This window comes from Syngnathus scovelli, chromosome 20, assembly GCF_024217435.2.
Source record: "Syngnathus scovelli strain Florida chromosome 20, RoL_Ssco_1.2, whole genome shotgun sequence".
In the NCBI taxonomy this organism is placed as follows: Eukaryota; Metazoa; Chordata; class Actinopteri; order Syngnathiformes; family Syngnathidae; genus Syngnathus; species Syngnathus scovelli.
The window spans coordinates 3458732-3582454 of NC_090866.1; the positions used below are offsets into that span (position 1 = coordinate 3458732).

Below are 123723 nucleotides of genomic sequence, written 5' to 3' on the forward strand. Positions count from 1 at the left end.
CCATTATTTGGTATGATATGACAGTGTCTAGCTAAATAGACTGTTCTATCAACAAAATGTGAGAGTGAAGGAGGGTTGATTTGTAATCTGACATTTGGGTCCCATTTTGAAGAGTCTCTGCAGGAGCATAGATTGTTTTTGTTTGTTTATTTTTAAAGATATATTTAACAGTTTATCTCGGTGCAGTAAGGATATAGCAATTTTGCAGGACTTAAAATTAAAAATTAAAAAGCAAAATTACATTCTCATTTTCCCAGATGAGAGGAAAATCTAAAGATAAGGAAGACAAAGAAAAGATAAGAAAGAACTTGCTGTTGCACAGACAGGAAGATGATGACACAGTGTCAGCACGAGCTCGCTTAAAAACCGCAGCTGAGAATGTGATGAATGGAGATGAGAAAAATGATCAAATTACAAAGACAGATGTTTGCAAAGCGAACCATCCTTTCCGTCTTTGTACCCCAAATTAAACAACTCATTGCTTCCTATAATTTGAGAGGTGATGAAGTACAACAGGTTTTCATGGCATCCTTAACCAAACATTGGGCAAGCGTTAAAGACACCTGGAGTCCTTTTGATCTCCAGGGCCGTCCATTGGAATATAACGAGGTGCCATTACAAATACAAATTGACCAACTATTGCAGGATAGAAATAATATTTCAACGTAGAGCAAATTACACAGACATTGGCCGGACTAAACAAAAACAAGATAAGTTGTTTGAAGACTTTAGACACAGACCAGAAAGAGTGTTCAACTGATGTCTATGATCAACAACTCAAAAATGCTCTACATGCAAATTTGCGACCAGTATTATGTCGACAACGAATAAATTCGACAATTTTTTTCCCTATAAAATGGTGCCGTTTGGGTTTGAAGTACATAGTCGCTTCAAAGGAGGAAAAGCATGATTTAAGATACGCGATTGATCAATGAGAAGGCCCTTGTGCCAGGGGTGTCAAACTCATTTGTTCGCGGGCCGAGGTTTAGTCATGGCTTCTTTTGGAGGGCCGGTATGACTGTCATACCCGAGTAGATGTGTGAGCGCCTCATATTGTGGGGGCTGCGGAACAAGCTGACGAGTACCTCGCTTTCAAATCAGACAAGTAAAAACTGGTCTGATATTTGAAATTTAACATATTACTAAAAGTGAAGATAATTTGCGATTCGAGTGATGGCACATGTATATGAAGCACAATTTGACACCTGTGCCTTATACAAAGGTAAAGTTGGATTGGAATTTGATGAAACGGATATGGATATCCACATATTCCATTAGAGTTTACATTGCTTGCAATGCAATTGCGAATTAGTTAACACCTGTGTGGTTGATTGAGTGAGTGAGTGAGTGAGTGAGTGAGTGAGTGAGTGAGTGAGTGAGTGAGTGAGTGAGTGAGTGAGTGAGTGAGTGAGTGAGTGAGTGAGTGAGTGAGTGAGTGAGTGAGTGAGTGAGTGAGTGAGTGAGTGAGTGAGTGAGTGACTTTTCTGTCGCCTGCACGTCATCTTTCCTGCATGGCTATGTTGCTGTCTCAGCTGCATCTGACCGTTGAAAGATGCACGACACTCATTCCTGCCACTCTCATTCCCCTTCCTGACGACGGCGAATTCCATGATTGTGTCGATGCTGCCCAACAAATTGCAAAGGCTCGGCCTGATTTGGAAGATACGCCTCTGCCAGATGGTCATGTGTTTTTTGTTGATGGGTCTTCTAAGAAAAATGAATCTGGTGTGACCCTTACTGGGTATGCCATTGTTACTGCCGACGTGGTTTTGGAGGCTGCTAAACAGCCATCCAATATGTCTGCACAGGCCGCTGAGCTCATTGCTTTGACTGGGGCCTGCAAATTGTTTGCAAACAAATCCGTCACTATCTGGGCTGATAGTCATGTATGCTTTTGCTACAGTGCACGTTTTTGCTCAGCAGTGGAGCAACCGTGGCATGATAACTTCTGCAGGGAAGCCCGTCGCCCATTCCACATTACTGACTCAATTTTTGGACGCTGTCCAGCTACCTTTAAAGGTAGCGGTTTGCAAGTGTGCTGCTCACACTGCGTGCTCTGATCCTGTTCCTCTCGGTAATGCTTTTGCTGACAAATCCGCGAAGGCCGCTGCAGAAGGCCTGCTCCGTGTCCTCTCGTCTCTCACAGCTCATGATTCGATGTCACACATCTCCCCTGATGTGTTGCTTGACATGCAGTCTCAGAGCCCCTCCCAGGAACGTCTCTCTTGGGAAAAACGGGGTGCAACTAAAAACACTGTTGGTCTTTTTGTGTGACCTTTGGGCAAACCTGTCTTGCCTCATAACTTGTTCAAATGGGCTGCTATTTCGAGTCATGGGGTCACCCATGTCTCGACGGGGGGTATGGTGAAACAAGTTGAGGCTATTTATACAACATACGGCTTTGCAGCTTTTTCAAAACAATTTTGCAGAGCGTGTTTGATCTGTGCTAAACATAACCCACAAGGCAATTTAAGACCTCAGAGAGGGAAATTCCCGACTCCATTGTTTCCGTTTCAGACAATACATATGGATTATATCCAATTACATAAATGTGAAGGGAAAGAATATTGTTTGGTCATAAAGTCAAAGTCAAAGTCAAAGTCAGCTTTATTGTCAATTTCTCCACATGCCAAAGACACACAAAGAAACCGAAATTTCGTTCCCCCCTATCCCACGGTGACAAGACATGGCTCACAACAGACAAACAAGTAAACAAGTATAACAAAAGCGTGCTGAATAAATAATGAATAAATAACACAACAATAAATAAATAAATAAATAAATAAATAAATAAATAAATAAATAAATAAATAAATAAATAAATAAATAAATAAATAAATAGGAGGAGCAGAAAAAAAAGGAGCAAGTGCGCGTACAGCAGACATTCCCGAAAATAGCGCAACAGTGCCGCACGCTACGCAGAAGGGGGTAGCGAGTTCAGGGCCCTAACAGCCTGGAGAAAGAAGCTGTTGGCGAGTCTGGTGGTGCGGGAGCGCAGGCTCCTGTACCTCTTCCCAGAGGGCAGAAGGTCAAACAAAGAGTGAGCCGGGTGACTCACATCTCTGGCAATCGAGGTTGCCTTGTGGGCGACATGGGAGGTGTAAATGTCCTTCAGGGAGGGTAGCGAAGCACCAATAATCTTACCAGCCGTATTCACTATGCGCTGCAGGGCCTTCAAGTTCTGTTCAGTGCAGTTACCACCCCAGACAGCGATGCAACTGGTGAGGACGCTCTCAATGGTGCCACGGTAAAATGTAGACAGGACTGCCTGAGGAGCACATGCACGCCTGAGCTTCCGCAGGAAGTACAAGCGGCGCTGAGCTTTCTTTGCCAGTGACGAGGTGTTTTCGGACCAGGAGAGGTCCTCACTGATGTGCACCCCCAGGAACTTGGTGCAGCTCACCCTCTCCACCACAGCACTGTCGATGATCAGCGGCAGGTGTGTTGTGTGACCCTTCCGGAAGTCAACAATCATTTCCTTGGTCTTATTGACGTTCAGCAGGAGGTTGTTGTCTCTGCACCACGTGGTCAGAAGGTCAACTTCCGACCTGTACCGAGTCTCGTCGCCCTTCGTGATGAGACCCACCAGAGTCGTGTCGTCAGCAAACTTCACGATGCGGTTGTCGCTGTAGGTCGCAGTGCAGTCATGCGTCAGCAGGGTGAAGAGCAATGGACTGAGCACGCAGCCCTGGGGGGCTCCCGTGCTCAGCGTGATGCTGGCGGAGATTTTGTCGCCAACACGCACCACCTGAGGCCTCTGACAGAGGAAGTCCAGTATCCAGTTGCAGAGGGAGGTACTGAGGCCCAGCTCGTCGAGTTTGCAGATGAGTCGCTGCGGCACAATGGTGTTGAAGGCAGAGCTGAAGTCCACAAACAGCAACCTCACATATGAGTCCTTTCTCTCCAGGTGGGTGAGGGCCGAGTGGAGGGCAGAGCAGATGGCATCCTCAGAGGACCGCTTGGCACGGTACGCAAACTGGAAAGGGTCAATGGTGGGGGGGAGAACGGACTTGATGTGCTCCATGACCAGCCGCTCAAAGCACTTCATGATGATGGGCGTCAGTGCCACAGGGCGGTAGTCATTGAAGCAGGACGGTGCAGGTTTCTTTGGCACAGGAACGATGGTGGCAGCCTTGAAACACGAGGGGACGATGGCCTGCTGCAGGGAAACGTTAAAGATGTCCGTGAAGACACCCGACAGCTCCCCAGCACAGTCCTTCAGCGCTCGACCCGGGATGTTGTCAGGGCCTGCCGCCTTACGGGTGTCAATAGCGGCAAGTGCCCTCCTCACACCGTCGGCAGAGAGGCGCAGGGGCTGCTCGTGTGGGGGGGGAGTGGACTTCAGTGGGCAAGTGCTGTTCTGGGCGTCGAAGCGAGCAAAGAAGCGGTTCAGATCGTTCAGCAGACGGACGTCGCCCTCACAGCTCCTCGGCGCGGGCTTGTAGTCCGTGATGGTCTGAATGCCCCGCCAAAGGCTACGTGCGTCCTTGCTGTCCTTGAAGTGGGTGGAGACCTTGCACGAGAACGCCTTCTTCGCTTCTTTGATGCCACGGGACAGGTCGGCCCTCGCTGTCCTCAAGCCAGCCTCATCCCCCGCTCTGAAAGCCTTGTCCCTGGCCCTCAACAGTCTGAGGACAGCCCCCGTCAGCCACGGCTTCCAGTTCGCGCGAGTGACGACGGATTTTGAGCAAGTCACATCATCGATGCACTTTGTGATGTAAGAGGTAACAGAGTCAGTATACTCCTCTATGTCCGTCCAATCGTTGTAGGTGGCTGCCTGCTTAAATAAGTCCCAGTCAGTGGTGTCGAAGCAGTCACGAAGTGCATCGGAGGCACCCTCAGGCCACACTCGAACCTGCCTCCGAACCGGCCTGGATGCCTTTACCAATTGTCTGTATGCGGGCAAAAGCAAAACGGTGAGATGGTCAGAAAGCCCCAGATGGGGGAGTGGGGTGGCTTTGAAAGCTCCCTTTTGCGCCGAGTAGACTAGGTCCAGGAAGCTGTCTCCACGTGTCGGAAAGGGAACATGCTGGTGAAGCCTCGGGAAAACAGACTTCAGGTTGGCATGATTGAAGTCTCCAGCGAAGATGGTGAAACCGTCAGGGTGCGCTGTTTGCTGTTCACTGACAGCCTGGTACAGTTCACCAAGCGCCGCGATCCTGTCTCCTTCGATGTTGGAAGGCGGGATGTATACCGCGACTAGCAGAATCGCGGTAAATTCCCTCGGCAGATAAAAAGGACGGCACTTAATGATCACAAACTCCACAAGCGGCGAGCAGTGCTTACATACCACCACAGAGTCCCGGCACCATTCTTCTCGGATGTAGACGCATATTCCACCTCCACGCGACTTTCCCCCTCGTACAATGGCACGGTCCGCCCGATAGCACGCTAGCCGCTCCAGATGCACTGCAGAGTCCGGAATGTTGTCACTCAACCAGGTCTCGGTGAACACGAGCACACAGCAGTTCCGCACCGTCCGGTTCGTAGACCTCAGCAGGCGAACGTAATCCATTTTGTTGTCCAGCGATCGAACATTCGCCAGAAGAATGGAGGGCACTGCCGGTCGCGCTGGGTTGGCCGCCAGCCTGGCCCGGACGCCTCCGCGCTTGCCCCTCTTTTGCCTCCTCGCACACCGTTTCCGACGGCTCCCAACCGGGGGAGGAATAGCGGGTGAGGTCGGCGACGTTTCAGGACGTAGCAGTCCGAGCGCCTTTAATGTCGACGCTTCAAAGTCCAGAACGCCGCAAAACCCACTTCTGCCGATGTCAAGCAGAACCTGCCTGCTGTACTTGTAGCACGGACGAGACGAACACACAAGACTGTCGGACGAACACTCATAAGATGAACAAATCACCGTACTGAATAGACAGAGAGTGGCCGCTGCGTGTGCACGCGCCGCCATCTTGCAGTCATAGACGCATTTTCTAAATGGGTAGAAACATTTCCTACCAAACATGCTGATCCACTCACGGTGGCAAAGGCCTTATGCAAAGACATCATTCCAAGATACGGTATTCCAGAAAAAATTTACAGCGACAATGGTCCACATTTTGTAAATCAGTTCCACATAAATCTAAAGAACCATTGTTCCTATCGTTCACAATCAGTTGTTGAGAGATCTAACGCGACTATAAAAAACAGATTAAAGAAATGTATGGAAGAAACCAAACGACCATGGACTCAGTGCTTAGACCTGGTCAAAATGTACATAAATATTACAAGTACAACAGGGCTAACTCCCTATGAAACTATGTTTGGAAGACCTTACAGGCTTCCTTAGTTCAACACCACATGGGAGATACCCGTGGAAGCCACGTTAGCTGATTACATGAGAAAAATGTTAGAACGTCAAAAGAATCTAACCAATAACACTGATGGTGAACCCATTTCTCCGCAGGAAGACCCCAAAGTGGTACCGGGAGACTGGGTTTTGATCAAGAGTATCAAGAGGAAGAATTGGCATTCACCCAAGTGGGAAGGTCCCTTTTTGGAACTACTCACGACACCTAATGCTTTGAAAATAGCCGAACGCAACACGTGGATTCATTTATCTCATTGTAAAAAGGTGATCTCTGCAGACCCAACCTAAAGTACGGAAGGTGAGCAAAGTCTGGTAATAGTGCCTGATCCTGGTGCCAAGATCCAGGGTTGACACGAAAGCTAGCAGAAGCCAATTTCCAAGACACCAACCCGAAGCTCAGGGTGTTGACTCTGAGGAGATCCAAAAACATGAGCATTAGAGAGTCATTTGGTGAGTGCTTTAATCAGGCTGTGGCCTGCGCTAAGTCTGCCATGTGTTTTTGGTTGCTTTTGCTGGTTTGTGTTACCATTGTGTTTTTTTCGGGGGTTATTTTATTTGGAGGGATAGAGTACCATGAGCCTCGAACATTCTTCTCTCAGGCAGCTACCAACGCTAATTGTAATCGATATGGCTCATGGGGAGAAATTGCTAGACATAAGCGCGACACTAAATCCCCTTTTGATCATGTTGTTTGTGTTCCAGGAGCCGTCCGTGTTCCAACCTGTGTACCATGGCTTTTGTCTTGGGCTTATAATAACTCATTAATGTTTACTGTGGCTCCTAATACATCTTCTTCTATTATTTTACCTATGAAAAGTTTGAAAGGGTTTCGTAATGGTCGCCCCACTACTGGAGATAAATGGCTCGGGTATTGGTGGTATTTAACTGGCCACCCGGTTAGCACCGGCTGGGGCACCCTTGTCACCACACAAATGCGGGAGTATTGACCCTCTGGTTCCAGTGAAGAGGCTGTGTTCTTTGCTAAACGAGTGACTTTGAAAAATCAGGGCACAAGCCTCCTTTTGACTCTTACGCTCCCTGATGGTAAAATTCGTCCTCCAAATGCCACCTTGTTTAACACTTCTTGTTGGGGTTTTCAACTGTGGGCTTGGTCCTCTGGAATCAATCCTCGCTTTCCTATTGATATTTGCCTTAATAAAACAATGTCGGTCGCAGACCGTCCCGTTACAAATAATTACACCCTGTCAGCAGGAGCAAAAATCACAGGTATGCTCCTCACTGATGTAGACAGCTATTTTGTAGCCTCCACAGGAATAAGCGGTCAAACCAACAACTGACTTCTTATGGCTGAGCAGGCCGCGAAGATGGCTAACACCAGTTGCATTGCATGCATGGGTCCAAGACCTCTTTTTGAAAATCATACCTGCAAATATAGTTCCTAAGTGTGCTGTTGTTTTAATGTTAAACTCATCCATTTCACCCACTCATGATTGTTTTAAATGGGATAAGGTTTACCCTGTTGCCTCTATGACAAAATATAACCCCCTTTTTTTCGTCCGATATAGCTAAGGGTAATTTTACATGTGTTAGATTACCTGGTACCGGTGAGAAGCTCGGCGCCCTACCTCCTCTATGGTGTGGGTCCATGGCCAATGTCACTGCCCCTTTTTTGCCCATTGCTCGTAGTGACATTTGGTTTTGGTGTTATGATAGGTTGCCTTTAAACAGCTCCGGAATTTGCGCTTTGGTAACCCTATTGCTACCTGTTCATTTGATACCAATGTCCTCTTATGATCTAACATCTTTTGCTAAGTCCGTAGTGCCCGTATTCTGGCCGAGAACGAAACGAAACGCCGAATGGCGGGGCGCAGCTAATCCAATTTACATAGACGCCATTGGTGTTCCTAGAGGGCGGTGTCTACGCCATGTTCGGTGAGCAATGTTGCACGTTTATTCCAAATAATACTGCAGCTGGCGGAAGCCTGTCCCAGGCCCTTGAGGGCCTGCGGACCTTGAACGGGAAGATGAAGGAACACGGTGGGGTGAACACAGAGGTTTGGACCGACTGGTTGAACGTGTTCGGAAAGTACCGCACCCTGGTTTCCTCTGCCCTGGTCTCCATTGCCGTCTACTCTGCCATTTTGACCTTGTTTGGATGTTGTTGCATTCCTTGTCTCCGATCCCTAATTAACAGGCTAATTACAACTGCTATCTCTCCACCAGCTGAGACTTTCCCGTTGCTCCAAAGGGATGACCTTTCGATCGACGCGGGTTCCTTCTCTAGTGACGACCCGGTCGGTGACTCTATTGTGGTAAACCTGTCCGGTTTGTTTCTTGACCCTAGCTTTGCCGATTATGACTCAGTTTCCTCCTGAGTGTAAGTTAGTTCTTGCGAAATGTGATCCCTTGGCTGAAAATCTTTTTGAAGTGGCCATATGGGTGATGAGTTGTTCTCCGGGAACTTATGATAAAACAGGGGGGAATTGTTAGATAAATTGTATATATATGTTATCATGCGTTCCCTAATGAGTACTTATTAATAAAGTTATTGCGCAGAATGCTTGCTGTTTCTTCTTGCAGACATCACCCAGTCCACAACAAGTCAAACGATGCTGTCTGGAGCTTCCTGACCTTCTACACATCTGGGAATCCAAGAAAGTTGTTGATGTCTGCACATGTCATTTTGTCTATGCACTCTTTTCACATGACTACTTTGTTTCCCATAACATTTTATCCTTGCACACTTTTCGTTTCTCATGGGATCCTGTCTGCGACTTCTAGTTTCACATAGAATGTCGTTTCTTCTCTCATGAGACAAAGCCCATGCTTTCCCCCCACCTATCAGGGGCTAGTCTCACATTGTAGGTAGGGCATTCCTGAATAAAAAGAGAGGAGTGTAAACAAGACCTTTAGTGTAGTTGGATTGATGTAAGTCTGAATGCACTCCTCGCGAGAAAAGACTCAACATTCTGCCTCACTGGTTTTGTCTGCTGATCCTTTTGCTGATTCTGAACCTAACAGACCTCCAACCTTTGCAATTGTTCCTCCAGCTCCTCTTGCTCCTTTGGTTCCACACTCCAGTCCAATTCCTCCAGGCATTGCTTTTTCCTGTTCTTAATGCTCATTAAGGCGGTTCTTCTCCAATCCTCCATGGCCGTGGGGGTGGAGCATGAGGTAGGCGTAGGATCCTTGTCTCCCCCGTCATCATCACTACTGTCGCTTCCACTGTTGGTACTACTAAAATATGTTCTTGTTCTAATCTTTTTTCCCGGAGTGCATCCTTTTTCCTCCGCTTTTTTCAAAATGCTTTTGATTGTGGGGTCATAGCCCCCCGCTGCTCCTTCAGCATCACTCTGGCTGTCATACTGCAGCTCCTTTCTGGTGTAGTCAAAAGTGTCATGCTTCGCAAATCGTGTTCTATTTCTTTTGCGCGTAGGGCTAGGGTGCATGATGATGGTGGTCTTTGCTCTTCCTGTTTCGACAATGTCCTTATCCTCTGTCTCCAGCTGATAACTTCCTTCCTGGTTGATTATCGGAAGTTGTGTATAGACATTTCCACGGTCTTCACTCACATCATACGGTGGGGGATTCTTAACAGGGGACACATGTGAAAAAGGCATGTTTGCTTTTTCCATTAGTGTCTTAGCTTCTTCCATATTTTTCTGCACTTCAACTTTAATTTTCTCTTTTCTCTGTTGGAACTCTCGGTTCAATTTGAGTCCCTCTTCGTCAAATATTTTTAACAATCCCAATTCCCATTCTCTTTTGTCCTTCCTCTTTTCTCCTCTTTTTCTTTCTTTTTTTATGTCCTGCCTTGTATGCTGATACTAGTACACATATAGTCTCAACTACTTCCCTGTTAAAAGTCCCTTCCACCGGCCAAGGCCTCTCGATGTCAGGCCATCTCTTATTCCATCTTTTGGATATTTCTTTAACCCCCTTAATAAGCGGGTAGTTTCTCAGCACTACCTCGATGGGGGTAGTCACCATTGGATTAGCATAGTTCCTTTCTCCCATTTTTTTTTTTTTTTTTGATTTGGTTTGATTGCAGGTAACAATATCAACTAAACAATAGACATACGATTTTGCCAACCTCAGATGGACCCCTTAAGACCGGCTGTCTCAATTGATATTTGATCCGGTGTATTCCGTCCGCGCTATTTCTGTACCCGCGCTCAACTTATGTTGGAGATGACACCTTGTTTGAAAAACAATTGTTCACAAGTTTATGATGATCAGTCTGTAGTCAGTCTGCTATGCAATCCCTGTTCTCAGGTTAGAGTGAAATGCAAGAGTTTGTGGACAAAATCACACTGGCCTTAAGAATTTGAATGCTACGCTCCACGAAGCTCTTCTCCAGTCGACTTGGAAGTTCAGTCTGTGTCTCTTTGTCCTCCTGGAGAAACGGATGTATCCGCTGTTAGAGATTTGCTCACTCCAACTTATTTTGCAAGAACCACACAGGAGACAGGCAAGTTCTTTTAGACACCTGCAGGTGGAGAGTTCACTCGCTACAGGAATGAAGTCTAAAAGTCTCCTCCCTGCAAGGGCATATTTATTAGGAGGAACAGAGTGGGGGTGGGAGTGGACAGGTTTGGTGAACCCCCGGCCTCTGATAAGATCAGAGCAGGGGGTGTTTTACACTGTTGTGGGAAACAGAACAACTTTGATTGCTTCCCCTGCAGCTGGTCAATCAAGCAGAGGAAGCAACCACTTCATCTTACTCTGCATTGTGAGGGCAAGACAAGATTGATTTAATCATTATAGTTTACATTCCAACATAATCCTACGATAAAGATAACCTGGAAAACCCTAACATCCGCCGTCTCAGGTTTTTTATGTAAACAGAAAATCAGAAGTATTGAGGAGAGCCCCAGAGAGCAATATCAATAATTGGTTTTTAATTTTATCATTCTGTCTTTAATTTAAATTAACAAGTTGGGCTTTTCTTCAACTCCAATTTCTCATTGCTCCCAGAGGGTCTAGGGGGCGCCAGCTGACCCTAGTAGGGTCCCTCATTATTTATGAGGGACCACACTCTTTCTTGAGATGCATACATGCACATCTATATTAGTGTCGTATTAGGTAGCATTCCCGTGCTTCTTGTTTCTTGTTAGACAGCTGTGGCACATTAATTCTCCTGGGTTGCAGTTACCTCAGGACCTCCACTGTTGGTCATGCATTCTTTTGCTCATTCAGCATGCCGTCCTCCATCATCCTGTCGCATGTTCTCGCTACCAGCAAGGTAGCCCCCAAAATGGGCACAACTCCCTGCGCCCCGCCCCCACGCCACCCACACGGGGAGTGCCTAGCCTTAAAAGACGGTGGGCAGGTACAGGTTGGCCACTCCCTGTCCCGCCCCCGAAGCCAGATTCCCCTCCCCGAGCGGGTACCGCAGGCGGGCACGCGCCCCAAAGCACCGAGAAGCTCACTATCCTTTTAGCTTTTTGCTGCCTCTCCAAGCACGCTCACCCACACACATTCAAGAGCAAACACACACACTTACTCACGACCGCGCACACGCGCACACACACATGCTCACGAACACACACCCATGGGTACACTCACACACACACACACACACACATAGGGATCCCACACGTCTCTGCACCTGCAGACACTCACAAACAAAGAAGACAGAGCAGGATTCGAATCCATTCCACGTTTTGCTGCTTGCCAACTGCGGCTATGCAGTTTGGTGTTTAACAGTGCAGATATGCACTGACAAATACGCACGTCTTACTTAAATTTCGTTTCGTTTCTGAAGTGAATTTTGAACTTTATGCGTATCTGTATGTTGCACTAGATGATCCACTAGTAGTAGTAAGACTATCAAACTATATTTGCTGTACAGAGAAGCTTTAGTTTCAGTAATGTATAAGTACTTAGTAGAAGATAGAAGGGCCAGTTGTCCGTGACCAGGGAGAATTCAGTTTCAGCAATGTGTGCAATCCTATAATAAGGTAAAGTGGCTGTTGTCGTCCATCACCAACAGCGCTGGTCAAGATCTCCTTTTTAGGACTGAAGTAAACTAGTAGATTGAAAACTACAGCTGTTACCCAAAGCCGTGACATCAGCTTCTTGTCAGGTATAAAAGCTACGGGCCTGACAAGAGGGGGGGTTCGTTGGTTCCAGCGGGGGTTGGTTCCAGGGCTCGCTCTAGCGCGGGTTCGCTCGCTCTCGCTCGCTCCCCCTTTTGGGGGGGGAGGGCTTTTTTACATCGATGCCTTGGGCCACTCAACTTTTTGGAAAGACTTCACTCTGACATCGGTTGAATAAAATCTTTTCCCAATCAGCCGTGGGTCCCTGAAGTGCTCATTCGTCGGGAAACAGCCACCGATCACCGAGTGTTTTTTGAAGACCAGCGAAGCAGCAAAAACCATATACCACATTTTTGGCGTCACGAACAGGATTCGTGTTCTCCAGGGGACCGTCCCGTCCGCTCTCTCCGCGAGCATCCAGCGGCCAGCCGACGACCTGTATTGAGGTGAGTTGCTTGCACTCAAAGTCGCCGCAGCATGCTCGCTCTTGGAAAGGGGGGGAGGGAGCGTTGTCCCCCACACGGAGGGCAGTTAAACGGATCTGATGGGGCCACGGCGGGCTCCAGGGAATGTTGTCTCTCCTAGTCAAAAGTCGTCATAATGCGACTTTTGAAGGGGGAGTGGCCCCAAATAGAGACAGCGACAGAAAAGTAAAATAAAAACAGGAAAAAATAAATACAAAACAATAAATAAAAAGGGAACATTAACAAAACGTTTTGGGGATTGCACGAGTGAATGGCATGTCTTGTGAGAATGATAAACGAAAAGAAATAAACGCCCCAGGGAGGGCGAATGTGAAACAGGACAGGTTGTCGAGAACAACGCTGGTCGGCTGTCACGAGAAGTAAATAGTAGGAAGTCCCATAAAACGTGGACGTGGAAATTAGTCATTTCAATGGTCCCGCGGAGGATCGAAATTTTAGCTGTGTGATTGTGGCGGAAACACAGGTACGATTGAGCTATGCTGCGACAAGATACGGGTGAATCCACACGGGCCAGGGGCTATAGCCGAGATGTCCGGTGGGAGCCTAGTCTCTGCGAAAGTCCAGCGCAAAAGGGAGGTTGCGTTGACCGCGTTTGGCTAATAGGAACGAGCGCAACCTTGGCATCCGTACCGTGAGAGTGGATGGAGAAATATCCGGCCAGGTCACGGACCTGTGGGCCGAAGAGAATGATGCGCGCAAAGCCACGTCGTTTGGGCACTGATCGAATTAGAGGTGTATGTGAGTTATAAGGCTTGTCAATTTAAATGCTGGTGTAAAAGGCCCCCAGGTAAAACGAAGGACTGGCGGTTTTTGAATATTGATTAAGCTGATACGATCTGCTTGCGGTTCGATTCCTCTATGGGGACGTATTATAATAGCATGCACGTCTGTCAAAGTTTGATAAATTTGAGCCTGTACAGACCGCGTTTGGGAAATAGGTGCTGGACGGCATTGTGTGTGTAGCGCTCGGAAGTCCGTGCGGGGGGAAGATGAGAGCCGTGCGAGGTACCAGGTGGAGCCGGACGGTCACCGGCGCCGCTTGCCGTGCGCGCCGGCCGCCGGAAGTCGAATGCGGCCCCGCGATCTCATCCGCGGTGCTTGTAAAGTGCCAAACCGCTGGGCCGGGGCTATTTTCGGCCACTTGGCGCATGCGCACGGCCTTTCGGCGGTGCCGGGCGGCGTGTGCACCGGCCGCTGGAAGTTGAATGCGGCCCCGCGATCTCATCCACGGTGCTTGTAAAGCGCCGAACCGCTAGGCCGGGGCTATTTTCGGCCACTTGGCTCATGCGCACGGCCTTTCGGCGGTGCCGGGCGGCGTGCGCAAGTGCACCGGCCGCTGGAAGTCGAATGAGGCTCCGCGATCTCATCCGCGGTGCTTACAAACAGCCGATCCGCTCGTCTTGGAGCTATTTCCGGCTACCCGGCGCGCGCTCACGGCCTCCCGGTGGTCCCGGTCGCCTCCGCGAACAGTTAAAAAAATGTCAAGTGAGCCTTCCTTAAGAGAGTTACAGTTACTCCCGCCGTTCGGCCGCTTAAAGTGCCACGGGAGGCGTAGCAACGCGAGAGTGTGCGCTAAGTGCGAGAGGTGGTGTTTTTACTCGCCGCGTCCGCCAGAGCGAGGCAATTCCCCGCCACGGCGGAACCGGCAGCTTCCGAGCGTCTCCCCAAGCGCTCGGAAGTCCGTGCGGGGTGAAGATGAGAGCCGTGCAAGGTACCAGGTGGAGCCGGACGGTCACCGGCGCCGCTCGCCGTGCGCGCCGGCCGCCGGAAGTCGAATGCGGCCCCGCAATCTCATCCGCGGTGCTTGTAAAGTGCCGAACCGCTGGGCCGGGGGTGTTTTCGGCCACTTGGCGCATTCGCACGGCCTTTGTGCCGGGCGGCGTGTGCGAGTGCACCGGCCGCTGGAAGTCGAATGCGGCCCCGCGATCTCATCCGCGGTGCTTGTAAAGTGCCGAACCGCTGGGCCGGGGCTATTTTCGGCCACTTGGCGCATGCGCACGGCCTTTCGGCGGTGCCGGGTGGCGTGCGCGAGTGCACCGGCCGCTGGAAGTCGAATGCGGCCCTGCGATCTCATCCGCGGTGCTTGTAAAGTGCCGAACCGCTGGGCCGGGGCCATTTTCGGCCACTTGGCGCATGCGCACCGCCTTTCGCCATGTTTGAGCGTGCCAAACAAAGAATTTGACTTCGGTACATCACAGCCTCTGTTCAACATTTAGGTGACTAACAACACTCAGGACGTGTGAAAAATGACAAATATTCTCCCAGGAGGGCAAGGAAAAACTCTAAACTCCAACTAGGGGAAATAAGAAACCTTGAGAAGAGACCACAGATGGGAGGGTCCCTCTTCCAGGATGACCAGGCTGCAATGGATGCAGAAAGGACATATAGTACAAATAGTGTAGACCGTTCAAAAAAAGGTGTAGAGAGCAGGATGTTGTTGCACAGCAATGACTCTGAGAATCTAAGAGTGGTGTGAGTTCATCAGAGCAACAGCCTGGGGGAAGAAGCTGTCTCTGTGTCTGCTGGTTTGGGCGTAAAGAGCTCTATAACACCGTCCGGAGGGGAGTAGTTCAAACAGACTGCAACCTGGGTGAGAAGGGTCTGTAGAGATGTTACTTGCACGTTTCCCTGTCCTGGACAGGTACAAGTCTTGGATAGATGGGAGGTTGATTCCAATTATCTTTTCCGCAGTCCTGATTGTCCGTTGCAATCTGTGCTTGTCTCGTTTGGAAGGGGATCCAAACCAGAAAGGTGCAGAGGACAGACTGGATGATGGCAGTGTAGAAGGTCTTCAGCAGCTCCCGCAGCAGGTTGAACTTCTTGAGCTGTCTCAGGAAGTACAGCCGCTGCTGGGCCTTCTTTCGGACAGAGTCTATGTGGCCAGTCCGGGAATCTAATACAAAAGGTGTCATGATTGGAACCTGCAAGGGGGAATCACCATGGATTTCTAGTCCATCACCTGGAGATGGACTAGAAATCCATTGGGGTCTCACCTCGCAGCTCCAGGTCCTGCTGACAATGATCCAAATGTATTACTCGTGGTGTTATATGAGATACTCACCACATTTGTACGGTGTGCATTACACAGTGTGTTGTTGTGGCCGAGTGGTTAAGGCGATGGACTAGAAATCCATTGGGGTCTCCCCTCGCAGGTTCGAATCCTGCTGACAACGATTCAGATCTTGAATTAGCATCTTGCTAGATCCTCGCAATACGCATTTTGACAATGTGAGGCCCACCCCAGTGTATGTTGTTGTGGCTGAGTGGTTAAGGCGATGGACTTGAAATCCATTGGGGCCTCCCCTCGCAGGTTTGGGTTCTGCTGACAATGATTCAAAGTTTGGAATCCTGCTGACGACAATTCAGATTTTGAAATAGAATCTTACTAGATCCTTGCAAGATGCATTTTGACAATGTGAGGACCTCGTCAATGTGTGTTGTTGTGGCCGAGTGGTTAAGGCGATGGAGTTGAAATCCGTTGGGGCCTGCAGACAACAATCCAACCTTTTAATTAGAATCTCATGGTGTATTAGGAGATACTCACCACATGCATTTGAACAGTGTGTATGACATTGTGTGTTGTTGTGGCCGAGTGGCTAAGGGAGACCTGGGCAAAATACGGCCCGCGGGTCACATCCGGCACTTTGTGCTTCCCTGTCCAGAGCATGACAGCATGAGGCCACTCGTAAATTATATTGATTACAACTTAGTTAAAAATAATAATAATAATAATCTGTGTCGTGCATGCAATACAACTGTTTTGCTTTTATTTTGAAAGGTGTCACACTTCCGTGTAGCGTACGTGTATGTGAGCTGTGCGTGAAGGTGAACAATGCGAAGTAATGCTGCCCGAGAAATAAATGTGTGCTGACCCTCAGAAAAGAAAAGTTGACAAGGAGCGCCGTGTTTTCAACAAGACATGGACTGCCAAGTATTTCTTTACAGAAATGAAAAGTAAAGTCTTGTGCCTAATTTGTGGTACACAGGTCGCTGTGTTTAAAGAATATAATTTAAGTCGCCACTACACGACCAAGCATAAGAAAAAATACATCTGTCTGATAAACAGCGCGCATCAGAGGCTGATGCAATGCTAGCAAAACTGCAAGCCCAACAAGGACTTTTTATCAAACTTCACATCCAGAGATGCAGCGGCTTTGTCATTTGAGGAAAAGTTAAAGAAGTTAAGAATAAATTGTACTGATTAATGATTGTGTTTTTATTTGACCTATACACCAACATTTCACGGAGCTTAATATAAATATAAACAGAATAATTGTATTCTTCTAATTACCAGCACCAGCTATTTAAAATAAATAATTTAGTGCATTTTACAATGGAAGAAAATTGAGCAGGCGTTGGGTCTAAATACGATTAGACATTAAATCACTCAGCTGGAATGAAGAGGAGAAGACAACCAGAACAGGTTTACTCGCGAGGAGAACGATAGAGAAAGCAATCTCAGTTACAACCTCCATCAGTTCTGAGTCCTTCCTCCACGTGCCCCTCTTTTTAATGTTATGGTTGCCCTGGTTACAGAGGCGTTGCTACACTAAAGGGAGGGGGGATTGTGTCTGTAGCAACGCTGATTAGCAAAAGAATGTAGTCTGGTGTGAATTAGCACTTCGTTGTTGGCTCGTGACCCCCCGCAGAGGCCGTCCCCAGCTGTCCTCCCTCAGTTGGCTGACTCTTCCTCGACCCGGGTCAACAAATACCCTGACACACGTTGATTGCCGCTTTGCTGTGGAACAAATGCAACTAGACCTTTGCTAACTTTATCTACTTGGTAATTAACACACAATAGTAATAAGTAACTTGTCCTAAACATTTCAACACACATTAAGCAAACGTGAGGTAACCGGTATGCAGTTCCTTAAACAAACATTGAGTAAATATGGGATAACTTTTATGCAACTACTTCTAACTGTATGTAACCCTTAACAAAGAAGAATAGGTCTGATAAACTACAATCTATGAACCAAACCTACATCTAAATGAAAAGGAATGAAGTTCCTGTGAATCAAACAAAGAACATGTCACCTATGCAAATAAGCCCTGCTCATTGTTAGTGAAGGCCTCTTACGGGAACCAAAACACACAGACAACATAAGGACAGGAAGGATACAAATGGCTGACAGGGATCAAAAGACATCCCTATCACTAAAAAGGAAGAACCTAGATAAAAGGAAAGATAAACTCGTAAAGGCGAGGCCTCCAGGTCTGGCAGGCCAAAGCTTCATTTAAAATTATTCCAACAGCAGGTTTAAGTTATCGTAGGTGTAGCCCTCTGACACAACTGAGGTTTTTCATGTGGCCCCTTGTAAAAATTAATTGCCCAGCCCTGTTCTACACAAAAAATAATATGATAATCAGGGGGTTAAAATAAATCAAAGTGTGGAAAAAAAGAGTAATTTTATAAATATAATTTAAAGTTGAAATTCAATATTTGTGTTTCGTACACAGCAATTTTACAATATAATTGATATGAATGTTTTTTATTTTCCCATTAGCCTTTTTTAATGTTCAAACTATTCTATGGCACACACTAAGAATAAAATACTGTCAGGCGCAGAGCAGGGAGAGGACTCGAATGCAGAGAGTTCAATGTCCAAAAAGCCTTTTATTGTCTCCACTGACAGTCGAACAAAAAACGCCTCACTAGGAGGGAAAAAAGGGAAAACAAAGGCGCCTCGAACCGAGGGAGAAAAAGGGGAAATCAAAGCGCCTCGAACCGAGGGAAATACAAAAACAAGGTAGCGATGTAACCAAGTTAACATCGGTGATCAAAGTCGCTCAAACAAGGCTTCTACGTGGAACTCGGGGGTTTCGTGGTCGCTAGTGTTCTGACAAGGCAAGACACACTGGCACTGGATACTAGGAAAGACGCGGGTTATATGGACACAGGAGGGGAACACAGGTGAAGACAGTTGGTCATTGACGCAGGTGCACACACTTGGAATCAGGGGTTCACGTGACCGGACGCACAGGGGAAGGACACACTGACTGGAACGAGAGGAAAATCACAATAAAACAGGAAATGATCCGGTCGACACATGACAGCATGACATAACCCCCCCCCCCCCCCCCTCTAGGGCCGAATCCCAGACGGACCCGGAGCATCGGGGTGAGCCGCGTAAAAGTCATCTAGTAGCCCGGGATCCAGGATATAGCTATGTGGCACCCATTGCCGCTCCTCTAGCCCGTAACCCTCCCAGTCCACCAGGAACTGTCAGCCCCGGCCCTTCCGGCGCACGTCCAGCAACTTCTTAACTGTGTAGGCAGGCCCACCCCCCACTGTCCGCGGAGGCGGGGGTGCCGCGGGAGCCGGCACCATCCCACTCTCCCTAACCGGCTTGACCTTCCCGACGTGAAAGGTGGGATGAACCGCAAGGGACCGAGGCAGACGGAGTCGCACAGCCGCTGGACCGACGACCTTGGAGATCGGGAACGGCCCTACAAAACGGGGGGCCAGCTTCCTGGAGCCCACCTGGAGGGGAAGGTTCCGGGCGGACAGCCAGACCCGCTGGCCGGGCTGGTAGACAGGCGCCGGACGACGTCTCCGGTCAGCCCTCCTCTTCACCCTGTCGCCCTGGCGGACCAGTATGGCCCTTGCCGCCGCCCAGATGCGCCGACAGCGTCTCACCACGGCGCGCGCCGAGGTAACTGACACCTCCGGCTCGCTGGCGGGGAAGAGCGGGGGCTGGTATCCAAAGACGCACATGAAGGGGGACATCCCGGTCGCCGTGGTGGGAAGGGAGTTATGGGCGTACTCTACCCAGGTCAAGTTTTGACTCCACGACGAGGGGTTCTGGGTTACCAAACAGCGGAGGCCCGTTTCCAGCTGTTGGTTAATGTGTTCTGCTTGGCCGTTCGCTTCCGGGTGGTAGCCCGAAGTGAGGCTCACGGTGGCCCCTATAAGCTTGCAGAAGGCCCTCCAAATGCGGGACACGAACTGGGGGCCCCTATCTGACACGACGTCCCGAGGAAATCCATGAATCCTGAAGACGTGGTCCATGAGAACTACTGCCGTACGTTTGGCCGAAGGTAATTTGGGCAGGGCAATGAAGTGGGCCATCTTGGAGAACCTATCCACGACGGTGAGTATCGTCGTCTTACCGCTAGACACCGGCAGTCCCGTGACAAAATCCACAGAGATGTCGGCCCATGGTCGAGAGGGAATGGAGAGAGGCTGCAGCAACCCCACACGGCGGCCCGGAGTGTTCTTACTTCGCGCACAGATGGAACAGGCTGCAACATACTCCCGGACGTCCGCCCCCATGGAGGGCCACCAGAATCTTTGTTGGATGACGTGCAGGGTTCTTCGCACGCCCGGGTGACACGTGAGCCGGGAGGTGTGCGCCCAGTGGATCGCTTGGGATCGTAGTTGGGGCGGAACAAACAGTCTATTCTCGGGACTTCCCCTAGGGGGTGGATCATCGTGGTTTGCCCGCTTCACCAAGTCCTCTATGGGCCAGGTTACGGCTCCCACCACGCAGTGAGGGGGGAGAATGGGCTCTGGCTCTGTGGACACCGGGTCTGGGCTGTAGATGCGTGACAGCGCATCAGGTTTGGTGTTCTTGGCCCCCGGTCTGTAAGACAACGTGAAATGAAAATGGTTAAAGAAGAGGGACCAACGAGCCTGGCGGGAGTTCAATCGCTTAGCCTCCTTGATATATTGCAGGTTCTTGTGATCGGTCCAAACCAGAAAGGGGTGTTGGGCTCCCTCCAGCCAGTGTCTCCATTCTTCAAGAGCCTTTTTGACCGCTAACAATTCCCGATCTCAGACGTCATAGTTCTGCTCCGCGGGGGTCAGCCGTCGGGACAAAAAGGCGCAGGGATGGAGCTTGTTGTCGACCTGGGATCTCTGAGACAGGACGGCGCCGATTCCCTGGCTGGAGGCATCAACCTCCACCACGAACTGACGAGATGGGTCAGGCAAGGTAAGGATTGGAGTGGTGGTGAACCGCCTCTTCAGCTCCTGGAAGGCGGCTTCAGCCTCCGCCGTCCAGCGAAACGGAACTGTCGGGGAGGTGAGAGCGTGCAGGGGAGCCGCGGTGGCGCTGAAGCCTCGTATGAATCGTCTATAAAAGTTAGCAAATCCCAGAAATTGCTGCACTCTTTTGCGGCTATCCGGTACCGGCCATTGGGTCACCGCGCTTACTTTGGCTGGGTCCATCTGGACCTTTCCTGGGGCTATGATGAAGCCAAGGATCGATATCGTTTCTGCATTGAACTCGCTCTTTTCGGCCTTGACATAAAGTCGATGGTCCAGGAGCCGTTGCAGGACCGACTTAACATGACTCTCATGGGTTCTCAAATCTGGTGAATAAATTAAGATGTCATCCAAGTAAACGAAAACAAAGTGGTCTAAGAAATCACTCAGAACGTCATTGATCATGGCCTGGAAGACCGCGGGGGCATTGGTGAGGCCGAACGGCATTACCCGGTATTCAAAGTGTCCCCGGGGGGTGTTGAAGCCCGTCTTCCACTCATCACCTTCCCGAATGCGCACGAGGTGATACGCGTTACGCAAATCTAACTTGGTGAATACCCGAGCCTGCTGCAACTGATCAAACACGGCCGACATGAGTGGGAGGGGGTACCGATTCTTTATAGTGATCTGGTTGAGGGGACTGTAATCTATGCAGGGGCGCAGGGTTCCGTCTTTCTTCCCCACAAAGAAAAATCCGGCCCCTGCAGGCGATGATGACGGCCTGATCAGACCCGCTTTAAGTGACGCGTCAATATAGTCATTTAAGGCCTTCTTTTCGGGGCCCGAAAGGGAATAAAGTCTCCCCTTGGGGATCGAAGCACCGGGCAATGGGTCTATGGCGCAGTCGTAGGGACGGTGGGGTGGTAAGGAGCTCGCCTTGGCTTTGCTAAATACCTCCGCAAGTTGATGGTAGCATTTCGGTACTTGGTTTAGATCTGGAGTTCTGAACTCTGGTTCAGGAGACGCAAGGTCCGAGGGAGAAGTGCAGGTGGACTCGATCGAAGGGTTCGGTTTGACACACGATACTTGGCACTGGGATGCCCACCCCTTTATCTCCCCTGACTCCCAGTTTATTGCAGGGTTGTGGTGTTTTAGCCACGGATAACCGAGGATAAGCGGATTCAGGGGGGAGGTGACTACATGCAGTCTTACTAGTTCATGATGAGTGCCAAACGACAATGAGAGGGGTTCGGTTATATAAGATACGTCAAAAAGGGCTTGTCCGTTAAGTGCCTTAGCCTTTATGGTTGTGTTCAAGGGTTCGGTCTTTACACCTATGCTGCGAGCAAAAGCCCAGTCAATCAGATTCTCGTCGGCCCCTGAGTCAATCAACACCCCGAGCTCGAGTTCCTTGCCTTGGCAGGTTAGCGTCCCGACGGGTAGAACCCTATTCTTCTGCCGGACCACGGAGAAGGTGCTTACCCTCAGCGCACTCCGCTCCGGGCAGGAGAGGAGGAGATGACCAAGCGCCCCGCAGTAGTAGCATCTGCCCTCCTGGCGTCGACGCTGTCTTTCCTCTTCGCTCAATTTGGCCCGGCCGAGCTGCATGGGTTCCGTCCCCTCGAGTGGCCCGGCCGGGGTCGATCTTTGGTGGTGCATCTCGTGGGATGACCGCCCGCCCAATGATGCGGAAGGAGTAACGATCGCACCCCGGCTTGCGCGCTGCTTCCTCCACTCCTGTAGTCGGTTGTCAGTTCGGACGGCCAACGCGATGAGAGCGTCGAGCTCCACAGGAAGATCAAGGGGAATGAGTTGGTCCTGGATGGTCCCGGAAAGACCCCGGAGAAAAGCATCGTACAGAGCCGTCGAGTTCCATCCGCTTTCCGCGGCCAGAGTGCGGAAGCGGATCGCGTAGTCGCTGACTGTCTCTCGACCCTGGGTGATATGGGACAGCTCTCGTGCCTTCTCTCGGTCCATGGGAACTGGATCGAACACCATGCGCAGGGCCTCGATGAATCCGGAAAACGAGTGACAGGTAGCGGAATTCCTGGCCCATTCTGCGGTCGCCCACGTCCGGGCTCTTCCCGTCAAATAGGAGATCGTGTATGCCACCCGGGAGCGTTCCGTTGGGAAGTCGCCGGGAGCTCGCTCGAACTGCATCTCGCAATTCGTTATAAAGGTTCGACTCAGCCCGGGTTCACCTGCATATCGTTCCGGGGAAGCCAGTCTGATCCCCCTCGCCAGAGGCGCGGGCGCCGGGTGGTCCACAGGGGGCGCCGCTGTGGAACAGGGCGTCGCAGCTCGCCCCGTGGTCAGCAGAGCGAGGACGTCTTGCATCTGACGACTCAGCGAATCCACCTGGGTGGCCACCGCCTCTCTGAAGCCTTCCTGGTTCTTTACCAGTTCGTGAACGCCAACACTCGGAGCGTCTACCTGCTTCTGCTGTTGGCCAAGTTGCGAAGTCTGGGAGCGTACTTGGGCGACCAGCTGCGCTGTCTCTGCCGAGTCCATGTCTGGCCAGTGCGTAGTCAGGCGCAGAGCAGGGAGAGGACTCGAATGCAGAGAGTTCAATGTCCAAAAAGCCTTTTATTGTCTCCACTGACAGTCGAACAAAAAACGCCTCACTAGGAGGGAAAAAAGGGAAAACAAAGGCGCCTCGAACCGAGGGAGAAAAAGGGGAAATTAAAGCGCCTCGAACCGAGGGAAATACAAAAACAAGGTAGCGATGTAACCAAGTTAACATCGGTGATCAAAGTCGCTCAAACAAGGCTTCTACGTGGAACTCGAGGGTTTCGTGATCGCTAGTGTTCTTGACAAGGCAAGACGCACTGGCACTGGATACTAGGAAAGACGCGGGTTATATGGACACAGGAGGGGAACACAGGTGAAGACAGTTGGTCATTGACGCAGGTGCACACACTTGGAATCAGGGGTTCACGTGACCGGACGCACAGGGGAAGGACACACTGACTGGAACGAGAGGAAAATCACAATAAAACAGGAAATGATCCGGACGACACATGACAGCATGACAAATACATTTTAATTCCAACAAAAGGAGGAGGAAGACTCATGGATAAAACTGATTTTTTTAGGGAGGACGCGATGAGTCAACGGTGGATCGTAACTACAAACGGAGCGATCAAACAGGAAAACGAGAGGGAAGTTTGTCCGCCGCTCCTGCACATAGTATGAGATTTGAGACATGATGTGCCATTGACATTTTTTTTCATGCGAGAACTTATATCAATCAATCAATCAATCAATCACTATGCCAGTGCCACTTGAATTTCTTACAAGTCACGAAACATTCAGTATTATTCTAAGCCACATTGAACTTGGACACTAGGATGATAATGACAACTGAAAAAAATGCATACAGTTACTTTCAATAGTTATTTATATCAAGCACATTCAATTGATCACTTAATATTAACAAAACAAATCTCATATATTTAACAAATCACCAGCAATATATATTGACATTCCTATAACTAACGTGTGTTCTACACGATTCCTTGGCATTACGATTGATGGATCATTGTCCTGGAAATCTCATATCATGACTATTTCCACAAAAATGGCCAAGAGCATTGGTATTGTATGTAAAACCCGTCATCTAATCAACCCCGAGGTAGCCACCATGCTATACTATTCAATGATCTATCCGTATATTTACTATTGTAATATCGCTTGGGCTAGTACTCACCAGACCAAACTTGAGCCTATATATCGTCTGCAGAAACGAACTCTATGAGTAATATGTTGTGTACATCCGAAACATTCATCTCGGCCTCTTTTTACTCGGCTAGGTATCCTCACTGTTTTTCAAGTCAATCATCTACAAATTGGTCTCTTTGTTCATGGCTCATTGGGGAGAACCCTTCCCCTATTTTTTTCGAGAGGGGCTGGACTATCTTCCACTCTAGAGTTGCCCACGGTGAGAGGCGTCGAGCAGGTGCGGGCATACTTATTGCCCCCCGGCTGGGCGCCTGCACATTGGGGTTCACCCCGGTGAAGGAGAGGGTAGCCTCCCTCCACCTTACCTGACTGTGTCTATGCACCAAACGGCAGCTCAGAGTACCCACCCTTCTTGGGGTCCCTGGAGGAAGTGCTGGAGAGCGCTCCTTCCGGGGGCTCCATCGTTCTACTGGGTGACTTGAATGCTCACGTGGGCAATGACAGTGAGACCTGGAAGGGAGTGAGTGGGAGGAACGGCCCTCCTGATCTGAACCCGAGCGGTGTTCTATTGTTGGACTTCTGTGCTCAACACGGATTTTCTATAATGAACACCATGTTCAAACATAAGGGTGTCCATGTGTGCACTTGGTCCAGGACACCCTAAGTCGCAGTTCGATGATCAACTTTGTAGTCGTGTCATCGGATTTGCGGCCGCATGTTTTGGATACTCGGGTGAAGAGAGGGGCGGAGTTTTCAACTGATCACTACCTGGTGGTGGGTTGGCTCCAATGGTGGGGGAAGATGGCTTTTTGAGCATTTTGGGTTGCCGACCCCTGGCTTAACACGTGAAAGGTCCCCAGTTCGAGACTTGGTGGAAACAGCTTCTTCTACTATTTCTTGTCATTGTTGGTTCCTTTAACAACCATGACACATTTAAATGATTTTGCGCTGCAATTATGTTGTGGTACCTGATTTGAGACTGAGTGAAAACTGGCTTCTTTCACTCACTTTAGATGGAACCATGCTGACTCTGTTAGATTCCATTTGGTAGTTCTTAGCTCTGTCTAAATTCACATCACGTGTCACATAAATGCAGCCTGTAAATGATGCGCGTGTGACATTGGCCTGTCGAAAATGTCAGAGCACAGGAGACAGCTGTGTTTCAAAGTAGGCCTCATTCAATAGTTGAAACCGAGACCTCTTGCGCCCTAAGCGAGAATTATGCCCCTCGACCAATGAGCCCCGTATCAAATTAGCTGACTCCGTTACATTCCGATTGGTAGCAAATATGACATGGACCTGAGGACTGCATTTCGGTGATTAATGAATTTTGATAAATATCATGGCCAGTTTGCGCGTATCCTTTCAGGGTCATAATTGTATGCCTTGTGGCAGCCAGGCCTAAAAAAAGATAGGAATGCCTGAGGGAGTTTCACCAAGATTAGGAAAAACTTTATGAAATAAAGTTGATATTAAAACATAGGTGGCAACAGTGAACAACGGACAAATTCAGCAAGGTAATTTAATTAGCAGTGACCCAGATTTGTTCCGGTGATGCTGCGGCCACAACGCTATACGAGTTTAGGGTCTTTTCTTTGGGATCTTCAACCAGGACACCCAGGCATACCATGAAAGATTGTTGATGTTAAAATGTTGGTGGAACTATCAGACTGCGCAGATCCGATGATCCCAAAGACTTGGGATGAGACAACATTGGAAAAACTTCTTTGTTGATAGTGTCTGTAAGTCACTTCAACGCATAAGTTTGAAGTGTGCATAACTAATGTTGACAGAAAAATGGCATATAAGCTAACCAGGAATTGAAACTAGAATCTTCTGTTTCGTAGTCAGATGCATTTGTAAGGGATCAGACAGTATAGCCAAGTGCGTAGCAACAGAGACTTTATTGTGGGGGGGAAGATAGGAATAGCTGGCGCTGGAGCGGCGATCTGGCTGGGGTGGACAAGCAATTCTGCGGGTTTTCCGAATTGTTAAGCGAGTCAGGTTCTCAGGGACTGCTGAGCGAAGCAGCATCACGGGACAGACTGACACTCGGGTCTGTGCTGGCAGCGCTGATATAGCGCTGTCAATGAGCCCGTGGCAGGTGGCAGCGAGTCCGCTGACAGGGGGGCGTGGTCGTGTCGCAGGTGGCGCCAGCACGTGACAGAACCCCCTCCCCACACACACAAGGGACGGCTCCCGACGTCACCAGGAACCAAAACAAAAAAAAAAAAAAAAAAAAGGAAGGCAACCCCCCTGACGACCAGGCACTCCGCCGAAACGTCCGACTCTTCGCCGGACGCAGGATCGCCGGACGCGAGAGCAGAAGACCCCGGTGCCGGCGGACAACGCCTCCCCGGACCCTCGTCCCTGGTCCCATCGTCCCTCCTTGGGCCCCCTCGCCGAGGACCCGGTTGGTCCGGATGACAGCGATGGAACTCCGTGATGAGCGAACGGTCGAGTATCCAGCGGCTCGGAACCCAGGAGCGTTGCGCGTCGTCATAACCCTCCCAATTCACGAGGTATTGGAGCCCACGACCACGCCGCTGCGATCGGAGCAAGGAGCGGATAGCATAAGCCGGACCCCCATCGACGAGCTGGGGCGGCGGCGGCGGAAAGGGCGCCGGCGCCGGAACAGGCGCCGGTACCAACGCGCTCTCAAATATGGGCCGCACACAGGACACGTGGAACATGGGGTGAACCTTCATGGACTCTGGAAGGACAAGACGGACGGCGGACGGGCCAATCACCTTCTGGATAGGGAACGGTCCAACAAAGCGGGGCGCCAGCTTGTGGGATCCCGCTCACAGCGGCAAATCCCGCGTTGAGAGCCACACACGCTGGCCCACTCTGTACTCCGGAGCCGGCGTCCGGCACTTGCTCGCCTAGCGGGCGTAGCCTGAAACAGAGCGGAGAAGAGTGATCCGGGCCCTCGCCCAGGCTCGATGACAACGGCGGACACAAGCCTGAGCTGACGGGCACGCCGCACCACGCTCCTGGTGGGCGAACAAGGGTGGCTGGTACCCAAAAACGCAGTGGAAAGGCGAACGTCCCGTGGCCGAGCTGGGGAGGGAATTGTGAGCATACTCTACCCAGGGAAGCTGTTGGACCCACCCGCACTGGTCCCCGGTGGCCATGCATCGGAGGGACCTGCCCAGTTCCTGGTTCAGGCGCTCCGCTTGACCATTGGACTGAGGGTGAAACCCCGAAAAGAGGCTGGCCGTAGTGCCTAACAATTTCATCCTACAACAGGACAATGACCCCAAACACACCTCTAAATTGTGCGAGAACTATTTAGAGCAGAAGCAGGCAGCTGGTATTCTATTGGTATTGGAGTGGCCAGCGCAGTCACCAGATCTGAACCCCATTGAGCTGTTGTGGGAGCAGCTTGACCGTATGGTACGCAAGAAGTGCCCATCCAACCAATCCAACTTGTGGGAGCTGCTTCTGGAAGCGTGGGGTGCAATTTCTCCCGATTACCTCAACAAATTAACAGCTAGAATGCCAAAGGTCTGCAATGCCGCAATTGCTGCAAATGGAGGATTCTTTGACGAAAGCAAAGTTTGATGAAAAAAAAAACTTATTTCAAATACAAATCATTATTTCTAACCTTGTCAATGTCTTGACTCTATTTTCTATTCATTTCACAACGTTTGGTGGTGAATAAGTGTGACTTTTTATGGAAAACACAAAATTGTTTGGGTGACCCCAAACTTTTGAACGGTAGTGTATGTAAAAAAAATATATATATATATACATATTTTTTTTTTCTTTTTTTTGGTATAGCGCCGCTGTGAGTGGCAGCCTCTCAGCAGTGTTCTCTCTTTTCCACTTTATTTCCTTCTTTTCTCCTTTTTCTTTCTTTCTATTTGTCCGTTCGGCGATGCCGGTGCCTTCTTCCGTACCTTGGCGTGTGCAGATCGCTTTGGATCGGGTATTTTTTTTATCCCTGGGAGCCGGGGTGGCTGCGCACATTGGTCGGGACCGGCGTGACTCGACGACGGCCATCCTGCTCATCCGGCCGGTGCTGACCGGTTCCCTCGCCTTGGCCTCGCAGCCGCGACCCCTCTGGGAGGTCCGCTCCCCCGTGCTCGTCGAAACCAACGACCGTCGCCGTGCCAGCCTCATGGTGAGCATCTGCACGTGCTCCAATTGTTTGCCCAGGACGCTGCTCACACGTTTGCCTGTTTTGTGATGTTCTACCGATTCACGACCACAGTCCATTGGGCGCCGTTGAACTTGACTGCCCTTACACCTGTTTATGGACCCCGTGGAGGCTATTTTGTGTGTTTAAGAGTGTTCTTTGGTATTGAGGGGGGCTGGTTGGCCGCTGTTACTTTTTTCCTTTGTCTTGTTGCTTTGCTTTGATGGCTTTTAACTTTCACACTTACTGGCTTTCTTTGTGGCGCTGTTGTGTGGCAGCCTTATAGGAGCCTATTGAGTTCCTTTCATGTCATCTGTGTGTCTTTTCTATATATTTTATATGGTATGAATACTGCTGGGGCCTGAATTTCCCCACCCCCGTGATCAATAAAGTTTCAATTAATCAATCAATCAATCAAGCAATCAAAGTCAAAGTCAAAGTCAAAGTCAAAGTTAGCTTTATTGTCAATTTCTCCACATGCCAAAGACACACAAAGAAACCGAAATTTCGTTCCCCCCTATCCCACGGTGACAAGACATGGCTCACAACAGACAAACAAGTAAACAAGTATAACAAAAGCGTGCTGAATAAATACTGAATAAATAACACAACAATAAATAAATAAATAAGAGGAGCAGAAAAAAAAGGAGCAAGTGCGCGTACAGCAGACATTGCCGAAAATAGCGCAACAGTGCCGCACGCTACGCAGATGGGGGTAGCGAGTTCAGGGCCCTAACAGCCTGGAGAAAGAAGCTGTTGGCGAGTCTGGTGGTGCGGGAGCGCAGGCTCCTGTACCTCTTCCCAGAGGGCAGAAGGTCAAACAAAGAGTGAGCCGGGTGACTCACATCTCTGGCAATCGAGGTTGAATTGATTGCCAGTTTGCGTACCGTGCCAAGCGGTCCTCTGAGGATGCCATCTGCCGGCTCACTCTCTGTTTGACCTTCTGCCCTCTGGGAAGAGGTACAGGAGCCTGCGCTCCCGCACCACCAGACTTGCCAACAGCTTCTTTCTCCAGGCTGTTAGGGCCCTGAACTCGCTACCCCCTTCTGCGTAGCGTGCGGCACTGTTGCGCTATTTTCGGGAATGTCTGCTGTACGCGCACTTGCTCCTTTTTTTCTGCTCCTCTTATTTATTTATTTATTGTTGTGTTATTTATTCATTATTTATTCAGCACGCTTTTGTTATACTTGTTTACTTGTTTGTCTGTTGTGAGCCATGTCTTGTCACCGTGGGATAGGGGGGAACGAAATTTCGGTTTCTTTGTGTGTCTTTGGCATGTGGAGAAATTGACAATAAAGCTGACTTTGACTTTGACTTTGACTTTGACTTTGACCCGACTTTCAATGCTCCGAGCCATATTCTGGAGTTGGCTGATGGAGAGCGCAGAGGAAAGGCACTGCCAAATTGCGCTTGAGAGACGGTAAAGGCCTCGTTGTGGATATGTTCCTGATGGAGGCGCTCTATGTGCCATCATTTTCCCAGGACATCTTTTCTGTTCAAGCGGCTACAGCGCCAACAGCGACAGTCATCTTCAAGAAGGGACAGAATCGGCTCATCCATAAAAATGGTACGAGTTTTGATATTCATATGAATGATAGACTGTTTTATTTGAGTACTGTTGAAAATGAGACTGATGAATGCAATGTGTGTTATGACATTCAAACATGGCATGAAATTTTGGGACACTGTAATTATGATGACGTGTTAAAGCTGGTAAACGTGACAGAAGGAATGAAAATTAAAACTAAAAAGCCCAATATCACTGTGAAGTGTGTATTAAAGGTAAATTTGCTCCGAGCAGAAACAGAGATGCAGATGAAAAGCCAAGAACATTTTAGAGCTTATGCACGCAGACCTGGCTGGACCTATAGAACCTACTGGAAAAGATGGTTTCAAATTTGATATAGCTTTCACTGATGATTATTCTGGAGCTGTGTTCACTTATTTTCTTAAAACTAAGAGTGACACTGTTGTAGCTACTGAGAGGTTCATTGCTGATGTAGCCCCTTATGGCAAGATTAAATGTATAAGGTCAGATATTGGAACTGAGTTTACATCTAATGTGTTTCAGTCTTTGCTATGTAAAAATGCTATTAGACATGAAACTTCAGCTCCGTATTCACCCCATCAGAATGGGACCGCTGAAAGGGCGTGGAGGACTGTATTTGAAATGGCTAGGTGCATGTTAATTGAGAGTAACTTACCAAAGTTTATGTGGACTTATGCAGTTCAAACAGCTGGCATAATCAGAAATAGATGCTATAATAGACGACTTGGACAAACCCCATATTTTGTTTTAACTGGGAAGAAGACGGACTTGTCCAAAATGAGAGTGTTTGGGTCAGAGTGTTATGCATATAAATATGATAAGAAAAAGTTGGAAACACACTGTGAAAGAGGCATATTTGTTGGCTATGACAAAAACAGTCCAGCATATCTTATTTTCTATCCAGAGACAGGGAAAGTAACCAAAAATAGACTGGTGAAGTTTGTTACAAAAAGTTCTATTTAATGTGACACTCAGACAGATGACCTGTATGAACATTTTGAGTCTAGAAAGAGGGTGGAGACCCCACAACCAAAACCGGATGAGACACAACCAATCCCACCTGATGTAAAAATAGAGGTTTGTGATACAAACTTAAAATGTGATAGTGAGAGCAGCCAGAGTGGTCGTTATCCAAAGTGAGAGAGGAGATGTTAGGGTTTTCAGGTTAGTTTGATCCTATGATTATGTTGGAATGTAGACTGTAATGATTAAATCAATCACGTCTGGCCCTCACAATGTAATAATTAAATCAATCACGTCTGGCCCTCACAATGCAGAGTCTGTTTCCCACAATAGTGTAAAACACCCCCTGCTCTGATCTTATCAGAGGCCGGGGGTTCACCAAACCTGTCCACTCCCACCCCCACTCTGTTCCTCCTAATAAATATGCCCTTGCAGGGAGGAGACTTTTAGACTTCATTCGATAATCGCTGTTCAGACAGCGACGAATGGACTCTCCACCTGCAGGTGTCTAAAAGAACTTGCTTGTCTTCTGTTTGGTTCTTGCAAAATAAGTTGGAGTGAGCAAATCTCTAACATTTTGGTGCCGAAACCCGGGATCCTCATACCCACCATCTGACCGGCGAAGGAGGACGTGCTGCATTGTCGACAAGCCAGCGTCCATTAGGAGGACCTGGAAAAGAAAGTCCTGGGAAGAGAATTCTTCGCTGGGCCAGCATCTTAGGTCTGCCTTCGTCTGACAGAGGTGGATTGACGGGATCCGGCGGTGCAACGAACCAGGGGACAAGTAAGTTAAAGCGCTAAAGATACGGCTTTGGTTTGTCCGAGCTATGAGATTCGGCTTTGGTTTGTCCGAGCTATGAGATACGGCTTTGGTTTGTCCGAGCTATGAGATACGGCTTTGGTTTGTCCGAGCTATGAGATACGGCTTTGGTTTGTCCGAGCTATGAGATTCGGCTTTGGTTTGTCCGAGCTATGGGATTCGGCTTTGGTTTGTCCGAGCTATGAGATTCGGCTTTGGTTTATCCGAGCTATGAGATACGGCTTTGGTTTGTCCGAGCCATGAGGCCTAAAAAAGCGCTGGAGTTAGTGTGATTGAGTGTGTGACTGGTAGGATAAATTGACTAAAAAGCAGTTCTAGCGTTGATCCATGGCAATAAAACAGGCTAGTAATTTGTTGAAAGGTCAATTTAAACCTGCATTGAGGATCCTCAAAGAAAAAAAAAAAATTGAAAAAAATTGTAAAACCTTAAGCTACTAAAATTAAGATGGGAAATAAGAACGGTAAATCTCTTGCTCTGCTCTTCTTTAAAACGAGAAGTTCATGGCAAGTAGATTTCTTAATTGTATGCAATACATGCTGAAGTGGAAGAAAATGTATGGAGTACAAGGAAATTTGAAATGTGGAAGAAGTGGTAGAAGTGCTAGAGTGTGGTTGAAAGCTTCACAAGAAAGAAGAGAACAAATCCAAAAGACAAAAGATAGAAAGTTGAAAAGTGATGAGGCCGCCATTCAATTGAGATTTGAAAAATAATTCAGGGTGCATAGTGGCATCCCATTCAATGATACAGCTGAGAGTGCTTATCAACAACAGCTTAAAAATGCGCTCCTCACTAATTTCCGCCCTGAAATAGGCAACTGGGTGAGGAAACATTTGGTGGAAGTGGATGTTGCAAGTGTGACAACAACTATGCAATGGGCCAGACATGCTGAAAAAGTGATCAAAAAAAGGCAAAAGTTCTGATGTATTTCATCTAGATAATGATGATGATGAACTAGATGAAGATACAACAGTCTTCTTCCAAGGGTCCCAGCAGGCAGAGGGAGAGGTAGAGGCCAACAAGGTCGCAGGCCGCCATATAATTCAAAACCCCCACGAGATTCTGACAACTGTTGGAACTGTGGGAGACGAGGACACTTCGCACGAGAGTGTCGTTTTGCAAAACAATATCAATCAAAGGGTGGAGGAAGGAGCAGAGAAAAAGCCAAATTTTTAGCATGACAAGCTTCCTCCTCTTTGACCGCTTATGCTCATACAGAGAAAGAAAGAATAGATGCCCATATGACAGCAAAACATGTCATTGTCAGATTATTAGAATTTTTTTTAGATTATTAGAAATCCTGTCCATCCAAGAAGTATGACAATGCTGTTTGTATGCCCAAATTACAAATGACTAGAGCTCAAATTGTGTTACACTGAAGTTAAAATATGCAAATCAAGTGGTAAAGGAATGCAACTTGCTTCTAGAAGATAAATAAATAAAATTAGAATGTGCTGTCCTCGTGTGCATGGGAGGGACCAGCTCATGATCGACCACAGGAAATGGCCAGCCTGTGACGAATCATTGTTGCTGGGAACTACCTTTTGCATGCGAGAGCTGTGCATGTGTGTGCGTATATGTTAAAATGATGAACATTGGCTAAAGTTTTAGTATAAAAAAAATTTTGCTAGACTGTGGTCTATCCAATTAGCACCACAGAACAGAAATGATTTTGAAAGATAAAAATAAGAGGAAAAAGAGAGAAATCTGTTTGCAAGCAGAAACTAATCCACACTAGTGCATGTAAAGTGTCGAGCCCACATGAGAAATTCGAAGGAAAAAAAAAAAAAAAAAAAAAAAAAAAAAACAACGACAGAACATGCTTTCAAGAATTGGGAGAAGCTAAATTGTGAATTTAAGATTTTGCAATGCTACATTTAATAGGAATAATTGATTGGTTGTGTTATAAGAGTATGCAAAATTCTAAATGCAAGCTAAATCTGAGAGATTGAGTTCTTCAAATTTAAAAACAAAGAAAAAAATCATATTAATTTGCCAGTTGTTTGTTTTAGTTAAGTTTTTTAATTGGTGGATTGTTCTACCAGGAAACCTGAGTTGAAAATGATATATGAATGTTGTGTGGTGAGCTTGGATGAATTGGGACCAATGTGATAGAAAGACTCCTTTTTGGAGACTGTGTGAGATGCAAATGAACATTGATGAATGATAGCCTGAATGAAAAGAAATTACAGGTTGAATGGTTGAAGTTGTTGGCGACTACTATGGAAAATTAGTAGAGCGACTTTGATGAAAGAATGATTTTGAGCAGGTTAAATGTTAGAAAGAAACACGTAGCTTTTGGATTGATAATTAACTAGAAAAAAACAACAAAACAAAACTGGAGAACCAGTAACACATGTAGAAGATGTGTGAACTGAGAAATTGAGAAGCGTTTTGGAAAGAAAGTCAAATTAAATGATGATGGAATCGTATGTAGTAAAGAACGCATTCTCCCAAAAAGTTTGTCAAGGTGTGAGGCATGGGCGTTGCCAAGCCTCAAAAAGGGGGGGGAGTGAGTAGGACAGATAGTGGAAGATAGTGATAGTACAACACTTTATGACAATGAATTTTCGAATACATTTGGTGTTATATTGTGGTAAATTTTTTGTTCTGGTGTAGATAGTTTAGCAACACGAGAGATTTAGAGGTTCAAAAGAAAGACAGTTAAAAGAAAACATTTTTGATTTGGACAATTGCAGGCTAACAGGAACATGAGAAAGATAAGAACTACGAGGTGGGATCCAATTTCATTGGGGAGATTGAGAATTCACAGCACCATACTCTAAGTCACATTTTTGAGCAAGCATGACAATAACATGTGAGAGGTCAAGACATACAGATCAGGGCTTGATGTGGAAAGCAGACCTCGATGAGTTGATTTTCAATAATGATACTGAAGACAACATACTCTCCGATTAAATTGGAACTATAGATAAAATGTAGCTCAAAAATAGGATGAGTTGCAGGATTTACGATATAAAAACGAGACCGCCGTTATTAGGAGAATTTGAAGTTTGGTAAATAAATGTTACCAGCAAATTGATGGAAGCAGCTACATTTGGAAATAGTCTTACAAGTGTTCAAACCAGCCTGTCATTCTCAGTGTCAGGGCCCCTGAAACCCAATCCAAGACTTCGCCTGCAGCCGTGAACAACCACAAAATGGTGCCTGGCTCTGAAGCACCTTTGACCTTTGGCGAAGGACAAGAAAAGACTGCTGTTGTGCTTGGAGGAGGACAAGTACACTCCGGAGGAAATACAACATCCTCGGGGACGAGAAAAGATAGTGAAAAGCGGAGGAACTCACAATGATGAAAATTGACTCATTTGAACAATGGACTCATTCAAGAGTGATGGATGGGGTCACTCCGAAGCAACAACAAAAGAACACCAACTTGATAGGGTGAAGTGCGGCAAAAAGATATGGACTTGGAGTGTCTGACAACCAAATCGCACTCCTTGCTACGGCGTTCCCAAATTTGGTGAAGCTTGGTTCAAAGTGGAAGGGAGGTTCATTGTGCACTGAGTTTGACAGAACTGAGGAGATTTGATAAATAAATAATTAAAAATTTGAAAAATACGTAGGGGTACAGATTATAATCAGAGATTGAACGGATTTGGATAACACAAATAGGCTAAAACGGTAGGAAACAAGAGCAAGATCTTATATTTTGGCTCATCAAGCTTAAGACGTAGAGGTCGAGTTCTATAAATTTTAGAACAGGACATTTGGCAGTCAGGAGGAAGCTAGGTTGCTCAATGTACCTACTCAATACAATAGTAAGTTTTTTGCACCACAGTGGAGGTTGGATGGTCAGAAAGTTAGGTACGTTCAATTTTTGACATTCACACAATCATGCATAGGAGTCACAAGGCAACAGTTAACAAGACAATGACTGCAATAGGGGCCACCTACGACTGCACCAACATGAAAAAGTAGAAGTGAGAGAGCAGAGTATGGGATTATATGCTAAAACGTCTGCTATACATTTACCAATAGGAGATTCTATCAAGAGAAGCTACATGAGAGATGGATTAGAATCTCTTTGTCTGCGTGGGTGCGTGTGTGTGTGTGTGTGTGTGTGTGTGTGTGTGTGTGTGTGTGTGTGTGTGTGTGTGTGTGTGTGTGTGTTCACACCCTGTGTGGGTGCGAGCGTGTGAGGACAAAGAAGGCATGGATAAGACAATCTCTTTTAAACCAGGAGGCAATAAATGGGAACGCCCCTGTCATAAATAGTTTTTGGTTAAAGGGAATCATTAGGAAGTGTTCAAACTCTTCCCGCAAGCATTCGTATTTGCCAGTTAAATGGGCACTACAATTGACTACGAGAGTTGCAAACAACAGATGAAGAGCAGTCCTTGGCAGATTATATGAACAGGACGCTCAAACTGTGTCAAAGACAAATTTACTGCCGCTTGATCTTTCCTCCTCACAGGTCGACAACCCCATAAATCCAGTAGACTGGGTCTACATCGAGGTCATCAAAGGAAAGAACTGGGCCAGCCACGACGGGAGGGACCATTCCAAGTCTTGCTGACTACACATGTTGCACCCAAGGTTGCAGGACCCACAAATGCATTAACGATGACTGCTCTCCAGGAGGAAACTGGATGGGAGCTTTGGACATCACCGCTGTGTGCCAGGATGAGAGAGCCGTTTTCAAGGTGTAAGGGCTCTACTACCAACATGGCTGCACCATCGGACGGGACCTACTTCAGCCAGAAGTTCAGAGGCACTGCCTCACCTGCATCCTATGAGTGCACGTGCCTGTTCAGTACGGATCATGGTTTTGTGGTCACAGGAGTTGTCCGATGCTGCCTGCCAACTGGACACGAGTGTGTGTGTGACTGACCTCACCTACAGACTAGAACATCATCAGCTGACGAAAACACGGGCACATATACAACTTCTTAGACGTGACAGTTGTGATAATGATAATGAGACGTGGATTGTGTAGATGCTGTTCTGTTGAGCATGTATTACGGAAACTTGTTGATTTGACCATCGAAAAGCTTCACAAGTGATGGATACAATGATGTACTGTTTCTGTGTTTTTCTTTTTATTTTTTATTGATAGCATTCTGGCCGCCTGTGGCAACGGGGCCGTGTAAGAATTTTCCTGCTAATAACATCTGGCCAGCAGGTTTTTCGCTTACACAATAAGTTTGATCTGGGGTGTTGAGGTAATGCCTCATCTTCACTGGAAAGTGTTGCTATCATTGTTTGTTGTTTTTATTTTTACCATTCTACTTTCTTCATTATACGTATATATGTTTTTTTTTCTTGCTTATCGTTGTTGTTTGGGGTGGCATAATCATATGATAAATCAGGAGGGAGATGTTAGGGTTTTCAGGTTAGTTTGATCCTATGATTATGTTGGAATGTAGACTGTAATGATTAAATCAATCACGTCTGGCCCTCACAATGTAATAATTAAATCAATCACGTCTGGCCCTCACAATGCAGAGTCTGTTTCCCACAATAGTGTAAAACACCCCCTGCTCTGATCTTATCAGAGGCCGGGGGTTCACCAAACCTGTCCACTCCCACCCCCACTCTGTTCCTCCTAATAAATATGCCCTTGCAGGGAGGAGACTTTTAGACTTCATTCGATAATCGCTGTTCAGACAGCGACGAATGGACTCTCCACCTGCAGGTGTCTAAAAGAACTTGCTTGTCTTCTGTTTGGTTCTTGCAAAATAAGTTGGAGTGAGCAAATCTCTAACAGGAGAGCCCCTCAATATTATACAGATTGTGATTATTAGGTAAAATGTGATGAGGCATTCACAAATATTGATTATTGTTATCGTGTGACTTGTGATGACCCACAGACCCCAAAAGAAGCTTTGAGCTCTTCTAAATCAGAGCAGTGGGCTAAAGCTATGAAAGAGGAAATGGACTCTCTAAGAGAGGACGCTACTTTTACTTTAACGACTTTACCTGAGGGAAAACATGCATGTAGTTGGGTTGACGCTATTAAAGAAAATCAGTTGGAAACCATTTATAAAGCCAGATATGTAGCAAAAGGTTATAGTCAAGTGGCAGGATTAGACTATAATGAAACCTTCTCACCAACTGCTGATATGACTTCTGTTCGTATTTTGATGCAGTTCGCAGTACAGTACAATTTAGAGCTACATCAGATGGAAGTTAAAACAGTATATCTCCATGCTCCTATCGACTGTGTGATTTACATGGAGCAGCCTGAAGGGTTTGAGGTTAAATCTAAAATAGGAGAGAAACCAGTGTGTAAGCTCAATAAGTCACTGTATGGTTTGAAACAGTCAGGACGAAACTGGAATAGGATTTTACACGATTTCCTTTTCCCCTCCGCGAGTCGTCACCTTATCGTGGTGGAGGGGTTTGCGTGCCCCTATGATCCTAGGAGCCATGTTGTCGGGGGCTTCATGCCCCTGGTAGGGTCACCCATGGCAAACGGGTCCTAGGTGAGGGGCCAGACAAAGCACGGCTCACAAGCCCCTTATGATGAGTAATATAAATGGACTTAGTTTTCCCTCGCCCGGACGCGGGTCACCGGGGCCTCCCTCTGGAGCCAGGCCTGGAGGCGGGGCTCGAAGGCGAGCGTCTGGTGGCCGGGCCTTCGCCCATGGGGCCCGGCCGGGCATAGCCCGAAATGGAAACGTGGGTCCCCCTTCTCATGGGCTCACCACCTGTGGGAGGGGCCGAAGGGGTCGGGTGCAATGTGAGCTGGGCGGCAGCCAAAGGCGGGGACCTTGGCGGTCTGATCCCCGGCTGCAGAAGCTGGCTCTTGGGACATGGAATGTCACCTCTCTGGCTGGAAAGGAGCCCGAGCTGGTGTGCGAGGCAGAAAGATTCCGACTAGATATAGTCGGACTAGCCTCCACACACAGTTTGGGTTCCGGTACAAGCCCTCTCGAGAGGGGCTGGACTCTCTTCCACTCTGGAGTTGCCCACGGTGAGAGGCGTCGAGCAGGTGTGGGTATACTTATTGCCCCCCGGCTGGGCGCCTGCACATTGGGGTTCACCCCGGTGAACGAGAGGGTAGCCTCCCTCCGCCTTCGGGTGGGGGGACGGGTCCTGACTGTTGTTTGTGTCTATGCACCAAACAGCAGCTCAGAGTACCCACCCTTCTTGGGGTCCCTGGAGGAAGTGCTGGAGAGCGCTCCTTCTGGGGACTCTATCGTTCTACTGGGTGACTTCAATGCTCACGTGGGCAATGACAGTGAGACCTGGAAGGGCGTGATTGGGAGGAACGGCCCCCCTGATCTGAACCCGAGCGGTGTTCTATTGTTGGACTTCTGTGCTCGACACGGATTTTCAATAATGAACACCATGTTCAAACATAAGGGTGTCCATGTGTGCACTTGGCACCAGGACACCCTAGGCCGCAGTTCGATGATCGACTTTGTAGTCGTGTCATCGGATTTGCGGCCGCATGTTTTGGACACTCGGGTGAAGAGAGGGGCGGAGCTGTCAACTGATCACCACCTGGTGGTGGGTTGGCTCCGATGGTGGGGGAAGATGCCGGTCCGACCTGGCAGACCCAAACGCTCTGTGAGGGTCTGCTGGGAACGTCTGGCAGAATCTCCTGTCAGGAAGAGCTTCAACTCCCACCTCCGGCAGAGCTTTTCCCACGTCCCGGGGGAGGCGGGGGACATTGAGTCTGAGTGGACCATGTTCCGCGCCTCCATTGTTGAGGCGGCCGACCGGAGCTGTGGCCGTAAGGTCGTTGGTGCCTGTCGTGGCGGCAACCCCCGAACCCGCTGGTGGACACCGGCGGTAAGGGATGCCGTCAAGCTGAAGAAGGAGTCCTATCGGGCCGTTTTGGCCTGCGGGACTCCGGAGGCAGCTGACAGGTACCGGATGGCCAAGCGGAACGCGGCTTCGGCGGTTGCTGAGGCAAAAACCCGGGCGTGGGAGGAGTTCGGTGAGGCCATGGAGAATGACTTTCGGACGGCTTCGAGGAAATTCTGGTCCACCATCCGGCGTCTCAGGAGGGGGAAGCAGTGCAACGTCAACACTGTTTACAGTGGGGATGGCGTGCTGCTGACCTCGACTCGGGACGTCGTGAGTCGGTGGGGAGAATACTTCGAAGACCTCCTCAATTCCACCTACACGCCTTCCATTGAGGAAGCAGGGCCTAGAGACTCTGAGGCGGATTCTCCAATCTCTGGGGTCGAAGTCACTGAGGTAGTTAAAAAACTCCTCGGTGGCAAGGCCCCGGGGGTGGATGAGATCCGCCCAGAGTTCTTAAAGGCTCTGGATGTTGTGGGGCTGTCATGGCTGACACGCCTCTACAACGTTGCGTGGACATCGGGGACAGTGCCTCTGGATTGGCAGACTGGGGTGGTGGTTCCCCTCTTTAAGAAGGGGGACCGGAGGGTGTGTTCCAATTACAGGGGAATCACACTCCTCAGCCTCCCTGGTAAGGTCTATTCAGGGGTGCTGGAGAGGAGGGTCCGTCGAGAGGTCGAACCTCGGATTCAGGAGGAGCAGTGTGGCTTTCGTCCTGGCCGTGGAACAGTGGACCAGCTCTACACCCTCGGCAGGATCCTCGAGGGTGCATGGGAGTTTGCCCAACCAGTCCACATGTGTTTTGTGGACTTGGAGAAGGCGTTCGACCGTGTCCCTCGGGAGGTTCTGTAGAGGGTGCTTCGGGAGTACGGGGTGCCGAGCCAACTGATAAGGGCGGTTCGGTCCCTGTATCACCGATGCCAGAGTCTGGTCCGCATTTCCGGCAGTAAGTCGGATTCGTTCCCAGTGAGGGTTGGACTCCGCCAAGGCTGCCCTTTGTCACCGATTCTGTTCATAATTTTTATGGACAGAATTTCTAGGCGCAGCCGAGGCGTTGAGGGGGTCCGGTTTGGGGACCTCAGCATCGCGTCTCTGCTTTTTGCAGATGACGTGGTGCTGTTGGCTTCTTCAGGCCGTGATCTCCAGCTCTCGCTGGAACGGTTCGCAGCCGAGTGCGAAGCGGTCGGGATGAGGGTCAGCACCTCCAAATCCGAGTCCATGGTCCTCGATCGGAAAAGGGTGGAATGCCCTCTCCGGATCGGGGATGAGATCCTGCCCCAAGTGGAGGAGTTCAAGTATCTTGGAGTCTTGTTCACGAGTGAGGGGAGGATGGAGCGTGAGATCGACAGGCGGATCGGTGCAGCGTCGGCAGTAATGCGGACCCTGTACCGGTCCGTTGTGGTGAAGAGAGAGCTGAGCCAAAAGGCAAAGCTCTCAATTTACCGGTCGATTTACGCTCCTACCCTCACCTATGGTCACGAGCTATGGGTCGTGACCGAAAGAACGAGATCTCGGATACAAGCGGCCGAAATGAGTTTTCTCCGCAGGATGTCCGGGCTCTCCCTTAGAGATAGGGTGAGAAGCTCGGTCATCCGGGAGAGACTCGGAGTAGAGTCGCTACTCCTCCACGTTGAGAGGAGCCAGATGAGGTGGCTCGGGCATCTTATCAGGATGCCTCCTGGACGCCTCCCTGGGGAGGTGTTCCGGGCATGTCCCACCGGTAGGAGACCCCGGGGACGACCCAGGATGCACTGGAGAGACTATGTCTCTCAGCTGGCCTGGGAATGCCTTGGGATCCCCCGGGATGAGCTGGATGAAGTGGCTGGGGAGAGTGAAGTCTGGGAGTCCCTCCTGAAGCTGTTGCCCCCGCGACCCGACCCCGGATAAGCGGAAGAAGATGGATGGATGGATGGATGGACGATTTCCTTATTGAAAATGGTTTGGTTCAAAATAATGCTGACTATTGTATTTACTGTAAAAATGTTGGAAATGACAGAATCCTATTGATTATTTGGGTTGACGATCTTCTTCTTGCAGCGAGTAATGTTGAAATGTTCAGTGAAGTGAAGGAAATGTTAGGGTACAAATTCAAAATTAAAGATCTTGGGAAACTAAGACCTTGGCATTCATTTTGCCCAGACAAAAGAGGAAGTCAAAATGAATCAAAAGAGGTGTATCACAAAAATTCTTGGCAGGTTTGACAAGGTCAACACCATGTGAAATGAAATTTACATTTGACAATGATGATCTACCTGCTGATCCTGTAAAATATCGTGAAGTGGTTGCAAGTTTGATTTATGTAATGACATCTACTCGACCAGATCTAAGTTTTGTTGTTGGTAAAGGTCAGGAAAGCCAGTGTCACGTCTCGTCCCCAACTGCTCCACTATGTGTCTGTCTTGGTTTCTGTCTGTGTGCTCGCCCCTCCCCTCCTGTGTGCCCATGATCAGTGTGATTATTCCCACCTGCCTCTCGTTACCTGTCGTGCATATAAGTCCTGTCTGCCCCTCACTCCCTGTCGGATCATTGGTTGTGGTCGTTCGGTGTTGGAATTATGTTAGGTGTTCATGTCATGATGTCTTTTTGGTTCCTGTTCCTGTCATTGGTAATGTCACCCTGTCTTTTTGTTTCACGTCTTTTTGGTTAGTCTCGTTGTTAGGTTTTGTTAAGTCATGTCAGTTGCCGAGTCTGTTAGTTTGCCTTTTTTGAGTTCACCAATAAACCCTGGTCCAAGCTGCACTTGGTCGTCCTGCTCCATGCTCCACCCGTTCGTGACAGCCAGGAGGTGTTACGGGGAGAGCCTGGAGAGACAGTTCTCTGCCAATCCTGATCCCTCAACAGTGTGGAAAGGCCTGCAGAGCATCACGGGCTTCAAGAAACGAACCCCCCGTCCTGTGGAGAGCCCAAGGCTCGCTGACCAGCTAAACAGGTTCTACTGCAGGTTGGATCGGTCCTCCCACACAACGGGACCTCCTGCAGCACAATCCACACAATCTACATACTCACCTCCCCCCACAACTGCTCTGTCCACACCTCCATCACCGTGGTCACCGACTCTCTCTCTTGCAGAGGCCGCGCCCGCACTCCAGATTCGCGAGGAGGAAGTGCGCCAGATGTTCCGGAGACAAAAGATCAGGAAGGCACCGGGACCAGACGGCGTGTCACCTTCCTGCTTGAAAGTCTGCGCTGAGCAGCTGGCGCCCACCTTTGCACGGATCTTCAACCGTTCCCTGGAGCTGTGTGAGGTGCCCTCGTGCTTCAAGAGCTCCACCATCGTTCCAGCCAAGAAGCCCGCCATCACAGGTCTGAATGACTATAGACCTGTTGCACTGACATCTGTGGTCATGAAATCTTTCGAGAGGTTAGTACTGAACCACCTGAAGGATGTCACTGGCCCCCTGCTGGACCCCCTCCAGTTTGCCTACCGGGCAAACAGGTCGGTGGATGATGCGGTCAACATGGGACTGCACTACATCCTGCAACACCTGGACACCCCAGGAAAGTACGCCAGGATCCTGTTTGTGGACTTCAGCTCGGCGTTCAACACCATCGCTCCTGAATTCCTTCAACAGAAGCTCATCCAGCTCGCGGTGCCTGCCTCCACCTGTCAGTGGATCACCAGCTTCCTGACCAACAGGAGACAGCGTGTGAGGCTGGGGAGCATCACATCTGACACCCTGACCACCAACACTGGAGCCCCTCAGGGATGCGTCCTCTCCCCACTGCTCTTCTCCCTCTACACCAACGATTTCTCCGCAAGTGACTCTTCCGTGAAGCTCCTGAAGTATGCAGACGACACCACTCTCATCGGACTGATCCAGAACGGTGATGAGACTGCGTACAGACAGGAAGTGGAGCGGCTGGTCCACTGGTGCAGCCCAACCACCTGGACCTGAACCCGCTCAAGACCGTGGAGATGACAGTGGACTTCAGGCGAGGCCCTTCACCACTTTCACCCCTCACTATCCGCAGTAATACTATTCTCTCATCAGACACCTTCAAGTTCCTGGGAACCACAATCTCTCGGGACCTGAAATGGACCGGCCACATAGACTCTGTCCGGAAGAAGGCCCAGCAGAGACTGTACTTCCTGAGACAGCTCAAGAAGTTCAACCTGCCGCAGGAGCTGCTGAAGACCTTCTACACTGCCATCATCCAGTCTGTCCTCTGCACCTCCATCACGGTCTGGTTTGGATCGGCCTCCAAACAAGACAAGCACAGACTGCAACGGACAATAAGGACTGCAGAAAAGATAATTGGAATCAACCTCCCATCTATCCAAGACTTGTACCTGTCCAGGACCAGGAAACGTGCAAGTAACATCTCAACAGACCCTTCGCACCCAGGTTGCAGCCTGTTTGAACTACTCCCCTCCGGACGCCGTTATAGAGCTCTGTACACTAAAACCAGCAGACACAGAGACAGCTTCTTCCCCGAGGCTGTCGCTCTGATGAACTCGCACCACTCTTAGAGTCTCAGAGTCATTACTGTGCAATAACATCCCGCTTTCCACACCTTTTTTGTCTACACTGTTTGTACTATGTGTCCTCTCTGCATCCATTGCAGCCTGGTCATCCTAGAAGAGGGACCCTCCCATCTGTGGTCTCTTCTCAAGGTTTCTCATTTCCCCTAGCTGGAGTTTTGAGTTTTTCCTTGCCCTCTTGGGAGTTTAAGATCAGGGGGTGTTTGAGAATATCTTTCATTCTTCACATGTCCTGAGTGTTGTTGTTAGTCACCTAAATGTTGAACAGAGGCTGTGATTTACCGAAGTCAAATTCCTTGTTTGGCATGCTCAAACATGGCGAATAAAAAACGCTTGAATCTTGAAATTATCTCAATACTTGCCTGAACCTAAAGAACAGCACTGGGTGGCAGCTAAACATGTTCTGAGATATTTGAAATGCACTGTGTACCAGGAGTTGTGCTATACAAAGCTAAATGTAAACTTGAAGCTTATTGCCTATAGTGATTGTTAGGGTTTTCCAGGTTATCTTTATCGTAGGATTATGTTGGAATGCAACAGGTAATAAATACCGTATTTGCCGGTGTATTGGTCGACCTTTTTCGATCCAAAATCAACCGAAAAAAATCGACCTCGACTTATACACCGAGTCATAAAATTTAACTTCGTATTCATCGCTTCAAATGTGATGGTAACCAAGGCCGTTTCTCATGCATCTCATTGTGCGTTGCACTTAGAAAATTTGAACCGTGCGGCGTGCGCGAGTGCGCGGCCCGCTGGAAGTCCAATGAGGCGCCGCGATCTCCTGCGCGGTGCTTATAAAGTGCCGATCCGCTCGGCTTGGAGCTATTTCCGACCTCCCGTTGGTGCCGGGCGGCGTGCGTGAGCTCGCCGGCCGCGATCTCCTGCGCGGTGCTTATAAAGTGCCGATCCGCTCGGCTTGGAGCTATTTCCGACCTCCCGTTGGTGCCGGGCGGCGTGCGCGAGCTCGCCGGCCGCGATCTCCTGCGCGGTGCTTATAAAGTGCCGATCCGCTCGGCTTGGAGCTATTTCCGACCTCCCGTTGGGGCCGGGCGGCGTGCGCGAGCTCGCCGGCCGCGATCTCCTGCGCGGTGCTTATAAAGTGCCGCTCCGCTCGGCTTGGAGCTATTTCCGACCTCCCGTTGGTGCCGGGCGGCGTGCGCGAGCTCGCCGGCCGCGATCTCCTCCGCGGTGCTTATAAAATGCCGATCCGCTCGGCTTGGAGCTATTTCCGACCTCCCGTTGGTGCCGGGCGGCGTGCGCGAGCTCGCCGGCCGCGATCTCCTGCGCGGTGCTTATAAAGTGCCGATCCGCTCGGCTTGGAGCTATTTCCGACCTCCCGTTGGTGCCGGGCGGCGTGCGCGAGCTCGCCGGCCGCGATCTCCTGCGCGGTGCTTATACAGTGCCGATCCGCTCGGCTTGGAGCTATTTCCGGCCTCCCGTTGGTGCCGGGCGGCGTGCGCGAGCTCGCCGGCCGCAATCTCCTCCGCGGTGCTTATAAACAGCCGCATGCGCACGGCCTCCCGGAATTTGAACACATTTCGTCAATAAATTTCGCATATTGAATTTTGAAGTTTAATATAATGCAACAATTGAGCTCGACTTATACAAAGGATATATCATAAAATCGTAAATTTCCGTCGAATTTTAGGGGGTCGACTTATACACCGAGTCGACCTGTACACCGGCAAATACGGTACCTTACCTTGTCCTCCTTATCACAAGGTCGTAAAACATCCCCTGACATGTTTAGACTAGAGGGCAAGGGCTTTAGCCAGCCTACCCATACCCCCACTCTGTTCTTCCTAATAAATATGCCCTTGCAGGGAGGAGACTTTTAGATTTCATTCCTGTAGCGAGTGATCTCTCCACCTGCAGGTGTCTAAAAGAACTTGCCTTGTCTCCTGTGTGGTTCTTGCAAAATAAGTTGGAGTGAGCAAATCTCTAACATTTTGGTGCCAAAACCCGGGACCTTCATACCCATCATCTGGCTGACGGAGGACGACGCGCTGTTCACCGTCGACGGGCCAGCGTCCATTAGCCGGACCTGGTAAAAAAAGACCTGGGAAGGAAATTCTTCGCTGGGCCAGCATCTTAGGTCTGCCTTCGTCTGACAGAGGTGGATTGACGGGACCCGGCAGTGCAACGAACCAGGGGACAAGTAAGTTAAAGGCCTGAAATTGTGTTGTTGTTAAACGCGTAACACATAGAGGTGCACGGGAGCCAGCTTGGGTTCAAGTCCCAGTGGAAGAAACAGGCTAAGAAAGGCAGAGCTTCTTTTTCGTTCATCGAAGAAGTGTGTAGACTTTTCTTTCTCTGTTTTTCCGAGCTGAGGGATCTGGCTTGGGTTAAAGTCCCAGTGGAAGGAACGTGCTAAGAAACACGGAGCTTCTTTTTTGTTAATCAAAGAAGGGCGTAGATTTTTCTTTGTATGTTTTTCCAAGCCAAAGAATAGCTTGGGTTCAAGCTTCTTTTTCTTAATTGAAGAAGGGCGTAGATTTTTTCTTTTGTCCGTTTTTCCAAATCTGTTTGGGAGGGTTTTACACCCATCCCTGGATAGGCCTAAAAAAGCGCTGGAGTTTGTGTGATTGAGTGTGTGACTGGTAGGATAAATTGACTAAGAAGCAGTTCTAGCGTTGATCCATGGCAATAAAACAGGCTAGTAATTTGTTGAAAGGTCAATTTAAACCTGCATTGAGGATCCTCAAAGAAAAAAAAAAAATATTGAAAAAAAAAATTGAAAAAAAATTGTAAAACCTTAAACTACTAAAATTAAGATGGGAAATAAGAACGGTAAATCTCTTGCTCTGCTCTTCTTTAAAACGAGAAGTTCATGGCAAGTAGATTTCTTAATTGTATGCAATACATGCCGAAGTGGAATTAAAGGTATGGAGTAGAAGGGAAGTTGAGAGTTGAAGTGTGGAAGATAGTAGTTGATGTTTTAGAAGAGAGTGTGGATAGAAAGAAAAATGGACTGAAAAAGAAAAGAAGAGAGAGTGAATTGGATTGTGCTAAAATGTGGTTGAAAGCTTCACAAGAAAGAAGAGAACAAATCCAAAAGACAAAAGATAGAAAGTTGAAAAGTGATGAGGCCGCCATTCAATTGAGATTTGACAAAGAATTCAGGGTGCATAGTGGCATCCCATTCAATGATACAGCTGAGAGTGCTTATCAACAACAGCTTAAAAATGCGCTCCTCACTAATTTCCGCCCTGAAATAGGCAACTGGGTGAGGAAACATTTGGTGGAAGTGGATGTTGCAAGTGTGACAACAACTATGCAATGGGCCAGACATGCTGAAAAAGTGATCAAAAAAGGCAAAAGTTCTGATGTATTTCATCTAGATAATGATGATGATGAACTAGATGAAGATACAACAGTCTTCTTCCAAGGGTCCCAGCTAGGCAGAGGGAGAGGTAGAGGCCAACAAGGTCGCAGGCCGCCATATAATTCAAAACCCCCACGAGATTCTGACAACTGTGGGAGACGAGGACACTTTGCACGAGAGTGTCGTTTTGCAAAACAATATCAATCAAAGGGTGGAGGAAGGAGCAGAGGAAAAGCCAAATTTTTAGCATGACAAGCTTCCTCCACTTTGACCGCTTATGCTCATACAGAGAAAGAAAGAATAGATGCCCATATGACAGCAAAACATGTCATTGTCAGATTATTAGAATTTTTTTTTAGATTATTAGAAGTCCTGTCCATCCAAGAAGTATGACAATGCTGTTTGTATGCCCAAATTACAAATGACTAGAGCTCAAATTGTGTTACACTGAAATTAAAATATGCAAATCAAGTGGTAAAGAAATGCAACTTGCTTCTAGAAGATAAATAAATAAAATTAGAATGTGCTGTCCTCGTGTGCATGGGAGGGACCAGCTCATGATCGACCACAGGAAATGGCCAGCCTGTGACGAATCATTGGTGCTGGGAACTACCTTTTGCATGCGAGAGCTGTGCATGTGTGTGCGTATATGTTAAAATGATGAACATTGGCTAAAGTTTAGTATAAAAAAAATTTGCTAGACTGTGGTCTATCCAATTTGCACCGCAGAACAGAAATGATTTTGAAAGATAAAAATGAGAGGAAAAAGAGAGAAATCTGTTTGCAAGCAGAAACTAATCCACACTAGTGCATGTTAAGTGTCGAGCCCACATGAGAAATTCGAAAAAAAAAAATGACAGAACATGCTTTCAGGAATTGGAAGAAGCTAAATTGTGAATTTAAGATTTTGCAATGCTACATTTAATAGGAATAATTGATTGGTTGTGTTATAAGATTATACAAAATTCTGAATGCAAGCTAAATCTGAGAGATTGGGTTCTTCAAATTTAAAAACAAAGAAAAAAAATTCAGATTAATTTGCCAATTGTTTGTTTTAGTTAAGTCTTTTTTGAATTGGTGGATTGTTCTACCAGGAAACCTGAGTTGGAAATGATATATGAATGTTGTGTGGTGAGCTTGGATGAATTGGGACCAATGTGATAGAAAGACTCCTTTTTGGAGACTGCGTGTGAGATGCAAATGAACATTGATGAATGATAGCCTGAATGAAAAGAAATTACAGGTTGAATGGTTGAAGTTGTTGGCAACTACTATGGAAAATTAGTAGAGCGACTTTGATGAAAGAGTGATTTTGAGCAGGTTGAATGTTAGAAAGAAACACGTAGCTTTTGGATTGATAATTAACTAGAGAAAAAAACTGGAGAACCAGTAACACATGTAGAAGATGTGTGAACTGAGAAATTGAGAAGCGTTTTGGAAAGAAAGTCAAATTAAATGATGATGGAATCGTATGTAGTAAAGAACGCATTCTCCCAAAAAGTTTGTCAAGGTGTGAGGCATGGGCGTTGCCAAGCCTCAAAAGGGGGGGAGTGAGTAGGACAGATAGTGGAAGATAGTAAATAATACAACACTTTATGACAATGAATTTTCGAATACATTTGGTGTTATATTGTGGTATTTTTTTTGTTCTGGTGTAGATAGGTTAGCAACACGAGAGATTTAGAGGTTCAAAAGAAAGACAGTTAAAAGAAAACATTTTTGGATTGATTTGGACAATTGCAGGCTAACAGGAACATGAGAACGATAAGAACTACGAGGTGGGATCCAATTTCATTGGGGAGATTGAGAATTCACAGCACCATACTCTAAGTCACATTTTTGAGCAAGCATGACAATAACATGTGAGAGGTCAAGACATACAGATCAGGGCTTGATGTGGAAAGCAGACCTCGATGAGTTGATTTTCAATAATGATACTGAAGACAACATACTGTCCGATTAAATTGGAACTATAGATAAAATGTAGCTCAAAAATAGGATGAGTTGCAGGATTTACGATATAAAAACGAGACCGCTGTTATTAGAAGAATTTGAAGTTTGGTAAACAAACATTACCAGCAAATTGATGGCGCAGCTACATTTGGAGATAGTCTTACAAGTTTGATGTCCCAGCCTGTCATTCTCAGTGTCAGAGTCCCTGAAAACCAATCCGAGACTTCGCCTGCAGCCGTGAACAACCACAAAATGGTGCCTGGCTCTGAAGCACCTTTGACCTTTGGCGCAGGACAAGAAAAGACTGCTGTTGTGCTTGGAGGAGGACAAGTACACTCCGGAGGACAGACAACATCCTCGGGGACGAGAAAAGACAGTGAAAAGCGGAGGAACTCACAATGATGAAAACTGACTCATTTGAACAATGGACTCATTCAAGAGTGATGGATGGGGTCGCTCTGAAGCAACAACAAAAGAACACCAACTTGAGAGGGTGAAGTGCGGCAAAAAGATATGGACTTGGAGTGTCCGACAACCAAATCGCACTCCTTGCTACGGCGTTCCCAAATTTGGTGGAGCTTGGTTCAAAGTGGAAGGGAGGTTCATTGTGCACTGAGTTTGACAGAACTGAGGAGATTTGATAAATAAATAAATAAAAATTTGAAAAATACGTAGGGCTACAGATTATAATCAGAGATTGAACGGATTTGGATAAAACAAATAGGCTAAAACGGTAGGAAACAAGAGCAAGATCTGATATTTTGGCTCATCAAGCTTAAGACGTAGAGGTCGAGTTATATAAATTTTAGAACAGGACATTTGGCAGTCAGGAGGAAGCTAGGTTGCTCAATGTACCTACTCAATACAATAGTAAGGGTTTTTATACCACAGTGGAGGTTGGATGGTCAGAAAGTTAGGTACGTTCAATTTTTGACATTCACACAATCATGCATAGGAGTCACAAGGCGACAGTTAACAAGACAATGACTGCAATAGGGGCCACCTACGACTGCACCGACATGAAAAAGTAGAAGTGAGAGAGCAGAGTATGGGATTATATGCTAAAACGTCTGCTATACATTTACCAATAGGAGATTCTATCAAAAGAAGCTACATGAGAGATGGATTAGAATCCCTGTGTGTGTGTGTGTGTGTGTGTGTGTGTGTGTGTGTGTGTGTGTGTGTGTGTGTGTGTGTGTGTGTGTGTGTGTGTGTGTGTGTGTGTGTGTGTGTGTGTGTGTGTGTGTGTGTGTGTGTGTGTGTGTGTGCGTGTGTGTGTGTGCACACCCTGTGTGGGTGCGAGCGTGTGAGGAGAAAGAAGGCATGGGTAAGACAATCTCTTTTAAACCAGGAGGCAATAAATGGGAACGCCCCTGTCATAAATAGTTTTTGGTTAAAGGGAATCATTAGGAAGTGTTCAAACTCTTCCCGCAAACATTCCTATTTGCCAGTTAAATGGGCACAACAATTGACTACGAGAGTTGCAAACAACAGATGAAGAGCAGTCCTTGGCAGATTATATGATCAGGACGCTCAAACTGTGTCAAAGACAAATTTACTGCCGCTTGATCTTTCCTCCTCACAGGTCGACAACCCCATCAATCCAGGAGACTGGGTCTACATCGAGGTCATCAAAGGAAGGAACTGGGCCAGCCACGACGGGAGGGACCATTCCAAGTCTTGCTGACTACACATGTTGCACCCAAGGTTGCAGGACCCACAAATGCATTAACGACGACTGCTCTCCAGGAGGAAACTGGATGGGAGCTTTGGACATCACCGCTGTGTGCCAGGATGAGAGAGCCGTTTTCAAGGTGTAAGGGCTCTACTACCAACATGGCTGCACCATCGGACGGGACCTACTTCATTCAGTAGTTCAGAGGCACTGCCTCACCTGCATCCTATGAGTGCACGTGCCTGTTCAGTACGGATCATGGTTTTGTGGTCACAGGAGTTGTCCGATGCTGCCTGCCAACTGGACACGAGTGTGTGCGCCGGTGTGTGTGACAGACCTCACCTACAGACTACAACATCATCAGCTGACGAAAACACGGGCACATATACAACTTCTTAGACGTGACAGTTGTGATAATGATAATGAGACGTGGATTGCGTAGATGCTGTTCTGTTGAGCATGTATTACGGAAACTTGTTGATTTGACCATCGAAAATGCTTCACAAGTGATGGATACAATGATGTACTGTTTCTGTGTTTTTCTTTTTATTTTTTATTGATAGCATTCTGGTCGCCTGTGGCAACGGGGCCGTGTAAGAATTTTCCTGCTAATAACATCTGGCCAGCAGGTTTTTCGCTTACACAATAAGTTTGAGGTAATGCCTCATCTTGCTATCATTGTTTGTTGTTTTTATTTTTACCATTCTACTTTCTTCATTATACGTATATATGTTTTTTCTTCTTGCTTGTCTTTGTTGTTTGGGGTGACATAATCATATGATAAAACAGGAGGGAGATGTTAGGGTTTTCCAGGTTATCTTTATCGTAGGATTATGTTGGAATGCAACAGGTAATAAATACCTTACCTTGTCCTCCTTATCACAAGGTCGTAAAACATCCCCTGACATGTTTAGACTAGAGGGCAAGGGCTTTAGCCAGCCTACCCATACCCCCACTCTGTTCTTCCTAATAAATATGCCCTTGCAGGGAGGAGACTTTTAGATTTCATTCCTGTAGCGAGTGATCTCTCCACCTGCAGGTGTCTAAAAGAACTTGCCTTGTCTCCTGTGTGGTTCTTGCAAAATAAGTTGGAGTGAGCAAATCTCTAACAGTGATGCAGACTGGGCAGCTGACCAGAATGACCGGCGCAGTGCTCCTGGTTACTGCTTCAGTTTGTCTGAGCCTGGGGCTATTGTTTCTGTTAGAGATTTGCTCACTCCAACTTATTTTGCAAGAACCAAACAGAAGACAAGCAAGTTCTTTTAGACACCTGCAGGTGGAGAGTCCATTCGTCGCTGTCTGAACAGCGATTATCGAATGAAGTCTAAAAGTCTCCTCCCTGCAAGGGCATATTTATTAGGAGGAACAGAGTGGGGGTGGGAGTGGACAGGTTTGGTGAACCCCCGGCCTCTGATAAGATCAGAGCAGGGGGTGTTTTACACTATTGTGGGAAACAGAACAACTTTGATTGCTTCCCCTGCAGCTGGTCAATCAAGCAGAGGAAGCCACCACTTCATCTTACTCTGCATTGTGAGGGCCAGACGTGATTGATTTAATCATTACATTGTGAGGGCAAGACATGATTGATTTAATCATTACAGTCTACATTCCAACATAATCATAGGATCAAACTAACCTGAAAACCCTAACATCTCCCTCCTGATTTATCATATGATTATGCCACCCCAAACAACAACGATAAGCAAGAAAAAAAACATATATACGTATAATGAAGAAAGTAGAATGGTAAAAATAAAAACAACAAACAATGATAGCAACACTTTCCAGTGAAGATGAGGCATTACCTCAACACCCCAGATCAAACTTATTGTGTAAGCGAAAAACCTGCTGGCCAGATGTTATTAGCAGGAAAATTCTTACACGGCCCCTGTGCCACAGGCGACCAGAATGCTATCAATAAAAACAAAAAGAAAAACACAGAAACAGTATATCTGAGGGAAGAGCGCAAGGACAACTTTGTCTCCGACGGACCATACTTTATGGTCATCTGGAACGTTCGCACCCCAGACAGGGTCATGAGGGTCAAAGGTTGCAACTGCTCTGCGTCGAGTCCAGAAGAGTTGTGTGCTCCTGTCAGCTGATGATGTCATATCCTGTAGGTGTGGTCTGTCACCCACACTGGTGCACACACTCCTGTCCAGTTGGCGGGCAGCATCGGATAAACCACCTTGGATGTAACATGTGTAATTCACTCCAGCTGGTCTCTCTGTGTAGGCCACTTGTGGTATTGTTCGTCCTTTAACAGTCACATTGAGATTTGCCCAGAAGTGTTCATCATAGGCACCGTCTGCAAGTCCAGAGTGGGATGGGTCGGCATCACTGATTGTGACTGCTCGGCGTTGATATCCAACTCCTCCCATGGATGCCATACGTTTCGCTTCAGTGACATTCATTGCTCTGGCCTCCAAGCGAACTTGCGTGGAGGAAGGGGGGAGTTTCGAACACGCATAGCACGCCTCCTGTGTGTGAGCTCTCACAGTGAACCTGAGGGTTGTCCACCTGTGAGGGGGAGAGATCAGGCGGCAGTAAATTTGCATTGGACACATCTTTCAGTTTGAGCGTCCTGATTAGATAATCTGCCCAGGACTGCTCTTCATCTGTTGCTTGCAACTCTCGTAGTCAATTGTAGTGCCCATTTAACTGGCAAACAGGAGTTTTTTTTGTTTTTGTTTTTTTTTGTTTGTTTTTTGTTTTTTGTTTTTTTTTTTTGAAACAAGCTCTACAAAAAAAAAATGTTTGTTTTGTTTTGAAAATGTTTTGAATATGAATCAAATCCATATGTTGTATAAAGCTGACTGACCTGCCCCACTATCCCTCCTCTTGAGCCATGTGACGCGCACCATGGCTCAATATTGCAGCCCATTTGCATCGGTTCTTTGGTAGGGTAGGTCATTTATAGATGCCATTCTCTAATCTTCCCCCTGTTTTGACAACTAGTTTAGCAAGTAAATGGATGGCCTCCCCGAATGGGGAGCGACTCAGCTAGCAAATGATTAGACATTTTCACTTTGTTGTAGTTTCTTTAGTTACTTTTCAATCGTTTTCTCATTGTTTATCACAAGAATCTTAGAAATTTGAATACAAATCAAAACGTATGTTTTATTTTACTCAATTGTATGATTTAGAGAATCCATATGTAGTAAAGTTTTGTAGTACTACATATGATTTCATCATGATTTAGTTTGACTTTCTTTCCAAAACGCTTCTTAATTTCTCAGTTCACACATCTTCTACATGTGTTACTGGTTCTCCATTTTTTTTCTAGTTAATTATCAATCCAAAAGCTATGTGTTTCTTTCTAACATTCAACCTGCTCAAAATCATTCTTTCATCAAAGTCGCTCTACTAATTTTCCATAGTAGTCGCCAACGACTTCAACCATTCAACCTTTCATTCAGGCAATCATTCATCAATGCTCATCATATGTATCTCACACAGTCTCCAAAAAGGAGTCTTCCTATCACATCGGTCCCAATTCATCCAAGCTCACCACACAACACTCATATATCACTTTCAACTCAGGTTTCCTGGTAGAACAATCCACCAATTCAAAAAAAAAGACTTAACTAAACCACACAACTGGCAAATTAATCTGAATTTTTTTCTTTGTTTTTAAATTTGAAGAACTCAATCTCTCAGATTTAGCTTGCATTTAGAATTTTGCATAATCTTATAACACAACCAATCAATTATTCCTATTAAATGTAGCATTGCAAAATCTTAAATTCACAATTTAGCTTCTTCCAATTCCTGAAAGCATGTTCTGTCATTTTTTTTTTTTCCAAATTTCTCATGTGGGCTCGACACTTTACATGCACTAGTGTGGATTAGTTTCTGCTTGCAAACAGATTTCTTTTTCCTCTCATTTTTATCTTTCAAAATCATTTCTGTTCTGCGGTGCAAATTGGATAGACCACAGTCTAGCAATTTTTTTTATACTAAAACTTTAGCCAATGTTCATCATTTTAACATATACGCACACACATGCACAGCTCTCGCATGCAAAAGGTAGGTCTCAGCCACAATGATTCGTCACAGGCTGGCCATTTCCTGTGGTCGATCATGCGCTGGTCCCTCCCATGCACACGAGGACAGCACATTCTAATTTTATTTATTTATCTTCTAGAAGCAAGTTGCATTTCTTTACCACTTGAACTCTCAACGTCCTTTCTACTCCATACTTTTTCTTCCACTTCGGCATATATTGCATACAATTAAGAAATCTACTTGCCATGAACTTCTCGTTTTAAAGAAGAGCAGAGCAAGAGATTTACCGTTTTTATTTCCCATATTAATTCTAGTAGTTTTGGGTTATACAATCTCTTTGTCTCAAAAATATTATTATTATTATTATTACTATTATTACTTATTTATTTATTTAACTATTGCTTTGAGGATCCTCAATGCAGGTTTAAATTGACCTTTCAACAAATTACTAGCCTGTATTATTGCCGTGGATCAATGCTAGAACTGCTTTTTTATCAATTTATCCTACCAGTCACACACTCAATCACACTAACTCCAGCGCTTTTTTTAGGCCTATCCAGGGATGGGTGTAAAACCCTCCCAAACAGCTTTGGAAAAACGGACAAAAGAAAAAATCTACGCCCTTCTTCAATTAAGAAAAAGAAGCTCTGTTTTTCTTAGCCCGTTTCTTCCACTGGGACTTGAACCCAAGCTATTCTTTGGCTTGGAAAAACATACAAAGAAAAATCTACGCCCTTCTTTGATTAACAAAAAAGAAGCTCCGTGTTTCTTAGCACGTTCCTTCCACTGGGACTTTAACCCAAGCCAGATCCCTCAGCTCGGAAAAACAGACCAAGAAGAGTCTACACACTTCTTCGATGAACGAAAAAGAAGCTCTGCCTTTCTTAGCCTGTTTCTTCCACTGGGACTTGAACCCAAGCTATCTCCCGTGCACCTCTATGTGTTACGCGTTTAACAACACAACACAATTTCAAGAACTTACTTGTCCCCTGGTTCGTTGCACTGCCGGGTCCCGTCAATCCACCTCTGTCAGACGAAGGCAGACCTAAGATGCTGGCCCAGCGAAGAATTTCCTTCCCAGGTCTTTCTTTACCAGGTCCGGCTAGTGGACGCTGGCCCGTCGACGGTGTACAGCGCGTCGTCCTCCGTCAGCCAGATGATGGGTATGAGGGTCCCGGGTTTCGGCACCAAAATGTTAGAGATTTGCTCACTCCAACTTATTTTGCAAGAACCAAACAGAAGACAAGCAAGTTCTTTTAGACACCTGCAGGTGGAGAGTCCATTCGTCGCTGTCTGAACAGCGATTATCGAATGAAGTCTAAAAGTCTCCTCCCTGCAAGGGCATATTTATTAGGAGGAACAGAGTGGGGGTGGGAGTGGACAGGTTTGGTGAACCCCCGGCCTCTGATAAGATCAGAGCAGGGGGTGTTTTACACTATTGTGGGAAACAGAACAACTTTGATTGCTTCCCCTGCAGCTGGTCAATCAAGCAGAGGAAGCAACCACTTCATCTTACTCTGCATTGTGAGGGCCAGACGTGATTGATTTAATCATTACATTGTGAGGGCAAGACATGATTGATTTAATCATTACAGTCTACATTCCAACATAATCATAGGATCAAACTAACCTGAAAACCCTAACAGTTTCCTTGAAACCTAAGAAGCAGCCCACAGTCGCCTTATCTACATGTGAGGCCAAATACATGGCTCTGTCTTCAACAACTCAAGAAAGCTTATATTTGGTGAACCTATTGAAAGGAATGGACAATACTTTGAACTTTATCTATGACTGTTTTTAAGGGCAATCAGGGTGCTATTGCTCTCTCCACAAACCCTGTGTCGACAGCAATGCAAACATATTGACATCAGATACCATTTTGTTTGCTCTGTTATTTCAAAAGGCAAAATTTCTTCTTCTTTACTGCCCTATGGGTGATATGGTGGCCGATGTTTTTACTAAGCCTGTTGCTAAGGTCAGGATGGACAAATTTGTATGTTTTCTATTTGGTAACTGAACTATGGACTTGGGAGATTGAAATGTGCACTGTATACCATATGTTTGTGTGTCAATTAAGGAACAAGTGGGGGTGTTGCTATGTCATGTCCCTAAATGACCCTGTGACCCAGTGAGTGTGCACGTGGTAACACACCAGTATGCAATCAATAAATGGCAGCAGCTCATTCACAAAGGTGATCACATGCAGGCCAAACCAAATTGATGTCTCCGCGTTATATTTGTCCTCTGTCTTCATCCGGCTGCACCAGCTCTTACCGCGATGGCTGCGCCAACAATAGCTCATGTATTGACAGTCTATGTTGTCTTATAAAAAAGCATTTAGATTTTTGCGGCTCCAGACAGGGTTTTTTTTGGGGGGGGAGGTGGCTTGATATGGCTCTTTGAACATTTTGTGTTACCGACCCCTGATCTAGGCGATCAAAGGCACGCTCCAGACAGACAGGTCTGCCAGGGAGTTAACCCAGAATGAAGCCAAACAGTACCACATCCATCAAGGTTTTGTGGTCTGCTACAGAATGTGCACAAAATCAGAGCAAAATTTTAAAGAAAATGACCAGAGAACAGCGGCAGCAAGTCGTGCCAGCGTTCGCTCAGATCCGATTCACTCCAATATATTTACTGTTACAGTCAAACCTCGGTTTTGGAATGTCCCGGTTCTCGAACAAATTGGAATTCGAATGAAAAATTCGAGCTTTTTTTTGGTTCGGTTGTCGAACAAAATTCGGAGGACGAACCTCGCGAGATGAGGCGAAAGGACCCGAGAAAACCGGACTGCATGGCCCGGATGCCGACTGACTCCGTTCGTTATTGTATTTTCGTTACTTTGAGGATTGTATTAACCCCTAATCATGCCTCCAAAGATAGCAAGTGGGAGCAGTAAAGCCATCCTAAAACACAAAGATGCTCTTAAAGCAATGCGACAGTGTGCATGCTGCGGTTGCGCGATCGGACCAAATTAAGCTCCCTGCGCACTGAGGTCCATTTAAATTTTGGAAAGTACATCAGGACTTTAAAAATATTTTATAAATTTCAGCGACGGCTCTGTCACAATAATGCGACCAGCGCGGTGCAGTTGCGCGGTCGACGGTGCCCTACGGTTGCACGTTCGGTGGTGCGCTGCAGTTGCGCGATCGGACAAAAATGCGCAAATGAAAAAATGCTTAGAAAAGGCGTTTTTTTTTTTTAGTCTTGGAACAGATAAATTTTTTTTCTATTATTTGTAATGGGAAAAATAGATTCGGAATTCGACCGATTCACTTCTCGAACCGCCTTCTGGAACGGATTGTGCCGCGCTGAGACGGCGCTGCGCCAAGTTGGCACTGCGCTGAGACGGCGGAGAGGGCGCCGCAATGGCGCTACGAGGGTGCTGCAAAGGGCGCCGTGAGGGTGCCGCGAGGTTGCACCAAAGGGGCAGCGCCCTCATGGCACAGTGCCCTCATGGCACAGTGCCCTCTTGCCGCGTTGTCCTCTCGGCGCAGCGCCAATTCGGCGCAGCGCCCTATCGGTGCGGCGCCCTGTTGGCGGAGCACGCGGACCCCTCTTGGCACTGCGTCCTCTCGGCGCCAAGAGAGAGCGCGAGCGTGCTTCGCCGAGACGGCGCTGCAAGGGCGCCATGAGGGTGCTGCAAAGGGCGCCGTAAGGGTGCCGCGAGGGCGGCCCAAAGGGGAGGCGCCCTCATGGTGCAGTACCCACATGGCGTAGTCCTCTCGGCGCAGCGGCAACTCGGCACGTCACCCTGTCGGCGTAGCGTGCGGGCCATTTTCGCGCAGCGCACGCGCCCTCTCGGCGCAGGGGCCTCTTGACACGAAATCCTCTCGGCGCCGGTGGAGAGGGTGCCGCAAGGGCGCCACGAGGGCGCTGCAAAGGGTTCCGTGAGGGCACCACGAGGGCGGACCAAAGGGGCGGTGCCCTCATGGCGCAGCACCCTCATGGCGCGTAGTCCTCTCTGCGCAGCGCCGACTCACATGGGCCCTTTTGGCGCAGCGCGCGCACCATCTCAGCGCAGGACCCTCTTGGCACTGCGTCCTCTCGGTGCCGAGAGGGCGCGAGCGTGTGCTGCACCGAGACGGCGCTGCGCCGAGTTGGCGCTGTGCCGAGACAGTGGAGAGGCCGCCGCAAGGGCATCACAAGGGTGCCGTTAGGGCGCCGAGAGGTTGCCGCACCGAGAAGGCGCGCGCTGAACCGAGAGGGCACAAGCGCTAAGGGAGCTTCGCGCACCGTGCCAGCAGGATGGGCCGAGGGTATGACGCGCCGAGAGGGCGCCGCGTTGAGAGTGTACAGCGCCGAGAGAGTGCTGCGTCGCGCCAAGAGAAAGCTGTGTTGCGCCGAGAGAGTGCCGCGAGGATGCAGAAAGGTCGCCGCGCCGAGAGGGCGCTGTGTTGCGCCGCACCGAGAGAGCTCCGTGCAGATAGGGCGCCGCGCCATGGCGAAAGTGTGCGGTACGGCGCCGCGAGGTCAGAAGGCACCCTCTCAGGGCAGTGCCTTCTAGGCGCAGTGGTCTCTCGGCGCAGTGCCCTCTCGGTACAGCGTGCAGGCCCTCTCGACGCGGCGCCCTTCCTATCGTCGCGACAACTTCTTGGCGTGGAGCTCTCTGGGTGCAGTTTTTTCTCGGTGCCCTCACGCTGCCCTCGAGGCGCGGCACCCTCGAGGCGCGGCTGACTCCAGGGATGAAAACGGCAAGTGTGAAAAACCACTGAAAAGTAGCTGGGGTTTGGGGCCCGCATGACCCCATTGGGGAGCCGCATGACTCCATTGTGGAGTCAACTGGACAATGTTCCATGCCTACATTGATGAGGCAGCCGACCGGAGGTGTGGCCGTAAGGTAGTCGGTGCCTGTCATAGCGACAATCCCCGAACCCGCTGGTGGAACTTGGCAGTAAGGGATGCCGTCAAGCTGAAGAAGGAGTCCTATCAGGCCGTTTTGGCCTGTGGGACTCCGGAGGCAGCCGACAGGTACCGGTTGGCAAAGCGGAACGCGGCTTCGGCAGTTGCTGAGGCGTGGGAGGAGTTTGGCGAGGCCATGGAGAACAACTCCCGTATGGCTTCGAGGATGTTCTGGTCCACCATCCGGCGTCTCAGGAGGGGGAAGCAGTGCACCGTCAAAACTGTTTACAGTGGAGATGGCGTGCTGCTGACCTCAACTTGCGACGTCGTGAATCAGAGGAGAGAATACTTCGAAGACCTCCTCAATTCCACCAACACGCCTTCCATTGTGGAAGCAGGGCCTGGAGACTCTGAGGTGGACGCACCAATCTCTGTGGTCGAAGTCACTGGGGTAGTTAAAAAAACTCCCCGGCGCAAGTAGATCCGTCTGGAGTTTTTAAAGGCTCTGGATGTTGTGGGGCTGTCAGGGCGGACACGCCTCTACAGCATTACGTGGACATCGGGGACGGTGCAACTGGATTGGCAGACTGGGGTGGTGGTTACCCTCTTTGAGAAGGAGGACCAAAGGGTGTGGACCAACTACAGAGGAAACACTCCTCAGCCTCCCTGGTAAGGTCTATTCAGGGGTGCTGGAGAAGAGGGTCCGTCGAATCACGGATTCAGGAGGAGCAGTGGGGTTTTCGTCCTGGCCGTGCAGCAGTGGACCAGCTCTATACCCTCGGCAGGATGCTCGAGGGTGCATGGGAGTTCGCTCAAGGCGAGAAGGCGTTCGACCGTGTCTCTGGGAAAGTTCGACGGAGGGTGCGTCGAGAGTTGGGGGTGCCGAGCCAACTTATAAGGGCGGTTCGGTCCCTGTATCATCGATGTGGAGTTTGGTCCGCATTTTCGGCAGTAAGTCGGATTCGTTCCAGTGAGGGTTGGACTCCGCCAAGGCTGCCATTTGTAACCGATTCTGCTCATAATTTTTATGGACAGAATTTCTAGGCGCAGCCGAGGTGTTGAGGGCGTCCGGTTTGAGGACCCCAGCATTGCGTCTCTGCTTTTTGCAGACAACGTGATGCTGTTAGCTTCTTCAAGTTGTGATCTCCAGCTCTCACTGGAGCGGTTCGCAGCCGAAGTGTGAAGCGTTAGGGATGAGGTTCAGCACCTCCAAATCTTAGTGCATCGTCCTCAGTCAGAGAAGGTAGGAATGCCTTCTTCGTATCGGGGATGAGATCCTGCCCCAAGTGGAGGAGTTCAAGTATCTTGGGGAATTGTTCACGAGCAAGGGCAGGATCGAGCGTGAGATCGAAGGGCTGATCGGTGCAGTCGGCTGTCGGCTGTAATGTACCGGTCCGTCGTGGTGAAGAGAGAGAGAGCTGAGCCAAAAGGCAAAGCACTCAATTTACCGGTCAATCGATACTCCTGCTCTCACATATGGTCACGAGCTATGGGTCGTGACCGAAAGAATAAGATCCCGGATGCAAGCGGCCAAGATGTGTTTCCTCTGCAGGGTGTCCGGGCTCTCCCTTAGATATAGGGTGAGAAGCTCGGTCATCCGGGAGAGACTCTGAGTAGAGCCACTGCTCCTCCACATTGAAAGGAGCCAGATGAGGTGGCTCGGGCATATCATCAGGATGCCTCCTGGGGAGATGTTCCGGGCATGTCCCACCGGCAGGGGACCCCGTGGACACCCCAGGACGCGCTGGAGAGACTATGTCTCTCAGCTGGCCTGGGAACGCCTTGGAATCCCCAGGGATGAGCTGGACGAAGTGGCTGCCCCCGTGACCTGACCCCAGATAAGCGGAAAAAGATGGATGGATGGATGGATGGATGGATGGATGGATGGATGGATGGATGGATGGATGGATGGATGGATGGATGGATGGATGGATGGATGGATGGATGGATGGATGGATGGATGGATGGATGGATGGATGGATGGATGGATGGATGGTCGGATGGAAACTGTTGATATTTTGCAACATATATATACAACCACATATCTTGTTATCAAAGAACACTCATATTACCTACCTTTTTTAAATGATTTATGAAAGATAAATTATAAAGTTATAGTTAGCATAAAAATCAAAACATGACAAAATATAAAAACTGAAGTACCTTACCACAGTTGTACTAAGTTCAATTTGTCTTCACTTATAGATTAGTTGACTGGTTCTTTTGTCACAGACAAATCGTTTAGGTAGTTTTACTTACCTTACATGTTTTGGCGTGTATTTTCAACTTCATCAGAGTGTCACTGGTGTAGGTGTCTATCAGTTGATGAATGAAGGCATGGCTCACCTGTCAGATTTGATAGGTGAGTCATGCCCTCTCCTGTCCGTTCACCCCTCCAGAATACTGCTCCAGGTGGTAGAGAGCATGAAAGCTCCCTCGTCCGTGTTGATGGTCCTCGGGCCCCGCTTGCGGATCTCGATGGCCTCCCTGATCCAACTCTGATGTTTGTTTTCTTCGGTACGAATGACTCTGATCTACTCTCAGTCCCTTATGTGATTTTCTTTTTTGCAATGGTCGGTGATGGCTGACTTGTAGTGTTCCTGTTATGCTTGTTCTTTTTTTCCCTCGTTTGTCTTGTTGCTGTCTCCTTCTCACACTCCTTCTTGTGTTCGTTTTTTCTTGTAGTAAAGTTCCTCCCGGTCTCCCCGATGTATGATTTATTGCGTAATTTGCATGGGATCTTGTATATGGAGTTGCATTTATTTTCCGGGTGTATTCTGTCCTTTGGATAAACCAGTATCTGACGGAGGGTTGTGTGTGGTTTGACCGGGATGCTTATGTTGTGTTTTCTCATGGCTCTTTGGATGCGTTCCGTAACCCCTCACGTACGGCAACGTCATCATTCCTCTGTGTTCTAGGGTACTTGTTTGTTTTTTCTTTCCCCCCTGTGTTGTGTTGTTTTTGTTTTTGACCTTGTTGTCTTGTTGCTGTCTCCTTGTCACACTCCTTCTTGTGTTCGTTTTTTCTTGTAGTAATGTTCCTCCCGGTCTCCCCGATGTATGATTTATTACATAATTTGCATGGGATCTCGTATATGGAGTTGCATTTATTTTCTGGGTGTATTTGGTCCTTTGGATGAACCAGTATCTGTTGTGTGTGGTTTGACCCGGGTGTTTATGTTGTGTTTTCTCATGGCTCTTTGGATGCGTTCCGTAACCCCTCACGTACGGCAACATCACCATTCCTCTGTGTTCTAGGGTACTTGTTTGTTTTTTCTTTCCCCCCTGTGTTGTGTTGTTTTTGTTTTTGACCTGTCCTTCACTTTTAGTTATTGCCACTGTGGATACTGACACCTTTTAAGTTCGTATTGTATGTGTTTTTCTTCCTGTGTTCTGTCATCCTGGTCCGTGATTATTGTTGTATGTTCATGTAATGTTCTTTTTTTTTCTTCTTCTTCTTTTTAAAGTCCACTTTAAAACTACTCCGCTGGGTAGGACTGGATTCTCAATATGGCTTTCTTCCACTGGAGGTGGTCCATGGCCAGCGGGTGAAATGCCATACTGAGAATATTTTTGGAGCCAAGGTTTTTACAGTCGGATGCCCTTTCTGACACCAACCCAAGGGGAAATTGATTTTCTGTAGGGGTTGACTCCCTTAGCCCAATTCCAACCCTTAATGCTGAGTGCCAAGCAGGGAGGCAATGGGTCCCATTTTTATAGTCTTTGGTATGACCCGGCCGGGGTTTGAACCCACAACCTTCCAGTCTCAGGGCGGACACTCTACTACTAGGCCACTGAGCTGTTCTGAATACTGGTATCTTGTGGATAGTGGGGTGTTCAGATGGCCAGGGCAGGTATTAGTCGGTATGTGGGGGTTTTCTGTGTACTTTTATTTTTATATCTCCGTTGTCTGTGTGGTGTATGTTTATGTCCGGGAAGGCTATGGATTGATCCGTTTCCTCTTCGTGAGTAAATTTTATGTTGCCAGTGGTGTCTATGATGTTGAGATGGTATGTGAGGTGCTGTGTATGTCCTGTTTCCACTTTTTCCAGATTGCAGTCTACGTAGCGTTCCCATAGTGTGGGTCTGTATTCATCCGGGACTGTTGAGAGTGCTTTCTGTTGCGGGTCCTCCATGAAAAAACTGCACATGGTGGCAGACTGTGGGTCTCCCATGGGGAATCCTTCTTTCTGTCTGTAAATTGTGTTTCTGAATTGGAAGTACAGTGAAGCCTCGGTTTTCGAACGTCCCGGTTCTCGAATAAATCGGTATTCAAACAAAAAATTCGAGATTTTTTTACTTCGGATGTTGGACAAAATTCCGTTGTCGAACCTCGTGAGATGAGTTGAGAGGACCCGCATGCCAACTGACTCCGTTCGTTATTACATTCTCGTTACTCTGAGGATTGCATCAACTCTAATCATGCCTCCAAAGGAAGCAAGTGGAAGCAGTAAAGCGATCCTAAAATACAAAGACGCTCCTAAAGCAATGCGACAGTGAGCACTCGGCGCGCTGCGGTTCCGCGATCGGACCAAATTAAGCTCCCTGCGCACTGAGGTCCACTTTAATTTTGGAAAGTCCATTAGGACTTTAAAAATATTTTCTAAATTTTAGCAATCGCTCTGTCACAATAATGCAACCAGCGCGGTGCGGTTGCACGGTAGGCGGCGCGCTACGGTTGTGCGTTAGGCGGTGCGCTGCAGTTGCGCGATCGGACAAAATTAAGCTGCCTGCGTACTGAGGTCCACTTAAATTTTGGAAAGTACATCAGGACTTTAAAAATATTTTCTAAATTTCAGCGACGGCTCTTTCACAATAATGCGACCAGCGCGGTGCAGTTGCGCAGTCGGCGACGCGCTACGGTTCCCATCTCACCCGCAAGGCGACCACGATTGTGAGTGATGTGAGTCACCCCGCTCACTCTTTGTTTGATCTTCTGCCCTGCGCTCCCGGACCGCCAGACTCACCAACAGCTTCATTCTCCAGGCTGTTAGGATCCTGAACTCTCTTCCCCCTTCTGCATAGCGTCCTGTACTTTTTGCGCTATATTCTGACTGTCTGCTGTATGCACACTTGCTCCATTTTTGCTCCTCTTATTTATTGTGTTATTTGTTTATTTATTGTTTATTCGTCACTGTTATTTATTCATTGTTTGTGCCTTCTTGTTTTATTTTCTTGTGTTGTTTACTTGTATGTACATTGTGAACTATGTCTTGTCACCGTGGGATTGTGGGAACGTAATTTTGATCTCTTTGTGTCTTGGCATGTGAAGAAATTGACATTAAAGCAGACATTAACTTTTTTTTTTTACTTTGCAGTTGCACGATCGGACAAAAATGCCCAAATGAAAAAATGCTTAAAAAAGACGGGGGGGGTTCTTTGCTCGTAACGGATTTTTTTTTACCCATTATTTGTAATGGGAAAACATGATTCGGAATTCGAACGATTCACTTCTCGAACAGCCTTCTGGAACGGATAGTGGTCAAAAACCGAGGCTCTACTGTATGTGGAAGTGGCAATGAAATGGAGTAGCTGAATGATGTCCTGGACTGTTAGATTTGTACGCTTTTTGAGTGTCCTGTCTACTAATAATCTGTCATGCACTATGTTTATGGTGGCCTGTGTGGGTGTTTTGTGAAGAGTGAAATAATCTCATGTGATATGAACATTTCATCTTTTTGTACTTTTATGTGGGTGAGTTCTGTGGTGGGATGTTTTGACTATTTGCAATGATGATCTGAGTCCCAGTAATGGTTTTATTATTTCTGTGAGTGATTTTGAAAGGTTGTATGTAACTGATCCTATGCTGTCTACAATGGGGCGAAGAGGTGTACCTAGTTTATGGATTTTATGCATACCGTAGATCCTGGGAATGATGTTTGCTGTGGGTACTAAGTGATTGTATGACTGTTTTTGTATTTTATTTTGTAATGGTTATGGAGTAATGGTTTAAGTCACAAGTCTCAAACTCAAGGCCCGGGGGCCAGATTTGGCCCACCACATCATTTTATGTGGCCCACAAAGACAAATTGTGCATTAAATTCGTGTCATTACTAGAATTGCAAGTTGTCTTCACTTTTAATAATATCTTTTTTATTTTTTATATTTGACCAGTTTTTACTTGTCTGATTTGAAAACGAGTTATTTGTTAATTTGTTTTGAAGGTTTTACTGTATATAATTTGAGGTGCTCATACATTTATTTGGGTTGACAGTCATAATAACGCTCCGAAAGAAGATAGGACTACAATGCGGCCTGCGAAAAAAAAGAGTTTGACACCACTCGTTTAAATCTAGGGTTAGGGTTTCAAAGTAGGGTTTCATACAAGAGTTAAGGTTTCAAAGTAGGGTTTGAATTTTATTTATCAAAGCTAGGGTTAGGGTTTCAAACATGAGTTGAAAGCAGGGGTCTCAAAGTCCAGTCCTCGGGGGCCGCATTCCTACATGTTTTCCAAGTTTCCCTTGTTAAACACACCTGATTCAAACGATCAGTTCATCCTCACGTTCTGCAGCAGCCTGATAATTGAATCAGGTGTGTTTAACGAGGGAAACTTGGAAAACATGTAGGAATGCGGCCCCCGAGGACTGGACTTTGAGACCCCTGGTTTAAAGCTATGGTTAGGATTTCAAACTAGGGTTTCAAACTAGGGTTAGGGTTTCAATGCAGGGTTTTATACTAGAGTTAGGGTTTCAAAGTAGGGTTAAAGCTAGGGTTAGGGCTTCAAAGTTAGGTTTCAAACTAGGGTTAGGGTTTCAAAGTAGGGTTAAAGCTAGGGTTAGGGGTTCAAAGTTAGGTTTCAAACTAGGGTTAGGGTTTCAAAATAGTGTTTAAAGCTAGGGTTATGGTTTCAAAGTAGGGTTTAAAGCTAGGGTTAGAGTTTCAAAGTAAGGTTTAAAGCTCGGGCTAGGGTTTTAAACTAGGGTTCATACAAGAGTTAGGGTTTCAAACTAGGGTTTAAATCACAGGTGTTAAACTCAAGGCCCGGGGGCGAGCTATAGCCTGCCAATTCATTTTGTGTGGCCCCCGAAGACATACTGTGCATCAAATTCGTGTGTCATTACTAAAATTGCAAATTGTCTTCACTTTTTGGGAGCTTAAGATCAGGGGATGCTTTGAGAATAATTGTCAATTTTTATCTATGTGAAGCCCTTTGAGACTGTGATTTAGGGCTATACAAATAAACTTGACTTGACTTGACTTTTATTAATGTCTTTTTTTCCATTTTGACCAGTTTTTACTCGTCTGATTTGAAAACGAGTTATTTGTCAGTTTGTTTTGTAGCTTTTACTTTATATAATATGAGGTGCTCATACATTGATTTGGGATGACAGTCATAATGGTCCTATAAAAGAAGCTATGACTACAGTGCGGCCCGCGAAAAAAATGAGTTTGACACCCCTGGTTTAAGTAATGCTCTGAGTTTATTTTTCTTGTCTTCTGTTGGGTCTGTTTTTCAACACTACATAGGCGTCGTCATGCAGTAACTGCTGCATCTGCTCTTTGTATGTGTCTGTGTCCATGATTACTGTTGTTCTGCCTTTGTCTGCTGGGGGTATTGTGCTGTCTTCATTTTTTGCTAGTGTATTCGAAGCTCTTGCTTCCTGTTTGCTAATATTGCTGGGTGGTGGGTTGCCCGTTTTTAATATACCTGCAATTTCGTTGCTTAGTGCTGCTTTCTGTCCTGGATTGTGTATTTTTTCACATGCCAACTCCGTGGCTAAAATTAAATCCTCGTGCGGTATGTTTATGGGTTTGATAGCGTAGTTGATTCATTTCGCCAGTATGCTGCGCTCTGCCTGTGTGAGCTTGTGACGTGACATAAGTCTATCTAATTTACGGATGTTGTTAGGGTTTTTCAGATTATCCTTATCGTATGATTATGTTGGAATGCAACCGGTAATAAATAACCTACCTTGTCCCATCCTCCACAAGGTCGTAAAACATCCCCTGATATGTTTTGACTACAGCACAAGGGCTTCCTATTCAACCTACTCTTACCCCCACTCTGTTTCTCTTAATAAATATGCCCTTGCAGGAGGGAGAGTTTTTAGACTTCATTCCTTCAACGAGTGAACTCTCCACCTGCAGGTGTCTAAAAGAACTTGCTTGTCTACCTTGTGGTTCTTGCAAATTAAGTTGGAGTGAGCAAATCTCTAACATTTTGGTGCCGAAACCCGGGACCCCTCATACCCGCTATCTGTCTGACGAAGAAGGACGTGCTGCATTGTCGACAAGCCAGCGTCCATTAAGAGGACCTGGAGGAGAAAGTCCTGGGAAGAGAATTCTTCGCTGGCCCAGCATCTTAGGTCTGCCTTCGTCTGACAGAGGTGGATTGACGGGACCCGGCAGTGCAACGAACCAGGAGACAAGTAAGTTAAAGGCCTGAAGTTGTGTGATTGTGTTGTTGTTTGTGAAACGCGTAAAAAGGTAGAAGTGCACGGGAATAAGGAAGTTTTGTGGAAGGAGGGGGTGTTGTAGAGTCCCCCTCTGGATGAGGTGTCTCTTTTGGAGCAGTAGTTCTCAAGCTGTTTTAAAATCTCAGTACCTCCGCGGATCATTATTTGACGACCACTGTTCTAAGGAGTACAACCTCGCGTTGGCAGGGCTGGGGACAGGGACTTTTGTCTTTAGTTCCCAGGGAAGGTGCGGGGTGTTGTAGAGTCTCCTCACTGGATGAAGCAGCTCCTTTTTTATTTTTTACAAAAAAAGAAGGAGGACTTCGCGTTGGCAGGGCTGGGGACAGGGACTGTTGTCTTTAGTTCCCAGGGAAGGTGGGGGGTGTTGTAGAGTCCCCTCACTGGATGAAGCAGCTCCTTTTTTAAAAAAGGAGGACTTCGCGTAGGCAGGGATAACTTGTGTGATTGAGTGTGTAACTGGTAGGATAAATTGACTAAATAGCAGTTCTAGCATTGATCCACGGCAATAATACAGGCTAGTAATTTGTTGAAAGGTCAATTTAAACCTGCATTGAGGATCCTCAAAGAAAAAAAAAATTGAAAAAAAAAATTGTAAAACCTTAAACTACTAAAATTAAGATGGGAAATAAGAACGGTAAATCTCTTGCTCTGCTCTTCTTTGAAACGAGAAGTTCATGGCAAGTAGATTTCTTAATTGTGTGCAATAGATGCTGAAGTGGAAGAAAATGTATGGAGTACAAGGAAATTTGAAATGTGGAAGAAGTGGTAGAAGTGCTAGAGTGTGGTTGAAATCTTCACAAAGAGATGAGAACGAATTCAAGAGACAAAAGCTAGAAAGATGAAAACTGATGCGGTCACAACCCTTACACCTGTCTGTGGACCCCGTGGAGGCTATTTTGTGTGTTTTGGGGTGTTTTCTGATATTGAGGGGTGCTGGTTGGGCACTGTTACTTTTTTCTTTTGTCTTTTTGCTTTGCTTTGCTTTGCTTTGATGGCTTTTATCTTTCGCACTTTCTGGCTTTCTTTGTGGCGCCATTGTATGGCAGCCTTATGAGGGCCTATTGAGTTGCGCTCATGCCATCTGTGTGTTTTTTGTATACCCGCTCTGTGGTATGGATACTGCTGGGGCCTGAATTTCCCTGAAGGAGTAATCCCAAGGGATTAATAAAGTTGAGTCTAAGTCTAAATCTAAGTCTAAGTGTTTGTCAGACCAGGAGACAATAAGGCCCCTGTGAGCAGGTGCAAGGCCGCAGCTCAAGCCGCGGCTCAAGCAAGGGGCAAGAGGAGTTTCCGGTCCTATGCAAATCATGTATCGAAATTTAAAAGATCTGAAACCTCTCCCATATGACAGCAAAACATGTCATTGTCAGGTTATCAAAAATCTTTTTAGATTGTTAGAGCCCCTGTCCACACAAGAAGTATGACAATGCTGTTTGTAGGCCCAATTACAAATGAATAGGGATCAAATTGTGTTACACTGAAGTTAAAATATGCAAATCAAGTGGTAAAGAAATGCAACTTGCTTCTAGAAGATAAATAAATAAAATTAGAATGTGCTGGCCTCGTGTGCATGGGAGGGACCAGCTCATGATCGACCAAAGGAAATGGCCAGCCTGTAACGAATCATTGTTGCTGAGACCTACCTTCCGCACGCGAGAGCTGTGCATGTGTGTGCGTATGTGTTAAGTTGATGAAGGTTGGCTAAACTTTTAGTATAAAGAAATTTGCTAGACTGTTGTCTATTCAATTTACACCGCAGAACAGAAACAATTTTGACAGATAAAAATGAAAGAAAAAGAGAGAAATCCGTTTGCGAGCAGAAACTAATCCACACTAGTGCATGTTAGTGTCAAGCCCTCATGAGAAATTCGGAGTAAACAAAACAACAGAACATGCTTTCAGGAATTGGGAAAAGCTAAATTGTGAATTTAAGATTTTGCAATGCTACATTTAATAGGAATAATTGATTGGTTGTGTTATAAGATTATACAAAATTCTAAATGCAAGCTAAATCTGAGAGATTGAGTTCTTCAAATTTAAAAACGAAGAAAAAATTCAGATTAATTTGCCAATTGTTTGTTTTAGTTAAGTTTTTTTTTTTTGAATAGGTGGATTGTTCTACCAGGAAACTTGAGTTGAAAATTATATATGAATGTTGTGTGGTGAGCTTGGATGAAATGGGACCAATGTGATAAGAAGACTCCTTTTTGGAGACTGTGTGAGATGCATATGATAAGCATTGATGAATGATTGCCCGAATGAAAGGTTGAATGGTTGAAGTCCTTGGCGACTACTATAGAAAATTAGTAGAGCGACTTTGATGAAAGAGTGATTTTGAGCAGGTTGAATGCTAAAAAGAAAAACGTAGCTTTTGGATTGATAGTTAACTAGAGAAAAAACTGGAGAACCAGTAACACATGTAGAAGATGTGTGAACTGAGAAATTAAGAAGCGTTTTGGAAAGAAAGTCAAATTAAAAGATGATGAAATCATATGTAGTAATACAACACTTTACTACATATGGATTCTCTAAATCATACAATTGAGTAAAATAAAACATACGTTTTGATTCGTATTCAAATTTCTAAGATTCTTGTGATAAACAATGAGAAAACGATTGAAAAGTAACTAAAACTACAAGAAAGTGAAAATGTCTAATCATTTGCTAGCTGAGTCACTCCCCATTCGGGGAGGGCATCCATTTACTTGCTAAGCTAGTTGTCAAAACAGTCCAATTGCCACGAAAAGTAGCTATGTGCACGTGTGCAGTACACACACACACACGAGACTGATAAGGTGTCAAGAGGTAACAAGCTTGCAGACAGAACCACAAAGCTGCAGCGCAAAAGACACTTCAAATTTTATACACACAAGAAACAGATTAGATCACTGAAACATTTTTAAAGATGTGCAGCGACAAAGTCCATAGAGTGAAATTCAATTATGGACGAAAAGGGGGGCAAGATTAGAGAATGGCATCTACAAATGACCTACCCCACCAAAGAACCTATGCTAATGGTGAGCAATATTGAGCCATGGTGCGTGTCACATGGCTCAAGAGGAGGGATAGTGGGGCAGGTCAGTCAGCTTTATACAACATATGGATTTGATTCATATTCAAAACATTTTCAAAACAAAACAATTTGTTTTTTTTTGTAGAGCTTGTTTCAACAAAAACACTGAATGCCTCCAATTTAAAAGATCAATTTGACCTTTGCAGGATGATCTGCTGTGTCGGATCTGGACTGCCATGAAAGTATGATGTTTATATGTGTACTTTGTCAACAACCTCTGTAGATGTTAAAGAATGGGATGAATATCTAGAATGAATGTGGATAATTTGTTTCAGGTAACTAACTATAAGAGTAACTGAAAAAAGAAACAATTGATTGCTTATGGCAAAACAAGCTGCAAAGAGAAAAGAAAAAAATTGAATATGTCATATGTATGGATTTGCGACCGATTATTTATGTTGTACCGTTGCCATTGACCAAAGATTGTGTGAAATCTGTCACGTCTACTGGATTGTGAAGTGTGTGACAGAGCAGTCTATATAATATCCATTGAGAGAAAAAAGAAAAAAAAAGAAGCCATTGCTTTCAGAGAATGTAGTCAAGTGAAATTGTATATACATCAACATGCCAAGATCTGGGAAAAAAGCTGGTAAAAACCAAAATATCTTTAAATTTGAGAGGCGACAATGATTTGACCGAAATTGATGCAATTGGAGTCCGTAGAGGAGTTCCTGATTAATAAGAATTAAATGACCAAATTGCAGCGGGATGGGAGTCCTCCATTTGCTGCTGGTGAACGATGAACAAGAACGTAGACAGGATAAATTACATCCATTACAACATGCAGAAATTGGGCAAACGGACACAAGCGGGGCTCGAGGCAGTGCATGAACAGCTAGCCACGCCTTCCCTAATGTCGATCCAGAACCACAATGCTCATGATATGTTGTTGTCTGAGAAAGGAGGCGTCTGCGCAATGTTTGGAGAACAATGCTGCACCTTCATCCCCAACAACACCGCCCCTGAAGGGAGCCTGACGGATTGCAGGCCTGCGATCCCTCAAAACGAGGATGAAAGAGCACTACAAGTGGATGAATGCTTTTGGGAAGTATAACACCATTGTGTCCTCAATTTTACCATCAGTTGCAGTGTTGCTGCTATGCTCACCTTGTATGGATGTTGCATACCGTGTCTTCGTGCTCTGTTTAATTGTCTCGCCACTACAGTAATATCGCCCATGGAGGACGAGATTGCTCAGATATACCTAATGTCTGAGCGGCAACATGATGATGTTGATGGCAAAATTCCTGCATCTGTGTTACCAGACTTTTCCCAGATCCATGGGATTCTGAATGATCATTTATCCTTTGGTGTAAACATATTTGTCCTCATGAATGTGATCCGACGACTGAGAGTCGAGAAAAGGGGTTGTTTACGGTGATGTGTGAATTTCAGCAAATATGTGATAAACAGTGGGGAAATGTCAGGATAATTAGTTTTGTAGAAGCGCTGGCCGGCCTGAACCGGAGGTCTCATACCTTCGCTCAAGGCCAACACATCTGCCAGGTTTTAGGGAGTTCTTATACTCCCTTCCTTGTCTTATCTGTGAGAGGCCGTCACTATTTATGAACAGAACACCTTTGTTCTTTGTCAGGCTAAAGAGAAGTTCTTTATCTATTATGCCTTGTAGTTTCTATTTACGAATTGTTGTTGACCGGGACAGTTTTTAAGTTATCCCATATTTACTCAATGTTTGGTTAAGTAGACTTCATGCAAGTTATCTCACATCTGCTTAACGTTTGTTGGAGTGTATGCACGAGAGGTATCTGATGATTTACTCATCATTATTATTGTGTGAAACGTAGCAGGAAAGTCTAGAGCATTGTTTTACAGGGACACGGCATCCAGGAGATTAACGTACCTTCCGTTTCTGTGCATCTCAGCGTTTCAGAAAATAATGGCTGAAAGTATGTTATACATGATGGAAGAACTAAAACAAGATGGAAGAACTTTAAAAAAAATACCTCAAAGGATGGTGTGGAATCACCGGGCCCTTTCAGCAATGGAAGCCATCAGTGATGTGTGGTAAGGTTCATGACAGGAGAGGCACTGTTGGAATAATTTAGCGGTGAAGCCTTGGCCTGCCAGAACTGTGGCCTTATATTTTACGAGTTGAATTCCTTTCGTTCAACTAAATTCTTATCTTATCTAGTTGCAGGGATGACCTTTGACTCCCAATCAGTTTTATGTATCCTTCCTGTCCTTCTCTAATGCATTTGTTAACTGCTGTAAGAGGCCTTCACTAGCGATGAGCAGAGCTCCTTTGCACAGGTAAAATGTTCTTTGTTAAGTTCAAAGGAACTTCTTTCCTTTTTGTTTAACTGTAGCTTTGATTCAAAGATTATTGTTGATCGGAACTGATTTTCTTTAGTAAGTATTATCAAAAAGATGTACAGTTTGAAGTAGTTGCATAAAAGTTATCCCATATTTACTCAATGTTTGTTTAAGGAACTGCATACAAGTTACCTCATATTTACTTAATGTGTGTTAAAGTGTTTAGGGTTAGTTCCTCATTATTATTGTGTGTTGTGATAGTTTACCAAGAAGATAAACTTAGCAAAGGTTTAGTTGCATTGTTCCACAGGAAAGCGGCATTCAACGTGCTTTAAGTTATCTGATCACAGTCGAGGATGAGTCAGCCAACCATGGAGAGCCAGTTGAGGAAACAGGACAGACTCTGCAATTCCAGTGCTGGGGTCACGGGCCGGCAATTAAATGCTGAATCACACCACACTACATTCCTTAGATAGGCAGCGTTGCTACAGTTCCAAACCCCCTCCCTTTAGTGTAGCAACACCTCTGTAACCAGGGCAGCCAAAACATTAAAAAGAGGAGTACTCAGAGGAAGGACTCAGAATTGATGAAGATGGTAACTAAGCTTCCTTTCTCTATCGTTCTCCTCACGAGTAAAACTGTCCTGGTTTTCTTCTCCTCTTTGTTCCAGCGTGTGGTTTAATGTCTGATGGTACTTAAACCTGACAGGCACTGACGTAACCCCCCCCCCGGGAAACACTGCTCTTGAGTACCTTATTCATTATTTAATTTGAAGTATTTTAACCCTTGTGTGGTGTTCGGGTCCGTGGGACCTGTTTTCATTTTTTATTAAAAGAAAAATGATACAATGAATTAATTTTTCAACTGAGACTCACTGGCTTTGGCTCATTTTCTGTGAATAACATATATCAGAATACATATTTAATAACCCCCCCCCCCCCCTACACATTTCTATTACATATAAGATGTCCAGGTCCACTGGACCCTGGGCTAATAAAAGTGTAGAAATTGATGTTCTGTGTACCACACACACACACACACACACACACACACACAAACGCACACGCACTCACACACACACGCACACTCTCTCTTTCTCTCGGGCAGTCCATCGATTTCGATGATGACGTTGCTCCAGTTTAAAAGTCTGGACAGTTATTGGGGTGTTTTGCGGCGGTGCATAGCCATGTGGCTGTGCAGGCCGATGCGTGATCCGCAGGTCTTGCCGCATGAGGGACAAGGGTATATGGTACTGGAGGGCGTTGGCCCTGCAGTACGGTGATGCCTCTGTGCACGGCGTTGTATCCTCCTCTCTGTGGCCTTCTCCTGAAAGTGAATAATAATACCCTGGTGGCAGGTGGAACTCCAGGTGTGGCGAACAGCAGCCAGGGACTCGAGTGTTGTAGGTGTAATGTCACACTTCTTCAGGAGGGTTTTGAGGTGATCCTTGTAGTGCTTTTTCTGGCCCCCTGCAGATCTCTGACCACCCAAAAGCTGGCCATAGAGGATCTGCCTAGGGAGGCGGTGGGTAGGCATACGGATCACATGACCTACCCAACGTAGATGTTTCTGCGCAAGGATCAGGGCAATGCTGAGTGTGTGGGTCCGGTCGAAGATCTCAACATAGGGCGCCCTGTCTTCCCAATACACACCCAGGATCCTTTGCAGGCAGCTGATGTGGAAGGCCTCAAGGGTACAAATGTGCCTCTGGTAGAGGGTCCAGGTCTCCGAGCCATATAGCAGAGAGATTCAGGCAGGAGGTTGTCACTGACATGGGATGCGGAGTAGCATGATCTGTGCTAGCACCTTCCCAGCCACTGATAAGAGGGAAATACCTTTGCTGTTCCCACAGTCTGCTTTGTCACCTTTGCGCTTAAAGATTGTGATGATGTTGGCATCTTTCCAATCTTGCGGGATGACTTCAGATCACCAGATGGTGGTGATCAGCTGATGTAGTCTGCGGGTGAGGAGGTATCCGCCATGCTTCAGAATTTCTGCTGGGATTCCATCAAGGCCCGGGCTCTTGTTGTTTTTCAGGCTGGCGATGGCTTTCCGTACCTGGGCGAAACGGGGGGGGGGGGGGGGGGGGGGCGTCTAGATCAATGACGGGTGGCAGGCAGGGGAGGTCGGCAAGTGTGTCCATGCGGGTTGGGTATTAGGTGTTCAGCAGGGTGTTAAAATGCTCAGCCCATCTGTCAAGGATCTGTTGTTTGTCCTTGTACAGGATGGTACCATCTGCTGATCTGACCGGGCTATGTTCTTTATCTGTGGGCCATAGATAGACTTGATGGCATCATAGAAAGCATGGGAGTTGTTAGTATCCACGTGATGCTGTATCTCGCTGGCTTTCTTGACCCACCAATCGTTCTCCATGGCTCTGAGGGTGCGCTGGGTTTCAGCCCGGATGTCATTGTAGCTTTCAGCGAGTTGGATTGGGGGTTCGAAAGGTGAGCTGCAAGGGCCTTGTGTTTTGCCTGAGGTAGGCTGTAAATACCAGGTGCATTGTTGTCGAACCAGTCTTGGTGTCTCCGTCTGGTGTACCTTATGGATGAGACTGCCGCCTGATGAATGGCAGTGTGGAGGGTGCTCCAGGTAGCACTAATGTTGACATCAGTTGGTGTTTCAGGGATCTTAGACAGTTGTAGAGCAATCTGTTCCATGAGCAGGTTGACTGAGTACGTCACAGTTGAGCCTCCTGCAGGGTGGTGTTTTCCCGAGAGAACGGAGTTCCAGGGTGAGTTTGGCTCTGATTAGACGGTGATCTGTCCAGCAGTCAACTCATGGTTCTGGTGACTCGCACCTCCTTCCTGTCAGCTTGGCGGACAATGATGTGATCCAGGAGATGCCAGTGTTTGGAGCGAGGATGTTGCCAGGAGTTCTTGAACTTGTTCTTCAGCTGGAACAAGGTGTTTGTGATCACCAGTCGATACTCAGAGCAGAAAGTGAGGAGGCGGAGACCATTCACATTGAGCTTGCTAACACCATGCTGCCCAAGCACATCCTTCCATAAAACACCGTCAGAGCCCACTCTCGCATTGAGATCGCCGAGTAGAATGAGCTTGTCGGTGGGAGCTGTTTTATTCATGGCGGTGTGCAGGGAGGCGTAGAAGAGTTCCTTGCACTCAGGGTCAGCATCCAATGTTGGAGCATGTGCACTGACAAGGGTGGCATATCGGTTGTTTGTGAGGGGAATCCGCCAGGTCATCAGTCTTTCACTGATGCCGACTGGAGATTCAGAGATCCTTTGAAGTAGGCTTGATCGCACAGCAGAACCTACACCCTGGAGACAGCGGGAGCCTTCCGGTAGCCCCTTCCAGAAGAAGGTGTAGCCTTCTCCCACCTCTGTTATAGAGTCCTCTCCATGGAAGCGGGTTTCGCTGAGAGTTGCAATATCGATGTTCTATCTTTGCAGCTCATGGGCAACCAGCGCTGTTCTTCGAGGGCGACAAGAGTCATCACGCGCATCCAAAAGTGTGCGAACGTTCCAGGTTGCAATGATGAGATTGACATGGCTTTTATTCTTCTTATATTTTCAACCGCATAGAGGGATGACCCGGCAACTGCGGCAGGCTGCCCGGGTTGAGCAGAACAGACCATTTTTCGGCCACCTTTTCTAGGCCCTTCGCTATTCAGGGTTGTTGGGGTTGATAGATATATGTTGGAATGTAACCTGTAATAAATAACCTAGCTTGTCCCATCCTACACAACGTCGTAAAACATCCCCTGCTACGCTTTGATTAGAGGTCAAGGGCTTCAACTTCATCCAGTCCACTCTCACACCCACCCTGTTTCTCTCAATAAAAATGCTCTTGCAAGAGGCCTGAGTCAGACCACATTCGATCATCGCTGTATGCACAGCGACGAATGACTCTCCATTTGCAAATGCTTAAAAAGGGCATACTGTCTCCCGTGTGGTTCTTGCAAAAATAAGTTAGAGTGAGCACCACTAACATTTTGGTGCCAAAACCCGGGATCTCTCATTCCTGCCATCTGGCTGACGGAGGACGACATGCTGTACACCGTCGACAGGCCAGTGTCCATTAGCCGGACCTGGTAAAGAAAGACCTGGGAAGTAAATTCTTCACTGGGCCAGCATCTTAGGTCTGCCTTCGTCTGACAGAGGTGGATTGACGGGATCCGGCAGTGCAACGAACCAGGGGACAAGTAAGTTAAAGCCCTAAAGTTGTGTGATTGTGTTGTTGTGAAACGCGTAAAAAGCTAAAGGTGCACGAGATATAAGGCTTTGGTTTGTCCGAGCTATGAGATATACGGCTAAGGTGCACGAGATATACGGCTTTGGTTTGTCCAAGCTATGAGATATACGGCTTTGGTTTGTCCGAGCTATGAGAAAAATAAAAAAGCGCTGAAGTTTGTGTGGTTGAGAGTGTCTGGTAGGATAAATTGGCTACAAAGAGAATTTGTTGAAAGGTCAATTTAAACCTGCATTGGGGATCCTCAAAGAAAGAAAAAAAATTGGAAAAAAAATTGTATAAACCTAAAAATAACAAATTAAGATGGGGAATAAAAACGGTAAATCTCTAGCTTTTGACGGAGATGTACATGGCAAGTAAATTTCTTGATTTAGTGAAGGAATGGGGTCAAAATACAAAAAGTCCTGCCTAGCTACAAAAACAGATGTGCTCAAACCTCATTGAATAAAGTGCATAAGCAGACAAGTATATTCACATATTAAATCAATAAAAGTAACGTTTTAAGCATATAATTATACTTACACACCAAATCAATAAAGAAGACATAACTAGACATTTTTGATAAGTGGTAATGACAAAGGTTTTTATAAACTTTATGATCTGATATATATTTCTGAGCACTTTGAAATAACAAATGTTTTTTGATATATTGCCTAAATAGCTTAATGACCCTTAAGGAACTGTGTAATGCATGCCTGATGTTTTTCTCTAAATCATGGACACGGCCAGAGTCGTCTTGACCGTTCAGTACTTGATTGTATCTTATGTTTTGACTAATGCTAGACGCCAATTTTTGATTACTACTGAACGCTCTGCACAGAGGGAAATATTTTGCCTAACAAAGAAAAGATACGGTTGGAAGCATGATTAAACTAAGAATAAGCAAAGACATGAAGTATCAAAAGAACAGCAATATATTAATGATGTCACAGCCAAAAGCTAACATAAGTTCGTACAAAATGACAAAATTGAAAGAATGAGGTACGACAGTATATGTCCAAGATTGGAGAAGAATGTTCACAGGAAGGTCACGTGGAGATAAAACCAGCAGGTGCCAGAGGGAGCCAGCCAAGGACTCGGCCAAAGATGATCGCCAAGGCCGAAAGACGGGATGGAAGACAACAGCCCCCACACACACCGAATTGCCCATAACCAGCACCCACTCCCATGGCGAACTTGCCCCACCCCAAAGACTCATCACCCATCAATCTCGGCCCACACTGGCATGTGCAACTGATATAAGCTGACCAAAGAACCTTGAACGTTGCCTTTTCTGAATGGAGACTTTCCGCTCATGAAGGGCCCAGTGCTGTATTGTACTTTCCTGAAAACAGAGCTTTTTGAACAAGAATTGTGATTGAACTCAACCAACCTGTGTAAGTCTAATTTCTGCTTCAGTGTCTTAGCATTTTCCTAAATCTGAAGAAATCAAACGAGCACGCAGTGAGTAAATTGGATAACAGGTGATTGGCAATGGCTTTTGCTGTGAGGCGCAGATAACGCGCTCCCTAAATTGTGGACAAAATCCAACAATATGCAATACATGCTGAAGTGGAAAAAAAGTATGGAGTACAAGGAAAGTTGAAATGTGGAAGTTGATGTTTTGGAGGAGAGTGTGGCTAGGAAGACAAAGGGACTGTGAAAGGAAAGAAAAGAGAGAGAATTGAGTTGTGCTAGAATGTGGTTAAAAGCTTCACAAGAGAGAAGAGAACAAATCCAAAAGACAAAAGATAGAAAGGTGAAAAGTGATGAGGCTGCGAGTATGTTTGTCAGACCGGAAGACAATGAGGCCACAGTGCGCAGCCGCGCTGTCCCGACCGTTGCTCAGGCCGTTGCTCAAGGCGTAGCTCAAGGCGCAGCTCAAGCAGAGTAGCAAGAGGGGCCTTCCGCTCCTATGTTAAACTTGTATCCAAATTTAACAGACCTGCACTCTCCCCCATACAATAGAAAAAAAGGTCAGGGTCACATTATTAGAACTCCTGTGCGAACAAGATTGTAATGCTGCTAGATTTTCCCAAAATTTGGAAAATGTTGATGTGTGCCCAATGATACAGGCGCCAAACCCTATTGCAGGGGAAGGCTACCCTCCGCATACATATGATTTTCGGCCATGGACTTTGGAAGAGGCAAGAAAAGCAGTTGAAGGGGTTACCCCTGTTGCAGAAGACCCAGATAAATGGGCAGAAGACATGGCTGGAATCATACATTCCTATAGACTGAATGGGCATGAGGCAGGAGAAGCTGCAATGTCTTCTTTGGGAAAAGACTGGGAAAAGGTTAGAGGAAATTATACAGGTAGAAATAACCAAGGGCCTTTCCCCTATCCTGTTGAGGGAAATCAATTGGGAGGGGAGTATGCAGTACAATGGAATGATCTTGTGCAAAGAGTGAGAACTAGATTTCAAAGACGAGCGAATTATGGTCATTTAGCAGGAATAAAACAGAAGCCTGGGGAAGATACTGATGATTTTCGTTTGAGATTTGAAAAAGAATTCAGGGTGCATAGTGGCATCCCATTCAATGATGCAGCTGAGAGTGCTTATCAGCAACAGCTTATCACTCCTCACTGATTTCCGCTCTGAAATACGCAACTGGGTGAAGAAACACTTGGTGGAAGTGGACACTGCTAGTTACAACAACTATGCAGTGGGCCAGACATGCTGAAAAAGTGATTAAAGAGGCAAAAGTTCTGATATATTTCATCTAGACAATGATGATGATGATGAACTAGATGAAGAAGGTCTTCTTCCAAGGCTCCCAGCGGGGCAGAGGAAGAGATAGAAGCCAACAAGGTCGCGGGCCGCCATATAATTCAAAATCCCCATCAAATTCAGAGACCTGTTGGAACTGTGGGAAACGAGGACACTTTGCAAGAGTGTGTCGTTTTGCAAAACAAAACCAATCAAGGGGTGGAGGAAGAGGCAGAGGAAAAGGCAAATTCTCAGCATGACTAGATTCCTCCCCTTTGACCTCTTGTGCTCCTACAGAGGAAGAAATAGTAGATGTCCATACAGCATGGGACATTCTGAGTGCATTAAAAGAAAAACCACGTTACATTAAACGTTGGAGGAAGTGATGTAGAGTTTTTGTGTGATACCGGGGCTTGTAAAACCGTAATAAAAACTAAGGTCCCAAATCTAAAGGCCTCCCTTTTGAGTGAAATCTGATGATGGGCAGGTACACAAGGAGAGTATCGCCAATCTAGTTGAAGTGAGAGATGATGAAACGGAAGTCATAGCTTCAGTCTCGATGTCCCATAAAACTGCTGGGACGAGATCTGATGACTCGGTTGGGAATTGCAATAATTCCAGTAAAGGATGGCATGCGAGCATGTAGAGTGAGAGATGTAGACTCATATGCTGCACAAGCAAGTGAACAGATTTGCTGTTCTTATGACATCTCAGCTGAACAGAATCCCAAGCCACCAGACAATTTGTTGAGTGAAGCCCGAAAACAATTGAAGCGACCTGAATCAGAAATGACTTGTAATGAATTACATGTCACTATGAATATTCTCACTGATCCACAAGATGACTATATTGAAAGTTTTCTCAGTGACACAGAAGTAACTTTAACAATCACTGCTCTGTACACTGATCGCAGGTCATTTGCAGCTGCTGCTGTGCTCCTGTCCGCTCCTCAGAAAGACAAATTCAAGTTGTCGGCTGTAACCCACATTTCATTGTTTAAACCTCACAGTATAACATGGGCACATGTGGGTTGCCGAATTAAACTTGCTGGATCTGTCACTGATTATGAGGACAAAGGTGATGGGTGGAGCTACAGTTCCAGTTGTGACATGTGGAAGCAAACAGTGTGTGAAGTAGCTGTTGGTAGGGCATGCGCTTGTGCGCTTCCCTGATTAGTTGACATTTGTTTGACTGAGATGGAGGAGAGGGAATTGGCTGGACTTCCTGAAAAACTGTGGACAAAGGGCCCATCTGACGTAGAACTTTTAACGTCCATTCCCCCAGTGCAGATCAAACCAAGATTGGAATGGCGTCCAAGAGTTAAGCAATATCCTTTAAAACATGAGGCAATAAATGGGATTGCCCCTGTTATGGTGCTTTTAATGATCTTTTGACAGGAGGAATCATTAGGAAGTGTTCGGATTCTCCTTGCAACACTCCTATTTTTCCAGTCCAAAAGGCCAATAAAATTGATTGGCAAGTGATACAAGATTTATGAATAGTAAATGACAAGTGCAGACAAGAGCACCTAATGTGCCTGACCCACACACACTTCTAAACACTTTGAAACCTAACCAGAAGTTTTTCACAGTAATTGATCTTAGCAATGCATTTTTCTCAGTGCCAATCCACCCAGACTCACAGTTTTGGTTTGCGTTTACCTATAAAGGACAAAGTTATACGTACACCAGATTGCCACAGGGATTTGCTGATAGTCCAACTATTTTCATTCAAGATATCATGGCCTGTTTGGCTGATTTTCAAATGTCAAACAAAAGCCAACTTCTAGTTTATGTAGATGATCTCCTGGTAGCCTCTGAAACTGAAGCTGCTTGCAAGAAAGACTCCTTAGCATTGTTACACTATCTCTGTAAAAAAGGGAATAGAGTGAGCAAGAACAAGCTACAATGGGTCAGAGAGGAAGTGAACTATTTAGGTCACACGTTGACAGCTTCTGGAAGACAGATACAGAAAGCCAGAAAGCAAATCATTGCAGATGCACCGAAACCTGAAACAAAAAAAACAAATGATGTCATTTTGGGGGCTCTGCAATTACTGCAGAGCATGGATCCCACATTATGCGGAAAAGACGCAACCGCTGCTGAATATTGTGCATGGAGTCCCCATGGCAATGACAGAAAAAATAATGTGGACACCAGTAGCAGATGATGCTTTTGTAGTGCTGAAACAGGCTCTGATGGAAACTACAACCCTTATCTTGCCGGACTACAATAAAACCTTTGTGCAAACTGTTGGAAATAATATACTTTTTATCATTGGAATCTATGCATCTACTTTTGTGTGCAAGATTCTCCGCAGTATGTGACCATCAGGCCTCGTGATAATGACTTGGGGGCATATGGCCGGCTAATGACTGGAGTCATTAGCCGCGCTATACAATAAGCCCCATAGTTAGCTAGACATGTACAGATCATGAGATTGTCATGGGATGGCTGAAGCAGACAAAGGTCCTATTTAAGTCATGAGATGTAATTATGGAATGTCCTTCCTGTCTGGGAAACTGCCAGTTCATGTACACTTGCCCAATTGTTTCTCTCTCAATAAAAGGCACGACTAAACTCGAGAAGAGCGCGGATCTCAGCCACACTTGCTGTGTGTGTCTGGGGTGTGTCCTTCTGCGCAGAAGAAAACGCTAAGCCAAAAAAACCTACCGCCTCTGAGATTGATTTCAGATAAATGTTGTGAACCCAACATTTTTGGTGGCCCGTACCGGGATTCCTAAAAATCTGCTTGCTGATCCGAGGAGTGTTGAAGACGCCGGATCCGTGCACGGCAGAGGTCACAGGACGCCTGAAGGAAAGCCCTGGGGAGCAATGTTCATCCACCAGGCCGGCGTCCAGTTCAGCACCTCTCGGCAGCGATGATTGACGGAATCTTCAAAAGAAATCTCTCAGAGACTCGGTGAGACCTCTTCGTTGGCCGCGTGGTTGGGGTATTTTAGTCCCCAGAAAAAGGGTACCCGGGTAAGGACGGCGGAGTCCTTGTTGTGAATTCCAAGTGATAGGAATTCGGTCTACAGATGGAACTTGTAGACGGAAATACACCTCGTTGTGTTAAGAAAATTCCGCGGTGTGAATATGTGTGTGAATGGTAGCACATATCACTCGCTATTGTGCTGCATGTAACATGGTGGGAAGAAATGGCGAATTTCTGTGGAATTCCTCACCAGAAAACTGGTCGAAGCAGGAATTACCACAGAAAGTTGTTATCGCACTAAAGAAACATTCCATCTTTAGAAATCCCTATGGTTTAAATGTTGAACTAAATTGATTAAAATGGGGGGCCGTCAAAGTGTTACTGACAATGTATCAGGGGATGAGAAGTATACGTTAAATAAGTTACCAAACTTGAGGCCGCAAGTGTGATTGTCAGACAATGAAGCCATGAAAGGCCACTAATGTGAGAAAAAATAAATAAAAATAGTAAAACCAAAATATCAAATAGAGGAAGACGTTTGCGCAGCATTGTTTGTTGATGTTGTTTGTGCACTGTGTTTTTGTTGTGGGCCTTTGTGTTGTCCTTGTGTTCTCTGTGTGTTTATGTGTGTCTATGTGTTAAAATTTTGAAATTGGCTAAAATAGTGTGCAAGGAAAGTTACTAGACTGGGGTCTATTCGATTTGCACTGCAAGAAAAAAAAAAGGAGACATTGAAACTGGAAAATGCAATTTTTGGAGAAATTGGGGTAAAGGCAGGCGAAAAAGATGAATAAATACTTAGGAGATGCAACAGAATGATGTTCGAGCAGAATTGAATCAGTTGAAACATGTACAACTTAGAGGTGAAATATGAATTTTGTAAAATTTTGCAGAAATTTTAATCAATCTTTTATTCGCCAAGTTTGAGCATGCCATACAAAGAAGTAATAATTTAACGTGAAAATATGATTTTTTTAATTTTGCAATTTCGGGAATGTTTAAAAACTTTCCCAGTGTGATTTGAATGGGCTGAATGATGTGAATTTCAAACTGGGACAATGTCAAGGTGAAATGTAGAATTTGCCTTTAAGAATGAGTGGAAGGAAAATTGCCCTAAATTTGCAAATTTTATGGAAATGAAAAGCTTATGGAATTAATTGAATGCAAGCATCTTTTGGGTGAATTTTTGGAATATGTCAAAATCGGAATGAGTGGGTTGTTTTACCAAAAACCTTGAGATAGGACAGATTAAAATGAGGACTGTGAATTAAGAATGATGTAGTATGACTGTGTGGATTTGAGGAGAGTGAGAACAGTGCATGCGTGCGTGCCTGTGTGTGTGCGCGTGTGTGAGATGCAAATGAGCAGGAATGAATGACAAGATACAGCTTGACTGGTTGACGTTGTTGGAGACTACTATGTGAAAAGTAGAAGAACAACTTTGAAGAAAGAGTGATTTTGAACATATTTAATGCTAAGAAAAGAAAATAGGGCTTATTTCACAGTGGTTGACTGATTATCATGAATTGAATGGCTCGTTTTACGCTTTCATCTAAAAGTCAAGTCAAGTTTATTTGTATAGCCCTAAATCACAAACAGTCTCAAAGGGCTTCAAGTAGACAAAAATTCAAGTTTTCGTCTACAATGATGATAATTGCTTTTGAAACAAAGGAAGTGTAAGGATGAGATTCCTTTCTCCTCATGCAGCATTTAGGCCAGAGAGGAAGTGAAGTCAAGTGACAGAAGTTAGGATGGGTAAAAACCAGAAGTAAACTATCTTGGTTTACTCTCAGCGAAAGGGAGAGCAGGGAACAGGTTATATTAGACACACCACGACCTGTCACGAAGAACAACTGATGTTTTTTTTCTGTCATTACTGCAGAGCTTGGGCTCCACACTATGCTGAAATTGCTAAGCCACTAACAGGAGTGGCTCATGGACAGCCGTTAGCAGTCAAAGATACATTCGCGTGGACACCAAAAGTAGAAGAAGGATTGACAAGATTGAAAATGATATTAGTTCAAACAACAAAGGGTGTGATAATGGATAAGGTGTTATTGACGATGTCAATAACAAAACTGTTTTGTCAAAATGACTTTTAAGGCAACGCCTGTTGTGTCACTTATGTGACAACAGGGGGGAGATGAGTTATTAGTTACCTATTAGTTACCTTTGGTTTAGATTCTTGCAAAAACATTTTTAAGCATGTCCTGTTTGTGTGAAACATGATCCACACAGGAACCTAAAAGAAACTCTATATGAAAATTCGAAGATTCGAATAGTGGAGCCTAACAGGAACATGGAAAAAGTGAACAGCTGAGAAATGGCATTCGATGTAGTGGCAGTGAATTCTAAATTCAGGACAGTTCAGTAATATCTGTAAAGTGAGCATAACGCCATTAATACTGAGGTCAAAATAGAGATGATACTAGGCAAACTTTGGAAACTTTATCAGAAATTGAAGGCTCAAATCAGGAAAGGTGGAAAGGTAATAGAAAGAATGGCATAAAATCAAAGTTAGGAAAACAAAAGATAGATAGTAGCCTAAAAATAGGAGGAGCTTCTGGAAATTACAGTATAATTGAGAGAAATCACAGTTAAGGCTTGCAATTTAAGTTTAGGGTAATCTGTCAATTTAAAATGGTTCAAATGAGGTCCATCACAATACATCCGAGCGCTCATGAAGGAAAGGCGCTGTCCTTCTCAGGTAGATTAGATTGTTGATAATAGTAGAATTTGAAGTTTGATTAACAGAAGGCACTATGGAATTTATGTCAAATTGGAAGATAATATTTAAGTTTGGTATCACAGTCTGTCTTTTTCAGTATCCATCAGTGACTCTGAAACTCGATCCCGAGACTCCACCGACAGCTGAGAACATCAAGAGAAATGGTGCATGGCTCTAAGGCACCTTTGACCTTTGCAAGAGCAAAGAAGGACTATATTTGTGCTTGGGGGGAGCACAACGCCCTGGAGGAGAACGACATCCTCGGAGGCGAAGTACAAAGAACGAAGGAACTCACAAGATGAGAATGGACTCAGTTGAAAATGGACTCATGCAAGAGTGAGGGATGAGTTGACTCTGAGACTACAACCAAAGATAACAACCTGACAATGAGGTGCGGCGAAAGACACACGAGACCTGAAAGATGCATCAAGCTGCTGAGACGTTATCAAACTTGGTGGAGCTTGGGTCAGAGTGGATGGAAGCTTGCTTGAGCACTGAGTTTGACACAACTGAGGAGTCTTGCTAAAAGATAAATAAATAAATAAATTGTTAGAGATTTGCTCACTCCAACTTATTTTGCAAGAACCACACAGGAGACAAGGCAAGTTCTTTTAGACACCTGCAGGTGGAGAGATCACTCGCTACAGGAATGAAATCTGCCCTCCTTCCTGCACGTGGATATTTATTAAGAGAAACAGAGTGGGGGTATGGGTAGGCTGGCTAAAGCCCTTGCCCTCTAGTCTAAACATGTCAGGGGGTGTTTTACGACCTTGTGATAAGGAGGACAAGGTAAGGTATTTATTACCTGTTGCATTCCAACATAATCCTACGATAAAGATAACCTGGAAAACCCTAACATCTCCCTCCTGATTTATCATATGATTATGCCACCCCATATATATATATATATATATATGTATAATGAAGAAAGTAGAATGGTAAAAATAAAAACAACAAACAATGATAGCAACACTTTCCAGTGAAGATGAGGCATTACCTCAATACCCCAGATCAAACTTGTGTAAGCGAAAAACCTGCTGGCCAGATGTCATTAGCAGAAAAATTCTTACACGGCCCCGTTGCCACAGGCGACCAGAATGCTATGAATAATAAAAAATAAAAATAAAAACACAGAAACAGTACATCATTGTATCCATCACTTGCGAAGCATTTTCGATGGTCAAATCATCAAGTTTCTGTAAAACATGCTCAACAGAACAGCATCCACGCAATCCATGTTTCATCATCGTCATCACATCCGTCATCTCTAAGGAGTTGTATATGAACCTGGGCTACAGTAGAGGACACAAACTTCGACACAGCAGACTTCAAACATGGGATAACGCAGGTCGTAAACAAGCACAACACCATCAGCACAACAAGCACAGGAGACAGCAATTTCAACAGCAGTTGCCACCAGTTGGCAGAGAATAGCCATGAAAAGAAATCAAACTGATGTGGGACCTTGTCTTTAGACATGGCCTGCTGTAAGTTCTTCAGCGAATTCATGGCGTCGTTTATGTGGGTGTCATTTTCTCCTGGTATGTATGTGCAACAGGAAGTCCCAATGATGTGGCACACACCACCTTGTGCTGCCGTCAACAAGTCCAGAACCATCCTGTTTTGCAAGACCATCAGTCTAATAGCCTGAATCTCTCTATTTTGTCCATCGTTGACTTGCAGTGAGAGATTCACAAAGGATTGAAAACGATAGTTCAGTGTCTCGATGAAGAGCGATAGTTTCCCAACCCCAATCTGAGGGAAGAGCGCAAGGACAACTTTGTCTCCGGCAGACCATACTTTATGGTCCTCTGGAACGTTCGCACCCCAGACAGGGTCATGAGGGTCAAAGGTTGCAACTGCTCTGCGTCGACGTCCAGTAGAGTTATGTGCTCCTGTCAACAAATGGTGTCGTATCCTGTAGGTGTGGTCTGTCACCCACACTGGTGCACACACTCCTGTCCAGTTGGCGGGCAGCATCGGATAAACCTTGTGACCACAAAGCCACCAGCCATTCTGTATGAAGTATGTTCCGTTCGATGGTGTAGCCATGTTGGTTGGAGAGCCCTCCCCACCTGAAATGGCTCTCTTATCTTGACACTCATCGGTGATGTCCAAAGCTCCCATCCAGTTTCCTCCTGGAGAGCAGTCGTCGTTAATGCAGACGTGGGTCTTGTTACCTTGGATGTAACATGTGTAATTCACTCCAGCTGGTCTTTCTGTGTAGGCCACTTGTGGTATTGTTCGTCCTTTAACAATCACATTGAGATTTGTCCAGAACAGCTGATCACAGGCACCGTCAGCAAGTCCAGGGCGGTAAGGGTCGGCATCTTTGACTGCGACGGCACGGTGCTGATATCCAACTCCTCCCATGGATGCCATACATTTTGCTTCAGTGACATTCATTGCTCTGGCCTCCAAGCGAACTTGCGTGGAGGAAGGGGGGAGTTTCGAACACACATACACAAGATGGCGGCGCGTGCACACGCAGCGGCCACTCTCTGTCCCGTTCGGTGTTTTGTGAGTGTTTACTGAGTGTTTGTCCGGCAGTTTTGTGTATGTTCGTCTCGTGTGATACGTCGTGCTACTAGTGCGGCGGGCATGTTCTGCTCAACATCGGCGGAAGTGGGTTTTATGGCGTTCTGGACTTTGGTGCGGAGAGATTAAGGGCGCTCGGACTGCTTCGTCATGGAGCGACGCCGGACTGGCCTGCTCTTCCTCCCCCGGTTGGACTGCGTCGTGAGCTCGGACTGCTCCGTCCTGGAGCATTGTTGGGATGCGTCGGCAGCGGGTCTGCGAGGCAGCGGGAGAGGGGCCAGCGCGGAGACATCGGGCCAGGCTTGCGGCCACCCCACCTCGCCCAGCCGTGCCTTCCATTCTACTGGCGTACGTTCGTTCGCGGGACGACAAGATGGGTTGCGTTCGCCTGATAAGATCCACGAACCGGACAGTGCGTGCCTGCTGTGTGCTCGTGTTCACAGTGGCCTGGTTGACTGTCATCTTTCCGGACTCTGCTGTGGATCGGGAGCGGCTAGCGTGCTATCACTCTTATTGTTCATCTTCTTGTTTTATTTTTCCTGTGTTGTTTACTTGTATGTGCGTTGTGAACTCTGTCTTGTTACCCTGGGATAGTGAGAAACGTAATTTCGATCGCTTTGTGTGTCTTGACATGCGGAGCTATTGACAATAAAGGAGACTTTGACTTTGACTTTGACTTTGATAGCATCCCTCCTGTGTGTGAGCTCTCACAGTGAACCTGACATACCGGTACCAAGTGTTGGTTTCGTATGGGTTTCTGGGGTCCCATGACCAGTCTTCAAAGTTCTCATCATGTGACCATCGTTTACCACGGGCAACATTGTCATTTGGTCTGTTCAGATGAGTCAATAGACCATAGCACGCTCCAACCACAACGCAGCAGAGGATCCATCTGGCATATGGAGCCCCGTTGCTACTAGGATGGCAGAGACACCGGGACATCCCCTCGCCTAGCGGAGTGGGGATCGATGAATTCTTCACCAACATTGAGACGCCTCACCCTAAACGATGGGGCCCCTTTGTAGTCAGCCTTCCCCACCACTCCGAATTAGGGGTCCAGCACTCTCTGCAACTTGCAGTGGCTGAGGTGAATCCAGCTGGGCCGTTGAGAAATTTTTACCGCCGTGGGAGTGGCAAGCAAAACTTGAAACGGTCCCTCCCACCGCGGGCTGGCCCAGTTCTTTCTTTTGATGACCTTGATGTAGACCCAGTCTCCTGGATTGATGGGGTTGTCCACCTGTGAGGGGGAGAGATCAGGCGGCAGTAAATTTGCATTGGACACATCTTTCAGTTTGAGCGTCCTGATTAGATAATCTGCCAAGGTCTGTTCTTCGTCTGCTTTTTGCAAATCTGCAGGGAACACTGGTAGTCTGTATGGTCTCCCATGTATGACTTCAAAAGGTGTTAGTCCTTCGGAAGTGGGAGTAATTCTCATATAGAGCTTCACTAAGTCGAGGCACTCTGGCCAAGGTCTGCCTGTTGTTTCCATGCATTTTTTCAACCTGCTTTTGATAGTAAAGTTTGCCCGTTCAACCAGGCCTGCGCTCGAAGGATGCCAAGCACAGTGTTTTTTAACGTTATTCCAAGGTGTACAGCCATGTTCTGCACAACTTGGTTCACAAAGTGTGGACCATTGTCACTGTAAATGGTTTGGGGGATGCCATGAGTTGGTATGATGGTTTTGCAGATAGCTTTTGCCACTGTTAAGGCATCTGCACGTTTAGATGGAACTACTTCCACCCATTTTGAAAATGCATCAATCATCACTAGGCAGTATTTGTAAGGTCCACTTTGTGTGAGTTCAATAAAATCCATATGCATGATTTGAAATGGATAAGAGGGTTTTGGAAATGAGCCTCTCTTAGGTCTCATGTTTCCTTGTGGATTATGTTTCACACAAACAGGACATGCTTTACAAAAATTTTTTAAGTAAGCATCTAAACCAAAGGTAGTGAATTGTTGATCTATGATGGACTTCATCCCTCCTGTCGACACATGGCAAGGCCCATGTGTCGCAAGCGCTACTGCCTTAAAAAGTGATTTTGGTAAAACAGGTTTGTCATTGATGCGGTGGATATTATCTGTATCCACTATTGCACCTTTTGTCGTCCACATTCGTTTTTCCACCATTGGAGCATTGCCCTGCATATCTGTCAGTACAGTCTTATCTATGAGTTGTGTGTCCTCTGAACCCATTAAAAAAAATTCATGGCCATGTCTCCCTGCAGCTGCTTCTTTTGCAATTTTGTCTGCTAATCTGTTTCCATTTGAGACTTCATCTCTGCCAGTGGTGTGAGCAGCACATTTACACACAGCTAGTTTAGCAGGTAAAAGAATGGCCTGCAACAATTCTTTTAACAAGGAGGCATGGGTAACCGGCTTACCGGTTGATGTTGTCATCCCTCTGCGCTCCCATTGTTTCGCAAAATAGAACAGAGTAGAAAACGCATACTGACTGTCTGTGTATACAGTGACTTCCTTATCTTCCGCTAATTGACAAGCTCTTGTTAGAGCAATCAGCTCAGCAGCCTGTGCTGACCTGGTGTATGGAAGCTTCTCTGCTTCAACAATCTGGTTTGGCAATTTCACAATTGCATAACCACTTTGATTGTTTCCTTTAGGATCCTTTGAACATGATCCATCCACAAACCACTTTTCCCCTTGTCAAGTGGCTTAAATCTTCTCTGGGCAGCTGTAGATGTTCTGTAGCATCCAAACAGTTATGTGGTGTTCCATCCCCTGGCAACGGGATCAACGTTGCTGGGTTAAGGATTGTGCACCTCTTTATCACGATGTGTGGTTGTGACAGAAGTATAGCTGTGTAGGACAGATGTCTGGCTGGCAACAAAAAGTTCATTTTGCTTTGCAGCAGCAACACATCTACAGCATGTGGAACCAGCAGCTCCATTTTGTGAAAGAGCACCACATCTGCAGATTGTCTCACTGCAAGCGCCGCCGCGCATACTGCTTGGACACAGTCCGGTAAAGACAGAGCCACTGGATCCAGTTTTTTTTGAATAAAATGCAATTGGTCTTAGTTTGCTGCCATGACTCTGCAGCAACACTGAGGTCATAAAACCATTCCTGCAGTCTGCTGTTTGCACAAAGGTTTTATTGTAGTCTGGCAAGATAAGAGTTGTGGTTTCTATCAGAGCCTGTTTCAGCACTACAAAAGCATCATCCGCTACTGGTGTCCACATGATTTTTTCTGTCATTGTCATGGGAACTCCATGCACAATATCCAGCAGCGGTTGTGTTTTTTCCGCATAATGTGGGATCCATGCTCTGCAGTAATTGCAGAGCCCCAAAAATGACATCATTTGTTTTTTTGTTTCAGGTTTCGGTGTATCTGAAATAATCTGCTTTCTGGTTCTTTGTATCTGTCTTCCAGAAGCCGACAAAGTGTGACCGAAATAGTTCACTTCCTGTCTAACCCATTGTAACTTATTTTTGCTCACTTTATTCCCTGTTTTGCAGAAATAGTGTAACAATGCTAAGGAGTCTGCCTTGCAAGCAGCTTCAGTTTCAGAGGCTACCAGGAGATCATCTACATAAACTAGAAGTTGGCTTTTGTTTGACATCTGAAAATCAGCCAAACAGGCCATGATAGCTTGAACGAAAATAGTTGGACTATCAGCAAATCCTTGTGGCAATCTGGTGTATGTATAGCTTTGTCCTTTAAAGGTAAAAGCGAACCAAAACTGTGAGTCTGGGTGTATTGGCACTGAGAAAAATGCATTGCTGAGATCAATTACTGTGAAATACTTCTGATTAGGTTTCAAAGTGTTCAGGAGTGTGTGTGGGTCAGGCACATTGGGTGCTCTTGTTTGCACTGCATCATTCACTGCTCGTAAATCTTGTATCATTCGCCAATTAATTTTGTCGGCCTTTTGGACTGGAAAAATGGGAGTGTTGCAAGGAGAATCCGAGCATTCCCTAATGATTCCTCCTGCCAAAAGATCATTTATAACAGGGGCAATCCCATTTATTGCCTCCTGTTTTAAAGGATATTGCTTAACTCTCGGACGCCACTCTGATCTTGGTTTGATCTGTACTGGGGAAATGGATCGTAAAAGACCTACATCAGATGGGCCCTTGGTCCACAGTTTTTCAGGAAGCCCAGCCAATTCCCCCTCCTCCTTTTCATTCAAACAAATGTCAACTAGTCAGGGAAGCGCACAAGCGCCTGCTCTGCCTACAGCCACTTCACACACTGTTTGCTTCCACACGTCACAACTGGTACTGTAGCTCCACCCATCACCTTTGTCCTCATAATCAGTCACAGATCCAGCAAGTTTAATTCGGGAACCCACATCTGCCCACGTTATACTGTGAGGTTTAAACAATGAGATGTGGGGTACAGCCGACAATTTGTATCTGTCTTTCTGAGGAGCGGGCAAGAGTACAGCGGCAGCTGCAAATGACCTGCGATCAGTGTACAGAGCAGTTATTGTTAAAGTTACTTCTGTGTCGCTGAGAAAACTTCCAATATAGTCATCTTGTGGATCAGTGAGAATATTCATGGTGACATGTAATTCAGTACAAGTCATTTCTGATTCAGGTTGGGACAATTGTTTTCGAGCTTCACTCAGCAATCTGCTTGGGAGTTTAGGATTTCGTTCAGGAGGGATGGCATAGGAGCAGCAAATCTGTTCACCTGCTTGTGCAGCATATGAGTCCACATCTCTCACTCTACATGCTCGCATGCCATCCTTTACTGGAATTATTGCAATTCCCAACCGAGTCATCAGATCTCGTCCCAACAGGTTTATGGGACATTTTGGGGATAGGACAATCGAAACTGAAGCCATGCTTCCAGTTTCCTTATCTCTCACTTCAACTGGATTAGAGATACTTTCCTTGTGTACCTGCCCATCAGCAGATTTCACCCAAATAGTATTTTGGGAGGCCTTTAGATTTGGGACTTTAGTTTTTATCACGGTTTTACAAGCCCCGGTATCACACAAAAACTCGACATCACTGCCTCCAATGTTTAGAGTAACATATGGTTTTTCTTTTAATGCACTCAGAATGTCCCATGCTGTATGGACATCTACTATTTCTTCCTCTATAGGAGCACCAGAGGTCAAAGGGGGGGGGGGTCTAGTCATGCTGAGAATTTGGCCTTTCCTCTGCCCCTCCCTGCACCCTTTGATTGATATTGTTTTGCAGAACGACACTCCCTTGCAAAGTGTCCTCGTTTCCCACAGTTCCAACAGTTGTCAGAATCTCGTGGGGGTTTTGAATTATATGGCTGCCTGCGACCTTGTTGGCCTCTACCTCTTCCTCTAACCTGCTGGGACCCTTGGAAGAAGACTGTTGTATCTTCATCTAGTTCATCATCATCATTATCTAGATGAAATACATCAGAACTTTTGCCTTTTTTGATCACTTTTTCAGCATGTCTGGCCCATTGCATAGTTGTTGACACACTTGCAACATCCACTTCCACCAAATGTTTCCTCACCCAGTTGCCTATTTCAGGGCGGAAATTAGTGAGGAGCGCATTTTTAAGCTGTTGTTGATAAGCACTCTCAGCTGTATCATTGAATGGGATGCCACTATGCACCCTGAATTCTTTTTCAAATCTCAAACGAAAATCATCAGTATCTTCGCCAGGCTTCTGATTTATTCCTGCCAAATGACCATAATTCGCTCGTCTTTGAAATATAGTTAGCACTCTTTGCACAAGACCATTCCATTGTGCTGCATACTCCCCTCCCAATTGATTTCCTTCAACGGGATAGGGAAAAGGCCCTTGATTATTTCTACCTGTATAATTTCCTCTAACCTTTGCCCAGTCTTTTCCCAAGGAGGACATTGCAGCTTCTCCTGCCTCATGTCCATTCAGTCTATAGGAATGTATAATTCCAGCCATGTCCTCTGCCCATATAGCTGGGTCTTCAGCAACAGGGGTAACCCCTTCAACTGCTTTTCTTGCCTCTTCCAAAGTCCATGGCCGGAAAACATATGTATGTGGGAGTTGGCCTTCCCCTACATTAGGGTTTGGCACCTGTATCATTGGGCACACATCAACCTTGTCTAAATTTTGAGAAAATCTAGCAGCAGTGGTCAAACTTCTTGTTTGTACAGGACTTCTAGTAATGTGACCCTGACTTCTTTTGCTGTTATATGGGGGGGGGCTGCAGGTTTGTTAAGCTTGGATACAAGTTTTGCGTACGAGCGGAAGGCCCCTCTTGCTCCTCTGCTCGAGCTGCCCCTTCAGCGTCGGCTGGAGCCGTGGCCGCGGCAGTGCGCCTGCGCACTCCGGCCTCATTGTCTTCCGGCCTGACAAACATAGTCTCAGCCTCATCACCTTTCATCTTTCTATCTTTTGTCTTTTGGATTTGTTATTTTCTCTCTTGTGAAGCTTTCAACCACATTTTAGCACAATCCAATTCTCTTTCTTTTCTTTTCTTTTTCAGTCCATTTTTCTTTTTATCCACACTCTCTTCCAAAACATCAACTACTATCTTCCACACTTCAACTCTCATCTTCCCTTCTACTCCATACTTTTTCTTCCACTTCGGCATATATTGCATACAATTAAGAAATCTACTCGCCATGTACTTCTCATCTCCGTCAAGAGGTAGAGATTTACAGTTTTTATTTCCCATCTTAATTCTAGTAGTTCTAGGTTTCACAATCTCTTTGTCTCAAAAATATTATTATTATTATTATTATTATTACTATTTATTTATTTAACTATGTCTTTGAGGATCCTCAATGCAGGTTTAAATTGACCTTTCAACAAATTACTAGCCTGTATTATTGCCGTGGATCAATGCTAGAACTGCTATTTAGTCAATTTATCCTACCAGTCACACTCCCAACCACACAAACTCAAGCGCTTTGTATTTTTCTCATGGCTCGGACAAACCAAAGCCGAATCTCATAGCTCGGACAAACCAAAGCCGAATCTCATAGCTCGGACAAACCAAAGCCGAATCTCATAGCTCGGACAAACCAAAGCCGTATCTCATAGCTCGGACAAACCAAAGCCGAATCTCATAGCTCGGACAAACCAAAGCCGAATCTCATAGCTCGGACAAACCAAAGCCGTATCTCATGTGCACCTGTGTTTTTTTTTTTTTTTTTTTTTTTTTTCTTATACGCGTTTCACAACAACACAATCACACAACTTCAGGCCTTTAACTTACTTGTCCCCTGGTTCGTTGCACTGCCGGGTCCCGTCAATCCACCTCTGTCAGACGAAGGCAGACCTAAGATGCTGGCCCAGGGAAGAATTTCCTTCCCAGGTCTTTCTTTACCAGGTCCGGCTAGTGGACGCTGGCCCGTCGACGGTGTACAGCGCGTCGTCCTCCGTCAGCCAGATGATGGGTATGAGAGGTCCCGGGTTTCGGCACCAAAATGTTAGAGATTTGCTCACTCCAACTTATTTTGCAAGAACCACACAGGAGACAAGGCAAGTTCTTTTAGACACCTGCAGGTGGAGAGATCACTCACTACAGGAATGAAATCTGCCCTCCTTCCTGCACGTGGATATTTATTAAGAGAAACAGAGTGGGGGTATGGGTAGGCTGGCTAAAGCCCTTGCCCTCTAGTCTAAACATGTCAGGGGATGTTTTACGACCTTGTGATAAGGAGGACAAGGTAAGGTATTTATTACCTGTTGCATTCCAACATAATCCTACGATAAAGATAACCTGGAAAACCCTAACATAAATAAGGAACAAATTGTGTAGTGTTACGAAGAAAGAAAAAGTATCATAATCAGACGATAAATTTGGATGAAACAGATAGGCTAAAATTGTAAGAAATAAGAGTAGAATCACATTTAGCCCATCCAGCTTAACAATTAGACATTTAGTCATTAACAGTTTGGAGAAGGGAAAATAGGGCATTAGGATCTACTAGGATGCAGTCAAAAGGTGATTAGATTGTTCAATGGAGGTTATTAATAAAGTAAAAGTTAATCACACCTCACAGGGAAATTCTGGTGTCAAAACAAAAAGTCTGATAAGATCAAAGAATAACAGCTATGAAAACTTTTGACAGTTAAGAATAACACTGCATGAGACTCACACCAAGTGACAGTGAACGCGATGACAAATGTCATAGGACTCGGAAAACAAATGCCTTAACATGGCAAAGTGAAAATTCTTCTTTCCCCATGCTCACCCATGAACATGCTCAGCAGTACAAATGACTGAATTTTTAGGCATTTAATTGGCAATTTTACGGTAAAGGTCCGGTACGAATCTACGAAATATTCACTTGGGAAGAACATCCAGAAATGAAGGGTTTACCGTTAATATTCGCTGATTTCCTGTTCACTTACACATACTAAATTTGTTTGTTGTTGTATGAGTGATAGATGCAAATGGATTGGCGCTTGTGTGGTTAGGAATATGTGTGTGTGTGTGTGTGTGTGTGTGTGTGTGTGTGTGTGTGTGTGTGTGTGTGTGTGTGTGTGTGTGTGTGTGTGTGTGTGTGTGTGTGTGTGTGTGTGTGTGTGTGTGTGTGTGTGTGTGTGTGTTGAGGGCAGTATGAAAGGCCAAAGTATTCTGGAGTTGGTATGAAAGGGTCACAGTTGAGGGTAAGATTCCTCTCACCTGAGACGGGAACACCCAAGCGTGATGACTAACAGCCGATGGTTAATCAAAGGCACCATGAACAACAAAAATAGTTCATGGAGAAGGCCGAATTCAGCAACACGGATGGACAAGACAGGACTGATATCGAACACTAGGACGATGGACATATGACATGACGAACCTGGACTCACCCGACAAGGTGACAGACTATGTAGATGACAACCATACATATGGAATTTAAGCTTGCTTGTGGCAAGTGCGAACTTTGCTTTGTTTCTGTGTGTCACTTGACTTATTGCAGCGTCAACCGCCAGCCAAGGAGCAGGTTGCTGGTTGTTTTATAACTTGTATTACTTTTGCAGGTTGTCGATTGCAGTCTTGGAAAGTTTATGTTGAATTCACGTGAAAATGTTAACCCTAACCCTTTTGATTTTTATGATGATTGAGAAGTTTCAGGACGGAATCCTCGGGCGCCATGATTCATTGTGTGTCTATTTTCATTTAGTAGATACTCGTTGCCTGTGTAGTTTTGTGAGTAGAAGTGTCCGTTGTTGGTGTTGCCGAGTGTGAGGTGCACAGTCAATTTTCAGGAACTTGGGGATAGCGGTCCTGCAAGGTTCGACAGGACTGGCTGCAAGACGTGATGATGTGGTAGGACGTTTGCCGGTTCCTTTTTTAAATGCCTAATGACACATTGGGATTATATATAATCAAAAATGTATATATAAACATATATATACATTATATGTTGGAACGTCCGTCGTCGCTCAACCACGGGGGCAAAACGTCTCTTTTGGCTCGCTTCAGGAGCTCCGCCAGTGGGGACTCCAGGTCCCAATTGAGATTCTGTATTTAAATGGGGACAACCACCACAGGCAAAATCAAAGACACGAGGGCACAGATACCTGATGCATTCTTCGGCAAGCGATCATATAATTTGTCATCACCACACCACAGATGTCTGCACGAGAGAGAGGAGAGGTTACATTCAGTGACAAATTTAATTTGCACCATGTGGGATCTATTGTCCCAATACTTATGCCGGTTCCCTTTAACTTTAAACACGTCATATTTTGTTGAGTCACATGGTTGTCAAAAATGGGCTTTCTTTTTTCCAAGCCTACGACTGGGAAAATATCATCATAAATCAAACAGTTACCACTGGTACTGGAGTGGGTCAACACCTGTAAGATACAAGATGATTCTACTGCAGCTGGAACGACTCTTGCCTTAAGACAGACCACACAATCTTCACCAGTAGTATTAGCAGCTTGTTCTGCCATCAAAAGCCAATTATTATTTATAGCAGTGACTCCCGTGGTGATCCTAAAGCAGGCATGTCAAACTCAGTTTGGCTCTGGGGCCGGATCCAGACTTTCTGTTCTCAGGTGGGCCGGATCAGTAAAAGAATGTCAACTCCAAATATTTTGCTTTGTTTTTCAGTACTATGCTTTATCATTCAGCCTACATTTGTAGCCTACCCTACATATTATAATCACAGATGACAAGGAATCTTTTCTAAGCGCAACACATTTTTTTCACAAACAATGAAAAAAAATGATTTCATGGTTCACTGGTTTATTTTAACAATGAAGTTGTTAGGGTTTTCCAGGTTATCTTTATCGTAGGATTATGTTGGAATGCAACAGGTAATAAATACCTTACCTTGTCCTCCTTATCACAAGGTCGTAAAACATCCCCTGACATGTTTAGACTACAGGACAAGGGCTTTAGCCAGCCTACCCATACCCCCACTCTGTTTCTCTCAATAAAAATGCTCCTGCAAGAGGCCTGAGTTAGACTTCATTCGATCATCGCTGTTCAGACAGCGACGAATGGACTCTCCACCTGCAGGTGCTTAAGAGGACTTACTTGTCTCCTTGCAAAATAAGTTGGAGTGTGCACAACTCTAACATTTTGGTGCCGAAACCCGGGATCCTCATACCCACCATCAGACCGGCGAAGGAGGACGTGCTGCATTGTCGACAAGCCAGCGTCCATTAGGAGGACCTGGAAAAGAAAGTCCTGGGAAGAGAATTCTTCGCTGGGCCAGCATCTTAGGTCTGCCTTCGTCTGACAGAGGTGGATTGACGGGATCCGGCGGTGCAACGAACCAGGGGACAAGTAAGTTAAAGCGCTAAAGATACGGCTTTGGTTTGTCCGAGCTATGAGAATACGGCTTTGGTTTGTCCGAGCTATGAGAATACGGCTTTGGTTTGTCCGGGCTATGAGATGAGATACGGCTTTGGTTTGTCCGAGCTATGAGAATACGGCTTTGGTTTGTCCAAGCCATGAAACAGTTGGGATTCTAGTCCCAGTGGAAGAAACGGGCTAAGAAAAAAAAAGAGCTTCTTTTTCCTAATTGAAGAAGGGCGTAGATTCTTTTTTTTTGTTGTCCGTTTTTCTAAGCTGTTTGGAAGGGTTTTATACCCATCCTGAATAGGCCTAAAAATTAAAAGCGCTTGAGTTTGTATGGTTGAGAGTGTGACTGGTAGGATAAATTGACAAAAAAAGCAGTTCTAGCATTGATCCACGGCAATAATACAGGCTAGTAATTTGTTGAAAGGTCAATTTAAACCTGCATTGAGGATCCTCAAAGAAATAAATAAGTAATAATAGTAATAATAATAATAATAATATTTTTGAGACAAAGAGATTGTAAAACCTAAAACTACTAGAATTAAGATGGGAAATAAAAACGGTAAATCTCTACCTCTTAACGGAGATGAGAAGTACATGGCGAGTAGATTTCTTAATTGTATGCAATATATGCCGAAGTGGAAGAAAAAGTATGGAGTAGAAGGGAAGTTGAGAGTTGAAGTGTGGAAGATAGTAGTTGATGTTTTAGAAGAGAGTGTGGATAGAAAGAAAAATGGACTGAAAAAGAAAAGAAGAGAGAGTGAATTGGATTGTGCTAAAATGTGGTTGAAAGCTTCACAAGAAAGAAGAGAACAAATCCAAAAGACAAAAGATAGAAAGTTGAAGAGTGATGAAGCCGCCATTCAATTGAGATTTGAAAAAGAATTCTGGGTACATAGTGGCATCCCATTCAATGATGCAGATGGCAGTTCTTATCAGCAACATCTTAAAATTGCGCTCCTCACTGGTTTCCCCCCTGACTTGGGCAGTTGGGTGAGGAAACACTTGGTGGAAGCGGACACTGCTTGGTTTTACAAAAAACATGCAGTGGCCCGGAGACGCTGATAAAGGGATTGAGAAAGGCAAAAGTTCTGATGTATTTCATCTAGATGATGATAATGATCTAAATGAAGATACAACGATCTTCTTCCAAAGTTCCCAAAGGGGCAGAGGAAGAGTTAGATACCAACAAGGTCGCAAGCCACCATTCAGATCAAAACCCCTATCAGATTCAGACAACTGTTGGAACTGTGGGAGACGAGGACACTATGCAAGAGTGTGTCGTTTTGCAAAACAATATCAAAGGGTGGAGGAAGGAGCAGAGGAAAAGCCAAATTTTTAGCATGACAAGCTTCCTCCTCTTTGACCGCTTATGCTCATACAGAGAAAGAAAGAATAGATGCCCATATGACAGCAAAACATGTCATTGTCAGATTATTAGAATTTTTTTTAGATTATTAGAAGTCCTGTCCATCCAAGAACTATGACAATGCTGTTTGTATGCCCAAATTACAAATGACTAGAGCTCAAATTGTGTTACACTAAAGTTAAAATATGCAAATCAAGTGGTAAAGGAATGCAACTTGCTTCTAGAAGATAAATAAATAAAATTAGAATGTGCTGTCCTCGTGTGCATGGGAGGGACCAGCTCATGATCGACCACAGGAAATGGCCAGCCTGTGACGAATCATTGTTGCTGAGACCTACCTTTTGCATGCAAGAGCTGTGCATGTGTATGCGTATATGTTAAAATGATGAACATTGGCTAAAGTTTTAGTATAAAAAAAATTTGCTAGACTGTGGTCTATCCAATTTGCACCGCAGAACAGAAATGATTTTGAAAGATAAAAATGAGAGGAAAAAGAGAGAAATCTGTTTGCGAGCAGAAACTAATCCACACTAGTGCATGTTAAGTGTCGAGCCCACATGAGAAAAAAAATAAATAAATAAATAAATAAAAAACGACAGAACATGCTTTCAGGAATTGGAAGAAGCTAAATTGTGAATTTAAGATTTTGCAATGCTACATTTAATAGGAATAATTGTTTGGTTGTGTTATAAGATTATACAAAATTCTAAATGCAAGCTAAAGGGAACGTTTGGAGTTGACTTCCGGTTTCCGGGTTGTTCTGACAGATCGTCGCTCTTCGGACACAAAGTATGGCAGCGGACCAAGAGGTATGTACGGATTCGTGCACCAACTGCACCCTTCTCTTAGAGAGGTTGTCTCTGCTAGAGGGACGTGTCCGCCAGTTAGAGCAGAATAGTGCGATAACAGTAGTTGCGGCAGACACAGACGCGGGCTGTAGTCAGCCCGCTAGCCCGGTTAGCATTAGCCCCAAGCGGCTTGCTAATCGCGATGAGCCAGGTAAGACGCATAGCCGTCCAAAGTCATCTCGGTCTACTGGCCCTCGCACTTTGGTCATAGGCGACTCCATTACCCGCAACATTACGCTTAAAAATCCAGCCACGGTAATGTGTATTCCTGGGGGCAGAGCACCCGACATAGAAGCTAATCTTAGGGAGCTGACTCGCAATAGGCCTAGTCAACAGCGTAGTTCCAACAACACTAGCTACTCGGACATAGTGATACACGTCGGCTCCAATGATGTTAGGATGAGACAATCAGAGATCACAAAGAAGAACATAGCGAGGACTTGTGATCTTGCCAGAAAGATGAGTCGGCATCGAGTATTTGTCTCTGGCCCCCTGCCTGGGAGAGGCACTGATGAGAGGTTTAGTAGATTAGTCTCCCTTAATCGATGGATGGCTGGGTTCTGTAAAAAGCAGGGACTGTATTTTATAGATAACTGGTCCTCCTTCTGGGGCCGCCCCGACCTGCTGAGGAAGGACGGCCTTCACCCTAACCGTGAAGGCGCCTTCACTCTTTCTAGGAATATAGATTACTGTTTGAGCCACTCATGACAGGTCACTTTAGAGCAGGCCAGGGCACAGGTGATTAGACCACCTGTGAGGATGGGTTTGGAATCTGTTAAGTTAAAGTTAACTAGCGCTAGGCTAAACTTTCAGCATACACATAGCTCATCGTGTAGACTAGAGGGCGACAGTTTAAATAGTGCTGCAGTACACATAAATACACTTTCTACTGGGGTAGTAGACAAATCCAATCACTCCGTCCCGACCGGTATTGCTGATGAAACAGTGCCTGTTTTAGATAACTTCACATGTGTAACAGATACTCATCATCAAATTCCCACGGTCGTTTCATCCCACCGCCCTAATAAACTTTTGAGAGGTGATATTAGGCCTAGAGAACACAGTTTTACTCGCATCCCGTTTAAAAATCCTTCGATAGATACGCACCCTGATCAACCAATTACACTTAAATTCGGTTTTTTGAATATTAGATCACTTCATACGAAAGCAGTTCTCGTTAATGACCTTATCACGGAACATAATCTAAACGTTTTTGGTCTTTGCGAGACCTGGTTAAAACCTAATGAACTGCTGCCACTTAACGAGGCCTCGCCTCCAAATTTTGTGAGCTCGCATGTGGCTCGTCCTCGAAAAAAGGGTGGGGGTGTCGCCCTCATCTCAAATTCTGAGCTTAGATTTAGGCCTCGCTCAATTCACGTATTTAAAACATTTGAAGTTCTCATTGTGCGATCCACTGCGTTACCGTCATTCTATCTTGTTGTTATTTACCGCCCACCCGGGGCTTACTCTGGCTTCCTGGATGAATTTTCAGAAGTTGTGGCTGATCTAGTGACAAATGCAGATAATATAGTTATCATGGGTGATTTCAACATCCACGTGAATTCACCGTCAGAACCACTGACTTCGGCATTTCAAACTTTAATCGATACGTTTGGTTTTACGCAAGCTGTACAGGCAGCAACGCATAAGAATGGAAATACCTTACTTCTGGTATTATCCCGGGGACTAGCAACCTCAAATATAACAGTACTGCCATACACTACTGTTCTGTCTGATCACTTTTTAATAAAATTTGAAATGTTAGTTCCTTGTCAAAGACAAGAGAGCAATCAGAATTATAGCAGCCGTAATTTTAACTCCATGACTGCAACTGCGCTATCTGAGTTACTGTCGCCGGCAACCGCCATGTTTCCCGCGTACAGTGGCTCTATCGATAATCTTACAAATGAATTCAATGCGACATTATTAAAAGCCATCGACTCTGTGGCACCGCTACGTCTGAAAACTCGCCGTAGATGGCCAACTCCGTGGTTCACAGATGAAACACGTACATTTAAACAATTATGTAGAAAGCATGAGCGCAAATGGCGTTTAACCAAACTTGAGGTTTTCCATCAGGCATGGAAGGACAGCCTCCTGAAATATAAAGATGCGCTTATTTTAGCAAAAACTCGTTATTTTTCGCAAGTCATTAATCTTAATAAAAACAATCCTAAATACTTATTTGATACAGTGGCAAAGCTAACTCTGCGCCAGCCGACCCCCGATAGCTCCTTCCACTCAGCTGACGAGTTTATGAAATTTTTTGCTCAAAAGATTGAGTCCATTAGGGACGAGATCAAGAATACCATGCCAATCGCTCCGCCGGTTACTAGCGCTGGGGATCATGCAATAACCCTCTCAAATTTTAAAAGCGTGTCCCTTGAAATGCTTACAAAATTGGTTAGTACGGCTAAACAAACAACATGTTTACTCGACCCGCTTCCAGCCAAACTACTTAAAGAATTATTTCCAATTTTAGGACCGTCCGTCTTAAATATAATCAGTCTGTTTCCTCTGGGATAGTGCCAATAGCCTTTAAAACCGCTATTATTAAACCACTACTTAAGCGAGCAAATCTTGACCCGGACTGTCTCAGTAATTATAGGCCAGTTTCAAACCTCCCATTCATAGCAAAACTTCTTGAAAAAGTAGTAGCACAGCAGCTTATTGATTACATGGTCGCTAATAATCGATATGACTCTTTTCAGTCTTGTTTTAGAGCTAATCATTCTACAGAGACAGCACTTGCTAAAGTGACTAATGATCTCCTCATAGCTATGGATTCAAATACGTCGTCTGTATTGTTACTACTTGATCTTAGTGCTGCCTTTGACACTGTAGACTTCGATATTTTATTAGGGCGTCTTAAAAGTTGTGTTGGTATCTCAGGGTCAGCACTAAGCTGGTTCAATTCCTATCTATCAGGCAGGACGCACCGAGTGGTCCATGGTAATACGTCCTCTGAGCTTTATAATGTTACGTGTGGTGTCCCACAGGGATCGGTACTCGGACCGATTTTATTTAATATTTATATGATTCCGCTTGGGGACATAATACGTAAATATAATATTAGTTTTCAATGCTACGCGGATGACACCCAATTATATATGCCGTTATCGATGACAGATCCACAGGACTGCTGTAATCTCGAGGCGTGCCTTGCGGAGATTAAGCAATGGATGTCTCTCAACTTCCTTCGTCTTAACCCGGATAAAACTGAGATGTTGATAATTGGTCCTACTCGTTATCAACATTTATTTAAGGAAACCACTATAACTATAGATAACCGTACTATCACTCAGAGTGATACGGTAACTAATCTCGGGGTAATATTTGACCAAACGCTCTCTTTTCAAAAACACATTAAGAATATAACCAGGATTGCGTTTTTTCACCTTTGTAATATTGCTAAAATTCGTCCTATCCTCTCGACCGGGGATGCGGAAACTATTATACATGCGTTCGTCACGTCGCGCCTGGACTACTGTAATGTATTATTCTCTGGTCTTCCTAAATCCAGTATTAAAAGTCTACAGTTAGTGCAAAATGCCGCTGCGAGGCTGCTCTCACGGTCAAGAAAATTTGATCACATTACCCCAATATTAGCCGAATTACATTGGCTCCCGGTCCATTTAAGATGTGACTTCAAGGTTCTTCTACTAACCTATAAAGCACTGCATGGTTTAGCGCCTTCATATCTCGTCGACCTAGTCGTTCCTTATGTTCCGTCTCGTAACCTTCGTTCGCAAAACGCTAGTCTTTTAGTTATACCGAGGGCCAAGAAAATGTCTGCAGGGTCTAGAGCATTCTCTATTCGGGTTCCAGAGCTTTGGAATGCCCTACCAATGGATATTAGAACTACTACCTCAGTAGAAACATTTAAGACGCGTTTAAAGACACATTTCTATGAGATGGCCTTTAACTAACTTGTGATGGCCGATTTGGCCGGAGTTTGTTCTGTTCTCTCTGCCCACCTCCTCCCCGGCTGGGGAGGGGGATAGGTGGCTCAAAAGCTGATAGCGGCTGGCTGGATTCTCGGGGACCAGTTCGGGATGGGGGAGCTGCGGCTTGGCCCCCTTGAGGACACTGCCAGGACAATCGAGGGCACCTCCGACATCCATTTTTTTTTTCATTGATTTTCATATTATGTATTACTTGTGCACTCTCTGCATCCATTACAACCTGGTGATCCTGAAAGGGGGATCCTTCCATCTGTGGTCCCTTCTCAAGGTTTCTCATTTTCCGCTGGCAGGGGTTTTTTGAGTTTTTCCTTGCCCTTTTGATAGCTTATGATCAGGGGATGCTTTGAGAATAATTGTCAATTTTGGCTATGTGAAGCCCTTTGAGACTGTCTGTGATTTAGGGCTATACAAATAAACTTGACTTGACTTGACTTGAAATCTGAGAGATTGAGTTCTTCAAATTTGAGAATAATTGTCAATTTTGGCTATGTGAAGCCCTTTGAGACTGTCTGTGATTTAGGGCTATACAAATAAACTTGACTTGACTTGACTTGAAATCTGAGAGATTGAGTTCTTCAAATTTAAAAACAAAGAAAAAAATTCAGATTAATTTGCCAATTGTTTGTTTTAGTGTTTTTGAATTGGTGGATTGTTCTACCAGGAAACCTGAGTTGAAAATGATATATGAATGTTGTGTGGTGAGCTTGGATGAATTGGGACCAATGTGATAGAAAGACTCCTTTTTGTAGACTGTGTGTGAGATGCAAATGAACATTGATGAATGATAGCCTGAATGAAAAGAAATTACAGGTTGAATGGTTGAAGTCGTTGGTGACTACTATAGAAAATTAGTAGAGCGACTTTGATGAAAGAGTGATTTTGAGCAGGTTGAATGTTAGAAAGAAACACGTAGCTTTTGGATTGTTAATTAACTAGAAAAAAAAAAAAACTGGAGAACCAGTAACACATGTAGAAGATGTGTGAACTGAGAAATTGAGAAGCGTTTTGGAAAGAAAGTCAAATTAAATGATGATGGAATCGTATGTAGTAAAGAACGCATTCTCCCAAAAAGTTTGTCAAGGTGTGAGGCATGGGCGTTGCCAAGCCTCAAAAGGGGGGAGTGAGTAGGACAGATAGTGGAAGATAGTAATAATACAACACTTTATGACAATGAATTTTCGAATACATTTGGTGTTATATTGTGGTAAATTTTTTGTTCTGGTGTAGATAGGTTAGCAACACGAGAGATTTAGAGGTTCAAAAGAAAGACAGTTAAAAGAAAACATTTTTGATTTGGACAATTGTAGGCTAACAGGAACATGAGAACGATAAGAACTACGAGGTGGGATCCAATTTCATTGGGGAGATTGAGAATTCACAGCACCATACTCTAAATCACATTTTTGAGCAAGCATGACAATAACATGTGAGAGGTCAAGACATACAGATCAGGGCTTGATGTGGAACGCAGACCTCGATGAGTTGATTTTCAATAATGATACTGAAGACAACATAATGTCCGATTAAATTGGAACTATAGATAAAATGTAGCTCAAAAATAGGATGAGTTGCAGGATTTACGATATAAAAACGAGACCGCTGTTATTAGAAGAATTTGAAGTTTGGTAAACAAACGTTACCAGCAAATTGATGGAAGCAGCTACATTTGGAGATGGTCTTACAAGTTTGATGTCCCAGCCTGTCATTCTCTGTGTCAGAGTCCCTGAAACCCAATCCAAGACTTCGCCTGCAGCCGTGAACAACCACAAAATGGTGCCTGGCTCTGAAGCACCTTTGACCTTTGGCGAAGGACAAGAAAAGACTGCTGTTGTGCTTGGAGGAGGACAAGTACACTCCGGAGGAAATACAACATCCTCGGGGACGGAAAAGACAGTGAAAAACGGAGGAACTCACAATGATGAAAATTGACTCATTTGAACAATGGACTCATTCAAGAGTGATGGATGGGGTCGCTCTGAAGCTACAGTCAAAGAACACCAACGTGAGAGGGTGAAGTGCGGCAAAAAGATATGGACTTGGAGTGTCCGACAACCAAATCGCACTCCTTGCTACGGCGTTCCCAAATTTGGTGAAGCTTGGTTCAAAGTGGAAGGGAGGTTCATTGTGCACTGAGTTTGACAGAACTGAGAAGATTTGATAAATAAATAAATAAAAATTTGAAAAATACGTAGGGCTCCAGAGAAAAGCATTATAATCAGAGATTGAACGGATTTGGATAAAACAAATAGGCTAAAACGGTAGGAAACAAGAGCAAGATCTGATATTTTGGCTCATCAAGCTTAAAACGTAGAGGTCGAGTTATATAAATTTTAGAACAGGACATTTGGCAGTCAGGAGGAAGCTAGGTTGCTCAATGTACCTACTCAATACAATAGTAAGGTTTTTTATACCACAGTGGAGGTTGGATGCTCAGAAAGTTAGGTACGTTCAATTTTTGACATTCACACAATCATGCATAGGAGTCACAAGGCGACAGTTAACAAGACAATGACTGCAATAGGGGCCACCTACGACTGCACCGACATGAAAAAGTAGAAGTGAGAGAGCAGAGTATGGGATTATATGCTAAAACGTCTGCTATACATTTACCAATAGGAGATTCTATCAAAAGAAGCTACATGAGAGATGGATTAGAATCCCTTTGTGTGTGCGTGTGTGTGTGTGTGTGCACCCTGTGTGGGTGCGAGCGTGTGAGGAGAAAGAAGGCATGGGTAAGACAATCTCTTTTAAACCAGGAGGCAATAAATGGGACCATAAATAGTTTTTGGTTAAAGGGAATCATTAGGAGGTGTTCAAACTCTTCCCGCAAACACTCCTATTTGCCAGTTAAATGGGCACGACAATTGACTACGAGAGTTGCAAACAACAGATGAAGAGCAGTCCTTGGCAGATTATATGATCAGGACGCTCAAACTGTGTCAAAGACAAATTTACTGCCGCTTGATCTTTCCTCCTCACAGGTCGACAACCCCATCAATCCAGGAGACTGGGTCTACATCGAGGTCATCAAAAGAAGGAACTGGGCCAGCCACGACGGGAGGGACCATTCCAAGTCTTGCTGAGTACACATGTTGCATCCAAGGTTGCAGGACCCACAAATGCATTAACGACGACTGCTCTCCAGGAGGAAACTGGATGGGAGCTTTGGACATCACCGCTGTGTGCCAGGATGAGAGAGCCGTTTTCAAGGTGTAAGGGCTCTACTACCAACATGGCTGCACCATCGGACGGGACCTACTTCATCCAGAAGTTCAGAGGCACTGCCTCACCTGCATCCTATGGGTGCACGTGCCTGTTCAGAACGGATCGTGGTTTTGTGGTCACAGGAGTTGTCCGATGCTGCCTGCCAACTGGACACGTGTGTGCGCCAGTGTGTGTGACAGACCTCACCTACAGACTAGAACATCATCAGCTGACGAAAACACGAGCACATATACAAACTTCTGAGACATGACGGATGTGATGACGATAAAGGAGCGTGGATTGCGTAGATGCTGTTCTGTTGGGCATGTTTTACAGAAACTTGATGATTTGAGCATCGAAAATGCTTCGCAAGTGATGGATACAATGATGTACTGTTTCTGTGTTTCTCTTTTTATTTTTTATTGATAGCATTCTGGTCGCCTGTGGCACAGGGGCCGTGTAAGAATTTTCCTGCTAATATCTGGCCAGCAGGTTTTTTGCTTACACAATAAGTTTGATCTGGGGTATTAAGGTACTTGCTGGTGCTGGCTCCTGAAACTTGGGATCTATTTGCCTTCACAAGTGTATCAATATTGGGTGTCAAATCCTGAGTAGCAGCACATTTAACAATATCATTCAAGTGTTTATTTGTTTACCTTGAGCGCTGCTTTGTTTTATTATTGTTCTTTACGGAGAAAACCTGTTCACAAAGATAAGTAGTCCCAAACATGGATAGAACGTTCGCAGCCATGGCTGTTAATTTGGGGTAACCTGGCACGAGATATTGATAACGTATCAACGTATCCAATCCCACGGACCCAAATTTATCCTTAATAGCGGAATCGCACTGCAAGTCAATAAGCTCGAGTTGAATGTCAGCTGGCATATCAGAAGGCTTCACTGTAAATGGCGAGCGAAAAAAGCCAAATTGGTTCTCAAGTTCACTGAATACCTGAAACCTCTGCTCAAACTCTCGCAGAAAATCTGTTATGTTGTCTTTATATTTTTTCAAATCATTATCGCGACGGTCCGGTGCCTCCGGACAAACAGCTGTGAGACAAGAGAAATGCGCAGAGTAACTTCTGTGAATAAATAATGCTCAGTCCATTTTTCCTTGAAAACTCTGCACTCCGTGTCCACTTTTCTTTTTTTTGACAGTGCCATTTTGGGAAGGGTGTGTTGACCGATAACTTGTGGTGAATTGTGAAGCAAGATTGACGGTTTGGTTTTAGTACTAACTCGTGTCAATGCCGCTGGACGTGAGCTCTTTTACACATTTACTGCCCTCCCGTGGCCGGAGGGAGCACTTGGTTTGTATTTATTTTAAAAAATCATAACTTTTGATAGAAATGATCTAGAGACTCGCTTCTTTTTTTGACATACTCAGAAATTTATGCCGGGCCGGATTAATATTTCCAATGGGCCGGATCCGGCCCGCGTGAGCTCTTTTACACATTTACTGCCCTCCCGTGGCCGGAGGGAGCACTTGGTTTGTATTTATTTTAAAAAATCATAACTTTTGATAGAAATGATCTAGAGACTCGCTTCTTTTTTTGACATACTCAGAAATTTATGCCGGGCCGGATTAATATTTCCAATGGGCCGGATCCGGCCCGCGGGCCGTATGTTTCACATGCCTGTCCTAAACCAATCATCTATGCTCCTGACTGCTTTCGCGAGGATTCAAGGGTTTGTCGAGGGACTCAAGGATAATTCTTGTTTGGCATCCTCACCTTGACATAGGAACACCTGCCAATACGGGTATCCATACATATATAGTACGTATGTTTAACTGGAAACCCCAGCATCCTATTGTGCAGCTTCCTAAATGTAAATCGTGCGAAGTATTAACCCACAAAGTGATGCCTGTTTTTTGCTCGAACACTCGTCCCCCATGACTTATACCAATCTTTGGTGTCCCATACCAAATTTTTCCAACCCCGGTTTACCAACTCGTTGGTCAAATACCAATCATAATCCCGATAATCTTGTCCTCTAATCTGCCCGTTTACCAAACTATCACACGGTATGGTAATTTGTACTGTCACATTTTTAGGGATGCAAACCTGGATCCCCCATTTAAATGATTGAACCGGTTCGCAGAGTCCCCGGTGTGTCTGAGTGACCCCAGTCACCAGTTGTCTTTTGGACCGGATGTTTAAATGGTACTCAGACAAGTTGTTGTTTGTTGTGTGGCACCCTGTTCCATTACAGTACCACAACGGTGCCATGATTGGGGCTGGGTTTTTCAATTTATCGTTACCTTCACCGCCATCTGCGTCACCTGAGTGGATAATTGTATGCCGTGACTCTCCAATGCCCTCTCAACCAAGAACAAACCAAACTCATTCCCTAAGCATTGAGAATAAAACAACCACATTTCTCCATATGTTAACTTATTTTGTCCATGACATGAAGCAACTACAAACTGTCCATCTTCTTTACATTGGTAAATACATGTCCCTTTTCTGTCTGGTGGGGCTAAATCCAATACTTCAAAGTCAAAGTCTCCTTTATTGTCAATTCCTCCGCATGTCAAGACACACAAAGAGATCGAAATTAGGTTTCTCACTGTCCCAGGGTGACAAGACAGAGTTCACAACGCACATACAAGTAAACAACACAGGAAAAATAAAACAAGAAGATGAACAATAAGAGTGATAGCACGCTAGCCGCTCCCGATGCACAGCAGAGTCCGGAAAGATGACAGTCAACCAGGCCACTGTGAACACGAGCACACAGCAGGCACGCACTGTCCGGTTCGTGGATCCTATCAGGCGAACACAACCCATCTTGTCGTCCCGCGAACGAAAGTACGCCAGGAGAATGGAAGGCACGGCTTGGCGAGCTGGGTTGGCCGCAAGCCTGGCCCGACGTCTCCGCGCTGGCCCCTCTTTCGCTGCCTCGCAGACCCGCTGCCGACGCATCCCAACAATGCTCCAGGACGGAGCAGTCCGAGCTCACGACGCAGTCCAACCGGGGGGGGGGGGAGAGCAGGCCAGTCCGGCATCGCTCCATGACGAAGCAGTCCGAGCGCCCTTAATCTCTCCGCACCAAAGTCCAGAACGCCATAAAACCCACTTCCGCCGATGTTGAGCAGAACATGCCCGCCGCACTAGTAGCACGACGTATCACACGAGACGAACGTACACAAAACTGACGGACAAACACTCGGTAAGCACTCACAAAACACCGAACGGGACAGAGAGTGGCCGCTGCGTGTGCACGCGCCACCATCTTGAACCGGAAATACTTATAAGGAATACTTCCTTTACCTGTTGTATTCGTATTTGCTTCCTTCACACCCTTCTCTGGTACTTTTCCAATTTGTCATGTAATGTTTGGTTTGTCTCTGTCCAATTAAACAACGTGACATACATTTGCCGATTTCCGCTGTCACATCTCTATCTCAAACAACCCTGTTCCTCTCGTGAGAGCTCTTCTGTTGTGTTCACCTCAGCTTCATAGACTACTTTTCCTCTGCATCGGTATTGTCTGTAGGTGAGTGAAATTTGAATCTGGGACGTTTTCTGCTGGATGGTCTCATCAGTTGTCATCAATGCCCACACAAAAACACAACTTACACATAGCACTCCTACTAAAATTAATTCTGAAAATTCTGAAAAACCTTTCCTTTTCCGTATTGCTCCTGTTGTCGCATCTAATTTGACATACAATAGTTTAGAGGATCAAGGGGGAGTTTTGTTGAGAAAAAGACATCTAAAGGAGAAGAAATCCTCTGAAAGAGACTGGAGGAGATAGTCAAATGTGATCGTGTCATTGAAGTGTCGTCAGCATGGTGCCAAAGTTATCTGAATCGGTATGCGGGCAAAGTTAGGGGTCGTTTAATTTTGGAGGGAGACAGATGAAGGCCTCTGTTTTTATGAAGGTTGTCTAAGTTTAAAACATATCCTGATTAAAAACACATGATACACAGAGGTGTGGTTTGAGAGAGGGGCTGGACCTGTTGTTGGTATATTACGCCAGAGTATCGTGCTGCTGGTTCACAGAAAAGAGCTAAGCTAAAGCTGTGGTGTTAAATTGCAAACCTGAAGCTCAAATCATGATAGCAGAAACGCCGGTCAGTATCCATCTTTGCCGTAAAGGCCCTGATGGCTTGTTAGACGCACCTAGGAAGAAACAAATGTATCCAAAGCGTATGCAACAGCGTCCTACAGAAGAACTTGAGCGGAGCTGGCATCTAACACCGGAGACTCTATGGGGATTTTTTTTTTTTTTACGAGATTGGTGAATTGTCTTTCTTTATGAAAAATCAAGGGGGCTCTGGATCAAACAACAACTGTGAGCAGACCGGCGCGTATGGTACGTTGAACTCAAATGACTGGGGTGTTTTAAATCAACTCCTGCCTGAGGTTTTGACCGAGTTTGTCAATGGATACGGATTAGAGGGGGAGCTGAATGTAACTTGGATTTCCAGAATTACAGCCAGCGAAAGATGTTTTTTCCGGCTTAAAGTTTCTCCTCAAACTGTGGATGGGACAGAAGATGGAGATGCAATCGACGTAATGTATCTAAGGCTAGAAGTGTTTAATAGTGAATGTGGAGTGTTCCAAACAATACTGAATATACCACTGGCCGAGTGGTATGAACGAATGCAAGCATTTGGTGTATTACGGGACTCTTCCTATCGAGCCCTGTCTGGACAAACGTCGTCGGAGTGAAACGTAAACTGACTTTAGATTAACCCTTACTAAAAAAAAACAAAAAAAACCTTTAAACTCTCCACCCTTGGCCCCTCACACCTCCTCAGCACAGTAGCCTGTGCCCCCCTAACCCCCCTTTTTCACCTACAGTCACAGAAAGGTGGGGTTGTAGTCATTAGCATAACTACCGTATTTGCCGGTGTATTAGTCAACCTTTTTCGATCCAAAATCGACCTCGACTTATACACCGAGTCATAAAATTTAACTTCGTATTCATCGCTTCAAATGTGATGGTAACCAAGGCCGTTTCTCATGCATCTCATTGTGCGTGGGTGTGCGTCCGTCAGGCTCATCAAACAGCGAGAAACTGAATCATTATAAATCGTTCGTCGCATTAACACGCATCCTCAGCAACAATTTCAAATATTCTCACCTCAATAACGGACATCGAAAGCCAGGCAGCGACGATGACTGCTAGGGGGAAGTACTGGGTATTGAGCGAATGTGCGAGTCATCGCGCGTCAAGCAACGACAATAACTACCGGTACGTAAACATTCAATCGCCAAGTCTAAACAAATGAAATACTCTGCGAAGTTCAAACTGCAAGTTGTAAACTTTGCCGAAGAAACTAACATCGAAAGCCAGGCAGCGACGATGACTGCTAGGGGCAAGTACTGGGTATTGAGCGAATGTGCGCGTCATCGCCTAAACTCCGACAACGTCCGCGCGTCACGCAACGTCAATAACTACCGAAACGTAAACATTCGATCACCATGTCTAAACGAATGAAATACTCTGCGAAGTTCAAACTGCAAGTTCTAAACTTTGCCGAAGAAACTAACAACTGTGCTGCCTCAAGAAAGTTTGGCGTAAATGAGAAACTGGTACGAGACTGGAAACGCAATGCAACACAGCTAGCAGCGATGCCAAGAAACAAATGTGCTAATAGAGGAAAAAGCTGCCAGTGGCCAACACTTGAACAAGAACTTGTATGCTGGGTCGAGGAGCAACGAAAGTGTGGGTTCATCGTCACAAGAAATATGATTCGTCTGCGAGCTTTGGCTTCTGCTAAACGGGACAAATGGGACAAACATTCTGCCGCAAGAACAAGTTGGCATCGTGAATTTCCCTATAAACACAATTTTTAGTCAATTAAATGTAATCTCACAATCTAGCGCCAGACACGCCTATCGGTCCATCATCGAGTTATTGTTAAACTTTTCAAACGATTCTTTGGAGTCGCAATTCACAGCAGGAATGTTCGCAAAAGACACTAGGGGGCGCATGGACTCCATCGCTTTCGAAGAGGGCGTGGCTAACGCCGGTTTTGTACGTCGCGCGCAGCAGATTGCAGGTTCACATGAATTTCAACTAACGGGACCGCTTCATGGAGATATTTTCTTTTCTGAACGTCATCTATTGAATAATGTGGATCTGCGCCTGAAGTTACCTAGAGCTTCTGATGATTTCTGTCTCATGAGCGCTCCAGACAGCGACTCGTGTCTCAAAATACTAGGAGCATCCCTGTTTGTGAAAAAAGTAACAGTCTCACCGGGCGTAGCAATAGGCCACGCCGTTGCTTTACAGAAAGATAACGCGTTGTATCCATTAACCAGAATCAATATGAAGACTTTCTCCATTCCTCAAAACTCACGAATCTGCCATCAGGATAACCTCTTCCTCGGACATATCCCTAAACAAATTGTAATAGCCCTAGTAAATCACAACAGTTTCATGGGACGGAGAGATTTAAACCCGTTTAATTTTTTGCATTATAACATAGAGTACTTGGCTCTTAGCCACGAAGGTCGACAAATACCTGCCAAAGCTTTTCAGCCCAATTTCGAAGCTGGGATATGTACACGTGAATTTCATAATTTATACACAGCAACAGGGCGTTTTTTGAAAGATCTACCTTTTTGTATCGATCAACAGGATTTTAGTCAAGGCTACTCACTTTTTGTTTTCAATTTAAGTCATATGATTCTGGGGCTTTGTCACCCTTAAATAACGGTGTTTTAAGAATGGATTTGCGTTCCCGTACGCCGCTACCACACACAGCAACTCTTATTGTATACGTGGCATATGATTCGCTTATTGAGATTAACGCCAAGAGGGAAGTATTGATGGACTATTATTAACGCTATGAACGGTCGTGAATTGGACTTGATTATGACTCGGATGCAAAGAGCGTTATTTGGAGGTGTTTTCACATCGTACGAGTTAGCTGACGTCAGAGACACGCCCCCAAAATATTTCATCGTAAACACACATCCGAGGCATCTCCCCGGGGAGCATTGGCTCGCTTTGACTTTAGAATCGGACGGTTCGGTTTGACCTTTTTGGTCTGCCACCGGACAGTCCATATTGCCTGTCAAGTATATACAGATTTTTGAAGACGCATTCTTATCGGGTAGAATACCAGAACGGCCAGCTGCAACACGAGCTGACAGACACCTGCGGTCAACACTGCGTGTATTATTTAAGCCAACGTGGGTGGGGGCTCACCTATCATGAAGTGATGACTCATTACAATCTCGATCCTCTCCATAACGACGCCATGGTTAGTGAGTTTGTCAAAAAATGTCGAAGGCCAGACCGGATGCGCGGCGGACAAACATCATGTTCATTGCATAAATTTAAAAAATGTCATTGTCTGAAACCGTGTTAATGTTTTATAAAAATCTCTTTTATTCAATAAACATTGTTAAAGAGAGTTACATAGTCATGCGTTTTTTTTGTGGGGGGCGAGTTTCCAGTAACAACAATAGAGTATCTATCGTCTAATAACTAACACATTTTACTACCGGCGATGTCTTCTTTCTTTTTCTTTTATTTATCATGCTTACATCTTTTACATAAGAAACATCCTCATCTTCATCCCTAGCGTATTTTAAACGTTTAAAATCTGCACGAGCCAAGGCATTGGCGATGCTTGTTTCCGGTAGGTTTAACCGGGCTCGCGTTCGGAGAAATTTGCTCCATCCTACCGGTTGGTTGGTTAGTTTTTTTCTCACTCACACATAGATGTCTCAACAAATCGCTCATATGGGAGCCTTTGACAGTTTTTCCTCTAAAAATAAATTCACTTAACGGCGTCCAGCTTATATCTTCTGCCGATAATCTTTTCAGCACATAGCTGGCGTTGCGACGGAAACGAGGACTGATGGCGTCCAAAATATCCCCACAATGTTCAATCTTGTCCGGTGGCTTCTTTTCACCCCCCTCCTTGGCTTCGTTGCGAATCGCAATAGGCTCGGAGTCTTTTTGTTTGACCAACCCTATGTAACGTTGCATCAGGGCTTGATACATTTTGATCTTTTGATATTGATTTAAATTTTTACTATCCAAAACCTGTTTCATCTCTTCATCCAAAGAATACTCGGCTGTATCACGAATGGTCCGGGCAGGCCGGTTCAGCCTCTCGAGTTGACAAGGGGAAATCAGAAACATTTTCTGAGCCGTTTTCAAACTCATTTTATGATTTGTTCATAAAACCACTGATGACACTTCCGAGAACAGGCGCGAAAGCGGCCAGTAATGGCAATATAAAACCACCTTTCTGAACTAACACAGCTCTTTTCTTCTTCAAAGTATTTTTCTTATCAGCCAAAAAGCGGGTATTTTTCTTTTGCTTTTTAAGTCTCTTGTAAAGTTTTGATTTTAAGGGCACATGTCCTTTAAGAAGATTTAGAGCAATCTCACACAATGCTTTCACTAAACTACTAGGACCTCTGAGGAGTAAATGCTTACGTTTGGCCGGTTTGGATGTAAACAAAGATTTGAGTAACGGAGCATTTGTTTTTAACCTTCCTAATGTGTTAGCTTTCTGCTGCCATCTGTGGTGTTAGCGGGTCATTTTGGACCCGTGTATTAAATCAACCATAAAATACCCTAAAAACAAACTTTTATCATCCAATGTTTTTCTTAACTCTTGTTTAGCTGGTTTGGCTCCTTTATCCATGAAAAGATTGGTTTTAATATTTTTTGTGGCCCCCTGGGCCTTTGTTTTTACAGCATACCCCTCATTTTCAATGTCTAAAAAGTGGTCAAATGAACCTTAAGAGAAGAAGGCAACAAAATAATCAGTTGTTCGGTTACCTGAGTGTAACTGAGAGATATTAAAACACATTTCTTAAATGTTCAACAAAAAAAAGATTTTCATTTTAATATTATCAAATATAGTAACATCTATGGTGTTTCGGGTCATTTTGGACCCGTATATATCTACTTCAAGAAAAGAGCAAAAATAAGTATTTTTTTCCACACAATAGAACTTCAATACAATATTAAACAATATGAAAAACAGAACAGTCATAAATAATAAAAAATTACAATAAAACAACGATTTGCAAGGTCAAAAAACAACAACCAATCGAGACCAATTGAGAAAATCACACCAAAAGAAGTACTTGTTCTATAAATACTATGTGCAAAGAACATGCCTGTGTGTGTGTGTATGTGTGTGTGTGTGTGTGTGTGTGTGTGTGTGTGCGTGCGTGCGTGCGTGCGTGCGTGCGTGCGTGTGTGTGTGCGTGCGTGCGTGTGTGTGTGTGTGTGCGCGCGCGGGCGTGCTTGTGTTTGTTTAGATGCATGTGTTGCAAAAAGTGACACTTAGTGTGTTCTTTGCAGATGTATTATTTGCAGGTGAAGCACACTATGTAGGTTTTTCTGTCCATACTGCTAGGGCAGACCTGACAGCTCTTTCTTTTTTAGCAAGGTGGTCTCACTGGCATTGTGGCTGTGGATGTGGATGGAGTGCTTGAGGCACGACTGGCTGCTGAGGATGAAGGTGATGCTGATGTTTTTCTGGTTGTTGTGGATGTGGATGGCGTGCTGTGAAGCTGTCTGACCAAGTCTGCAGCAGCTGGGTCTCGGGGCACCCGTTCCCGTTGCTCAATGTGCGGCTGGCCAAGGGAATTCCCAAGCTCCTCAAGAAACATTCTCCGCTTGGTGTTTTGGGTTGAATTCCACCCTTGGTGAATATGGGTCCACAACACAAATGCATTGTATGCAGACACATTGAGGATGTTGTAAAACACAACCATTGGCCATCTCCTGGTCATTCGGTGGCAAGTGTAGGTGGCAGTCAGCTTGTCCAGATTGTCCACTCCGCCTTTGTTTTTGTTGTAGTCCAGGATGATGATGGGCTTTTTGTCTCTTCCTGATGACACAGCATCATAGACTTTTTTCCCCTGAAGGTTTGTCACAGCAATTATGACTTTTTGTAGTGACAATGACAAAAAAAGATCAAAGCACGTCTTGATGTCACATACTCTTGTCACAGCAAACCTCGTGGCCCCTGGGGTCATTTTGATGATGTTTGCATGCACATCAGGAGGAACTGTGCTCCAACGTATGTTGCTACGTTTGGATTGGAGTGATTCAGCAGGAGCAGCTTCAGCACCAGTGACCTCCTCTTCAGACTGATCAGTTGTGTCTGTTTCTTCCAATTGGTACTCCACATCATCTTCGTCCTAAGAGGCCTGCTCATCTCCATCGCTAAAATCCTATGTGTCCTCTCCCGCATTTGCAGCAAAGATGTGATCCAAAGCTTCATTTACAGTCAATCTTCTCCTCATTGTTGCATCCTGTGAATTGGAGATGTGTACTCTGCAAGTCACCACCTCTACACTCAAATGGCTTGACATGCCTGGACATGTCTCCCTTTGTTTGTTCTCGCAGAAAGGCAAAGAGAAAAGCCCCTAAATGAAGCTCAAGTGGTTGGAGAAAGAGGCTGTTGGTTGATTGTGTGTTTATAATTTCATTTTTGGCATTTTTTAATGTTTTATAATCGAAAATTTTAACCGGGTCAAAAATGACCCGAACACCACAAAAGTAATTTTTTTCACCAGAGCACTTTATAAATCAGTAAAAAAACAACAACAACAACATTATTTTGTTTAAATGGAAGTCCCTGACAAAGTCAAAAAGTTTCAACGCAAAAAACAAATGTATGAAGTACTTTTATGAATGCTAAAACTCAAAACGGGTCACTAGTGACCCTAACACAATAAGAAGGTTAAAATCTTCGTCATCGTTTTATTGTTTGGGGCTATAAACAACAGGCCACTGGTTATGTAGTACACCTGTACGTAGTCTATATTGTTCAGGGCATGAAGGTGTTAAATCTATCAGTATATACCCATGCGGCTCCCTTGTAGCATCCTCAAAACATTCCAGGAAAAACTTCCGGTTGTTGGGAGAAATTTGATTCACCAGGACATTCACTTGAAATTCATCGCGGGGGGTTTTGAACAAAATCAAATAATTACTGTTTAAACTAATAGTACGGCTGAATTTACCCTGATGGAATACATTCTGTGTTGGCATTATAACGCTTAAATTTTTATGATGTCTATATTGGGTGAATATTCGGACCACTTCCGGATTATCCGAAGCTTGGAAGATGATGTCATCCAAAATCAGTAGATGCTGCTGCTGTGGCGGGAACAGCTTCTCGTCATCAAAAGATTCAGGCAGCCCCTTGATAAAAAGAATGTCTTTATTCAGGTTTTTGAGCTCATCGTACATTGGTTGATATGAAGTATAAACCCAGACAATATCAGTTTTTTTTCTCATAACATGTTCAGGATTTTCCAATAAATCTTTTACAAAGAAAGTCTTGCCACAACCTGAAGGCCCTGCTACTAGAGATGAAAAACGAAGTTCTAATCTAGGGTCAAATTCAATCTGGTTAAAAGCCATTTCCACACACAGACACACGTATGGATAGAAAGAAATATCAGTAGCCAAACGGTTCAGTGGTGCCTCGCTCTAGCAGCCTTCTTTTATCGTACACCACACGAAGCCGCTTGGAAAATGACATGTTTCTGAGATGAAACCCTCTCTTATCGCGAACGATATTATGTTGAGGAGCGTATAGCACATCGGAGGTTGCACCTGTTGTGTCGATGTACCCTTTAACCAAATTGAGCATGCTATCGAGACTGATGCTCTGACCGCTTTCGTGAGTCTGCGTCATCCCCTTTACTTTCATGACCGTCTGAGATGATCCTCGTGTTTTGTAAGTGTATGTTTTCGGCCCAGCTGAGACAAATTCTAAAATGCTGTCATTCGAAAGCTCATCTGTCAAATCACCCAGATAATCCCCTAGAGGGAGAACACTTTCACCCGGTTTCACCGTGTACACGAGGCTGTCTGTATCGGTGTAAAGGACTCGCCTCTGTAAAATTTCTAAATAGCTGTACATTTTTAGGCGTGCATAGGCTGTTGTGAAACACGCTGCAGCCACATTTGATGTTTTTGAGGCGGGTATCTCATTGTTTATGTTGAACCAATACTGCAAAATTGAAAGCTTTTCACTGATAAAATGGAAGAATTTCACATCGTACAGACCTGAAAACAGAAGTTCAAAAAAATCCTCAGATTTTGTCACAATTTTTGTGTTGGTCATGTTCTCACGCTGCGCGGGTTTTCCCCATAGATTGTTAAGACAGAGTTTTGACACTTGCCTTTTTCCCGGGTTTACAGCAATTTTGGAAGGGTCTAGTTCAGGGGTGGGCAAACTTTTTGACTTGCGGGCCGAATTGGGTTCTAAATTTTGACCGGGGGGCCGAACCAGGAGCAGTTGGATGTAGTGTTTGTGTGAAGTAATATAAACGACCTGTAAAGGTCATTGCATAAAAGATTTGGGCCTTTAGTAGGAAGTAACGCATGGATATTCAAAAAAGGTTTTTTGAAAACAAATGCATTTATTAACAGCATTAAAAAAAAACATCCCTAAAAAACTGCTATCAGTGATTCTCATAAAATATGACACTGTTATTATGAATAACAGTCTCCATCACTTCAGTGCCTGCAGGTCAGATTAATGAAAGATGTATGTTTATCTTATGAGATCACATCAAACGGCAAACATTCTGACCAAATATATCATCTTGAAGAATCGGTGAAAGCATACATCCAAATAAAGTAATCAAAACGGCAACACGGTGAGGGGTATCTGAAAATCAGAGCAGAGTTTTAACTCACAAACACCTGGTAACAGAGGTGAGGAAACGGGAAACACTTCCTTAAAGTAAGCCTTAAGAACTTTACAGGTTAAGATTAGTCACAAACAGGTGGTGCATCAATGTCCTTGAGCATCCTGCATTGTTTGAAAATGAGAATGGTCGCTAGTTTCAATCCCTGCTATTTGTACAGCTCATATTCAAAATGCATTTTTTTACAACAAACTTGAAAGCCTCCCCTTCATTTTCAGTGGGAACAGTCTTTTTTTGCTAGTGTGTCATAGTCTGGAGTAAAATTTGTTGTGGCAATTCTTAGGAGAGATCCGAGGTGTTGGTCCGTTTACCTAGATCTGTGATGGGTTGATGTTGATGTTCATGTGGCTGAACGTCACGTCGCGTACGTCGAGCCAAATTGGCCACTCTTTTTAAACACTCGGCACACAATGTCCACTTGCTTTTCCTTGGGCGACTCATTTTAATGGAAGGATTCCAGGGGAAGGTTTGTGGGTGGCTTTAGCGTAAAACTGTATCCGAAAGCTCGGCGCGCAAATTACAAGAATGCTGTCGTCATAGCCCACGCTCTAAATTCGGCACTGAGACAAATAGAGCGCGAGTGCGCCATTTCCATACTACTGAGTACGTACACGCACTTGTGAGTGTGCACCGAGCTTTCTGACACGGCTTCCGGTAGTAAATGCGCAGGCGAGTGGTTCCCCATCTACTGGGGAAACGCAGTCATTGCAGGCAAAATGACCGAAAAAAAAAGTTTAATAATACAATTTATTTAGGGTTGGCGGGCCGGATTAAACGGTCCCGTGGGCCGGATGTGGCCCGCGGGCCGTAGTTTGCCCATACCTGGTCTAGTTGGATACCCTGATGAATGGCGTACCCTTCTATGTATCTTTCTCTATCAGCCTGGTTGACCACGTGAGCCTGATAACCTGAAGATTCCTGTTTGCTCATCATTATCTGTACACGCCGTCTGCTGGTTGTTACACTCAGCGCATGTACAACACAGTGTGAAGACGAGTTTACCTTTAGCTGTTTTGAAGGGTAAAACAGGAAAATACAAACCACGGGGTGGGTTGACTGTGGCGCTGATGAAACCGAAATACGACCTGAGGTCTTTAAAATCACCGTGGATAATGGTTGGATGACCGATAGGGTAGGTGCTTGTACTGTTGATGAAAGGGTATAATGACGTCACATCAACATACAACACACGCTCGTTAGGCTCTGCCGTGTATCTTAAAACGAATGCGTTTGTTCTGCCCCCAAAAAGAGCCTGCCTCGGTTTGAGCGGTGTAGGAAATTTTTTTTTCAGGAATTCCTTCACCTCTATGTTTATCTTTTTCATTTGCAACTATTCATGCTCCCAAATAATTACAAGGTACACATCCTGTCTAAGCTGTAGGTCCTGAATTTTCTTTTGTGTGTTATCAAACCTCTCCTGAAAAGGGCGTTTTGTTGTCGGGCATATTTTAGAGAGGTCGAAGCATTCTGCGCAGCCGTGGTAATAACAACCAAAATCCTCAAACACTATTTTTACGCCCCCAATTTCAGAATAGCCGTCTACCGTGTAGTTATCTATCCTAACTTCACCCCCGTTTAATGCATGTCTAATTTGGATATTTGGGATGTGCATGATCCATTGCATGTACTGAATAGAGTCATGCAAAAAAGCTTTGTGCTGACGCATATAGTTGTCTGAAGGTGTAATGGCTAGTGTTTGAGGGGTTAGAAAATTAGTGCGAAAAACTTTCATGCACGCAGACGCTATTGTCACAGCGTTGAACGGGTCTATTCCTGTGGCCTCAAAAAAAACTCGCTCCTGAATTTCTCACACCCCTGCATTAACAGGTCAACATCATTTTCGCAGTAGGCTATCGCCTGTTTAGCAAAATCAAACACATTGTTAGCTTCTTTGGCATACCATTTGTCAAACTTTGCTCGTTGAGAGGGTGAGATTCGCTCGATATCGTAGTACGTGGGGTCAGGGTGAGACCCTACATAGTTTAGATGCTCTAAAGAGCTGAATTTGTGTGGGAAATAACCCTTTGATTTGTCTTCAGACCCCAGGGCCTTAGGCATCGCACTTAGAGGCATCGTCAAGAATGAGAGAGTCTATGAATCGAGATTTTGTGTCTAAATCGACAAATGATAGAACTTTACTCCCCTGCATCAGAATGTCAAG

At 45.6% G+C, this 123723-nt stretch overlaps 2 long non-coding RNA genes, 1 other non-coding gene and 1 pseudogene across 4 annotated transcripts; 2 read left to right on the forward strand and 2 right to left on the reverse strand.

Moving 5' to 3' along the window:
• Positions 1 to 15882: 15882 nt before the first annotated feature.
• trnas-aga (transfer RNA serine (anticodon AGA)) lies at positions 15883 to 15964 on the forward strand. The gene has a single exon. It is a non-coding gene; the product is annotated as a tRNA-Ser (tRNA).
• Positions 15965 to 52348: 36384 nt separating this feature from the next.
• On the reverse strand, positions 52349 to 56749 carry LOC137839785 (uncharacterized). Of its 2 annotated transcripts, none has more exons than XR_011086019.1 (2): positions 56730 to 56749; positions 52349 to 53611 (listed from the first exon to the last, which is right to left on the reverse strand). It is a non-coding gene; the product is annotated as an uncharacterized lncRNA (long non-coding RNA). The 2 variants fall into 2 exon arrangements; XR_011086018.1 differs by having other exon boundaries at positions 56082 to 56743.
• Positions 56750 to 72071: 15322 nt separating this feature from the next.
• On the forward strand, positions 72072 to 74567 carry LOC125990234 (uncharacterized). Its single transcript, XR_007488853.2, has 3 exons — positions 72072 to 73192; positions 73314 to 73455; positions 73583 to 74567. It is a non-coding gene; the product is annotated as an uncharacterized lncRNA (long non-coding RNA).
• A 1910-nt stretch (positions 74568 to 76477) lies between these two features.
• Positions 76478 to 118868, reverse strand: LOC137839794 (uncharacterized; annotated as a pseudogene).
• Between the last annotated feature and the right edge of the window lie 4855 nt (positions 118869 to 123723).